Raw genomic sequence first — 144,179 nt, forward strand, 5'->3', positions numbered from 1 at the left:
TTTTTTTATGTAGATAAAGGGTATTAAAATAAGGTATTAAATCCTAATCATATATTAAATTTTCGAAAACTCGATAAAAGTTTGTGTGTGTGTGTGTGTGTGTGTGTGTGTGTGTGTGTGTGTGTGTGTGTGTGTGTGTGTGTGTGTGTGTGTGTGTGTGTGTGTGTGTGTGTGTGTGTGTGTGTGTGTGTGTGTGTGTGTGTGTGTGTGTGTGTGTGTGTGTGTGTGTGTGTGTGTGTGTGTGTGTGTGTGTGTGTGTGTGTGTGTGTGTGTGTGTGTGTGTGTGTGTGTGTGTGTGTGTGTGTGTGTGTGTGTGTGTGTGTGTGTGTGTGTGTGTGTGTGTGTGTGTGTGTGTGTGTGTGTGTGTGTGTGTGTGTGTGTGTGTGTGTGTGTGTGTGTGTGTGTGTGTGTGTGTGTGTGTGTGTGTGTGTGTGTGTGTGGTGTGTGTGTGTGTGTGTGTGTGTGTGTGTGTGTGTGTGTGTGTGTGTGTGTGTGTGTGTGTGGTGTGTGTGTGTGTGTGTGTGTGTGTGTGTGTGTGTGTGTGTGTGGTGTGTGTGTGTGTGTGTGTGTGTGTGTGTGTGTGTGTGTGTGTGTGTGTGTGTGTGTGTGTGTGGTGTGTGTGTGTGTGTGTGTGTGTGTGTGTGTGTGTGTGTGTGTGTGTGTGTGTGTGTGTGTGTGTGTGTGTGTGTGTGTGTGTGTGTGTGTGTGTGTTGTGTGTGTGTGTGTGTGTGTGTGTGTGTGTGTGTGTGTGTGTGTGTGTGTGTGTGTGTGTGTGTGTGTGTGTGTGTGTGTGTGTGTGTGTGTGTGTGTGTGTGTGTGTGTGTGTGTGTGTGTGTGTGTGTGTGTGTGTGTGTGTGTGTGTGTGTGTGTGTGGTGTGTGTGTGTGTGTGTGTGTGTGTGTGTGTGTGTGTGTGTGTGTGTGGTGTGTGTGTGTGTGTGTGTGTGTGTGTGTGTGTGTGTGTGTGTGTGTGTGTGTGTGTGTGTTGTGTGTGTGTGTGTGTGTGTGTGTGTGTGTGTGTGTGTGTGTGTGTGTGTGTGTGTGTGTGTGTGTGTGTGTGTGTGTGTGTGTGTGTGTGTGTGTGTGTGTGTGTGTGTGTGTGTGTGTGTGTGTGTGTGTGTGTGTGTGTGTGTGTGTGTGTGTGTGTGTGTGTGTGTGTGTGTGTGTGTGTGTGTGTGTGTGTGTGTGTGTGTGTGAGAGAGAGAGAGAGAGAGAGAGAGAGAGAGAGAGAGAGAGAGATCGCTGAACATTATTTTCTATGCAACTAAGGCATTTTCCATTTTACAAGCCAAAATGTTTGGTTATTCCCAATTTTTGTTAACGTTTGAGGCTCTGGGAAAGCTTATTCAAGGCTAACACCTCCATTCGAATACGAATGTTGTTCTATTAATCCAACTACTACCGATTTACATTAATTACATTAATATAAGAAATAAAGTTGCCCTCGTTGGTTGCGTCATGGTTGTGAAACTCCGAACAAGCTCAACCGAGCGGTCAGCCGCCAGCAACAGTCCAGTATTGTGCACCAGTTAGACACAGGACAGTGGCGATGGAACTGGTGAAGGGCAGCTTGGCTCTGGTTACTGGTGAGTTTAGCACTAGATCACCAAGTGTGAAACTCTACCTATCTAAATAGAATTACTCGATATGACCTACATTAATGTGTTCTTTAATACCTCGAAGTAGTTGATAGCATACATTCTCAGTACACAGAAAAACGACATTCTTGGAATTCTCTGTTTGAAGCTTTTTATACGATGGAAGGATTCTGAAGAAAACAGAATTTTTCCGGACATTTTCCAACGTTCAGTGATACAAAAAGTCAGTAACACTACGTTTCGAGATCTGCAATCTGATCTTTTCTTCAGGTAAATGACTAACCTAACACATAATCACAAACTAGGTTAAAATAAACAAATCATGACACGCGTAAGTCACAGAATCACAACCACCGTATTGAGTGTCAACTTCACTAACTCTAAATCATGCACTTAATAAAAAACTAAACAAAAAACTTATTATTAAAACTGGAAAATTCTTGAAATAACATCGTGAAATTAATTTTTTTCCATTCATAAAATCCTTTTTGACGAAAGGATTGTGAAGGAAACACGATTAACAAGTGTTACTGATTGTTTTATATCGCTGAACGATGTGCAAATCCACGCAAAAGTCCTGTTACCTTTATAAAAGTGTTACCTAAACAGTATGCGAGCTCTTGCAAAAGTTATGTTTTTAAATATATGAATTGATCAATTCAATTTTACTTCAAACTAAGATAGCTGCAAAACGACGCTAGCAACTAAGATATAGTATTCTATTTCTAAACACGCATTGATGCAAAATGTTATTTAAAAAGTACTTTTATATCATTGAAAAAAACTTTGCAGCTATAAAAAGATGTAAACCTTAACTAGCAAAAGAGTAAAACACAAAGCAATTGAAATGTCAGTTCAGTAAATGATACTTGAATTTACGAACTTCAATGTCACTAAATGTTTGTCAATAAATTGCATTTGATATAAACAAAATAATTGTATCCAAACTGAATTATTTACAATCTCAACCATAACTTGAGTTATAAAGATATCGAGAATCTATTGGAATTCAAATGTAATCAATTTTAAATTCTGAAACTTCTGTGGTACACTGCAGAAGGCAACTATTGGACGATTCATATAGCAACTTAAGAGCTTCACCCTAAGATTATGTATGGAAGAGTTTAAAATAGCTTTCACAAATTAAATTCAATCATTAATACAAAAGAGCAAAACTCAATTAAGGCAATGGGAATTTTAAGTTTTTGGTTGAGGATGTTTAAGGTGGTGCAATAGGTTTTTTGATCGGTTAAATGTTTGTTCTTTTATTTCAGTATCGCAGTGTTTTATGATATCCTGAAATTCTTGAAGCTATTGTGAAAGAAAATATGAAATAAAAAATGTATTTATTAAAGAGGTGGAGTTAGGGCTGTCAATGGTAATTCAACCTCTATCATACACAGCAAATAAACAATAATTGAATACATACACACGTAAACTGCTAACATACTTAACTTTATAATAAAATGTAAAGAAAATTACTTAATTCTCATAAAATAACTCGTGAACTTATTATAATTCTTAATGAAAGATAAAGAAAAAAAATTAACAATGTAAAAGAGAAAATTAAAAGAACAATAACACATTCAACCGTTCCAACATACTCTCTGACCTGACAAACGCTATAAGCTTCACCGCCCGTCACCCACGCAGTCCCCAGTAGCAAGTCCCTGACCTCCGCATCGAAGGACGCACGACCCTCAATACTTCTAATATCAGGGACAGCGTTGAAAAGGCGACAAGCCTAAACAGTAAACGACCTATTAAAAATTGTTGGTCTATGAATGTGAATTGATAGAAAAGTGGCTCCTCTTCTAATAGATCGTTCACTAATATCATATTTAAAATTGAAGTGATCAGACAGATAAATAGATAAATATGTTTAATTAATTCAAAAGGAATTAAAGGCATTTAAATTAGGAATTTTTTAACATGGCCCAAAGATAAAGGCTGAAAATAAGTAGCCTATATGGATAAAAATTACAGTACAAAATATATAAGTATAAAAAAAGTAAGAATATAAATTACGACTACTGGCAGTATCGTGTTTATTTTATGTTACATGACTTTGAAAATTGTAAATTAGGTATTAAACGTAACATTCCCCTCGGTAACTTTAATTCACATATTATAAAAATATTTCTAATTTTTAGCCCTTTTTCTGGAAACCTAATTTCTGGATGCCCTCAAGTATACTGTAAGTGACTGCAATTCATCGTCATTGTATTGTCTACTTCCGTGTCTTCAGAAAAGACATCTTAAGGAAGACTAAAAGTTTTTTAAAACTCATACTAATAACAAATAATACTAGGCTTTGCCTATACCCATTTATACGTCCCTATTTTATAAAGCTCCTCCTAAACATAAAACTCGCAATCTTAAATAAGCTTTTTCTGCTTTTTATTCTTGATGGAAGTGGGTAGGTTGTAATGGAGAAGAAATTTCCATACTTACTCATTTAATTTATTTAAAAAGCGCTTTCGCCGGTTAAGGCACTAACTGATGACGCCTTAACCGGCGAAAGCACTTTTTAAATAAATTATATGTGGAAGTATGAAAAATGTCTTTTCCACTTAAATAAGCTATTTAATTTATCGGCAACTTGAACAAATCTAATTCGAACTGAATAGCATGACTAGTAACCCCTTTTTTTACACTCCTTTAAAAAATAACATAGGCTATATTTTATCGTTAGTTCATAGTTTAGAGCTTCATTTTTAAGCCTATTGTTACTGTCATGTTTTATCTATAGACCGAATAGTACGTCAGGAGGTATGACGTCATTACATATTTTTGATAGTAAATAAGTTTCTTTGTTTTGTTTTATGAATTTTCAATACCACTATATATCCTGTTAAAAACTATACAACAAACTACTCTATAATCTCATATAGTTAAGTTTTCAGTTAGAAGGATTTAATTTTCTAATTAAGAGTATTTAATAAAACGGTGTTTTTTTTCTTGCAGGAGCCAGCAGTGGTATAGGCCGAGCTACTTGTCAAGCTCTGGCCAAGGAAGGAGCTACTGTGGTGGTCACCTGTATAGATGAGGCAGGAACCAACGAGACTCTAAAACTGCTGCCAGGTACGATTGACAATGTTCCTTTCCAAATCTGACAAGATTTTACAGTTATCCTCTTGAGCTTTGACTGACTACATTCTTCTTCTCCAGGGTCCGGACATTCTGTGTATAAGTACGATGTCACCGACTTCAAGTCAGCCCCGGAACTACTCAAGGCCATTGTCCAGAAGTACAACAGACCTCCCAACATCCTGGTTAACTGTGCTGGTATCATACATTTTCACTCGACGCTAGAAGAGACGCCAGAGACCTTCCAACAAATAATCGATGTCAACCTCAAGGTAAAAGATCAGCTAACGATGGATATTGATGAAGAGGTTACGACTGATGTGTAAAGCAGAGTAAGCAAACTGTTTGGTGGTGAAGATCACCCTGAACGTGCAGGTTCGAATAAGGCTAGTATACTTTGTTAGGGTTGCGTAGGAATTACTGTACATCGCGAACTGGCAACACTACAGTATCTTGTAATAATACTAATAAATTATTTATTGCATAATACATAAAAACAATGTTATAGCAATCGTCAAGTGTTTTGAGATACATTCTCCATTCATTCTACATCGAAGTCCCTTCCAAACGTACAATTTCTGCGTTAACTCTTCTAACTCATTCGAATGTATCCACCACTTCCCCGGTCAGTCAACCAATTGAGAGGTCTCCCAATTGTGTGCCATAAACTCGTCTATACTGTAGAACGCGTGTGTATTCAATGTTGTTTTTAGACGAGTTTTGAATGCCTTCAGCATGGGGACGCTTTTGATCGAGTTCGGGAAGTTGTTGACAATTCGAACTCCTGCCTGAGAAGGCAAACGCTCGTGAGCTACCGTCCTGTGTCTCCCAGCTCGGTAGTCATCCCTGCCTCTAGTTGCTTAAGAGTGTAAATCACTACCTCTTATGTGTTCGCATTTGGATTTGAAACAAGACACGTTTTCAAGATGTATAGGCAAGGTAAGTCAGTTCCATAATGACAGTGGAATTATATTTACTGTACCATTCCTTAACTCGGTAAAATCATAATGGCTCTGGTATGGAACTACACCGTTCTTCCCGATAATTAGCCTCAAAACGATGTCGCAGTGGCGTATCTAGGATTTTGTTTTGGGGGGAGGTGAGTCTGATTAAGGAATACACCACATGTGAACTATGGGAAGAATCTGAATAGATCATAATGTACGAGATAAATTATATAGGCCTAATTCAAATTTACATATGTAAGTGTTATATGTTTTTTACAAGTTACATTGCTGTTATATGTGTATAAAAAAATCTTTTAGATCGTTGGGGGGGGTCCTATTTCTTATTAGTTACGCCACTGCGTATTATCCAATCCACTGACTTAAAAAAAACCCTTCTCGAGAGATTTTCCTGATAAAAAATTAATTTTATGAAAAAATTGCTTTTAAAACCAATTTTAATATACTTAAATGTATCGATGTTAAAGTTATAAAGAGTTATTGATGTTTTTTTTTGCTTTGTATGTCTACATGTACGTACGAAGTTGGGTGAGACCGGTTATTTGAATAGCCCGAGTCTTGACACTATAATTTCACGACCTTGACCCAATGCATCACACCAGTTTTAGGTAGATATTGCAATTTTCCTCGTGGCAGCATTTATTGAACGTTTCTTTCTAAATTTAAAAACTTGCAAAATTTGAAAATATTCATACTCTATTATTTATTGAATAAATACTGTATTCGGTGTTCTGGAATGCTTTTAGAATTTGCTACACGTGTTTTAATTTACACTATTTTATATCTCAAATAGTTTTCAAGATATCGAGTAAAATTTAAATCCCACTAGAAAGTTATCTTTTTATTTCTATTAGGTTCTTTTATCAGGTTGTTGCGCCATTCGTTCCGGTGCGGTAGTTCCAGAAGTGATTCTGGAATGCTTATACAATTTCATAAACCTTTTGTATAAGCAATTGTGTACCTTAAAACGGTTACAGGTCTCAGTTATATTGGAAGTAGCCCTTTACTATACAGAGCGATGAAAAAGAAAATTTTACATCCCACGGCAGTCAAAACAGAACTTATGCCAGTCTACTGAACGATAGGCTTCAAAGACGCTCAGCCAAATTCCATGTTTGGACCTGTTCCATCATAGAACTCATTCTTTTCTACCCATGAATGAAGATTCGTCTAAAGTGTAGGTCTACTGAAGAAATCTTTCTCGATTTATCTTGTTACATGATACTTTCTCGTTTTCTCTCGTTAAGACAGGTTTCATAACAGAGCGTCTAAATAATAAAAGGTCCAGTGAGCTAGGAAGTAAACTATAATGCAATAGTGTGCTAAAATCAAATCTAGTAAACGAATTTTAATATTGACTTAAATAAAACTTATACTATTTCTTCTTTTACTAAATAAATAAAATGAACGTGTTAAAATCTGATACGAATGTACTCAGTTGTTTAACATTTTTTTACTCTACTATTTCCCAGATCCTATCATGGTTCCCATAAGGGGAAAACTATTCGCTAACGCTCAGCCAAATCCTTGGGAGTGAAATTCACCATCATCGAGCCCCCATCACCATCATCATTTTGGTTCATGCAAAATTTCAGTTCTATAGGTCAGTTTGTTTTCGAAATACAATGCGGACAGACAGAAAAAAAAACAAAGTTTTTCTCGGCTTTGCTAGTCTAAAAAAAGGAACACTTGCTTGATCTAAAGTCATTTGAACACTTGATAACAGGGGATCTCTGATCTCTGGCTATTTCACTGTTTCAGGGAACATTCTTCACAAGTCAGGCTGTGTGCAAGGAACTCGTAGCTGCCAAACTTCCAGGAGCCATCGTTAACATATCCAGTGTGGTTGTCCTGCGGGGGATTGAGAACGTCATTGCCTACACGGCCTCCAAGGCAGGGGTCGATGGTATCACCAAGTGCATGGCCAAGGATATGAGCCAGTAAGTGTTCATAGGCAGGGGTTGATGGTATCATCAAGTGTATGGCCAGGGATATGAGCCATTAAGTGTTCATAGGCAGGGGTCGATGGTATCACCAAGTGCATGGCCAAGGATATGAGCCAGTAAGTGTTCATAGGCAGGGGTTGATGGTATCATCAAGTGTATGGCCAGGGGTATGAGCCATTAAGTGTTCATAGGCAGGGGTCGATGGTATCACCAAGTGCATGGCCAAGGATATGAGCCAGTAAGTGTTCATAGGCAGGGGTTGATGGTATCATCAAGTGTATGGCCAGGGATATGAGCCATTAAGTGTTCATAGGCAGGGGTTGATGGTATCACCAAGTGTATGGCCAGGGATATGAGCCAGTAAGTGTTCATAGGCAGGGGTTGATGGTATCATCAAGTGTATGGCCAGGGATATGAGCCAGTAAGTGTTCATAGGCAGGGGTTGATGGTATCATCAAGTGTATGGCCAGGGATATGAGCCAGTAAGTGTTCATAGGCAGGGGTTGATGGTATCATCAAGTGTATGGCCAGGGATATGAGCCAGTAAGTGTTCATAGGCAGGGGTCGATGGTATCATCAAGTGTATGGCCAGGGATATGAGCCAGTAAGTGTTCATAGGCAGGGGTCGATGGTATCATCAAGTGCATGGCCAAGGATATGAGTCAGTAAGTGTTCATATTTTGATACACTTTGAAAACAATCGTAACGATATTCATTACATAAATACAAACTGCGGCAGTACTAAATAATCCACTGTGTATGGTTTCACTGAGGTTAGTACTAGTCCAAGCAAACAGAATGCGCTAGTGTCGCGATAATTCCATTGGTAGTTTCTAGCTCTGACCGTACGATCACGCTTTGAACTTTGTTCTAGTGAGAGTTCTGTGTTAGTTTTCTGTAAATGGAAGTATTGCATAGTCTAAATCGAGGACGTAGCCAGCGTGGTGGTGCAAGGGGTCCGGATCCCCTGCCCAAGATTTCAATTTTTCAATTGCTTTTTTAGTAAACATGTGTTAGGTTAGTTCTTTACCTGAAGAAGAGATCAGATTGCAGATCTCGAAACGTAGTGTTACTGTTTTCTTGTTTCACTGAACGATGGCAAATGTCCGGAAAAATCCTGTTTCCTTCACAATCCTTCCATCGTCAAAAATAACCTTTAAACAAAGAAGTAAACTATTATTATTATTTAAATAATTCAATATTACTTATAAGTACTGCTGAAAGGTCGTTCTCAACAAAAAACGGGCCAAGAACTTTTTAAGGAACAAAATGGAGTCTTACTCTCTGTCCACTACGGGAAAGTATCAGTTGTCCGAACCCCTCCCCCAACATTTTCTTCCTGACTATGTTCTTGGTCTAGATCATAGGGATTTTAAAAAACGGGCATAGTTGAACTTGATATTTTCCCCAGACCTTTTAGATCTTGTTACTCTATCGTCGTCAAAGACAATATTTTTGTATACCTATATGCTTCACTCATCCCATTAAGGGCTGTAGTTAAACGAATGACCTTCAGTTTTTACCCCTTAACAGCAATGTTAAACCTTATGCCCTTTTACACTGTACGTGTGACGATAACACATGGGGGGTGGTGACTTCTGAGGTCGTAGTAATAAATACTAGAAATACAAAGTTTACTTATAAGTTCAGTTTAATTACGAAAACTTAAAAGCACCACTTTTAGATGGTAAATGAAAAGTTATGTACTGCCACGTTGCTGCCAATTAGACTATAATAACTAAAAAGTATATCTTCTAGGTGAGCCTTAAAATATCCAATGTTCTATTGAATTATGCGTACGAGGTTTTACTTTACAAAACAATAATAGTTCACTTCCCTTCACAATATATAGACTCACAACCCGGGTGTCGGCCGTCTTGGCACGAGACATTGAAGCTGTAGTCTAAGAACGGTTATTTCTAGAAGAGGAGTAGATGTTGGGAAAGTGGTAGCCATCTATTCAAACAACACGTGAAATACATCAGCTACGTAAACTCGCCTAAAACAAATTCGCGACGGTATTAGCCATTTAATGATACAAATTACTATTTGTAACAATGTGCTCGTCGCCATAAGGACGACGCCACAACCTTTATCTATCTCCATCAAGCAAATAAAAGATCTTCAAGGGTAAGTTACTTTACTATTCACATCTTTACTTTACGTTACATTCATTTTATACGTTTGGCATCAAAGGGCTAATTTAATAATACGAAAAGATAAATTTTACTTACGGACAAAGCGCGCGAGGTCTGATGGGTTACGTAGTTGGGCTGCTACAAGGGGTTAGAAGAAAAAAATTCATACGCGTGCCAATTAGGTAGTTACTCCGCCCAATAATTTAGTTCCGGAACATTGGATGTAAAATAATATTATATAATACTGGCTGATTAGGTTGCGAAATTTACATTGTATGAAATTTAATTAACTAATTTACGGTACAGAATATCCCCCCTGTTTTGATTTCGCAACCTAATTAGTCGCTTTTACTTTAAACACATTCTAAATAACAAACTTAATTCAACCTTTTATTCATTACGTAAATTCAAATTCAACCATAACAATACGATAGCGCGGGATTTCAAAAGTTTCCTATCAAATCCGCTAGATCGCATGCTAATGCAGTTCTATGACTGCTCGCTTAGGGACCAAAAATAGAAAATCAATATAGGCAAACTATTTCATGCAGTGCACGTTGCAGCGTTTTAGAATTTGCGGGGGTCGTTTGCAAGAATAAGGGCATTAAGGCGATTAAAATCGTAGACAAGTGTAAGTGTATATAGGCGCCACATTTCATACTTCTTTTTTTGCATTTCATACCAGTGTTTTGTGTATAGTTTTTGCCATTAAATACCTTGAGACTTGCGGACAAGTTACCAATATGGATCGAATACTTTGGAATGAAACGTCCCCTCACGAGAAGCTAAGTCTCACATTCCTTATTAATACTCATCACTCATACATAAATATACATATTTACATACAACATCCTATACATCTTACATCTACATGAATTTTAACACTTGAAATATATCTACAAAATCCAAACTTCAATATTTTGACATACATACAAAAGACAGACACAACTTTTCATATTTTGTTTCCTATATTACAAACAGGATCAACTCTGTCTCATTTCTTTATATAAAGTATTATCTACAAAACTCTTTTTCTATATTTTATTTCCATTGAAACATTCGTTAAGAATTCATCAAACAATTAACTTCCTGGATTTTATCTTATCTTTTAAATTTTGGCAGCAAGTGGTTCCTTAAGCTAGGGATGTACCAAATTTTTTTTTTTTTTTATTTATACAGAACAGGTCTTAATTTAATTTTAAATCTACAATATGAACTTTTTTTTACATTCAAAACATTTTTCAGTGTGTTGTTACAATACAAGTTACAGGGCTTAAAAAAATATAAAATTCTATAAATTCCTACATATTTTGGTGCTAATTTTGCACAAAAACTTTTCTACCTTATCGCTTAAATAGTGAGTTCTAATCCATACTAAGGAAATGCAACTTAAAGGGATGTTTTACATTTTGCTCTGAGTACTTTTGTCTATTACTGTTATGTGCTATACTCCTTTTTACATTCACCACAGCTCTCTTTAAATTGTTTACAAACAGTTTCCTTGGACAAATTCTCACCCATTAGATCATTTAGCTTCATAAATTAGATAAAAGCATTATTACAGGAATGATTAAAACATTAAATCAAAGGCAGCAAAACCTGTGCTTTCATTATGGGCGGTGTTTTAAACTTAATTGTATATAGCCTAGGTCATTATCCCAATTACTATGACAGTTGTGATAGAAACTACGTAATAATGTAGATATGTTTCTAATATGCCTTTCTGATTGGTTTCCATTAGCCCTGTAAGGCGCTAGTCTACGGTGTTCAATAAAATTCTTAAATAAGAACTTCTTAAAAATACAGTGATGTAAAATATGCGGCATTGTCTGACACTATTATTTTAGGTACAGAAAAGTTGTTAAAAAATTATGCGGTCTAATTTATTACATATTTCAGCACTCTTACATTCCCTCAAAGGGATTAGCCATAGAAATTTACTGGCGGCATCTACAACTACAAGTAAATATACATTGCTGTTTCTAGTTCTCACTAAGGGACCTAAAAGATCTATGAATAAACAATCCATATTGTTCTTAAATGGCACAGATACTAATTCGCCTTCATATTTTCTTTGGCACACTTTACTCATTTTACAAACATTACATTCTTTGACTTTTGCCCTTTATAATTTCGTCTAAATCAGGTCTATAAAAAATACTGATTAATTTTTCTTTGCGTTCTAGCAATGCCTAAATGACCTCCTTATTAAAGAACTGTGGAAGAATTCATATACTAAATCAACTAACTGTACAGGCAAAAATATCTTACTCTTACTTTTTACATTCCTTTTGTACATCAGTAAATTGTTTTTTATAAAAATAACATAAATTGTTACTATTGCTTTTTACAGATTGAATGATTCGCTGAGTTTCTTTATCTTGAAGTTGATATTTTTCTAAATCTTTAAACGCTAATGGCCAAATCATTAATTAACAACCACAAATTATCCTTGTTATTGCACTTATTATTTATCTGCATTTTAGGCTTTACATTAGATGTTCGTTTACATGTTTGCCTTCGGGAGGAGTTTGAATGGCAGAAGGAAATCGATAATCTATTTTTATCCTGGTCAGGACCGTTCCGGCAATCACTGGGGCTCGGATCAGCTGTTCCCGTCGACTCACCCTCAAACATACGTGAAAGGGCGTCTGGCCAGCGCATTATCGGTGGAACTTTTAAATTCCACCTCAAATGGCAAATTCAAAATCCTCTCGATCCACCGGGCAAGTCTTCCTACCTTCCTTTTGTGATTGAGGACATAGGATAAAGCTTGGTTATCAGTTATTAATTTAAAGGTTCTTACTTCTAAAAATTCGTGCCATTTTTCTATGCAAATTAGTGCACTCAAAGCTTCTTTTCATACACAGTATATTTTAATTCGGCATCAGTAAACTTCCTAGAGTAATAGGCTATTGGCATTAATTCATTTTGGTCGTTTTCCTGTACAAACAAACAACCACCTGCGGCTATTCCACTAGCATCTGTCATTACTATAAATTGCTTTGAAAAAAATCGGCTAACTGGAGTACAGGAGGATTCATTATGGCTTCTTTTTAACTTTACAAACGAATCTTGACAATCACTTGTCCAAATAAATTTAGCGTTTTTCCTTCTTAAACGATTCAAAGGATTACATAAATCGGCATAATTATTTATAAATTTTGAAAAGAAATTAGTCATACCTAAAAAACTGTGAAATTTGTTTGGCGTTCTTAGGCGGCATAAATTCTCTTATACTCCTTGTTCGCTCGGGATCTATAGGTACTGTATTATTTCTAATTAAATTCCCCAAAAAGGAGATTTCCTCAAAACAAAACTTTGCTTTCTCTAGGTTTGCCGTTTAAGCCATGTTTGCTTAGTCTATTTACAATCTCTCTGACATGCACTAAATGCGAATTAAGGTCTTTACTGTACACTAAGATATCATCACAAAAAATTTATCACATATTTAAATTTTATATTGTCTAGGACTTTGTCCAGATAGGCGGACAATACAGCACTACCAACATGTAAACCAAAGGGTACTCGTTTAAATTTATATTTACCAAATATTGTGCTAAATGAGGTAAGATCTTGACTATCAGGTGATAAAGGACATTGCAAAAAACTTTTTCTTAAATCTATTATTGAAAAAATATTTGGGCTCCACTAAGATGTTGATAATAATTATTTAAATCACCAATGGGAAAAATCAATTTTCTGTAACTTTTTATTTTAATTCGGTATAATTGACTACAAGTCTGTCCTTTTTGGTTAAAAAGGCTGGACTGACTGGAGTAGGCTGAAGTACTGGGTTCAATTATTCCTTGGTCCAACCAAATCCTGTATTATTGTTTTCATCTTATTTACAGTAGGAGGAGGCTCATAAAATAAGGCCTAATATTTACAGGTGTGGGGTCATTGAGAACTAATTTCACTTCCAAATCTAGAGCCTCTCCTAATTTTGGAGTTAAAAACATTTGGAAAAATCCCCTATAAGGTTTTGTATCTCAGCCTCAGCTCTAGTGCACCCTATTTTTTACATCAATGCTGTTTACTTCATGTTCAAAAGGCTGTTGTCTGACAATAGTTATTTTCTCATTACAATTGAATTTAAAATAACATGAATCTCCATCAAGATCTAAAATTAATTTGCTATTAGATATAAATGGGTTTCCCAATACAATGTCCCATTTTAAATTATCCAATACAATAAATTTTACTTTCCAACAAAATTTAGAAATTTTTATCTTAGGGCATAACAGTAACCAAAACATTTTATTTCAGTGTTATTTGCAGCAAACATTCTATCATCTGACTTCATTAATTTAGAAACATTTTTATTCAACAATAGGCTATCATAAAATTCTTTACTAATTATATCTCTTGTAGCACCAGTATCTAATAAGCAGTTTGTTTTTACATTTTTACCCACTATAGCTTCAATTAAAGGCATATTGTTACACTGTCTAACATTTAGTCTTAAATTAGGTTTTCTATAGTTTAATTTACTCCAATTTTTTAATTACCTTACCATAGACTCTCATAAAATAGTGTTTTTCTTTTCTTACTGTATTATTATTTATAAAATTATTATTCTTAAACTTATGAAAACGGGGAGGGATATTTTTAGGTGTTGTGTGTAATACCACTCCCCTGCCAACTAGTTTTTTGGATTCCTAAAACAATTTTTTGCTAAGTGACCCAGGCCTATTACAATTGAAACATAACTTTGGGTTTTTTGACAGTAGGCCTACTTTTTCTAAGTTCAACATGTGGTGGATACATGTTGTTAACATATGTCTTACTTAAATTGTCTCTTAAGTTATCATTAAAGGTTATATTGTTACTAGCTATACACACATTTTCCAAATCTGTAAAACAAATGGGATTGTTTTCAAAAATTAACTTATTTCTATCTGTAGGTTTAATACTCTTTTTATACAAGTTACCAAGTCCTGTTCACTTATGTTACACAATAAAACTTGACTGAGCTCTTTGATGTCATAGATGTATTCATACAGTGGCTCATCAATCCTTTGTGGCCTATAAACTAAATCTAGTCTCAGTCTTTCAATTAGGCCTATAGGGATAAAAGCACTAATTAATTCCCTGTGTAGATAGTTGACATTTGGCATGACAGACTTACACTGTATTATTTTGGCTAAAAGTGGACCTTTTGCATAACATGGTAACAATGCTAAAATTTCATTTTCTGATAGGCTAGTTTCACATTTTAGTTTTAACAAAGTTTTCAAAAAGTTTATTAGCTCAGGTACTACTAAGCCATTTGTTACTGTAAAATTTTGTAAATAACATTCTACAGGGTTGTTTAACTTATTAAACATATTTAAACCAGACATAGGTTGACTAATACAATCATTGTTTGCATTATAAATAGGCATTATAGGCAAAGTGGGGGGTACTGGCAGTAGGCTGTGATATAGTTGGTGGTTGTACAGAAATAGGGCCTATTTGTTCTTTCATTGCCTGTTCCATAGCCTCAATCTTGTTCTAATGATTCATTTAAATTGGCTTCTAATACTTTAAGCTGTTCTAGGTTCACTGTAGGTAGCAAGTTTTTAGCTAACTGTTGTTCAAACATTTACTAGCCTACACATTAAAGCTGATAAAGTTTCACTATGTACAGAACTTAGTTCTAGCTGGTTGTCTAAAAATAAACGGTTTATTAAATGTTTACACTTTTTCTTGGAATTTGGTGATTTCTAAAGGTGAAACTAGCACTGTTCAATTCAATGCACCCAATGTTCTAATAATATCACTTTTTCACTGAGAAGTTTTACTTCCTGATTGTGGTCTATTTTTAATAGGCTACTAGGAGTAGGTAAAATATTGTTTTCTCAAACACTGTCTTAAGGACTTTCTGAGTTCATTTACTGTACTGTCACTATTTAATTTAATACCTCTAGATATCAGTTCAAATACCAACTCATCTTTAGACAAATATTCTATTTTAATGGCAGGCATTGTGGCGTTTTCACTCAGTTTCACCCCGTTGATGGGCAGAGTAGGCACATCAACAGCAGAGTCGCGCAATAAATATGTGTACCGTGTGACGATAACACATGGGGGGTGGTGACTTCTGAGGTCGTAGTAATAAATACTAGAAATACAAAGTTTACTTATAAGTTCAGTTTAATTACGAAAACTTAAAAGCACCACTTTTAGATGGTAAATGAAAAGTTATGTACTGCCACGTTGCTGCCAATTAGACTATAATAACTAAAAAGTATATCTTCTAGGTGAGCCTAAAATATCCAATGTTCTATTGAATTATGCGTACGAGGTTTTACTTTACAAAACAATAATAGTTCACTTCCCTTCACAATATATAGGACTCACAACCCGGGTGTCGGCGTCTTGGCACGAGACATTGAAGCTGTAGTCTAAGAACGGTTATTTCTAGAAGAGGAGTAGATGTTGGGAAGTGGTAGCCATCTATTCAAACAACACGTGAGATACATCAGCTACGTAAACTCGCCTAAAACAAATTCGCGACGGTATTAGCCATTTAATGATACAAATTACTATTTGTAAACAATGTGCTCGTCGCCATAAGGACGACGCCACAACCTTTATCTATCTCCATCAAGCAAATAAAAGATCTTCAAGGGTAAGTTACTTTACTATTCACATCTTTACTTTACGTTACATTCATTTTATACGTTTGGCATCAAAGGGCTAATTTTAATAATACGAAAAGATAAATTTTTACTTACGGACAAAGCGCGCGGAGGGTCTGATGGGTTACGTAGTTGGGCTGCTACAAGGGGTTAGAAGAAAAAAATTCATACGCGTGCCAATTAGGTAGTTACTCCCGCCCAATAATTTAGTTCCGGAACATTGGATGTAAAATAATATTATATAATACTGGCTGATTAGGTTGCGAAATTTACATTGTATGAAATTTAATTAACTAATTTACGGTACAACACCCATGGCATGACTACTTATTTTGGCGGCCTGTAGATTTATGTTTTGCACGGGGGAACAAATTTTCGCAAGTTTATTTTTTCCACGTGATTTCAAAGTAGACAAACCGTTAATTAAACATCTCATCTGAACTTACAAAAGTTGACGTTAATGAAACACTCTCTTGAAAGAGACTAAAGGGGAAATATAAACTACAATAATGTTTGTTACAGTACAGTTTAATTTCGGAAATTTGAAAGGCCATCCACCATCCTGAAACCTTAAGTGACTAACATAAATTTGTATAAACATTTAAAAAGGCACTCTAAATCTAAAAGTTATTAAACCTCTCGTTCTATATTCTTAAATCTAATGCACACAAGTTGTGATGAATGAAGATTGTGGAATTATTTTTGGATTACGTTACCCAAACCATTTCTACAGTTTTTAGTGGATTGCGTGCCATCTAGACTTCTATGATAAGTTTTTGAAATCCACTTCCCAATGGTAAATGCCTAGCCTTCACCACTAAAATGGCACGAACTCCTTTACAAGTATCTCATGAGAATGATCAGCATTGACTAGTGCAGACCAATATCGCTCTTGCGTCAAACTACCATCAACATATAATACATTTAAAAAAATATACTGGTAAAAGACAGCCACTCAAAGGCATATTTAAATGATTCCTGTCTGATCCACGGACCTCTTGAGGTCCAGATTGGAGAGATAAACCCAAGCGATGGTATTACACAGGAGCCAAGAGCACAAGCACGTCACACTCGCACTAGCGAAGGTGGAACACTTTCAGAAATAGTCAATTGATGCACTTTGTATCTTATAGGTTGCTTATTTATTAGGGATCTTCACACCTGAAGAAGAGGGTAGATTACAGTTCTCTAAACGTGTAGATATTGTGTTAGTTTGACCCTTGTAGTCAACCATCTGCATGTTCAGGTACAATATACGTGTGAACAGTATCCTGCCAGGATGGATTGAGACAAGGATGACATCCGAGAAGCCCGAGGAGGTGTCCTACACTCCAGAAACCTGGACCTTACTGTTGGCCACCAAGCGAACTGGACAACCTCAAGGTAACCCCCAAACTAACTTTGATACTACAGCTCTAGTTTAACATCCTCTAGTGTGCTTCTTTGGTGCTAAAGTTGCTGTGCTTTAAAATTAATAGGAACATTGAAACCCCTAATAGAAACCTTACAAGAACCCGTTTTTTTTAAACACAAAACTAAAATTTTATAATGAATCTAAGATTTTAAATATTCTTTTATACCTCATCTTGAAAGGTACTTGACAAAATTATATAATAGAGCTACCAATAATTAAAATAACAGAATAGACCAATGGTACTTTCTAGTCAGAAACCATAATTTCTATTAATTAAGAGTAGGAGGAAAGACGAATAAAATTTGTTTTGCTTTTGTCATTTCAAGTTATTCTGAATAGATTATTACAGACATTTGCCATCGTTCAGTGATAAACGAAATAAGAACAGAACGACGGTAAATGTTCCAAAAATTCTGTTAACATCACAATCCTGATCATCGTCGAAAAGAAACGTTTAAAGATTCCCCTGAATGCTATGCTTCACACTTTCTAATCTTCTCACCTTCTGATATCTATGCATACTGATGGTGTGTGTTTTCTAAATTTACATACATGGTTTGATATTAATGGAGATATAATAAAAGACGTATAGTAAGAGCCACCAAAACTTCTCTATTCCAATACTCTCTAGGGATTTTTAGTACTCAGCTCTAAGGGACCTCTAATGTGTGTGCAAAATTCCATGACAATTAATGAAAAAAACCTATGATATTTTGATGGTTATAAAAACAAAAAGCTAAAAGATGAATAGTCACTGATTTTCAAAGTAAAAGTAGCCATGAATATTGTAAAAACGAATCCTAAAAAATAAAAAAATGTTTTCAGTACTGTTGAAAACAGTTAAGAAATTAAATATTCCAAATTTAAATAGACGTTGAAAACATTTAAAGGATATATTAAAAATTGTGTAGATTGTCAATGTACACAAAGTAATCCTGAAAAAAATGCTAACATCCCTTCAGCTCTATATAGTCTTGTCAGTTATTTATCATTCAAGAAAAGTCAGGAATGAAGGTTTGTACACAATATTTAGGAAAAGAAATGAGTCCAAAATTCTGGTTCTAGATTTAATACCCACACAAGTATGATTTTGACGTAAGTTTTGAAAAACCAGCTAAACCTGGGTGTCAGAATCAATAAACATTTTTACCTTTTCGGGAATGGGTCTTAATATCATAATTTTAACAGCTCATTTCTCTAATGTAAGTTTTTTATTTTCTGAATGTTCCTAGTTAGTGGGCTTAACGACCAACACTAAGAACTATTGTATTCACTGATTATATACTGGTATATTCACTTTTTTACTATAAAATCATCTCTTATAATACAACCCCAGATGGAATAAACACCCTAGCTGAACTTTAAATAGAAAAAGTATTAAATTATTAGGTAAATATTAAGATCAGCGACTACCGCTCTAATCGCCGTAATTTTTTTGCATACTAACACAGGTTAACGTAATTTCACCGAAAAAAATTGTCCCGATTATCGCTAATATATAAAAACCAGTTTTTCGGCAGTACAATGTTGGCAATACAAAACACTTAAATAACAAGATTTTCGACTATCAAACTATAAACAATGGCCGACCATGGTCGTTTTGATGAGTTGACAGTAGTCACGTGACAAACAGGAAAGTTTCCGATTGGCCGGGCGGATCACGTGACCTGTAGGACGGCTTCGATAGACCGCCAGACGTAAACAAACAAACCCACATGGACAAGGAATAATTAGTGAAGTTATTGAAATGGCGTGCGATGGTTCTTGTCACACGCTAAAAAGACCCTAGCTTCCCTATTCAAAACTCAGATCACGCGATGCTTGCCCGCTGCGCAGCGCTTTGCGCTGCTTGCTCTTTTAGAAAAAAAATTAACTCGAGCTTGCAAAGTCCAAGCCCAGATCACGCCATGACTGCTTACACACACAAAACTCAGACAGAACTAACGCAGGTTTCATTACAGGCAAAAGATAAGCGGCGCGCGTTTATTACTGATAAGATAAGACGAGTTTATACTAGAATTAGTACATGGACTACTGCCCTACGAACTAATAACACCAAAAAAAACGAATAAATGCATTGTCAGTCAGGTTTTTCAAATTTTGTTTTTTCCAAAAATTTTTTGGGGGGAAGGAGTAACCGGCTACGGCGATAATCGGGACTACTTTTTTCGGTGAAATTACGTGCCCTGCGAACTAATAACACCAAAAAAACGAATAAATGCACTGTCAGTCAGGTTTTATTAATTTTATTTTTTCCAAAAATATTTTTGGTGGGGGAGGGAGTAAACGGCTTCGGCGATAATCGGGACTATTTTTTTCGGTGAAATTACGTTAACCTGTGTTAGAATGCAAAAAATTACGGCGATCGGCGATCGGAGCGGTAGTCGCTGTTCTTAAGATTTGCCAATTATTATTACTTTTATTTTCAGAGATTGCCGAAGTGGCGACGTTTCTTGCGTCTGACAGAGCTTCTTACATAAACGGGACTTCCATCAACGTCTCAGGAGGTTACTGAAGAATAGTAGTTCTCCTTGTGATTCGAGAAATGTACTTAATGTTAATCATAGTTAGGTAGCTATTAAAGTAATACGAACTTTTTCACACATGTTGACTGATTGGAGCTTTTCTGGATCTTGGGTTCATGTTATAAAACCGTCAAGTGACAGACACCACAATGTTGCGTAGTTCTTTTTGGGCGAGGATGGAGGGGATAGTGGAAGTTCTGTTCAGGCTTGGATTTAGCCTGAGAGCCAATAACCTACAGGAGACTGTAGTTATTTTTTGGGAACTGACGTCACAATGAACGGCTCAAAATCAAATTTCAAGGAGTTGTCTACATATTGAAGGTTGTAATATATAAAATGACATTCATTTTCGTGGTAAACGGACTGTAGGTCCACGTCGTAAAACTGCCGGAAGCATTTCTTACCTACTTCTGAAGGGGTGGACAGTGGGTCCCAGGACGGGACCGTGGACCTACTGTCCGACTCACGGGTTTCTTTTGACGAGGGTTTGACAGGGGATCGCCGTACTTCCTCTACTGCCCTTGAACGGATGTATCGAGATCCATACTCTATATCTGCTAAATACTATTCAGTAGACCACTGTATTTTTACTAGTTCTTTCTGACTCGCTACAGAAGAAGACCACCTACAGAAAGATTGAAACAAAAAGCTAAATGCATAAATGAAAGTCGGGTTTATTTTCTTAAGTGTATTGTTAAGTAATACACCATTTATAATTTAAGAATTGCTGAACAATTATAATGGTCTTTTAAAACAACTATTAAAGTATCGTAAAATGCACGGAACATCAGGTACCTAGAACAAGAATTTTATATAATACGAGGTTTGTTTAGTTTTATTAAAACTGTTCTGTTTAAATATTATTTTTATGATAGCACAATCATATGTGTAATTATTTTACACTATTTTAAATTTATTTGTATTTGGTGTTGAATTTAATCCCAATTAGCAACCCACTTCATATGTGATACCTTGAGTTTTGGTTTGAGTAAGCTTTTGCTTATATTTACTGCCTAAGCAGTACGCTGTGAGTGTGTAGCAATGATTACATAGTATTGGTGTGTAGTGGAAGTATCACTCACATTCTTCCACAGAATGAAGAATGAGCGCAGGTAGAAAAATTATTGCACGGCCAGGTCAGTTTTGAAAAGTAGGACAGTTAGTCCACAGGTGTCGGCGTGGACTAACTGTCCTACCCTGCAGAAAAGTGACGTCAGCCACCCTCGTCAAAACTAGGCGTGGACCTACAGTCCTACAATCCATTTTCGTATGGTCTACGTTTATCGATATTGGCGAAGAGTTTTGGACTGAGACGATTATCACCTTCTTATGTTGACCACAAAAATTGAACGTGTACTTTTCCCTGATGAACACACAACCCAGCTTTTCTATTCTTAATTAAGAAAAAGTTTATGTTTACATAGTAAATTATGTTATCTTAGATAAAAAAACTCTATTCGAAATTTGCTCATATCGGAGTCTCCCTTACGGGAACAATAATTTATTAAGGAATTAGACCAAAACCTCATCACTGTACTTACCCTCTAGGCCTTTGCACTTCTACACTTGTTTCCGTTTCCAAAACAGAAAATGTTTGTGTTACGGAAAACTCAATATTAAATCGTTAGTCAGTGCTTTCTATGTCAACTTTAACGAAAAAGCCTTACACCACTCTATTCTGTCTCAGGAACTTTCTATATTGGCTGTTGGATTCTGTGTGAGCTAATAGCCCAATTGTCCTGTAGACATTAGTTTTGGGTTTTTTCCATGACTCACAACAAAAGTGCAATTGTTCAAGATTCATTACTACATGTTCAATTTAAATGCTGCCATCACAGTGATAAAACGTACGAGACACGTTAGTATCATCACTACTTTATTAAGAAATAAAAGAGAACAATGAACCTTGGAAAACCTGGGGGAGTTATAGCTGAAAAACAAATTAATTATCTTCAGTCTCTAATAAAGAAAGAAGATAAGAAGTAATTTACCTTAAGGTGAATGGAAACTGTTGCTTGGTTATAAGATATTAGAGTGCAGGAAATGTGTAGTGTTTTTGTTTTAATTCTTATTTACTCTTGTAAATTTAGTCTTCTTCCACAAGCAAACAGTACTATCAAAATAATATCCTTAAATTCATCTTGTTCCTGTAGAGCTGATTGAAAAAGCTTAAATATGTATTTTAGAGTGAGTGCACTTACCGCTACGACCGGTGACAGATTCGGGTTCGAGTTCCGACGAAGCAAGTACTTTATGTGAATTTTTATTGAAGTTAAATGAAGCTATTGCTATTTATATAAATTACACCTACATATAATAACAAACTAGATCGTAATAAGAAATTAAAAGCACATCAAAATAAAATATATTACAGGTTTTAACAGCAACAAAAACGAATTAGTGTCATATGAGTTGTAGGGTATAGTTTAAAACATATAACTAACAATGGAACTTCTATTACCCTCTTAAGTAAGGGGTGCGATGTATCAAGCATATGAGCGCGTCACTTACAGAAACCTCTTGGTACTTGTGCATGCTCTAGTTTTATGCTCGTTGGTGTCAATAATTCACTTTTGATGTAAAGTAATACTATCACTAAGTAAAGTTGCTTTTAATTAAAATAGCAATCAACGCGTCACAACCGAACTGTATGCCACCTTCATCAGTGTTCCACCTTAGTCAGAATTCCACCTTAGTCAGTATTCCACCTTCATCAGTATTTCACCTTCGTCAGTGTTCCACCTTAGTCAGTATTCCACCTTCGTCAGTATTTTACCTTCGTCAGTGTTCCACCTTAGTCAGTATTCCACCTTCGTCAGTATTTCACCTTCGTCAGTGTTCCATTTTAGTCAGTATTCCACCTTAGTCAGTATTCCACCTTCGTCAGTATTTCACCTTAGTCAGTATTCCACTTTAGTCAGAATTCCACCTTAGTCAGTATTCCACCTTCGTCAGTATTTCACCTTAGTCAATATTCCACTTTAGTCAGAATTCCACCTTAGTCAATATTCCACCTTCGTCAGTGTTCCACCATAGTCAGTATTCCACCTTAGTCATTATTCCTCATTAGTCAGTATTCCACCTTAGTCAGAATTCCACCTTAGTCAGTGTTCCACCTTAGTCATTATTCCACTTTAGTCATTATTCCACCTTCGTCAATTCGGGTGTGACGAGTTGTTTGTGCTTTTGACTCCTGTGCAGTGACACTTGTGGTCTTCTCCCAGTCTGTACTGAAGTACACTAGTGTAGGTTTGTCTGATATTGGTTTTAGTTTTGACACTACATGTCCAGTATGACGCACAGATACGTAACTATACTGTATCACTCCAGGCGCACTCACTACAGTTTCTAATATCTGCAGTATCAGTCTAATGGTGCAGTATCAGTTACGGAGTTGGATGTACTTTAAATTTATTTGAACATGACAAGTACACAGTCCTCTGTTTGTTGAGAAGGAATGTTATCACACAAACAATATTACAAGTATTGTAAATACCTGTTTGCTTTATCAAACGACCCTTTCCAAATCTAGTTTTATTACCTGTAGATAAAGAATAACCAGTTTTAGGAAATTTCAAACTGTATTAATTGTGTACCCATGAGATAAATATTAAGTGTAAAATAGAGAAAGAGAAGACCTATCATTACTGTTTTTTTATTGTAATTTCCCATTTTAATTTAAGATAAAGACCCCAGGAAGTTCTCTTATCTATACCTAGTACACCAGATATCAAGTAACCTTGTACTAAGATAAAGAATGGGCTCAATGCATGTTTTATTATCTAATCACATGTTGTATAAATAAAATTAATCTAATCATTTTACTTGTAGATACGTGGAAGTGTAATTATTTCCTATTTATGCTTTAAATTGTGGAATAAATCTTATTGTTTCCTTACTTTCCAATATCTACTGTTAGCTTGGAAACTCTCTCTCTCTCTCTCTCTCTCTATCTCTCTCTACTCTCTCTCTCATTCTCTCTCTCTCTCATCTCTCTTCTCATCCTCTCTCTCTCTCTCTCTCTCTATCTCTCTCTCTCTCTCTCTCTCTCTCTTCTCCTCTCTCTCTCTCTCTCTCTCTCTTCTCTCTCTCTCTCTCCTCCTCTCTCTCTCTCTCTCTCTTTCTCTTCTCTCTCCTTCTTCTCTCTCTCTTTCTCTGCTCCTCTCTCCTCTCCTACTCTCTCTCTCTCTCTCTTCTCTCTCCTCTGTTAAATCGGACATTATGCAAAAATACGTTGCTTAAATCAAACCACTTTCCGATCGAGCTGAAATATTACCTATGAATTAAAATCCAGATTGTAAACAATCTGCGAACAATCATGCGACATTTTAACATGTGACATATTTATTTTAATTTTATTTCATTTCAACGACAAAAACATTAAGTATACAAACAATACAGAAAAAATAACAAACGATAAACTACAAAGTGATACATAACAATGGACAACAATGAAATAAGAATATACAGTAAATGTAATTTAAATGTTTATGCAGGAGCATATTGGCAAACAGCCAGTGCTCTTCTTCGAATTGTTGAGGCACTTTCCTTGAAGAAATCAATGCTATGGCAAAAACTGCTCCCCAGCCTCATCACTCTCGCAAGGGGACCATGGAAGTCATAACCTTGTGAGTAGCGACACCTCCCGAACAGATCATGTGATCGAGTCCTTGACGTTGTACGGAAATCCTCTTGGGAGAAGAGCATTGGACAGTCGAGCATGTCGTTCATCAATTAGACAAGATATAAGACATCGACAACTTCACGCCTGACTTGAAGATCCGGAAGAAGAATCTCAAACTGAAGTTCATCAAGTGGCACCTCCATAAAACGCAGTTCCTGACGCATCCCAAAAAGTATTAAGGACTCCCTCTAGATAGCTTCACGCATATTAATCTGACCAAGCTGGTAGGGGTACCTAACAGGGCTAGCATACTCCAGGAGCTGACGTACAAATGATGCAAAGAGTGTTTCTAAAACAGCAGGGTTCGTCATGCCACGAGTTGACCTTGCGATGAATCCTAAAATCCTGAGGGAACATGACTGCATAAATCATAAACGTGCTCACTGAAGGAGAAATCAGTACAGAAAGTAACACCAAAATACTTTATGGTGGAGACCCTATATTACCAGCACATGCAGCTGCAGCTTAACTACTACAACATCGTCTTACTGCTACGTCACTGGTAAAAATAAACATTCTAACGACAATTCGTAATCTACAAGACGAAGAAGGGAATTTCTGGAATGAACTCCATGTATCTCTAGATAATATGGTATTATTTATGGGGGTCACATTTGAAATTTTAGAAGTTGGAGGGGATTCATCAGAAGGAAAGCTTAAAATTGTATTAATTATACATTAAATTCAACAGAAAAGAAAAATCGGCCGTCAAACACCACTGTATCAATACTGGACACACTATATCACAGAAGAACCTAAAACTATTAAAACATGTTAACACTCCAAGATATTTAAATACATGTGAGTCATATTACATTAATCAAACAAACACAGAAGATTTATTAAATCAAGAAGATGGACCAATAGAAAATTCAATATTACTTAAACGAAGATTAAAAAAATAACATTCAAAATTTATATAGTATAATACCAGTAATAATTTAATTGTATTTACACACTACGCCACGCAGGACAAATTAATATTGAATCACATATGTTTAACTATTATTAAAAATCAAATTTACTTTTTGTATTTATTTACTTTTGTGATGTGTCTGAAGAAGATAGCCTTGCTATCGAAAGGCCTCACAAGAAATAAAAGTATTAAATATTGGTTTTATGTTTTAATGTAATTAAGTTAAATGTCTTCCAGACACATCCTTAAATTGCATCGTTCAGTAATATAACCAACCATGAGTTGAAATTAGGACACTTTGGTAGCCAATTCTGAAAGATTAAACTAAAAAGGAAATCTCAATACTTAAATATGTAACAGATTAGAGATTTATAGTAAACCAATTCAAAGTCATAATATGGATTTGAAACGTTCATTTACTTTGGAATGAACCAATAATAAAAAAGTCTATTCCCCTTTCCTGTGTTGCTGCCAACTTGTGTCTGCCGTGACGATCGCCATTTACTACTGACCTCTGGTCAGTTTTCAGTGGCGGGTCAATCAGTGCTGACCTGTCACGACCAAACTGACGAAGGAGGAATACTGACTAAGGCGGAACACTGACGAAGGTGGGAAACAGTTCGGGTTTATTTTTTTGTTGTGAGCTGTATACTTTAGTTCACTTTCTATACGTACTGTTCTTTATTAAGTGCATACAATAGAGATAGTATGCCGATGTTGACATGCAATGTGCATCTTATGATTCCTGACTTAAGCGTGTCATAACGCTCAGGTATCAATTTAAATAGGATAAATAATAATTTAAAATTTCTTTGTGTTTAAAATATATACTCGTAACTAGAATTTCAGCAGCAAATTTTAGTGATTACTGATGAAAATTATTCACACGCTAAACAAAAAAACATTGCAACAAAAGTGTGTTAATGGAAACCAAAACTCATATCAGAATGTATGCAACTTAGACGTTGGTGAAAATTTAACGAATTCAGGTTAATTGGCTTGTTAATAAATAAAGAACAGGATTTACATTGCGGGACAACAGGTGTCTGGCGAACTAAATAGCCCCAGTATCGTGGGTCAGACACTGTTCCAGCGAACCCAAAAGGATTAAATGATACTTTGCAGACTGTCTGCCAGGTTAGCCCAGAGGTCAGCGCATCGGACAGATAGCTGTAGGATTTTTATAATTTTGGCCCTGTGTCTAGGCAAGTACATAAAATTATTTTCTGAAGTCACATGAATTATCTAACTACAATTCATCAACTAAAACTAACACGTTTATTTGATATATTTTCAGCTTCGTTGGAAATCTGATGATTCTTCTAAATACATGATTGGTATCATCAGATGATTGTATACTTCCACGTGAACTACGCGCTTCGCTTTGGATAAGGCTGTGTTCGCTTTTATACATAAGTCGCTTGGTGATAAGAGCCATCTTTGGATAGTAGAATTCAGACAACTACCCAGATGTCGTAACAGCTCTACCAATGCTTTGTGAGAAATCTAGCCAAAGGTCTAGGTGTTGTACTCTCCAAATCTATTCGTACACTGAGAGGGCAGTAGTAATTTGAGAAGGTGGTTACATTAATCACCACCGGTCACCGGTCACCGGTATTTTCATAAATTAGTCATCACCGGTCACTTCCAGAACTACAGGTATTTTCACTGTAAAAATGAAAAATGTGTTCTACATCAAGTCAAGTGAAAAGATAAGATACATAACTTTCAAAGAGTATAAGGTCTACAAATCGATCAACAGTCCTATCAGTCAAAAGTAGACACTACAAATAGGCCCTAACAATAGGCCTAATTGGTAAATAGGCCTATTAGTAACGCAATCTAGAAAAGAAAATGTTAATTTCTGATATACCAAAACAAATCCCAAAATACTCCCTGAAATGATCTGTGACGATGTTATCATAATGAATGTTTGTCAAAGAAGGAAGAAAAATTAATGTGTAATGACTTTTACTATTTATTTTGACACGAACTAATAAGTTTATCATTTGTTTATTAAGTGTTTCTTAATGTGATACAAAAGCAAAACATTTTCATTAAAGTTAAGAATTTATTACTTTTGTCACCTAATTGAACTTTCACAGAACTCAAAAACAGTTTATAGGGGGGTTTATAGGGGGGGGGGGGTAGCAAATTCTTCCGGTCAAGGGGTCCAAGAAAGTGTAATTCGTCACTGAGCCCTTAACATATAAATTCTTAGAAAGACTTTCCATTCAGAAGGCTACTGATGTCACAAGTGACAATCATAAAATTGAGGTTGTAAATCAGGGGCGGCTCTAAGTCCGTGTAACAAGGGGCGCCACTTCGGAGGGGGGGATGCCTAATTAAAATAAATATAAAAATATACACAAAAAACCAATTTCACTTGAAATTGAAGCTGTGAAATGATAACAGTGTGATATTTTGAAACTCAACGCGAGTTCTGTAGATTGATTTTAATTTAATTTCCATTTAATTATTCGATTAAAACCCAAATTATCTTCGGTATAACCAATACCACAAAAAATCTCCAGACATTGAATTAGACATAAATTGTAATCTAGTATTATTCATTACCTGATTGGTTGATATGGTTTGCTTTTGTTAATCTTGGAAATTTAATTAATTCCAGAACCGATGGAAAAGTATTCCTACAGCGTAAATCAGTGATGTAAAATTGTAAATTTTTGCGATGTCATGCAGGCTACATAGCCCTTTTAAAGTCAATGATTTACTTCCTGCCCCTCATAAATGATTAGTTGATGGGTTTGGCCTCATCACAAATATAGCTGTGTCATGGCATACGCTCTCTCACTCCTCTCTTCGAGGTATAGAGGACTTTATAGTCCTAACTTCGCCTTTAATAAAGCCATTTTTCTTTTCATCTCATTTCACTACTTTAACTGTGTATAGCTGTTAGGAAGTGGTCATTACGGAGCGGATATTTATCACAGAGGTCAAAGAAGTAACTATTATGTAGGAATCATAAAAATTGTGTTTGGTTGGAGGAATGGCGGTTTTGTCGAAAACTCCAAAATAATTTCTTGCACCAAATATGTTTATATCTTGGGCTGCCCCTGTTGTACACCAAACTGATCTTTAGTTTATAGGTCTGTAACGAGTGATTTACAACTTTGTTTGTAAATATACTTAAAGTAATTTCACAAATAAAAGTACTGATTTAGTTTTAAGAAGCATATACGGTTTTTACTTCACTGAAAGCTAAGATCGTAGCTAGGAAAGAAATTCGCGGGGGGGGGGGGTCCAACTGATATTTTTCGCTAGTGGAAAGAGAGTAAAGTCCCATTTCGTTGCTTAAAAGTTCCTGACCCTTTTCTTTGTTGAAAATGATTTTTCAGCAGTACATGTCAGTAATACTGAATTATACAATAATAATGGAAAAAATTGAAAATTTGGTGGGTCTGGACCCTTTAGACCCCCTCGCTGGCTACGTCCTTGCTAGAAACCAATTATCATACGGTAATAAGGTATGATCTAGGGTGGTAAGTCCGTTTTTGTTCAAGATATGCCATCTTTTTATGCCAGCAGATTTAAGTTAATCTTGGCAGGAGGGAATGTAGGTTTTTTTATTATATTTTGTTATTGTCAAAAACCAATATTTATGTTTCATATAGTAACGACAACGCAGTCAATAATAAACGAACTTGAAGATAATTTTTCTTGTATGGTGGGCAGTTTGAGGTTATGTGGCAACAGAGAATTAATTGAAGCTTGTTTATCTAACAGCTGCTAGCAGATAACGCAGAGTGGCCATCAGCAGATAGAGCACTGCCTGGAGACAGAATAGTGGCAAACTAGAGGTGAGACGGTATTTCAGTAATCAGTACTTTGTAACGGTTACTTTTCTCCAGTATCTGTAACGGTTACGGATAACCGAAAATACTGATAGATACTTTGTATCTAGTACTCCATATGGTTACAACATACAGATAATTTTCTCGTACTGAGTCCTGAAGTACTCATATCCCCACTAATACCGAGTACTAAAATACTGCTGATTTGAGGCTGACAAATACAAAATAAATACCGGCGACCATAACGCACCAACTGAAAAATATTGCTACTTCACAATCTAAAATCACTTATCAACCCCAGTGTCAGTGTGATATTCTCGAATTAGTTATTAAGTAATAAATATATTTTTTTAAAGAAAACTAAACAGTGTATGTAATACATTGAGGTTAAAGTGTTTTATTATGTAAACATGATTAGATATTTTATGCTTTTATTGTAATTATGAGTAATACAAAATTGTGTTAATGTACCAAAAATGCCCCAAAGTAATTTAAATAACTTTATGTTCATAACCTTAAAGAATACTCAGTGTAACAGCCTACTTGACTCAATTCAAAGAAGCAGAAGATCAATTTATGGTACAATTCATTAGTTACATCTCAAAAAGTATAAAACTTTTCAATAGTAATAAATTATGGTTATACTTTTTTTACATAATTGCCTTGTACTTTTGAGTACTATTAATTACATCAAAGCATTTACAAAACTGTGTGTTTGATACTGATTTCAAGTATCCAGTACTTAAAGCGTTACAATTACTGAAATACTGATTTAGATTATCTGGCACTTATAATGTTACCAGTACGGAAATGGTAATTTCAAGTATATTGTACTTAAAGCGTTACAAATACTGAAATACTGATTTAGATTATCTGATACTTATAATGTTACCAGTACGGAAATGGTAATTTCAAGTATCTTGTATTTAAAGCGTTTACAAGTACTGAAATACTGATTTAGATTATCTGACACTTATAATGTTTACCAGTACGGAAATGGTAATTTCAAGTATCTTGTATTTAAAGCGTTACAAGTACTGAAAATACTGATTTAGATTATCTGGCACTTATAATGTTACCAGTACGGAAATGTTAATTTCAAGTATCTTGTATTTAAAGCGTTACAAATACTGAAATACTGATTTAGAGTATCTGGTATTTAAAACGTTACCAGTAAGGAAATACTGATTTCAAGTATCCAGTATTTGTACTCAGTATCGCCGAGTAACGGTATCGGAAGTAACTGTTACAGATTCGTACTTGTTTAGCCCATCTCTATGTTAAACCAGCAAGCACAGCCAGAACAGGTGGTCGGCGGCAGGAGAGGCCCCTCCATCCCCTCTCTTTATTCAGAGCCCACTGATCAGTCGTGTGAAGCGCACCCTGAGGACACCAGTTAGTGCCAGTGCCTGTTGTATCTGTGCAGCATTAGAGACAGTGCAGTGGCAATGGCACTCGTAAAGGACAGCTTAGCTCTGGTTACTGGTGAGTTTAGTCATAAGTCATCACTAGTTAGGATAATTAAGCTACCAAGATTGTACTAATAACTACACTAATTTTTCAACATAACCGAAACAACATGTTTGCTACTTAGCGTAGTAATAATTTCACAGTCTACAGTTCACAAACTACCATTACCATTTTTTTAAACAATAACTCTTTCATTTTAGATTTAAAGCGATCCAACAATAGGCGAAGATAGACAATAAATCAGCCACATTACCCAAAACGATGTACACCCACTTTGAACAATTTCATATAGTAAGTAGTATACCTGTATTTCTGTTCACAAACCGTATACAGGTGTGCTAAAAAGTCTTGGAGTGGTCTATTATCCTCTGTACTCGTAAACGTACAAACATAAAACTTTGTACAGTGACATAGGGCATAAAATTGAACTCTTATGCAATCAGTAGTAACCGGTAATTTTAATGGTTAGTAACAATAGCAACACAATGTGAAATTAAATTAATAAGAGCAACTTCCTAAATTTTGCACTTTAACATTTACGCCTTAATTGTTTCTCTTTTTTTGCATTTCCTTTCTAAGGATTATTCCTTTACAAACACAATTGGCGTAAAATGGTCTAAATACAAATTTACCACGATTTTGTAAAAAGTTCAGTTGAATAACATTAAAGGTAATACAGATTATAATTTATGATCAAATACACAAGCTGCATTTAATAGAGAACAAAAATGTACACGAGTAACTTAGGAGCATCGTTTTACCCATAATTTTGTCATTCCCAACTAAATTTCTTAGGCATGCCTAAATCCTTTTTGATTGGTGTTACATGCAGGTTTTTCTGCAAAAAGGACTTCTATCCCCTCCTTAGAAAACTATTTAGTACATTTTGAGTCTCCTTGTATTCTTTACAATCGTCACTGTCTCTAGATTCCTAATATTTATTTCTTCACTTATTCTTCAACTTATTTTGATGTGCTACAATACCATTTCTCCAAGGAGCTTTATCTTTTGCCATCCTTTTCTGAACTATCGGAGCCTCAATATCAAACATATTTGTAATAGGGTGATGAGAGACTTTTCCATTTTATCGACACCTTGAATTTAGGTGGCCTTTTCCCAGCCAATATCAGCAATAGCAGTGACAACAGCTTGGTGTGGATCAAATTTTGAAAAAATCCCTATATCTTTGAGATCTATCTTAAGTTAAAGTTTTAATTTAAACTTAAAGTTAAACTTACGGTGCAATTTACGGATCCTTCATCCTCCCCCCATTGTATCATTAATACTAAATGCACCATATGCTGAGGTCCACTCTGTCCACTATAACGAGGTCGCTATTACTCTTAATTGGCTCGCTAGTTACTTGAATTGTATTGATCTATTTCAATAGTCTGCGTAAGTATTTACTTTTCGCAAGCAGTTGGTAATAAGTCAATATTTAAGTCTTCACTATATCTCAGCCAATCCACATTTTCAATTCAATTTGTCGGTAATAATGGTATATCATAATTTAAATTCATAAATTGTCAAACCCCTATTCCACTTATCAATAACAACTGAATTAGTTACGTTTTATTTACTGTAGCAAATGAAGTCTTACAGTTAGTTTGTTACAGTAGGTCTTCAAAGTCATGTTCCCTATTACTGTAATGCTTGATCCGTATATTGTGGAGGAATACGCTATAACACGGGTAGTTCGTTTTTGAGTTATCGTGCGGACAGACAGACAGACAGACAGACAGACAGACAGACAGAAAAACACGTTTTTCCAGCCGATCGAGTGATAGGCTTCGGCAATAGTCAGTCAACTATTAAAAAATACATATCAAACCGTGGTAAAGTTTGTTCCTGACGATGGAAGGTAAATTACTTCCTCACCCATGTGACGAAGAGTCCCCCCCCCCCCCCACCCCCCCCCCCCCCCACCCCCCCCCCCCCCCACCCCCCCCCCCCCCCACCCCCCCCCCCCCCCACCCCCCCCCCCCCCCACCCCAACGTCGGTTAAAGATTTGTTATTCGCTGTTTTGAAAATAAGCATGTTAGCAATGTTTACCTTTAGGTTCACATCAAGCATTCTCTGTAAAAATTCAGGAGTCATGTCCAATGTTGATGAAGCGGCCAGGATTCCAGCACTATTCACGAGGATGTTAGGAGGCCTATTGTACTTCTGGATAATCGCCTTCAGTAGTTCGTCAGCTGACTGGAAGTTGGTGACGTCGTATTTGAATACGGAGTGGCCAGATCCTGAAAAATAAATACACGATAGATTAAGATCGGCTAAGTATAAGGCTAAATACGTTTCCTTGAAGCAAATTATGGTTTGCTGTTTCAGACGTAATGTTACGTTCATGGCAGTGTTAGGAAATTGGGCCTCTGGCGTAATATTTCGTTTCAACGCATTTAAAACCACTAAAGCAGAACCTGGCTGCATCTTTAAAGATTACATAACTGTTTCGGTTAAATATTGTATAAATTGTGAATAAAAATTGAAAATGCAGATTGTGAAATTTCGTTAAGATTGTTATAGACTGTGATTTGCAAATACGTAACAAAATAATTTTTCAATAATTATTGATTTTTAAATAAAATGTCGTCTTTTGTATATAGCAACTGGATTTAGAGTAACAATACCAAAAAGAAGACAAACATTGAAATAATTATTTAAAATTATATGCTTAAAATCATAAGCAAAATTTGAAGATCATATTCAAATTACAAGACACACATATGTGTATTAATCCTTTATTAAAACTACGAGCAGGAGCAGTTACTTATTGAATATTTTATTCCAGAAAAATATATTAACAATGATTGACATCAGTACTGTTAGATTAATAAAATTTAAAAGCCAATTTTTCAATTTATCCCCAAATTCTTTTCTATTTTTAAAATTTTTATTCCAAAAAGCAAACGATTAAAAAATTTTTGACCAAAAAAAGCTTTTTTTGAAAATTGACTTATACCTTCTGTCTCATGAACAGCCCCAGTATGTCACCTCTTGTTCTTTGGTAAACTCTGTCGTTCCTGTTTCCAGTTTTCTCACAGAAAATTTTAATACTTCGAATAAAAATAAATATTTTAGTAGTAATACTCTTAGATATTTATAAATATGTAATGAAGATTCATACCTTTTACTTTTTGTAATTATTCTTATGAAGTGGTTTTGTGTTACATTCAACGGTTGTATGGTTATATTGTCAGCAGCTCCCCAATTTTCTATACCACAATACCAATTTAGAATAATTAGTGCAAAATAAAGTTTTCACATTAATTTATCATCAATAAACTTCCTTAAAAAATAATAACTTCTGATATTACGTCTTTAACCCACTTGAATGCTGTTTATATGCGGTTTCCAGCTTAGGTTTTCATTAATATTTTTCCTAAATATTTAATTTGTTCAAATTGATCGATAGTTTCACAATTGCAGTTTGAAATGGCTTGACAATCTAACGTATGAAATTTTAGCTCATTATTGAATTGGTATCCTTTTAAGTCAAAATTTATAAACTTAGTCTTAGAGGAATTCATTTTCTGACTTTTATCAAATCTTCTCTAACATGATTCCAAATGTTTTCCCATTGTTTTTCAGAATATCTAATCAGCAAACCCTAAGATTTTTCCATTTAATGGTAGTCTTAGCAAGCAGGAGCGACGTTAGGGTAGGGCGCGGTTGGGCGACCGCCCAGGGGCGTCAGACGAAAAGGGGCGCCGGTAGCCTTTTTTCGTATGTAATTGAATTGCAGTTAGGGGGCGCTGAAGAAATCTCGCCCAGTGCGCTAATACTGCTAAAACCGGCACTGTTAGCAAAGTCATTTATGAAAATTAGAAACAACGTTGGACCAAGACCGAGCCTTGGGGAACTCCCGAACATTATTATTTAACAAACTTCGCGTCAATAAATGCATTTGATATTTTCACTTTCTGTTCTCGATTTTCAAGGTAGGCTGCAAACTAGTTCAAAGTATTACCTGTCACTCCTAAGAGTTTTAACTTTTTCAATAAAATCTTATGATTAACCAGGTCAAAGGCCTTACAAAAGTCAATAAAAACTTCAGTTTACTGGGGAAAACACCACTGCTAAAACTCAAATATATCAATGCTGCTATAACCTCTGCTATAACAAATCCAATACTCTTTATAAGTTATAGAGAGAGAAAATCCCATCCAGTAGACTTTTCATTTTTAAATTATTAATTATTTTTAGCGTCTCTTCGCTGAAAACTGGGTTTAAAAATAAAGAATTGGGACAATTATAACAACCAGAAGTATCAAGACCATTGCCCCCAGGTAGGCCTGACTCGACTTTGCTCGGTGCAGATACGAAGTACGATTAAACATCTGTTCCATTGTTACTCTGTTCATCTCTTATCTGGGCTATCGCTAGTTGATCCTTCTTATCTGTAAAACTATTTATTAACTTCCACTGACCAGCAATATTTTCCTCTGTCAGTTGGAATAAGCGCCTAAAGTAATAATTTTTTATTTTGCACAATTTCATTGTCTAGATTTTCTTTAAAGCGTGTGTATTTTTTAACGTGTGTCATATGGCTTACTTTAGTTTTTTATTGCCAGTTTATTTCTTATTTTTATTTTAATTATTATTCGTTCATTTATCAATGAATTTCTCGTTTTTGCTCTCACTACTCCAGGTCTACAAAATTTAGTCTGACTGTGTCCCTCGATGTGCTTGTAGAAAACATCATAAAATTCTTTCAATGCCTCATTTTCATCAGTACTGTGTAATACATTATTCCAAATCGTTATATCACTAAGTTGATTTTTTAAGTTCTCAAAATCCAGAATTTTCTTGGTTAGTATGATATCCTTATGGACTTTGTCTATTTCATTCTCAAAATTTGCAACCAGACCTAATAAAAAATTATCTGTTATGTCAACATTAAAATATTGCTGCCCTAAACAAGTTTAAGATTTAAAATCGTATAAAAAGGTGATCAATACAGGAACCAGAATCATTATTTCCTTTGGTAAACTGATCAATGAAACATAAAAATCCGTTATTATTCATAAGTGACAGATAACTTGTGCTTATGTTTATTATTAACCAAAATATCTAGATTGATATCACCTTCGTAAATTACTTTACTGCTTAAATTTGGAATTATATTTTCTAAATCAATTACAAATTGCTTACAGAGAAGCTGTGAAAACTTTACATTCTAAGTTAAACATAATATTTCTAAACTTAATTTCTAAAACTAAAATATAAGCTGATTCAATGGATAACCCCCTTATCTCGAACTAAAATATCATCTTTAATGTAAAAAATTACGCCTCCTGCTCTATACTGCTCGTTTGTTTTGTAAAAAGATTTTAAACCAGTAATTTTATAATGTTTTGCTTCCTCTTTATAAATCCATATTTCAGTCATAACAATAATATCTATTGCATTATTCAAGGTATGTACATTGGCCATAAAAGTGTCAACATTTTTCCTTAAACTCCTAATATTTATGTAAAATACATTTAAACTGTTGGAGTTGGAAGAGAAAAACTATCATTTATACTATTTAGAAGTACACATTTGTCTACCATAATTCAGTGAAAGCAAAAAACAAAAACAAAAATACATGAGCGTATGCTTTAAAGCAGCAGTAAAGTAAACATCGATCCTGAAGCACCTCTCCATATTTTCCTTCCTCACAAAATTTTTCCCTTCCTGCTCCACACATACTTGTGACCCTTGGTCCGTGCTGCCTCCTTGACTCTGCCCAGAAGCTGTTTATTTTCAGGTGACAGGTGTTCGTATATGAAGATCTTGTCCTTGTTGAAGTGCCGATTGATCTTGTCCACCGTTATTGGTCGTACCTCCTTGAAGGCTTGGAGCCAGTCATCCCGGTCTTGCCTCGTCGTGAACTTCACGATGATCGGCGGTGTTCTGTTTCGGCTGAATTTGGCACCCTGTGTGCTGCGATCACCCTCTCCTCCTTCAGTTCCAGGCCGAGTGAGCTCGCAACATCCTTCAGCATCTCCTCCATATGCTCTCCGTTTTTTCCTGGGACACCGTTAATTTCAACGTTGGTCTATCTAGAGTACTGCTCCGTATTTCTCAATCTTTTTTCCACAGTGGCCATGGATTTCTTTAGGACTCTGTTTTCTTCTTTTATTTCTTCCATTTCCTTTTTATGTTTATAGCAGGCTAGCTTTAACTCACCAGCAACTCATTGCTCTTGTCAATTTTCTCTGAGAAAAAAATCTATGAGATACGAAACTCTGTGAAATCTTTAGCATTTCGCCTAATTTCTACAAACACTAAGTTTTTATTAGAAATTCTTAGGTGGCAGGCGTTGCTGGTGTAGATCTACTATTTGCCACTGATGTAGACTTGATAGGTCTGCAAACACCGCACTGCCAATCCCTTTTCGCACCTCTAGTTTTAATAGTCCTGATTTTCTTTAAAAATCCAGGTTAGTTGGAAAACAATTGGCACAATCCAATGCATTTAATCGATTCATTTTCACTGATACAGTTGACCTTTAAGTGTCGTACAAACAGAGATAACGACTCCACAGTTCGAGCAACTGATAATGACTTTTATTCTTCCTAATTAGTCAGAGTAAATAAATTCTAAATAATTTACTCCATGCTTCACTATGTCAATTGGAACTTTGAGGATTTTTATGAGTTCTTACCAAGGTTCTTAGCTTCTTAGGTGCAACCAAAAATTTGTGCTTGATTTACATAACTTGGAAATTTATATTAATAAAACGATTTATAAATTCCTTAATAAAAAAGGTTTTGCTCATACAACGTAGAATTGCCAGAGATTTTTGAGTGAGAGACAGACATCATTTCTGGCATATCAGCAAGTGCGTGGATCTTTTCAAAGGGAATGATAAAGAAACCAAGGTGATAGTACTGATAACAATGATGTTTCAAGCACACAAAGTATTTGAATATGTGCTATCTCTTAAACCCGACATGCCTCATAGGCCTTGACACAACCACAAGCTTTAAAAGACTAACATTATTAAGACAACACATTTTATGGTTATACCTGGTAACAGTTTGAGAGTCTCGTTAGCTCCTGCCTCATCTATACAGGTGACCACCACAGTAGCTCCTTCCCTGGCCAGCACCTTACATGTCTCTCTGCCCATACCACTGCTGGCTCCTGGAAACGAGTTTATTTTTTAACAAAAAGGTCATAATTTCCTTGTTTAAAAAATTTTAATGCTCGAATGCATCTGATAATCTGTTCAGTTTATTTTTTGCTGTTGTTTATTTTTGTTTGTTTTTTGTTTCTGTTTGTTATTTGTGTTTTTGGTGTAGTGTAATTTTTGTTTTGTTTGATTTTCAAATAAATTCAGAAATAATATACGGGTGTGAGTTAGAAAATGTTCGTCCTGAGATAAATTTGACAAATTAACTGTTTTTTTAGAATTCAATACATTTATTGTTCAGGGCAGGTATCTTATATTTGGACAAAATTATGATGCTTAGATGTTGTTTGCGGGCATTCCAGGCAGAAGAGTCTGAGTTGATCTTCAATATTCTGTTTTTGGGGGATTTAAAGCAAAATACAAAGTATCTGTTTCTCTTCATTTTTTATTTTATAATTTCTAAAGTATGATTTTTAAGAGAAATATGATTAAGTATAACTTAAAGAATGTCAAAGTCCTATTTATTTACACTACTTGTATGCCTCACGTGACCAAATTATCACCAAGATATAGCAGTTAAAATACACGATACTTTTTTCTAATTGTAGAAAATGTTCGAAAAATTCCAAAAGTTACATAAATTTTACTTTTCAATTTTTCTATTTAAGTAAAGTAATTTTTACGTGTAAGAATAAAAGAAGATCTCTGCACACCCTCATTTCCATTGAAGCAACTTTATTAACACCCTCTTTTCTTATTATAGAAACATGTGGAACTTAGAAGTTTTATCCTATTTATTGGGTGTGTTTTTTTTTTAATATGGGTCTATCGTGATAGTCCTCATGATAACATTTTCACAAAATTTCTACACGCCTTCACCGAAAATGACTCCCAGATGCCATAAACAATCCGATCCAAAGTTTATATACATTTATACTTGTGTATAATTACATATAAACAAGTTACATATATAACTTTATAAAGCGGTTTACGGAAACGATAACTGTCTAGCAAAAATCAAATCAAGTTTAATCTAAGGGCAAAAATTGACGTTATTCTTGACTAAGTTCGTTGGCCAACTTGCTGCGTCATTTCATTAATATGGCAGCTTCAAATTTAAAAAATTCAAAACTACGTTATTTATATTATTATAGTAAAAAGGAAAATAAAATATTAACGAAGTAAGAAGATCGGTTAAATAACATGAACTGCTTAAATAATTTGATTCATTTAAATCTGTTTTTGCATAATTTGTAGTTTTTGCTGTTACTGTTATTCATCCATAGTTTATTCATTCACATTATTGTTGAAATTCATGACCAAACAATATCAAACTCTTCTAGCACTAAAGAGCTTCTCAGTCAGGTCTTTATACTCTTAAGATTAGTATTGTTAATCGTTAGGTGAAGAATAAGGTTGGAAGAATAGTTTCAGTTAGTGAAAGTAAACTATTTCACAATTTTAGTTTGTAATATTCTGTTCGTAATATATGACGTCATTTTGTGTTGTTGATGTATAATTAGAACATTTATAAATAAAATAAACAGTGAAAAAGTAAACTCTCGTGTAAAACGAGGTGCAATATACAACTTCACGGGATTTTATATAAAACTAAAGTAACAATGTTATATTAATAACGCTAACGCTATTGAAATAACAGAACGGCGTAATCGTTTTTTATTACGTGAGATATCAAAGTTTAGGGTAACTTCGTTTTGAAATTTAGTAATATTGTCGAGTTACTAAACATTGAGAATCCTACAACAGCAAATGAAACATCAATATGAATAAGGAATGAATCAAAATATTAATTCCTGTAGTAGAAGCAGCGGATAGTAAATAAATAACAAAGATTACAAAAACAGTTAAAAGGCTATACATTAAATAGTGGCCATTCAAATACAGAAATGAAAATTATGTAAATAAAATATCTAAAAGTTCCAAAATGAACAAACTAATATAAAAAAATCAATACTTAATATGCAAATCCTTTTTTAATATCTTAGTTGGTGCTGTTGTATAATTTTTTATTTTCTTTTAAACGTGGTAAAGTAAGAAATAAATGGAGATCATAACTTACGATAACAAGAAGACCAGAGGCTGTTATTTTATTACTTAAATAATCCTAGTGTACCACCACTTTGGTAGTACCCTTCCTACAAGGATAAACATGGAACTTCAAATATAAAACGTGGAATACAATATATTATTCTATGTTTTTGTAACAAAGAACTTACCGGTAACTAAAGCTAAACTTCCCTTCACCATCACGCAGATTCTGTCACGCTTAAGGTTGAAGTAGAACTGAGGTCTAAGTGGACGGTATTGAGGTTACGCCTTGACGCTACTAACTTTCGTCTTGGTGTCACGTTATCTAAGTTGCGTGATAGTTGAAGTAAATGAGATAGTAGTCGAGACCTTTCCACTTGGCTTGGACTTCAATACAGTTTATCACTGTTTGATAGTAACAACGATAACGCGTGGTACTCAAGGTCATTCTATACAAACATATTTTTACTATATAGCTTGTTATCTTACAAAGCTCAATTTGTAAAATGTAAGTTACTTAGAAATAAAGAAAAACAAACAATAAATGTCTAGTAAAATTAATTTTTTTACTCTACCATTTTTGTAGTGGCCGAGCGTTAGTGAAGCTGCTAACTAGATGATTGAAAAATAGTTTCTGTCTGTCTATCTGTAAACTGTATTCGCTGTTTAAAGGAAATAGTAATATTATCCTTTATTGCGTATAACAATTACTAAAAGAAATATCTTATCCAAATAAAGCAGCCATTCAGGTTCGTTGAACTGACATATCTATTAGATAAATGGAATTTAAATTGAAATGTTATTTTAATTTTGCAGTGTAATTGTAATCTTATGTACTCTCGAATCATGGTTTTGCCACCTAGAATGCTATATATTTATTAAATAAATAAAAATGTCTTTTACTCAGCGAGCGTATATCAATGATACATCATTGTTTTGCAGATCTACTCTTGTCAAATCTTGATCTAGTTCCCACCTCCCCACTTCCAGCCTCACCTTATGAAATTTAAACTTTCCTACTTGGTGGATGATCTTTCAGAAACCTCCCCACAGTACAAGAGCCTTTCTTCTGGGTACTGTGGCTCTCCAATCATGAGTTCCTTGTGAATCATGCATTATGTCAGCAATTTACATACTACTTTAGTAGGGAACATTTAGCAGCATCACAAAAACGAGAAACACGATCATGAATTCGGAGGGGAAAATGAACCTGATTGTAGAGTTCTGTAATCTTCGGACTCCATCCATGTCGCCTCCTGACATGCTGTTCCCATAGGCAGGATAACAGTAGCTGAATACTGGCAAAATAAATGATTGCATGAGCTGCAGCTTAGCAGATTCCTTTAGCAGTGTTATGATAGGATAACAGGATTTCGGTCATTTGCCATTGTTATAGTTACAAAGGGTATAACACAACGTTTTGAGGATTGAAATCTATCCTCTTCGTCAGGTGGGGGAGGTATTAGTACATACAAAAATAGAGAACAGAATGAAGAAAAGAAGGGAAATAAAAGGGTTAAAACATACCCAAAAACTGCTTGGAATCTAGTCCAGACGTTGTCACTCTTAGTCCAGAGCACAAAACACTCTTAGAACTATTCTCGTAAAAACCCAAACCAAAAATGGCACACCAGACTCAATAACAGTGTTTACAGTACTGTATAACATGTTCTTTTAATAGGGAATACATAGGTGAAACAAAAAGGCTAATAAATGTGGGAAGTAAAGAAAAAATACGAAGAAAGGACTCGTGGAAAAGTCTAAAATTTCTTATCTTTGCTGGTGTGAAAATCATCAAATGAAATGCGATGGAGTCAAGTCAACATAATACACTGCAGGGGAGAAACTTTTTTAAACGAAAATTTATTGAGGCTCCATACATAAAATTAGCTAACCAACCGATAAGTTAACCTTCGATACCACCACTTCAATAGATCACTTTGTTGGGTACCAATATTTAAAAAAGAACTAACTAGGAAGCCTAAAAAGATTATACCAAATAAAAAAACCTGAACCACCAAATTTCAAACACACACCTAACTGTAACTTTGATGTATGTAGTGTTAAGGTTAACGAAGTCCTATAAAATATTAGTGATCCGGAGGATGTCTTAGGACTTGATTTAATTGTAAGTAATTTAAATAATCTAAGATAAGGGACTTAGTAACGATGATATGGAGCTTTACAAGAACATTGATGTGGTATCTTGGTCAAACAATAGATTGGAAGTTTATTTGCCAGCTATTATTTCGCAAGTTGATGAGGGGCTTTCGAATGCACATAAGCCAAAAATAAACAATAAATTGACTGACGTAACCAATAATCTGTATATAGTAGCTGTTTTGTAGTTTTTACGGAATTTTAGAGCAGTCGGGTATGGCGACACTGCTGATTTGATTTTTTTTTTAAGGAGAGGCCGATCTCCTTTTAAGCCTTATTCTGTCCGTCCTCATGGGCCACTGGCCTGTGCGAGGATCTTATCAAACAGAATAAGGGAGAGAGTCGATACAGTACGACGTTGATGGTACTGATAAAATGTGCAACGGTCACAGACGGGATATGAACCTGCGCTATCTCTAACTCAGACAAAGTCCAACGACTAGACCGCTCGGTCATCGGAACTCCCAAAAATATCGGTATATGTGAACAATGGATTAAAAAGGAAGAATTAAATTTTATCCTACAATAGGAAAACTTCAGCTTGTAAATTCCTTCAGTAGAGAAACGCCATACGAGGGTTTGGGATTTATTTCAAGAGGGACATTAAATGGACATATCACCTAATAGACTTTAGCCAATTCTGCAAGGGAGGAGGTTAAAGCGAAGTTGACTGGTTTTATATTTGATTGGAGACCCTTAACGCAAAAATTTTTCATTCCAAGCGGAAGTTACTCCCTCTCTCCTGAAAATTGCAAAAGTTGTTCCAATGTTCAAGAAAGACGACCCATTTTCAATCAATAACTATCGGCCTGTCTCAATTTTTCCACTATTGAGCAAAATTGTAGAATAGCTTTTTCTCATAAGAATGCTTCACTTTTTGGACCAATATAGTCACCTCTCAAATGAACAATTTGGATTCAGAAAGGGCAAAAACGTCGACAGACACAGTCGTGAGTCTTGTCGATATGGTTGTAGAGGGAGGAGAATGTCGGAACCACACAATGAGAGTGTGTTCTTAGACTTTTCCAAAGCATTCGACTGTGCGTTGACCACAGCATACTGCTCGACAGACTTGGGTCCCATGGCATCAAAGGCGTGCCCCTTAAATGGCTTAGCCGATTTCTAAGTCATTGATCCCAAGTTATCCAAATATCAAATCAATCTCTAAAACCAATAGAATTGAGTAAAGTTACGGTGTTCCCCAGGGATCCATTCTCAGTCCTGTGCTTTTCTTACTTTACGTCAACGACATAGGACCATTAATTCTGCATGGAGGACTAGTGCAGTATGCTGATGATACGACTCTCTGTTTTAGTGCAATATCAAGTAAATTGTTAGAACAATAGGCCTTTGTTGACACCAATAACTGTGTACAATACTTCCAAAGCCTAAATAAACAATAAACACCTCAAAATCCAACGTTTTAAATTTTGGTTTCTACGATGATGGCAACCATTGTGTACCTGCCGTCTTGTTAGATGACTCCACACTGGAAGGAGTCCTTTCTTCAAAATTCCTAGGAATGTATTCCTAAAATCCCTAGGTGTCCTAAAGACTTCTACAAGGTGTACCTTAATCGAGTGTTGACTTGGAATGAGCACATCAATGTGGTACATGTTTGCGCCAAACTTTCCTTCGGCATTTATGTTTTGAGGTCCTTAGCAAAATAATGCCCAAGCCAGGTACTGATAACGGCGTATAATGGCTTAATTTGCCTCCATTTGTTCCTACGGAGTGGTCCTGTGGGGAGCGTACGCAAACTCTCAGTTTCAGAGAGCATTCAAACTCCAAAAAAGCTATTAGAATAATCGCAAAAATAAAATTCAGAGAATTGTGCAAGCTTTCAAGGAATTGCAGCTCTTGACTCTCCCGTGTGTGTAAATTTTGGAAACCACTTTGTTTTGTATGTACAAGCGTGCCTTAACCAGAGGCCGTGACATAAATATGCATGAGACACTAGGTAGAGAACTACTACGAACTGCGAGACACATAACGGTGGTCTTTGAACATCTGCCCTCGCACGCAGGTGTTAATTTTACTAACAGACTGCCAAATTCAATAACACATTACGTAATGCCCAAGGCGTTAAAATGCGTCTTACACGCCTTTTGGCGTCACAAGCATTTTATAATGCAGGGGAGTTTTTGACATTTAACTGGAAGACCGCCCAATCACACGACTGATTCTGCTGTTTAAAATGGGTCATATTGGCGAAGAATGAAAGGTGCGTAATTGTAAAATTGAATGAGAATTTTGTGATATGAATATAAGAAATTACGTTTGCTATACAACGTACCATTGTCGCTGTAATAAAACTGATTTGATTTTGTAGTTGTGGCCATGTACCGTTCGCCAATTTGGAGGATGCCGGTTGTTCGCTTTGCTTGAGCGGTGCCTGGGCTATTTGTTGACTCTTGGTTTGTGCGTTTTAATTGGTGGAGTTCACAACGTAAACAGAATTATTTCTCCCCATAATGCCAAAGACTTCTCTGACGTACTTAGGCTTCCACCACTACAGCGCTGTGGTCGAACCCACAGGAGGAGAATCTGCTTTAGACTCTTTTCTCATTAATATCGATAAGTGTAATTATAGAGCTATTGTAAGTAGTGATGATAGCAGACCATCATCATATAATTTTGAATGCTCTTTGTTGGTATGTCAAGAACCAGAATACATGCCAATTTAAAACCATTTACGTAAGCAATATTAAGTTTCTGTGAAGCTCTCCAGAATCGTCTGCATCATTTGCGTGACTTGGTAATGGCTCTGCCTCCAAACGTAATTTCTTTACACATTTTAAGAGATTATTTGTTTCTCTTAAGCCATCCCTTCGTCTAAGTTGAGAAAGGAACCCAAGTCTAAGGTTAAGCTGCATGTGAACAATTGGTACCCTCCTGAATAGTTGGTTAATAACTGTCAAATTTAAGAAAAGATCTGATTCCACTACTTCGTAGTTCAAGGATGGAATACTGAAGTAAAGTCAGTGAAGCCAAGTAGGCTCCTAATTCATTTTATCTAAAAATCCTTTAAAACAGCTTGGAGTCTGATTAATAGCTTCAGGTCTGGTCTTGATGCTCCGGACCGGTCTTTTGCCTCCGATTATGAGTTTAATTTATTTCTCATTTAAACAGTGGATGAAATTCTAAACGCCATTCCCATACTTCTGATAAACCCGATGTTAATGCAGATTTACCCGAAGTTGAGTTCAGGTTAGAATCATACTAATACTCTAAAGGTAATTAGCATAGTGAACAGGTTTTAGAACTCTAATAACAAGGATATTCATAGCATTATTCCTAATTTGTTCAAGCTGATTATATGGAAAATTGCGGCCTATCTTAACTTATTTCTTAAATAAACGCTTATCGGTTACTATTTTTTCCAGATGTTATTAAAGTTGTCCGTACTGATCCTGTACATAAAAAGGCCCATCAAATAACGTTTCTAGCTTTAGACCTATTTCTATAATACCTGTATTGTCTAAGATATTTGGGTCTCAACCAAATTTAGTTATATTTTGAGATGCACCATCTACTTGTACCGGCTCAGTTTGGTTTTAGAAAGAATCTTTCCACAGTGGCTATAGTTGAATCTCATGTGTTATCCATATGGTTTTCTTTTCAAACGAGAAAATCAACATCAGTCACGCTTTGCTACTTGTCTTGCACTTTTGACTGCATTTCCCACAAAAAGCTTGTAGCCAAACTGTAGAAGTATAGCTTTGAAGATGTTGCTCTCAAACTCATCGAATGCTATCCCTCTAATAGGTAACATGTAGTTAGCTGGAATTTCAACGCAATCGCTAAAAAAATACAGGGTTCCTCCAGGCTCCGTATTGGGCCCTATGTTGTTTCTGGTTGCGATTAATGATATCTACTAAAGAGCACCAAATAATATTCTTCTTTTCGCAGATGATATCACTCTGTTTTCAATCTATAAATATATATTGTATCTTACGCTAACTCGAGTTTGATGGAGATATTCATTTTAGTGCAAGAATAGTTTTGAACATACTGGCTCTTAACGTGTCCAAAACAAAGGAGCTAACCTTTGGCCTTGCGAAAGATGTCCAGAGGGATGAACCAATTAAGTTTTGGATTCCAGGCTTGTGTGGCATGCTCTTAACAGGGTATTTCGCGAGAGGTTGAAACAACTTAAATATATGATAATAGACAGAAAAAAGCAAAAAGGTTTATTTGAACATATGTCCTATATTTCTTCGTTTACTAAACAAAATGGATCTGATCACTGTCACGCGTAAACCACATGTTTTCTCTTGTAGCAATTCGAATGTCATGCAATAAATCTGGCAAAATTTTTATAAAATTCTAGGTAAATGTTTCCATTGGAAGAATATGTGGCCCAGCAACTGATCTCAAAGTATACCACGCCACACCTTAAAACCAAACTGCTGCTGATGTGATCTAGTTACAGATCCGTGAGAAAAAAAACGGTGTTAAGGGTTATGTGTGCACACTACTTGGGCCTCTGTTCATGTAAAAACCTATTTTGATTGTGGCAAATTAATATATTTACCAGTGCCTTGTGATTATGAAGGTCAGACAAGAGTCCTTCCCTCTGAAAAATAATTTTCTTGAGCTCAACACTAGGTATAATGGCAACCTATTCATTCCTAGAAGTAGACTATAGAAGTCAAACAGTTGTTTTCCTGTTGCACCTAATTTCTATCTCTGTCCTGAACCTCCCATTCTAAAAATTTTCAAGAATTGTCACAATTGGCTCTTGGCTAATCCCTTTTATAAAATAACATTTCAACTTACGTAGAAATTAATTGATTAACATCACTAGCATAGACCAGAGTATGCCTACACTGCCTACTAACCCAGATATGTAGCTTCTTATTTGGAGTTTTTTTTTAAGCATGGCTTGTACATAGACTCTTGTTTCAGTCCTCATTTGCTGCAACGGACTTTTAATTTATTTGTACACATTTATTTATTTTTATATTATTTAACCTGGCATATTGCACATATGTATGGAATGGCTGAAATAAAGACTTAAGACTTACGTACTTTGAGCGATACACAATTTATTCTCAGATTCAAGAACTAGTAGCAAGCAGATTCCCAGAAAGGCTTTAGAACTAAGCATAGTACCATAGGAGCTGTAATTTCTCTTATTCAAAAACGATCTGATAATCTTCAAAGTGGTTTGACATAATCAAGGCATTTGACAATGTGAATATTCAGCAAGCTCTCCTTCTATGGCTCTAATATGACTATGAATATATATATAATTTATTAAAATTCATTTAAAATATTTCTTTTAATATTGTATGTTTGGTAAAAATAAAATAAGTATTATTTATAGAATATATAATTTATAATTAATACCTAAATATGGTATATTAAATAATAAATAATAATAAAAATTTAATAATAATGATAATAATAATAATAACAATAATAATAGTATTAAGTAATAATAATAATAATAATAAGTGCTTAATTGACAATATAACTCATTTATTTATTGTATTCCACTGGCTGACCTCGCATTATCGTATATACATGTAAGCGGTGCCCTACTCTTTGCGCTGTATCTCAAAAAGGGTTGAACATACATAAAATTACTACAGACAAAAGTTGAAGAGAATTTTCCGTTCTACAGTTTCTCTAACTACCTTCAAAGTCATTTAGCGTAAGGGAAACGAGATATTTGCAAAAAACCTTTTCGAGATTTTCGTGACATTTGACCTTAAATATCTTAAGTCGCGTACACGTGATTATATGAGACTTTTGAGGTAAATTTTATACCATCAAAATAAAGACTTATGTAAATTTTAGCTTATTATCTTTAATTCCGAGGTTGCATCCATATTTTGCCTTATTTTACTGAGTTATACAGAGTTCTAAACCCCCTCCGTGGTCCGTGGCCCGTAGGGGGTTTAGTGGGTAGTCCGCAAGGGTGTCCCACACTCCGTGCGGAAATGCATTTCCCCTACGTAAAAAAAAAACTACAGAGTTCTTTAACTTAAACCTGGTGCATTTGTAGTCTTGTTTGTTTTAATGGTTTTGTAGACTGCAGGATTTATCTTGCTCTATCTATTATTAAGGTGAATATTGTTATTTTATTCTAGCTAATTAACCTAATAGAGGGTAAATAAGGATGGAATATGTAGGGATGAAGGACGAAGGAAGGGAATGTATGCATACTAGTTCCAACAATACGAAACCCTGTTTGTAATTTACCCTAAACCCAAAAGTCGTAGCAATCGAGAAGCACCGAAGGCTGGATTTACATATGGGCTAAATGGGCTATATCCCAGGGCGGCAGAATTCAGGGTGCGGTACATTTGAGTAAAAAAGTAAAAAAAAAAACATTCCAAAAGTCAAAAATGTGTGAAAAATTACTTGTAATGAATAATAATCGAATTTCTTTTCATGACATTTTAGTAATTTGCCAGTTAATAAATGTTGTGACATCTCATATTTAATGGTAAAACAAGCTTTATTAAAAGCTTAGCGTGGCCGCCTCGCTGCCGCCGACGTCGCGTCGACCCACCGCGGTACCAAGGTAAGCCTGCATGGTTGAAAGGAGGGGGGGAGGGCGGCAAATTGTGGATAGCCCAGGGACGGCAAATCTTCAAATCCGCCTCTGGAAGGAGCCATACTCAACAGGAAATCTGCGCTCTGAAACGTCAAAATGCTGCAACTTATAAACGCACACAATATGAAGACACTGTTATTGTGATAATTTGTATCTTTGTTTTATGGCAAACGTAATACAAATTACGGGATAGTGATAGTCGAAGAGTAGACGTCTCAAGGACACTAGGACTAATCAACAGAACTTGCTAGTATTGTTAGGCATGAGCTACACTGATTGTCAGCAAGATTTATGTTGCATGTAATTAAATTAAGTATTTATTTTCTATCGTTTCGAAAGGACTTTCCTTAAAAGTTCATTAAGCTCACCCAATCATGTTTGGTGCAATTATACCTGGTAGGAGGGACAGTAACAAGTTTATACTGCAGTATCGTCTTATCTCAGTTCTAAGAATAGAACTCTGATATAGAAGAAGGAAAGGTCACGTGGCGCATGCGCGATGAAGTCTATTGTTGCCAATTGGATCAATCAAGATTTTCCTGCAAGTCATCTAGACACGCGCCTGACCCGCCCGCGCATCAACTGATTATGCCTTTTCGCCTTCAGTTTTGGCACTGGAGGCATACACTATTGCACACTATATCACACTATTGTTATATTATTCTAGGAGGATACGTATGGAATTAAAACAACGCAATGTTATTAATTTCTTTAGTGCAGTATTGTGCTGAAACCATGTAGAAACACTTTTTACATTGTGAATTTTCATTTATAAACTGTCACCATTTTGTTGGTGTATGTATCATTTTGGTTCAAGATAGTCACGAACTATCTATGAGACAGTTGTTTTGTTTTCTTAGGACAAGAAGCTTAGAAAAATGCACATAGTCCTATAAGGACCTTTGCGCTGCCTCTGGAGTGACAGGATATTTTGGATGGGTGAGGTTGGGAGAAGGGGCCGCCTCCTGTCGAAATTCACGGGGAAACGTTTAGGGCACTAACCTCAAGTCATGTCCCCTAGGAAAAATGGCAGCTCATGAACCAGCTCTGAACCAGCTTCTCCAGTCAAAGCAGGCAGGGGTGGTACACCCTTATGTCTAGGCTGGCAAGAACCTTTTACTCTTAGGGAATACACCCCACCAACTCCAACAGTCATCTCCCGCAGTAGACCTATGAAACCGTTGGATATTATTACTATTGCTGTTTTAAAACACGAATTGGGTATTTTGACCTCAAGCTACTTTGGGGTTGATTTAAAAAATATAATTTTCAAAATATCTGAGCTTAAAATTTAACCAATTTACAGTGAATGTGACCAATGCACTCTCTCCAGAGTGAAAACGTCTAAACTTCAGCTTCAGAAAGGGCAAAAGCTACTAAAATGAATAAATCTTTTAAAATGCAGTCGATGGGGAAAAGTTCTCCCTGGATGAGAAGAGTAAGACTTTGGAAAGCTCTCTTCTGAAAGGTAATGTTAAGTTTCAAGCTCAACAGATAAAAATTTCTCTTTTGTAAAATAGTTAACGACTGAAAGATTCCTGTTGTGAAGCTGGAAGATACCAATTTTACATAAGTCACATCTGTAAAAAATCTTACTCTTAAGTTAGATTTATAAATAATGACGTAGTTGAATTTAAAAGTAAGCCTTTCAATTATATAGATAAATGGATGTATGATGAAATTATTGTTAACTACTTTATAAACGTGTCGGAACGCGCTAATAAAAACACCATGTTTAGGGGTTTTGCATTCACCCAAGCTGTCTAATTACGTTATCAGGAGGATGTAAATACATTTTTCTCTCAATCTAACTTTCATACTTGTAAATATATACTCGTATTTCTTGTTCTGAATAACAGTCTTGATGTAGATCGTGCAGACAAGGGGATCCACTGGGCACTACTGTTTGTGAACAGAACCAGTTCTGAAGACCACCTCGACTCCGTGGCAGTTGTAAATAGGGAATCTGCTCATGAGATTGCTTTAAAGCTTGTACTATTAATTAGTTAATTATATTTTATATAATGTAAATTTCACAACCTAGTCAGTCAGTATAATTTAGTATTATTTTTTTTATCCAATGTTCCGAAACTAAATTATTGGCGGAGTAAGTAACTACCTAATTGGCACGCGTATGAATATTTTCTTCTAACCCTTTGTAGCAGCCCAACTACGTGACCGATCAGATCTCGCGCGCTTTGTCCGTAAGTAAAATTTATCTTTTCGTATTATTAAATTAGCCCTTTGATGCCAAACGTATAAAAAAAATGAATGTAACGTAAAGTAAAGTTGTAAATAGTAAAGTGACTTACCCTTAAAGATCTTTTATTTGCTTGATTGAAATAGATAAAAGTTGTGGCGTCGTCCTTCTGGCGAGCACGTTGTTGTAATAAGTAATTTGTATCATTAAATGGCTAATACCGTCGCGAATTTGTTTTAGGCGAATTCACGTGTTCCACGTGTCTCACGGCTCACAGGGCACATATTATTTGAGTAGACGGCTACCAGTTTCATAACTTCTACTCATCTTCTAGTAACCACCGACTAGAAATAACCCTTCTTAGACTACAGCGCCATTGTCTCGTGCCAAGACGCTGACACCCGGGTTGTGAGTCTACACATTGCGAAGGGAAGTAAAATCTTAATGTCTTATAAAGTAAAACATCGTAGGCATAATTCCAGAGAACATTGGATATTTTAGGCCCACCTATAAGATATACATTTTTAGTTCTTATATTCTAATTGGCAGCAACGTGGCAAGGCACATATTTAATTTACCATCTAAAAGTGGGGCTTGTAAGTTTTAGTAAATTAAATTGAACTTATGAGTAAACTTTGCAATTCGAGTATTTATTACTACGACCTCAGAAGTCACCACCCCCGTGTGTTATCGTCATTCGGTACAAGCTTGGCAAAATGGAGGGCATCATGATGGAAATCTCTTGTTATTGCTGACATTGGTTCGAGTGTCGTTTTAATGTAATACTAAATGCTAAATTCATAAACCAGTATTACTCTATGAATGGTTTTCAACCTTCTTTTGGGGGCTGGTACACAAACATACTTATGTAGGAAGAAAGTACTTTCCTTCTGACCGGGTTTGTCGTATAAGGCTGTTACACCTATCGTACTAACGTAGCTTTCGAAGGAAGGGTTGATTGAATATGAATTTTGCGTTCAGCTCAGGTTCACCTACTTCTTAATGCAGCGTCTGGAATTTGATCCTGTTACATGCTAAACTCCTGGAATCTGGAGCCATGTTCGTCTGAATAGATCGAAAACATGTTTGCCAAACGAAGAAACTGAAAATGAATAGTTTACATCGTTTCGACATCAGAAACTCCAGATTCCAAGAGCTAAGTACAGTATCAAATTCCAGACCCTGGATTAAGAGGTAGGTGATTTGGAGCTAAACGCAACATTGATATTAAATCAACCCTTCCTACTATGGCTACGTTATGTGTAGAAAACTGTGGGCTTCTTTATCGATGACTTTTTCGATCTCTTTAGGCATACATAGCTCTTCTACTGGAAATAATAATATCTTATCAATGCTAACTGAATCTTTTCTTCGTACCTATCTTCGCTCACTAGTACATATGATAAATCCCTATTTTGAGAAACACGGTTTCCTGACCATCTAAAGATGTCTACTGTAAAACCCTGACATAAAAAAGGAAAGTTCGATGAACTTGAAAATTTTAGACCCATTTCCACCTCCACATTCTCAAAGGTGGTTGAGAGGGCTCTTTTGAACAGCCTGTTGTCGATGATAAATCAAATTAATATCGTTTTGCAAATCGGTTTTGGTTTTATATAGACTCGATCGATAGTCGGTTCAATTTTTTCACCCACAAAGAGATTTTTTCAGGCTCTGGATAGGGTTTGAAAAGTGGTGAAAGACAAAAGCTCATGCACGCGTATTAATCATATCTATGAAAAGAGACATCTCTCCCAATTCTGCAAACGAATTTCAAGTTGCAAATCTTTTCCTTCGACTTTATATGTTTAAGGGGTAATTTACGTAAAGAAGTATCTCGTCGGTATTTCACATATTTCTTGACGCATATACTTGACGCTTGAAATGCAATTTTGTAAAAATTGTTATACGCAATAAAGGATAACAGTATTGTTTTCTTCGAACAGTTAATACAGTGGAAAGATGCTAACAGACAGACACAATATTTTTCAATTATCTAGTTAGCAGCTTCACTATTGAATGATTGATCAATGATAGAGTGCTAGGGTGAAAAGATATATTTTAATACACATTCCTTGTTTGTTTTTTTAGTTGTAATAATTAATTTAAAAATTAGGCTGTTTAAGTGGACAGGCCAACTCTTGTAAGAAATACGTGTGTATTGATTGAATGCTATTGAGTAGCAGCTGTACCGTTGTCACTATCAGCCAGTAATAAACTGTATTACACAATCCAATTTAAATATCGACCACCGTTTTCCTCAATTTTCTAATTATTCGCAAACCGCGTCGAGGTAGCCTAGATTACCCACTTTGCGTCCTGAAGAAACTGCACTCAAAGCTTAATGAAGACGAAGTCAAGGCTAACACCTCAATACCGTCCACCCAGACCTCAGTTCTACTTCAACCTTAAGCGTGACAGAATCTGCGACGATGGTGAAGGGAAGTTTAGCTTTAGTGACCGGTAAGTTCTTTGTTCAATAAAATTTTTCAAACACATTCAATTAATTACGCTGTTTCACACAATTGCCATGTAAGAAAACCCTAACGTAGCCCTATTAACATTTTTGTTAAGATTTAAAAACCAGGATTCACAATTGGTTAAGAACTTTTTTTAAATTTACCTTAAAACAAATTGAAAAAATAAATATTAAATTTCAGGTTATAATATTGTTCACTATTTTAATAAAGAACCTTAAAAAGTTTATTCGTAAAAATCCACTACATTGTTGTATGTACTTGCAATGCATGGATTTAACCTGTTTTTACGTTTGGTGCTGTAACTCAGTTATTTGTTATTCAATCTTTTTGAAACAAAAATTGTTGAATTAGTAATAAAATATGCTAAAAAAGTTATCCTGGTGAATTTGTTGTCAAAGTAGCCGTTTCAAAGCTAATACAATTTGAAAATTTTGAACGGCCGCCATTTTAAAATGCAATGATATATTTGTTTTATATTTTTCACTGAAAAGGACCAACACTAGCTTAACATAACTGTTAAGTTTGAATTCTGTATCTTCAGTGGTTTTTGAGTAGTAATTTTTTCCCAAAAAACACATACAGACAGACAGATGCTAAACGAAGCGAAATAGGGCACCCGGTATACTGCATTAATTGTTAGTTTTGGCCTGCTGAACAATGTGGCAAAGTTTGTTCGAATGGTTGCTGGACACCCTGTATATATTGCAATCTATGTTTTATTCATGACTTTCCGCAATTCATTCTTGCATTTGTGGCGGGACACTGGAGTAAACAAACAGAGTCAGGTCTTCTTGTTATCATAAATCTGAACTTCTTTCTTCCTTTAACCCTTGCTTCTAATACTGTGAGATGCCTTTAAAATAATTTCTGACTGTGATGTTTATTTATAATTGTTGTGATATTGATGTTTTATCTGCTATTATAGGGACATTAATGCTTAAAATGTTTATTAAATTCCAAAACAAAATTAGTCTTAATTTTAAAATCTAGAATCATTGAAAATGATTAGGGACGTACAAGTACTTAAGTAGTTCTTATTACAAATTAATTTCAGTCGATACAATCTTTTACCGAATTCAATAACATCTGAGAACACATTCTGGACAAGTTTTTAAACGATAACCTGTGCAATTTTTTCTTTAAGATTAGAAAATAGTTCACAAATTATCATTGAATACAGAATTAGTTCCACAAGAACATTGTAACTGGCCCCGTGTGAAAAACTGTAAAGTTGTATATCAAGTATGTTGTTTTATACGGATAGTTTATTTTTTATTAATTTATTTTATTTATAAAACAATGACATTTTGAAATAAAAAATGTTATATAATACAAAGTAATTATATTTACATCTGCAACACAAGATAAAGTTATTTACTACGAACAGAATATAACAATCTTAAATTTTAAAATAGGTTAGTTTCACTGACTGGAGCTAATCTTACAACCTTATTTTTCACCTAAAGACGAACAGTACTAATCTTAAGAGTCTAAGGACCCGACTGAGAAGCTTTATAGTGTTAGAAAAGTTTATATTGTATGGTCATGAATTTATTATATACAGTTCATGCTACATCATTTAGCAACAAAGGCACAAATAATAAATGAGGAAATGTTTGGTGGTTGTTTAATATTGATTTGATTATTTAAATTATAAGATAACTATATTTATATATTAGTTGCTAATGTAACCTAAAATAGGTATATACTTTTTAGAGTAGGTTATTGCAACATATAAATTACGTGATGACAGAAAATTTTGACTCACAGTTTAAATGGTAACTCAAATATAGTTTTTAAACATTCTTAAAAAGTCTTTTTTTGTCAATTACTTTCTTAGTACAAACTATTAGGTCGATTTTGCTTAGGAAAGACTATTGCAATTGTTGTTATGGTAGGAGGTACTTACCGAACGGTTCTGCCGTTACTTCATCTTTAGGTCCCCAGAGCCTAAAGCCTCTCCTCGTTCAAAATGTTATCAAACACACACACACACACACACACACACACACACACACACACACACACACACACACACACACACGCGCGCGCGCGCGCGCGCGCGTGCGTGGAAGATGCTTTTGAGTGGTAAATGTATTGAATTCGGAAGAACATTAGTTAATTTGTCAAATTTATCTAAGGGCGAACATTTTCTAAATCACATCTTATATTATTTCTAAATGTATTGGAAAAACAAACAAAAAAGCACTAATCCTAAAACGCAAACAAACAATAACAAACCGGAACCACGCAACAAACAATAATAAACAACAACAAAAAACAAACTGAAAAGGTTATTTGAAACACTAGAACTTAAAATAAAAAACAAACAAACAATTATGACCTTTTGTAACATAATCAACTCGTTTCCAGGAGCCAGCAGTGGGATGGGCAGAGAGACATGTAAGGTGCTGGCCAGGGAAGGAGCTACTGTGGTGGTCACCTGTATAGATGAGGCTGGGGCCTACGAGACTCTCAAACTGTTGTCAGGTAAGGTATTATAGAAAATTAGTCAATAATTTTTCTTTAAGTCTGAGCAAAACCTTTTTAAATGAAAAATGTATGAATCGCTTAATCATTATAAATTAAAATTTTCTGTACATCTAGTACAAAACTTGTTTAAAAAGAAGGCAAGGATCTTGCAAATGTAGATATGAATTGACTATCCAATAGGTACATAAACTAGTTTCCAGTTTATCTAATTTCTATTCATACTTATACTGATGGTTGCCGTTGTTTTCTCTACAAAGGGCTTGGTCTAGATCTCTATAAAGGGTTTCTGAGATGAATCTATCGAAAGAAACCGTATTTTCTTAATATACTCGGCTTTATTTGACTATCCATTAGGTGCATAAACTACTTTCAATTTTATCCAATGTATTTTTATATTGATACTGATGGTTGCCAATAATTTGTTTTCTGCAGAGAAAAGGGATTTATTATTAGTTTCTGAGATGAATCTATCAAGAGAATCCGTATTTTTCCTGATATCTTTGGCCTTATTTGACTATTAGACCATTAGGTGCATAAACTACTTTCAAGTTTATCCAATGTATTTTTATATTGATACTGATGGTCGCAAATAATTTGTTTTCTGCAGAAAATGGCTTTATTATTAGTTTCTGAGATGAATCTATTAAAAGAATCCATAATTTTATGTTATCTCCGGCTTTGTTAGAAGCTACTGCTTTTTATAAAAAGGCTGACTTCTACAAATATAGAAAAATTTACAAAAAGAAAAGAAATTCAAATACGTAAACTGATAAAAATGAAACATCAACATAACCACTATTTCTTTTAGCATCCATGGCTGTTCAATCACCTCCTAAAAGAGACGTCCCGCTACTGATAAAATATTTGATCTCAAAAATCCGCACGGACAACAGGGTGGTCCAAATTTAAAATTTATTCTACACCTTTCACACACTCTATTTTTTACCTTAGCTGGCAGCTATAAATGTCCTAGATGGAATAGAAGGCAGTGTGCCTAATGTTTTAAAAACATTTGAAAATTCCATTATGTTGTGATGATTATAAATATAAATTTATAATCGTGTTTTAACCAGATGCTGTTTTTGTTAAATGTCTATCAAGAAAACTGTAAGAATAATTTATAAATTTCTAGCTGTTTCCGCGGCTTCGCACGCTTTTCGTAAGCGTTACCCGTATATGTGCACTTCTGGCTCAAGTAAATTATATTTCCAATTTACTGTATGTAGGCTAGAGTTTGGTTTGTTACCACGATCAAGAAAATCTGTGTATGCTTATTATATAGCCATTATACACATACATGTATTTTATTATAAAGTGGTCTAACACTCAAGCTTTAAGTTCAACCAGAAATTTATCATAAAGACAAATATACATCATAACTTAGCGCCTTCAAATAGTGTTTGGCTATTAAATATTTAATAGAGAGAGGTTATAACTAATATCTAGTTATAATCAGTTACCAACTTTTATGCAAGTTCTTCCTAGACTTCATTTTTACCTAAATAAAAAATAAACCGTGAGAAATTCTATTCACAGCACTAAAGAAGAATTAATTTAAGTAACTTATATAAATAATTTGCTATATGTACTAGACTAAAAACCATTTTAAAAATATAAAGGAAGAATGTTTGATGCTAAAAGAAATTGGAAACATAATTTCAGCGTGATATTGTGTTTGATATTGCTAATAATGAAGCACTTACTATGTGTAAAATAGATAAACATTTTTATTGATCTTAAGTGAAAAAAAGAAATATATTAATTTATCAGACAAGAAGTACAGCAAAACACTAAAAAGGTGTTTTGGAAGAAGAAAAGATACCAAAAAAATGTAAAGAGCCAAGGTCCTTGCCACTTGCTTACCAACTATGTATTTAAGACTCAGAAGAGCATTCATAGGTTTTAATCCATCAAAGGTAAATAAAAAGATCTGTATAGACCATCATCTCTAAAGAAAAGGGGTTCACTAATAGATAAATAGTTATCACCGAATGTAAAGCAATCCTTATTTTCCTCACCCATCACTAGGGAACGCAATAAACTGCGTGATTGGATTGCAGTAAAGATTCTTATGAGGAATCCTTGAAGGTTAATGGTTTCTTTCTATCATTTCAGAATTGGTGCATGACCCCAGTTCATTGCCATTACTATGAAGTACTATTCAAGAGAAAAACATAAATAGCAAGAAAAATAGTTTCAAGGAATCTGATTCTTTTTTAAATCCAATAATTTTTCATTGGGATGGAAAGATTCTTCCTGATAATTTGGCAACTGATAAAATAGATCGTTTGTGTGTTTTAGTATTGTTTGATGTGCCAAAACTTGAAACAGGAACTAGTACAAGAACTATGAATGCGTGTCTTATCATTATAGTGTCTTATCTGAAAGGGCTTTAGATAACAAGATAGTGGGTCTATGTTTTGAAACTGTATAAGTTAATACAGTGTTGAAAAATTAAGTAAAGTGTTTGTTTTTTTGCTTTGGACATTCCAGTTCCTCTGATATACCTCTATTTAAAATATCAGTGTGATATAGTATACATTAAGAACATTATCAGCTTTTGGGTTATTTTCCTGGCGGTTAAGACTAAAGTTTATGCAATCAAATTTTATCGGTTGTCTTGGAAAGTAAGCGGCATTCCATAAATGACTATATGGAGTAAAATATATCTATCTTTACTTGGTCTGGACCATACTTCACTAATTGCTAATTGGAAAGCTCCAGGTGAAGTAAACCCATGCTCGTTGAATGGGAAGCTATCATAGGGCATCAAAATGTTCAATACATTTCAAAACTACACTAAATCTAAATCAGAAATTTGGACTTTTTATATATGTAAAATTCTACACTCAAGTCCAAAGGCTATGAATGCTCCTTGGTTAGAACTTTCTTTGAGGATCATGCATGCCTTATAACCTCACCTATAGTACCTTTTGGATGAATTAATTGGTTTGAGTTTATTTTAAAATAAAGTTCCAGTAAGGATAAGGCAGCAAAGATATATTGCGAACTCAAACACCGGAAAACCGGAGGAGACTCTGTACTCTTAACGGAACAAGCTGTTTTGACTGATTTTGCCTCAAAAAGATCATTATAGTTGTTTGATGGGTTGAATAAATAGAAGTTCTTTGACTCCAAGTCCAAATGAATGTAACAGTAACCTACAATTACATCAAAGGAGGACAAATCATCAAAAACATTGAAGTATTAAATGACATAGCTGAGCGTGGAGTCAAATTATTTAAAGAGTTCATTAAACTTTTAACTATTGATGAAGAAAAAAAGCACTTGATCCTGCAAGTCGTGGAAAATAAAAGAAAGTTGGTTCCAAACCCGAAAATAAAACAAGTAGTGGTCGATAGTGTGAGGTAAACGGACTGTAGGTCCACGTCATAAAACTGCCGGAAGCATTTCTTACCTACTTCTTAAGGGGTGGACAGTAGGTCCACGGTCCCGGCCTGGGACCCACTGTCCGACTCACGGGTTTCTTTTGACGAGGGGTTGATAAGGGATCGTCGTACTCACACTGCAGCACTTGAATGGATGTTTCGAGATCTAAACTCTATATCTGCTAAATAATTTTCAGTGCACTACATAAGACAGCTGCAAAAAGAATGAAACGAAATGATATACATAAAATAAAGACAGGTTAGTTACGCCATTTCTAACTTAAGAATGTCTAACGATTATAGTGTCTACTGGTGTATACAGTATTATACAAACGATGGTCCAATATAAGGAATAACTAATACAAACTTACTGTAGATGTTTATGATTCATTAGGACAATGCCAAATTAATCAGATAGTAATATAATGCTATATGGAATTCGTTAAGATATAATCCCTATTAGTAATCCACTTTATATGTGATAGCTTGAGTAAACTGTTGTTAATAATTGCTGCTTTAGCAGTACGCTGTGCGAATGTAGTGGAAGCATCACTGACCAGAATAAACAATAAGTGCAGGTAGAAAAACTAATGCACGGCCAGGTCAGTTTTGAAAAGTAGGACAGTTAGTCCACAGGTGTGTCGGCGTGGACTAACTGTCCTACCCTGCAGAAAAAGTGACGTCAGCCACCCTCGTCAAACTAGGCGTGGACCTACAGTCCTACAATCATAGTGTGAAGCCACTATCTTCAAGAGATTAATCCATATTTGTTTCTTCATCCACATTCCCAAGTAAAGTGTTTATCTTTCACTCTTTGTTAATGTTCTACTAGAAAATACTGAAAATAAATGTAATTTACTTCTTCCATACTGGTTGTAATACCTTTAAACCTACCTTCAAAAATCCATATTTCATAGTTTATTATTATTCTATACATTATTAAGTCTTCTAACTGGAATATAAACTATTAGGAGAAAAAACTAGAGGGTGCCTAGAATTATAAACTAATTTTTAAATTTGACTTTATAATAAGGGTGATTCTAATGATTAGGCTTTCACATAATTTTAAGTTCTTATTTCAATGTTTCTCTACTTTTTGTGTTCGTTATCGAAATCTAGTTGTTAGCAAAGAGACAAAATTGTCTTTAAAAACCTAAAACTAATAATTGTTGAAAACTTCTTTTTGGAACTTTTTACAAGTTATAACCGATGAGATGCTTAGCGAAATTGCACGCTCTATATTTCCATTTGATACTTCACATTGAGTTAAAATTCATACATAGTTTAGGTTCAAGTGAAACAATTTTTAGATTTCAAAGATGGTCTGCTTGGTGATTTAAAATGCGTTGACACGAAATATTACGTCAATGGTACAATTTTGTAACATTGCTATGAACGTTATATTACGTCACAAACAGCTAACCATAATTTGCTTCAAGAACACGTATTTAGCCTTGTACTTAGCTCATAATTTATTTAGCGTGTATTTATTTCAGGATCTGGCCATTCCGTATTCAAATACGACGTCACCAACTTCCAGTCAGCTCACGAACTACTGAAGGCGATTATCCAGAAGTACAATAGGCCTCCTAACATCCTCGTGAACAGTGCTGGAATCCTGGGCGCTGCATCAACGTTGGACGAAACCATTGAATCTTTCCAGAAGATACTTGATGTGAACCTCAAGGTAAACATTGCTGTCATAGTTATTTTCAAAACTGTGGATAACAAATCTGTGACCGACATAATTTATTTTCTTGTAAATCCCGCAGGGTACCTTCTTCACATGTCAGGCTGTTTGCAGAGAGCTCTCAGCTGCCAAGTTGCCTGGCGCTATAGTCAACATTTCCAGCGTAGCCGCACGTATCAGTGTACAAGAGATGGCAGCCTACACGGCTTCCAAGGCAGGAGTTGATGCTATTACCAAGTGCATGGCGAAGGATATGAGCCAGTAAGTATTAGTAATCAACTGCTTTAGTCAACAATTTCAACTCAGCTTTGAGCACCAGTGTACAAATAATGTATTTTCAGAATCTGTCCTATCCATTTTCTTTGTTTAGATACAATGTTAGAGTAAACAGTGTACAGCCTGGGTGGATAGAGACCCCTATGACTGTTGGGCTAGGAGTACATTGTGACATGACAGCAGAATCCTGGGCGAACCGGCTGGCTACCAGACGCATTGGGCAGCCTCAAGGTAATGACCCGAAACCGAAAATGTTAAAAGGTAGGAGTACCTCACACCACGTTCTTTGTTTATGGTCTATTACTGTCGATTAATGACTAGATATTGTTGCAGAGTTTATGACAATTGCCATCCGTAATTTTACGAAAATAGAACATTACGTTTCTAGGACTAAAATCTATCTACCATCTTCATCAAAGTGTCAAAAACCTTTATGCACAGGGTGAAGCAAAGCTTACACGTTGCCCATTTCTAATATTGAGGTGTGTCTATGGTATTCAGTAACCCTCTATGCGTCATAGGGTGTTACGGTAAGAAATATTTTGAACTTCTATACCATTCACTAAAATTAAAACGATTCGACAGCGTAATAAAGGGCTGTACAGTATGTAACTAAAATCTTTACTGATCTAACTTCATCCTGGCCCATAAGTACCACTTTTCTTTCTGTACTTTGACATTTTTATCAAAAATTAATAGAGTTCTTCCAAGACCCAAGAGGAAGATATAAACCAAGATTCAAGAGCCTAGGACCGTTCTATAAAGGATTATCGCACAGACTGAAGGACTGCCTTGGACCATTTGATTCCAAAATCAATAAAGTTCTTTCTTGGACGAAGAGGAAGATATGAACCAAGATTCAAGAACCTAGGACCGTTCTATAAAGGATTATCGCATAGACTGAAGGACTGCCTTGGACCATTTGATTCCAAAATCAATAAAGTTCTTTCTTGGACGAAGAGGAAGATATGAACCAAGATTCAAGAACCTAGGACCGTTCAACCTGAAGGAGGACCATTTGATTTCTATGGACGAAAGGATATGAACCAAGATTCACCTAGGACTAAAGGATTATCGCATAGACTGAAGGACTGCCTTGGACCATTTGATTCCAAAATCAATAAAGTTCTTTCTTGGACGAAGAGGAAGATATGAACCAAGATTCAAGAACCTAGGACCGTTCTATAAAGGATTATCGCACAGACTGAAGGACTTAATTGGATTGTTTGATTCGAAAATCAGCAGAGTTCTTTCTTGGACCTAGAGGTACATATGGACCATGATTCACGAACCTAGGACCTAGAAATATACTGGAAATTTATTCTATGACATTTTTAAGTAAGTTACAAGGACAAGATTTAATCTTGTGAATGAAGTGTATACTAATATTTTCAAAATTTTTAGTAAAATTCTTTCCTTTTGCACGTACATCCTCAAATGCATTATAAATTTAGATGAAATGAATCTAAACTCAACATTTGAATAAAGGTACAAGAGGAACATATGGATCATGATTCATGTACCTAGAACCGTTCTATAAAGGATTATCGCACAGACTGAAAGACTCCTTTGGACCGTTTGATTCTAAAACCAATAGAGTTCTTTACTGGACCAAAAGGAATCTATGGACCAAGATTCAAGTACCTTGGACCGTTCTATAAAGGATTATCGCACTGACTGACAGACTCATTTGGACCGTTTAATTCCTAAACCAATAGAGTTTCTAAGTTATTTCTTAGTAGGCTTAGCGTTAGCTGGGCTAATTAAGGTTCCCTCATCGTATGTCTGGCTGTCCGTACGATGTATTGAAAACTAACTGGCCTCTAAACTCAGATTTGCATGAAGTTACATGCCACGCTTTAGGATTTGGCTGAGCGTTAGTGAACACTTTTGCATTGGTGCTACTGGTAACCATGAAAGCAGGAAGAAATTTCCAGAATAAGTCAATTTTTAAATAAACTACGTACAATAATATAATATTTCTAAGCGGGACATAATAGGACAAAAGCCTTTTTTGAAACCTTTCAGGAATATACCTGTGGTCTTGTTTTAGGAATAAAATGATGTACAATGATGAAGTAGGGAAACAGGCTGGGAAGAGTAGGTATATGTTCACACTATAATTTTACTTAACGAAGAAGTTTTACTATTTGTTTATTAAATGGGTATTCAATTACTGATTCTAAAATAAATTGTTCAGCAAACTACTATAAAGTCAACTGATTGATTTGATGTTCGTGTTGCAGAAGTGGCTGAATTGATTGTATTTTTATCTTCAGACAGAGCCTCGTACATCAATGGCTCCAGCATTTCCATTGACGGTGGTATTTGAACTTCCAGACAAGGTTTTACTATGTAATTGTTAAGTCGGTTTTTATTGGATGTACTTTGTAAAATAAAAATAAAAGTTGAATGACTGTTGTATTAGAAAAGCGTTCAATGATAATCAACCCCAGTACGACACTGGTCTTGGACTACAAATAGATTGTGGCCTGCTACAAATAAACCAGATTGTAAAAGCATTGAATAACTCATTTGGTATAACCCAATTATAAATATATTAATAATTACATTTTTTTAATTTAGGCTAAATGAACAATACGTATATTCGAATACCTGCAATATCTTATGATACCATTTCCATTCCCAGCTGAATTTCATGCTCTACCAGGCTCCGCTACAAAATACTGTTTTAGACGTTCAACCAAAAATAATGTATATTTTAACTAAAATCTAAATCTCATAACTGAATAAATGAATTTATTTCCAATCAATATCATCAAAATTATAAACAGTATTATTTTTGGAAATTGACTGGCTACTCTTACAAGTAGTAGTATTGAGAAAACAATAAATACACATTTACGAGAGTCTATTATCTTAAATTAATACAAGCCGCCATTTGGGTATCTACTAAAAATATTTATGTAATATTACAATTCAGAAAATAAATTATATAAAATCAACAAATACACAAAATAAATAAATATGCACCACGAATACATTCACAAATATATATAACAATAAATACTAATAAATAGCAATAAACAATGATAAGAAGCAATATACAAGGTATACAAACACCACGAAACTATCTCAAAGTACCTTACACCTTATGACATCACGGTACTTAAATCACCGTACTCTTGCTGAAAAGTAAGCCAAATATTACTTGTTGCCAATTATTTTTTAAATTTGGAATATTTTTAATGTGTAATGGATCGTGGTTAAAAAAAATTAGAGAAAAAGAGATTTATTTACCTTGGGTAGTCTAAAATTACAGCTTTAAAGTCTAAAAAAACAACAGCTTTATAATAGAAACAGTTTAATTAAGTACTGTTATTGTTTTCAAAACGTCAAAGTAATAAAATATTTCGACATAGCGTAACTTTATATGTATTTCAAATATTGTATTTAAATACCACAGGCCGGAAATATAACGTGCTCTTGAAACATAAATAGGTCCACAGGTAAATTCATAAAATTACCACACAGATTTTTACCCAAAGAGGTTTTTCAAAATTCTATACCAGCATATGAAAGGACAGTTTTATGCGTAAGTCACGTATGGAAAAGGTAGGAGAACGCTACACCATGTGTGTACAAACAGGCTTCGCTAAGGCATTATACAAAATTTTAAGTCTGCAGCTTATTTTAAGTTACATAATTACTATATCAGATGTTAAGATGTTATTTATTGTACTCTGTTTGTCTATAAATGTATTTACTCCGCGATTTTCTCGTTGCTATAATAGTATATGATCTATGTAAAGTGTTCTCTAGCGCTTAGACAAATATCGTATAGAGTTTACAAATCATCTACAAAGCGTATAATGTCAGGTGCTCACAGAGCACGTTTGACTACATATTTATCTTACTAATATTAAATTGCCATAAAATTTTAAATTATTTTACAGTTGGTAAAATAGCACAGTCTGTTTTTTTTCTTTGATATTCATCTACCGAGGAGTGTTCAAACAGTTATTTTAATGTTGTTTAAATGATACATTAATTCCCAAATATCCATTCCCCAATCACATTCAAAAGTATAAATTCAACAAAAAACAATAACAATACCAACATGCATATAAAGTGATATAACTATGTACATATAACAAAAATAAACATTTTAACAAACTCAACAATTATGTATAAAAATAACAATAAGCAATAAATAAATTATAATATATAAATTAATAAAGACATTCAATAAAAACTATAATTTGCTTCGCTGTTAACAACATACCTTTTTATTTAAATTTTAAATTTTGGTTTTGTTTCAATGAGAACTGAATGGAATTCCATCATAGAATGGCATGCGTCATCATCGATCTTGATGTTCCTTGTATAGAAAGAATTTTCAGACAACATTTCAGGTCTGTAGGTAAATTAGATCTGGAGATAAGGAGTGGGCAGAAAACAGAAATAAATCACGTTCTTCGAGTGCCTCGAATGATATTATTTTTTATTATTTTTATAGAGGTAATATGTGTATAGTCTTCACTAACGCTCAGCAAACAAGTTTAACAAGGTGAATTCAATTTAGCACTTATTATCACTTTAGATATACAATTTAAGTTGAAGCCACATTCTAAGTAAATAAAACCTTCAACAAATTACATCAAGTATATAAAAAAACACTTTTTAGAATAAACAGAAAACACATGATTACAAATAATTTAATTAAAACGTCATGAAAAAACTATAGTGCAGTCATTGAAGCATTATTGCTCCGAATTTTTTTTACTGTAAACCGAATTGCATACAATTTTGGAATTAGGTTCATCTTACCCTTAACTTCAAAAGTGAAAATGATTTGAACTCCTCAACTGCCACCCCTTCTCGGGGGTGAAATTTTTGTTTTCAAAATAACCTCGGATATCGATAAAAGGCCTAATTTTAACCAAAAAATCATCTATAAAGTTTTTAGAAAAATCCAATACTCTTCAAGTAATTGGCAATTGAAAATTCGCAATTTTTCACGTTTTTCATCGGTTTTTTGCAAATATCTCCAAATATATACGTTTTATCGAAAATTTTATAAAAAACAAATTGTAGCAGGTAAAAAGTGAACAATCTTGTTTTTTTATAAAGTATTTTAAGTGCAATATTAAGCTAGATATTAAAGATCAAAGCCGTTTTTTATTTTGTCTGAAATTTAATCGATGTGGTCAATGCCATCTAGCGGCGAGCCCACCCCCCCCCCCCCCCACCCCCCCCCCCCCCCACCCCCCCCCCCCCCCACCCCCCCCCCCCCCCACCCCCCCCCCCCCCCACCCCCCCCCCCCCCCACATACAATGTTGTGTGTCAACTTCACTAACTCTAAAACAAGCAATTTTATTAAAACTGAACTACAGAATACAGGTCACAATATGTCTGCATTCGTCGACCAACCACCTACGACTGTAACGATAGCAAGTGTCCGGAAAAATCCTGTTTCCTTCTCAATCATTCCATCGTCAAAAATAAACTTCAAGCAAACAAACATATAAGTTATAACCAAACATTACAATTTTTAAAGTCTACAGTGCTACCATTCTGTTTATTTCACTTTTAACCTAAAAAATTCGTAAACAATAAACTCAAAAATAAAGGTTAGAAAAATTTCTGTTCGTTTATCTTAAACGTAAAGTTTTAATATTTAAATACTTGGAAATAATACTAGCTTATGAGTAGTAACTCATGTTTTATAAACAGTAAGAACTATTTATCGCTTAGGATTCCCTAAAGAGGTTAGGACGCTAGAGTACACTCACCAGTAACCAGAGCTAGTCTTCCCCTAACCATATCCATCGCCACTGTCCTGTCTCTAATGCTGCAACACAAGGACTGTTATCTTGCACTAATCGCTCTCCCAGCGCCCATGTAATCTGGTCCCGCAGGTCTAACAACTGTGATGCAACCGACTAATTCAAATTCAGTCTGTTTTAGTATCTCCACGCCACGCGTATACACAATCGGGGAGTAATATTTGTCGAGTAGTTGGCATTGAGCCGGAATGAAGATGTTGTTGGCCTTGAATAAAAAAACTACTAAGAAGTTTACAGATTGTGCTTGTGGTCTACTTTTTACAATTTGTGACAAATCAAATATATAGGAGTTCGTGTATACGATCTCTACTTTTTCAGCAGTGCAATACAGTGTATAGAACTTCAGGGCCGACCTTAGCTTACGCGGGCCCTGGGCAAACTTTCACTGCAGGGCTCCTCAATTTCCCAATCATCTTTAACCCCCCTTCCCAGCCACTATAATTCAGACTATACATCACATACACGTATTATAACTCGTATATAAGTTGAGGAATGTTATGATAATATTAATAATACTTCAATATTTAGTAAAATAAAAGATAAATTAGGCTATTAATAAACAAGTAATGAGTATTCCATACTACGGTCGTGTAACAGGCTTCGCTGACGTTGAATGTAAAATTTGTGGACAGTTAGGCCACGTGTGATTGTACGTAGTTTGTTTACAAATTGATTTATTCTGCTTATTTCTTGGTTCCATCATGTCACCCGTAACATCAACGTAAAAAGGATTCTTAACTCCTGCCAAATCCCAGTGAGTAACATGCTCAATCATATAACTCGTTGCTTGTAATAGTTTCTTGTAAAATTTCAAGTCTACTGGTCAGTTTTTTTCCAGATATAGTGCTGAGATACTCAAAAATTTTCTAGCTCCTCGAACGATATGCTTCAGAAACTTAATTTAATTTAGATTTTGTGTGTAGTGCAATTGAAAAAAAGGCAAATCCAGAACTGTGTTGCAATAGTGAGGTATATAATGTGCAGGTAGAGAACTTTCATGATTTATTTAGCCATGTTTCACTCGGATTTTGGTTCATTTGAGCCAGTTGGATACAGGATGAACTAAATACATCTTATCTTCACTTTCTTTTCAATTTCACTAGCAATTTGTTATTTGTGTCTGATTTAATGTTATTTTATCGGTATTAATGGTACTAATATCTCCATTATTATAACCCTAGAAAGATTTAGATTCCTTGTGAATGTTGAATTTAGTTCCAGTTAAAAAAATCGCTCAATCTCGTTCTAAAAATAATGACTTTGTTGCTGTTGCTTCGTACGAACCACGTTGAGAACATGGAAGAGGCAGAGAAAACTACAAATCAAAACTACACGTGGTATTAGAAAGACTTGGTCTCCAGGGCGTGTTCATGGATGAAACAAAAAAGACGTTTTTAATGTGATGATCACATCGAGCTCCTTAATTTTGCAGGAAGTTACTATCAAGTGATATAAAGGATCCATGTGATTGATTGAGTGTTATGAAAGACTGATCGTAATGTTGATTGTCGGATGTAAACAAAGAATAACAAACATGTGACAAAAATAGAAAATCAATATAAGCCATTGATTCATTTACAGTTTGTGAAGTATTGGCCCATTTTTATGAAGACGACACTGCATTTACTGTAATGAGGCAGTATTGTTTGCTTAGTTTTTGTTTTACTTTCACGACATTGACCAGTGGTTTCCAAACTGCGGCCCCAAGGACAGATCTGACCAATGAGATGACTTAGCAAAGTTTAATTCTGAAGCGACGCAGCGATGAATTTTAGTACTGTGAGGAAGAACCTAACTTAATTAATTTAATTATTTGGAGCCCACTAAAAAATAATATTTCTTATGTAAGTTTCAAAGTAACTCTTCCTACCATAGCTAGGTTAAGTACAATAATATATTAATGTGAATGTTAAGTTTAGCTCCAGTTAACCTACTTTTTAGTGCATCTTCTGGAATTTGACGATGTCACAGACTTTACTCCTGGAATCTGGAGTCATGTTCGTCTAAAGAGATAAAGAAAGTTGCTGACGAAGAATTGTGTACCTGATGAGACAATGGGCATCAATCTTCACCTAGAGTACACTACATGTTGTAGTTTACGTACCGCATTACTGATGTAAAAGCAATTTAAAGAGTTCTTTTTAAGTTCAATTTAAGTCGTCGCCGACCTTTTTGGACTGGAGCTAAACTCACCATTCACACATGCAACAGTGTTGAGTGCGAAAACTCGGTTGCTCCACCGTGCACTCAATTGCGCATGTGATGAGACAGTGAGAATACCTCTTCACCTAGATTACACTATATTTTGTAGTCTAATTGTAATTGATGTTAAAACCATGTAAAGGGTTTAGTTTGAGCTTCTTCGTCGCCAACCTTTTTGGATTTCTTCAGACGAACATAACTCCAGATTCCAAACGCTACACTATCAGTAAGGTGAACTGGAGCTAAACTCAGCATTCACATTATTATACTATTAAAGTATATTTTACTTAAATATTGGCCACGGCTACTACCCAATCAGCAAAAAAAATATTTTCGAGTTAATATAGGAGTATATTTTAATTTGGTAGACGTTGGAAGTAAGGTTTTTAGTGCGTGAGAGAGGTTACCGGGATCCGGCTCCGTCAGGGATCTTCTTTAGAAAAACAAACTATGAACGTAAACATTAGAACGAAGCATCTGCTTCAAATTAAATTAACGGTGACAAGCTTTTTTCTGATGGCCAGTTAGTAAAAATATGCATAGAAAAAGCAATCGAGGATATATTTTTCCAAAAACCAGCAAATATTTCATTATCTTAGCTTCCTCTCAAATACATTTTCACGCAGAAAGAAGTATAGAGGAACCAACAGACAGAATAATCGTTACCAGTTTAAAGGTATTTAAAGGAAATTTAAGTCATATTGTGATTTAGAAATCAACGATGAATTCGCTGGTGTTTATTCCATGGAAAGCCATGTTAGCCTACTGGTATTAGTTTCTGAAGGTAAATTAAACTACTTATGAACCGTAACTTGATACTAAATTAACTTAGGGCAACAACTATAGATGTAGGTTAAAGCAATCGTGGTACTCAATCGGAATTATTGACATTTTTTTAGAATGTAGTTCAACATGTTGGATTTGATTAACCCTTGGAAGTCCAGCGTATTATTCACAAAAAAGCTTGATGCGGTTTTAGAAATGGTTCGGGTTGTAGTTAAAAAATGGAATTACACTATTAATCACGCTTAGAAACATCGCCAGTTATGTATTTTCTCTCAGAAATCAAAATTGAATATCCAGAAGTGCCCTATCACTATGAAGAGGAAAAGTGCTACAAAAGTTTCTTTTTCAAGCCATCGAACTGTTCATGAATTAACAGGCCAAGACCGTGGAAAGTCTTTCGGGTGATCACTGGCTTTCGAAGCTTGCGTTTGCAATGGATCCTATAACTCATCTAATTAAAAAGAACTTGAAATATAGAAGTAAAAACTCGTTTGTAAACGGTGTGTTTGAACATGTAAAAGTGTAACAGGATTTCGGACATTTGTCATCGTTATATGTTACAAAAGGTATAACACGACGTTTTGAGGATTGGAATCTATTGTCTTCGTCAAGTGGGGGAGGTATTATTAGATTCAAAAATAAAGAACAGAAAGAAGAAAAGAAGATAAGAAAAGGGGTCAAACGTACTCAAATAACTGATCCCAGGCCAGGCGTTTGTCCCGAGCAGGAAAAGTCACCTAAAAGAGAATTACAATCATACCAGCACAGGCTACGTTTTGTTATATCTTTTATAAAATATAACGATGGCAAATTTCCGAAATCCTGTTATTCTTTCAAACCTTCCATTGTCAATAAGAAACTTTAAAGAAAGGAATATGAGTGATTAGAACAAAACATGCTCTCTTTGAAAATCAGATGACCACTTTGAAACATGCAAGCAGTTCTCAAATGAAACTCCCCGTGCTTTTCTCGTCACACTATGTGTTGATACCATAGTGAAAATACGGGAGTAATTTAAACTTGTTTTACTTAATTCAATCATAAATCAACAGTAGAAAAGATAAAGCTAATTCAAAATCCTAAAAGTTTACTTAAGGTTGAAATTGAAAATGCACCCCCTGAACTTTAACTTTCTAATTCAGCTTTCTGTAAATGACAACTTGAAATAGTACATAAGAAATGATACATGAATGGACATCTTCTTCTATTTTGCAAGATAGTGTTTCAATAATATTTTTAATTAAAATTTATTAATTTTTTTTCATTTTATTGATTGTTTATTATTAATCAATCAGCAAATTGTTACGCACCTACTTTTTGAAATTTATAGTTGTTAAGTCTTTCAGGGTACAAAAAACTTTTTAGAATATTTTCAGGTTTCTGTATCAACGCATATCATTTGTACAATCAGTCATAGAGTGAACTTTTCTGATGAATACCTTATGTCTATTTTGGTGATAGGATTGTCAAACTTCATACCAAGTTGGACTTACATTGTTGGTCAAAACAACTGCGCAAATCTCTCATTTAAACAAGAAAGAAAATTAATGACCCAATCGAAAAAGTGAAAAATAAAATGGTGTTCTTTCTCAACAACAAGATAATAATTTTTATTAATTAATTTAATATTAATTTTAGTAAATACTTGAATATATTTTGTGTGTGTTCGATAGTTTCCTTTAGAGGCCTACTTCATTAGCCTAGTTACTGTAGAACTTTCAATCCTTGGTAGTTAGTATACATATAATCATTTTATTTCAATAACATAACTTACGTGTAATTAGCCAGTCTGCCCCCTAAAATCTCAGTTAAGCTCTAAAAATAAAAGTTTAGAGATTACTGACTTAGAGAAGAAGATTTACAACAAAAACAGGCGAAATACTATTTTTGTGTGTTCACAATAACCTGCAGTCTGAATACATGCATAGGGATTCAGCTTTGTTTAGAACTAAACAACATTTTATTAATTTCCTAACATTATCAAAACTAACTAAACGATATTGCTTAGTTATAAAGAAACAACAAAGCGATAGTTCTTTTACATTGTATCATGGTCTAAAAAAATAACGCCTTTTCATCTTCGAAGTTTTAAGATTGTTTTACGGACAAAATATTTTAATGAATGCCTTGTCATTTAAGACAAATCAACACTTTTGTAATAAAATAAAAACTTGGCATCTTACTGAAAGTAATGTATGTCTTATTTAATTAATTCCTTATTGTTTTGCAGTTTATCTATTATTTACTTGTGTTATCATGAGAGAAAATGGTTGAGTCTAAACGGGCTGTTTTTTTAAGTAACAAAAATATGATTTTAACTCAATTTGAAAGTAATTGTAGATTTTATTTATATAAACATTACACATAGAATGTTAATTTTTTATTGTATTCTAGCTAGACTTAATATTAAGTATTAAAGTTCGTTCTTATTGTAAATTATAACACTGACCATATTACTGGTAATTTATATCTAAGTCTATAATTTGTTTTAACTATCTATAGTTTTTGGAGGAAATTAATGCCTATATCATTATATAATGAATAAAAACCAAAATATAGATAGCTAACAAATAAAAACTATCTGATATTTTGAAGAGGAAGTAAAGACAGTTTCACAGCCATCATCTGTTATAACTATCATCTAACATAAAAACATTATTAACACAATTCTAATATTGAAATACTGAAGAGCAATCTTCATTCAGTCAGTACATGTTAAGCCAACTCGATGTTTAAAGTTTGGTCTGCCTATTTGTTGACTAAACATATCTGAAAATTAAATTTACATTAGCAAATTTTCCACGCAATGTGAGTCGTTAAAACCTAGATATTAGTTCAAATGTATGCAACAATATGAATTTGAATAGGTGTGAGAGATCAATGATGGAGAGAACAAAGGATGTTCTTCACACAAAAAGGTCAATTGTATTTCAAAAATCTTAATTATAGAAAGTCTTTGTCGTGGTCCTTTTTTCATTTCTATCAAGCTATTTTGTACCTTAAGTTTTCTGTATTTATAATAATGTTTGAAACTAGTTATTACTAGTTTAATGTAAAATTAAATACTGTTATAGATTGATGGAGTGTTATGCATTCTACACTGCTTCTTACAACTAAACCTACTTGTTTATTTTTGGAACTTCTATACAACATAGTAGTCGTGTGTGAATTACTACAGTACCAATCTGAATATTAAGATAGGTGCAGTTTCATTTCTGTGTCAATCCCAGTATGCATATAAGCTGTATGACAATCCCTGACGAATTGGTTTTACCAAAAGATCATTCCCCACTTATTTTGGTTAATTATACATCCCTAAAGCTCATGGATTTCGAGAGCAGTACGTAAACATTTATTAGACCCCTATAAGATATTAAATTCTTCATGAACTGAAAAATCCTTAATGTATTACTAATATTTATTATTATTATTGTTATGTCATAATCAGTATCGGAATACGTATTGCTCTGTGTCAAGCACAATCCTCCGTGCAGGTTCTACACTTGCAGCTCGTTCCTCTATGATATTTCTCTTCGATTCTCAGTCCTCTATGGATCACTGACATGAATGGCCGGTTGCTAACTGTTTCGGCAAAACACCGCGAGAGCGCAGCATCAGTTTGCACCACACAACAACTCAGCAGCAAGTTGTCGTTAAGTCTAACAGAGCGCAGCACAGGGAGTAATAACACGCTGGTGTTCAAAATAAACATTACTCTATTTTGTTATCGTAATTCAAACTAATTAATATTCTGATGACACATCATCGGATCGGGCTGCTCTTGTTATTGTCCAAACAGTGGCACATAATCACTTTTTGTTTCCTGTAATTACCTTGCTGAGTTTACCAACTGTTGATACAGGTTATATAGTAACAAAATAGATTCTTTATGGAACTTGGAACTACAATGAGTTTGTATTTACTTTCTAAATAGTTTAAATCCTTTGTATAAATATAACCGTCTGACAAGGAAGATAAGTACTTAACGAAGTTTCAGCGGACTATGAAGATGTTTGTTTAATGTATGTGATGCGGCAAGAGCAAATATAAACACATTATTCTTAGGACAAGTTAATTACGAAACATTATGTCCTTTAGTAGAATATAATCCTTTTCGTTATATTAACTATTATAATGAGCATATAGCAGTAACAGGAGATCATTATTTATGGGCAACATTCATTAAATAAGTTTGTAAACATATGTTTTGACTTTGCATGAAAAAAAAATGATTTCTTCTGTGATAACAATGTAATTTATAAAGAAATAAAATATTAGATTTGATATAAGTAACTAAATGGAATAAAAAGATAGCATGAATGATTTTTTTATGTATTTAATAAATTAATTTAAGTTATCAATCAAAAATGTTATAATAGGACACCAATACTGTTTCATCATGACGCAATATTCGCCCGATTAAACGATGTTTGTGTAGTTGATGTGTTTTCATTGTTGTTAACAAAACAACAATAAGTTAATTATCATTAAACAATGGGATTCAATACATTTAATCAATGATTTAGAATTCCGGCAAAAGAATTTGCATATTTTGTATAAGTTCTAAACTGTCCTCTGTAGTAAAATCCTAAAATTATTTCATACTATTGCTAGTTACTTTTTCGTCACAAAAGACTGTAAAAGTTGCAGAAATTGTATACTATTGCTTGTATTTTGCGCATTTTTGTAAGTTCATCAGAAACACGCAAAATTATCTTGCAGTAAATCTAATAATTTTTTATTTAGAACTAATAAAGTGATGGAAAACTGTGAAATTGTAACGTAGAAAAATGAATGAGGCTTTCCTTCAATAATGTAGGATCACAGTGGAATGTGGTGCCCAATTTTAAAATATCTTTGAAACTGCAGTAACTCGTCTAAATAACGCTCTGATTATTCAACAGAAACGTACAGAAATGGAGAATCTTGTGTTCAAAATAAACCAACAGAAGTGTGTTGTGAAGCCGCGTCTGAAATTCACTGGAGTTAAAGAAAGTTATCAAGCTTTTCAATAGAAACCGCGAACGGGCCCTGCTTTAATGCATAGTTCCACTAAAATCGATGCCTTGAGAGGGTAGTGGGGGGGGAGGAAGCAGAACACATGTAAAGGTAGCTATCAAAATAATCCGGCCGCTGCCGAACAAAACCAAACGAAAGGAAGAGCTAGCGAGCGAGAGTGGAGTTTTCACTATTTCCATATTGTCGCGTAGGAGTAGTGTGCGGCTGGGAGTGGAGGGGAGGCCACCCCTCGGTAGGGGCGGGAGGGAGGGGAAACTACCCCTCCGTCTCTTCTTAGCCCGTACCGGGATAAAAATATTACCGGGTCCGCGTAAACACATGGCCTGTCGCGGGTTCTGCGAATCGTCTATAAGTGATATTTGTCGATCGATACCCCTCGGTTGATAGTTGCGCAATTGTGACGCAGGATGTATCCTATGACGCAGCACGCATTTCTGTTCTGACGAGGACGTTATACAACCCGCTGACGGCGACTGTTGTATTTTCTGCCACCCCAGGTGTAAACGTTTTCCAGACTCGAAGGATTGGAAATAAATGAATCCTGGTGCTGGCAGCCGAATTAGCTATTCAGACGAACATATTTCACCTACCGCCCTTGTTCAGCAGACGTGGTTACGCAATGCTTTCTTAGGGAATCCCCACTGGGGACTCCACTTGTGGTTACAATGGGGATTTGCTGTTCAAACTTACCTTTGGGGACCTGAAAGGATGACAGATTTAACTCAGTGATTTTCTTCCAATTTCGCGATCCACTGAAAGGTCACGAGTTATTATTACACCAGTTCGAACAGTTTATGACATTGTTGAAATTTTGAAAAATAAAATAATATTCTTCAGTGTAAAGCTGTTCGCGCGAAAATGGGTAAATTAAAGAAGTCGAGGAGATAGCGAGTTAAAAAATTGTTCACTAATATTTATGATACAGGAAACATTAATTATACACAGGTACAGAAGCGAAAAAAAAACTTTAAAAAAATTAAAGCTTCACTCAATTTTGGTGGATTTAATCACGATAACTTCGTTCTTTCGGACCGATGCGACGTTTCAGCCTTGTTGCTAAGGTCTTTTTCAGGGACCTTTAGCTATTTTAATAATGGATTCCATACATTAGCGATCAAATGCTCTCCGACTTTGGCCTTTCAATTTCTTATGATGGGGATGGTGTCTTCTGTAGTCAAGTAAGACTACCATTACATAGAATTTACACTCACTAAAACCATCGATCCGGAAATAAACGCCTCTCGAGAACGCTTTCAGTGTTACTCCAAGAGAAAGACCGTCATATGAAAGCCCCAAGGGATTCATAGTGTGAACGTTACATCGGTCTGGATGTGGCGTCACCCTTCATATATTGGTTTCGGATTTTATTTGCCTATTTTGCAAGATACTAACCCAAGACTGTCGAAATAAATATTGTGTTTGATACTTTAGATTGCGTTGCAAGCATTGAGAAATATTATTAAATTAGTTACACGTAAAATGATCATGTCGTAACAATAAACGTAACATCTCTGGAAAAATATCAAGCCTTTTTATGAAGTAAGAAAAAATAGTGTAAGATTTTTGTCAGTTAAAATCTTGACGGATTCATAATACACGTTGAAACAGTAACTTTTTGTAAGCACAAATTGGAAAATATGAATGATACAAGATTGGAGATGGGACTGAAACAATATAATTGCCAAAGCATTGTTTTTGTGACTCTTTTTGTCAAGGTATCATCTTAGGATTGAATTTGATGAATGATCTTGAATTTATTTAAAGTAGAAAAAATTACTTTTCAAACCACGGTGATCTCAAAATCTGATTATTACTCCTCTGAAAGAAGTTTCAAAATGAATGACGCAGTTAACATCGTGCGTCAATATATATTATACGTTTGTTTCCTGTGGAATATTCAAACTCAATATCAGGGCTTGGAAGGATCTTAGAATCACCAATCACATTACTTAAAACTAAAACATTACTAAGCTTTTGTTTACAGTTTGTTGGTTTCCACGCAACATTTACGGTACAAGTAAACCGGTTTTAAGATCCGAGAAAATAGTTTTAAATGGCTCCATCGTAATTGCTATTGTTGATCACTGAATGCACGTGATATACTCTTACTTCGTTTCGTAGTCCAATTAACACAGGAGAGGCAATACTAAACACTGAATACAAGGTAATCGTTTCGCTTCGTAGTCCAAGTGACACTGGAGAGTCAATACTAAACACTGAATACAAGGTAATCGTTTCGCTTCGTAGTCCAAGTGACACAGGAGAGGCAATACTAAACACTGAATACAAGGTAATCGTTTCGCTTCGTAGTCCAAGTGACACTGGAGAGGTCAATACTAAACACTGAATACAAGGGAATCATTTCACTTCGTAGTCCAATTGATACAGGAGAGGCAATACTATTATACATTGAATACAAGGGAATCATTTCACTTCGTAGTCCAAGTGATACTGGAGAGGCAATACTAAAAATTGAATACAAGGGAATCATTTCGCTTCATAGTCCAATTGATACTGGAGAGGCAATATTATTATACATTGAATACAAGGGAATCATTTCACTTCGTAGTCCAAGTGATACTGGAGAGGCAATACTAAACACTGAATACAAGGTAATCGTTTCGCTTCGTAGTCCAAGTGATACTGGAGAGTCAATACTAAACATTGAATACAAGGTAATCGTTTCGCTTCGTAGTCCAATTGATACAGGAGAGGCAATACTAAAAATTGAATACAAGGGAATCATTTCACTTCATAGTCCAAGTGATACTGGAGAGGCAATATTATTATACATTGAATACAAGGGAATCATTTCGCTTCGTAGTCCAAGTGATACTGGAGAGGCAATACTAAAAAATTGAATACAAGGGAATCATTTCACTTCATAGTCCAATTGATACTGGAGAGGCAATATTATTAAACATTGAATACAAGGGAATCATTTCACTTCATAGTCCAATTGATACTGGAGAGGCAATATTATTATACACTGAATACAAGGGAATCATTTCACTTCATAGTCCAATTGATACTGGAGAGGCAATATTATTATACATTGAATACAAGGGTAATCATTTCACTTCGTAGTCCAATTGACACTGGAGAGTCAATACTAAACATTGAATACAAGGGGAATCGTTTCACTTCGTAGTAGTCCAATACTAAACACTGATACTGGAGAGGCAATATATTACATTGAATTACAAGGGAATCATTTCAAGGTAATCGTTTCGCTTCGTAGTCCAATTGACACTGGAGAGTCAATATTGAACATTGAATACCGGGAATCACTTAGCTTCGTAGTCCAGTTGACACTGGAGAGGCAATATTGAACATTGAATACAAGGGAATCAGTTCGCTTCGTAGTCCAATCGACACTGGAGAGGCAATATTGAACATTGAATACCGGGAATCACTTCGCTTCGTAGTCCAATTGACACTGGAGAGGCAATATTGAACATTGAATACAAGGGAATCAGTTCGCTTCGTAGTCCAATCGACACTGGAGAGGCAATATTGAACATTGAATACCGGGAATCACTTCGCTTCGTAGTCCAATTGACACTGGAGAGGCAATATTGAACATTGAATACCGGGAATCACTTCGCTTCGTAGTCCAGTTGACACTGGAGAGGCAATATTGAACATTGAATATAAGGGAATCAGTTCGCTTCGTAGTCCAATCGACACTGGAGAGGTAATATTGAACATTGAATACCGGGAATCAATTCGCTTCGTAGTCCAGTTGACACTGGAGAGGCAATATTGAACATTGAATACCGGGAATCACTTCGCTTCGTAGTCCAGTTGACACTGGAGAGGCAATATTATTATACATTCAATACAAGGGAATCATTTCACTTCGTAGTCCAATTGACACTGGAGAGTCAATACTAAACATTGAATACAAGGGAATCATTTCACTTCATAGTCCAATTGATACTGGAGAGGCAATATTATTATACATTGAATACAAGGGAATCATTTCACTTCGTAGTCCAATTGACACTGGAGAGTCAATATTGAACATTGAATACCGAGAATCACTTAGCTTCGTAGTCCAGTTGACACTGGAGAGGCAATATTGAACATTGAATACAAGGGAATCAGTTCGCTTCGTAGTCCAATTGACACTGGAGAGTCAATACTGAACATTGAATACCGGGAATCACTTCGCTTCGTAGTCCAATTGACACTGGAGAGGCAATATTGAACATTGAATACCGGGAATCACTTCGCTTCGTAGTCCAGTTGACACTGGAGAGGCAATATTGAACATTGAATATAAGGGAATCAGTTCGCTTCGTAGTCCAATCGACACTGGAGAGGCAATATTGAACATTGAATACCGGGAATCACTTCGCTTCGTAGTCCAGTTGACACTGGAGAGGCAATATTGAACATTGAATACCGGGAATCACTTCGCTTCGTAGTCCAGTTGACACTGGAGAGGCAATATTAAACATTGAATACAAGGGAATCAGTTCGCTTCGTAGTCCAATTGACACTGGAGAGGCAATATTGAACATTGAATACGGGAATCACTTCGCTTCGTAGTCCAATTGACACTGGAGAGGCAATATTGAACATTGAATACAAGGAATCAGTTCGCTTCGTAGTCCAATTCGACACTGGAGAGGCAATATTGAACATTGAATACCGGGAATCACTTCGCTTCGTAGTCCAATTGACACTGGAGAGGTAATATTGAACATTGAATACAAGGGAATCACTTCGCTTCGTAGGTCCAATTTGACACTGGAGAGGCAATATTGAACATTGAATACAAGGGAATCAGTTCGCTTCGTAGTCCAATTGACACTGGAGAGGCAATATTGAACATTGAATATAAGGGAATCACTTCGCTTCGTAGTCCAATTGACACTGGAGGAGGCAATATTGAACATTGAATATAAGGGAATCAGTTCGCTTCGTAGTCCAATCGACACTGGAGAGGCAATATATTGAACATTGAATACCGGGAATCAATTCGCTTCGTAGTCCAATGACACTGGAGAGGCAATATTGAACATTGAATACCGGGAATCAATTCGCTTCGTAGTCCAGTTGACACTGGAGAGGCAATATTGAACATTGAATACCGGGAATCACTTCGCTTCGTAGTCCAGTTGACACTGGAGAGGCAATATTGAACATTGAATACCAAGGGAATCACTTCGCTTCGTAATCCAATTGACACTGGAGAGGCAATATTAAACATTGAATACAAGGGAATCAGTTCGCTTCGTAGTCCAATCGATACTGGAGAGGCAATATTGAACATTGAATACCCGTAATCACTTCGCTTCGTAGTCCAATTGACACTGGAGAGGCAATATTGAACATTGAATATAAGGGAATCAGTTCGCTTCGTAGTCCAATTGACACTGGAGAGGCAATATTGAACATTGAATACCGGGAATCAATTCGCTTCGTAGTCCAGTTGACAATGGAGAGGCAATATTGAACATTGAATACCGGGAATCACTTCGCTTCGTAGTCCAGTTGACACTGGAGAGGCAATATTGAACATTGAATATAAGGGAATCAGTTTGCTTCGTAGTCCAATCGACACTGGAGAGTCAATATTGAACATTGAATACCGGGAATCACTTCGCTTCGTAGTCCAGTTGACACTGGAGAGGCAATATTGAACATTGAATACCGGGAATCACTTCGCTTCGTAGTCCAGTTGACACTGGAGAGGCAATATTGAACATTGAATACCGGGAATCACTTCGCTTCGTAGTCCAATTGACACTGGAGAGGAACAATATTGAACATTGAATACCGGGAATCACTTCGCTTCGTAGTCCAGTTGACATTGGAAATTCCCTGCAGACAGATATACAGATACACAATCACACAAAAAGAATATGACACGAAAATGTATAATAAGACGTTCTTTGTATAAATTAAGTTCAAAGCAAAATTCAAAGTCAACGTGTATAATATTCCCCAGACTTGTTGCCACGGTTCAAAATATTTTAAATAAAAATGTTCACTATAAAATGATGTCGCATGCGTTGGGGTAGTTAGACTAAATGTGTTAATGTGGTCACATGTTTGAGTCTTTTGTATTGAGTTAGTTGTACAAATTTAGTTATTCTGCTATTTTTCGTTACCATCAAAGTTACACATAAAATCAATGTACATATATTTGCTAACATTCAGCCAAATACCATGGAGTGACATGCACCATCATAGAATGCATTGTACCTCATATAGAAATTGAGACTCGTGCACAATTTCAAGTCTGGTCAATTCGTTTTCAAAGTATCGTACAAACAGACAGAAAACAGAAATAAAACGTTTTCAACCCCACAAGCGATAGACTTCACTAAGCTCAACCAATTCATTGGGAATATATATATATAGAGCTGATAGACAGCGTAAAGGATTTGTATTTATTATTCCTACGGATGCCAAGCAGTATCATTAAATATTAATTCGTACTTTTAACATAATTAAATTCTTTCACTTTATCCACAGCACATTTTGTCAGTGGAGGAAGGACCAATGTTGGTTGCCTGATTAATCTCGGCCACATACGAAGCTTATGAATCTTTCATTGTTTATGCCTGATCTTCTGATGGCCCTAACAAAACATCGTTTTAGATGACGTATGTTATGTCCAACTTTATTACTATATTTTTTATGTTATCTTCCCATGTAAAGGTTCCTGAAATAATTTGAAGTTATGGAAGAGACATAAATAGAGGATTGTAAATTATTCCACCGTCTGGGTTTTGATGGAAGCGGGATTTACCTAAACATTTACTATCGTTCAGGGATACAAAACATCAGTAACACTACGTTTCGTTATCTGCAATCTGATCTCTTCCTCAGGCCAATACCTAACTTAAGACATAACTACATCCTAGGTTAATTGAAACCAATTATACTTGAGCGCTGTGACACACATAAGTGAGGACAATCATGTTGTGTGTCAACCCCTATCTTTAAATCATGCATTTAGTGAAAACAAAACACTAATTACTGAAACCGAACTAAAGAAAACGGGCACAATACGTACGAACTGAACGAGAAAATACTTTAAAATGACAGAGAATAATAGTAAATAGCGATTGTTAAAATACACACACTACAACGAACCTATTAAGTGTTAGGTTATTTATTCACCTGAGAAGGAGATCAGATTTCAGATCTCGAAACGTTACTGATCGTTTGTAACACTGATCGATGGCAAGTGTCCAGAATTAATCCAGTTTCCTTTCACAATCCTTTCCCCGTCAAAAAAAAAATATAAATAATGGATTTTTTGAGTTTTGCTATTCCACCATAGGTACTATTATAGTTCCGTGAATTAAAAACCGTGGACAACCAATAATTTGATTTATTTACATATTTTATTTGTTCATTTACGAATATGCAAAGGTATTATTGTTAGTTTATGTAGTTTAAGTATGATAGAAAAACTTTATATACTTATATTATATAATTACATAATTTCAAATAAAAGCACACTGACAATTTTTTTTTAAAAGACCCTCTTTTATTGCTAATAACAGTTATCATTGAACTAGTTACAGTTCAAGTGGTGAGGCTTTTTCTTAATGTTGACGGAATAAAAAAAAATTGGAGGTTGGTCTCATTTCAGAAGGTATCAAAAGGGTTAAAAATATAAAACAATAATTTTTTTCAAATCATATTTTACTTACCTTGACACCAAAAAATAACCGTTAGACGCGTAAATAAATAATCAGTGTCCGCTAACAACATAAATAATCTTAAAGTAGCAACAGTCAGTAGGCTATATTTAGCTAATTGTGTCTGACGAGTTGTTTTAGGTATATAAAGGTAGGGCAAATAATATAGTCTGAGAAAAAGGTATCGTTTCATATTTTAACCCTTTTGGTACCTTCCCATATCGACCTCTGCTAAAATTAACGCGGTTTACTTCTTAAGAGAAATTCTGTTTTGTTTTCAAGAAACAACGAGATTGTATGCTTATCTAGTACAAACTGGACTTAAATCTTTGGGAGAAATAATTAGCTGTACTTTGTTCCAAATAGTTATTAGTCTACATTAATTAAATCTTCCATATATAGATCGAAGTTAGGAGTTTTCACCCATAAAAGTTTCGATACAAAGCGAAACTCATTTCAACGAGTGGTTGAAATCAGTTTAATCACGGTGTTGCAGTTTTGTCGTTTTTAATAAAATGTGGAACCGGGTTTCGCGCATTTATAGAATTTATAGAAGCCGCGGCGAGCTCTATGAATAGGAGAACGTTTCAATGCGAAGGGAGTCAAAGGTGGGCCAGGGTAGAACAGGGGAGGACGCGAAGCGAAAGCAGAGAGCGAGCGAGCAGGGTCTAGGCGTATTTTTGACGGTACAATTAAAACAGTGTTGTGAGTAGTGGGGAGGGGATCGATACATTATTTCTAAGCCTATCCCTGTTCTGGGCGCGGGGCGGCCGGGAGCTTTTTCTACTAGTGCACGAATATGGCCGAACTTTTAGGGGGAATATTTGACGAATGTGTCTTGAGCCTACTTCTGCGTAGCTTGCCTCCCCTCCCCCCGCAACCCCCCGCGAGCACCGAGCCCCGGGAAATCTAGGAAAACCTGTAATTTTAGTCGCTCTCCTCCCGCGATGTTTTCTGAAGTACGCGGGGGGGGGGAGGGTGGGGCGGAATATAATATGTAATAACAATATCTTTATAATCAGTTGAAATTGTATTACCAGTACATTACAGTACTTTATGAAATATACAGTGCAAATTGTAAATACTGTTTTCTAATGTAAAGTTTTAGTAATACATATCGTACTAACTTTGTCTAATCAACTTAAATTAGACAACATCATGATAATGGTATAGATAAAATCCTATTTACGCATATATATATAGCAGAATTTTAACTTATTTTACAGTGAAAACTTCGTTCATTATTGGAGGAATCAATTAACACGTTTTACAACACTTAACCAATACAAAACTTACTGTTACGGAATAAATTTAAATTCAAAAGAAATTGTAGCGAACTGAGGGAAGACATAAAAGGACAGTTACGGAAACTAAAAGAATGTTATGTTACCAAATACATAACAGTACGTTTCGAGGATTGAAATCCACCCTCTTCCTCATGTGGAAAACGTAATAAAGTCACCTGAGGACGAGGGTGGATTTCAATCCTCGAAACGTTGTGTTATACGTTTTTTAACATAATGATAGCAAATTTCCGAAATCCTATTTTCAAACCATCCATCGCCAAAAAAGAAACTTTGAGCAAAGAAGTAAAATAACGTATTCAATCACAAATCCACAGGTTTGAATCGGGAATTGTCACAAATTAGTTACATGGAGAAAACCTAACGGAAAGTAGTAAAAGCAGGTAAATAAATAAAACCTAAAGGAGAATTTATACTTTGGTGTCCATCTGAATTCGCCTGTGAAAGACGGCTCTGTAATGGCGAGAGCCGAAGAGCTATACGAATAGATAGACCGCAAGGTCAGGTCCTCTAGCCTGGGGACTGCCATTTGCATGGGATTACGCCGAATTTCAGGCCATTACTACAGTACGGCCTGGCAGGTCTTTTCGGGTGCTTCCCAGCTGTCATGTCATAACGAATCTTGGGAACACATTTTTTTCACTCAGAGAGATCAAAGGGCAGCTTCTGCTAACTTTTGGACAGCGTCGCCATGTAGGTCGTTGGACTATGCAAAGAATGTTTTCCAAAGGGTGCGTCCTCCAGTTCGAAATCTACAGGTACAAACGTGGCACCCACAGTTTTTGAACGATTGTGATAGATCTTTGGAAAGGAAAAAGATCTAACACTGTAACTAAGATTTGAGGACCTTATTTTTGTTTTCTTGATAATAGGGATCAAGAGTAAAATTTTTGACAGCATTATGGAAATTGTTGAAAAAAACGTAGAAAATGGAAGAGTGTAATTAAATAATAATTATGGGTGCACTTTTAGGATGAATATACAAATAAAGATTCGCTATCGCCTATGACACAAAAAAGTGATAGGGAAAGAAGAAAATTCTTAATGAAGGTTTATAGTTTTATCATCAAAGCTCTTGCAACGCTGAAATACAATCACTAGGAGTTTGCCTTTTTTTATAAATGTTTTAAAAATACTGCTTATTAATTGTCTTTATGTGTCGAATTGAAATTTCGACTTTGATGTTTAAAGTATGAGTATCAAAATACCCGAAGACGAATATAATATTTCAGAGTAGTGTTGTAAATAATTTCGCTGAAATGCTTGTTTGTTTTGCCTTCTCAATATGATTTAATCCCAAGGGATATCCTAGTTTTTTGAGTTGAGAGGCATTCTTTGAGGGTCAACTCTCAAAATCTTGAACATAAACAAATGTAACTTTCATTTTAATTGTATTTCAAAAGATCTTTTCTATTGTTTTTAACGCTCAAAAAAAATCAGTGGGAACCTTTTTGATTCACACCATGCATATAAATTGGCTGTTTATCATTGAGGAATTTTGTGTACGAAGATTCTAGGGATTTTATAGAAGTCTTCACTTGAGAATATGGTAAGTTACAGATAGTAAGCATTATCTTACTGGGAGTTTGAAGTGGACATTCTTGCTCCATTTGTCCTCTTTCCGTATCTTCTATTTACCTAGATTTGAAGCAATGCACAGATATGTGCCTTAGACTCAGAACAAAATGTACACTTAATTTAGTTCATTGGACCAACATTCTGTAATTGACCTCTTACAAATCAGGAATCAGCAGAATTCAGCATCTTTCAAAATGCAAATTTTAATTTTTGTAGTAAAGATTGTTGTTCATTTTAGAGTACCTGTTTAACCCCAAATGTCCCAACACAAATGGTATGTATCTTAAAATGAAATAGGTCAGAGCTTATGTTTAGTTACAATTTAATTTAGATAAGTGGTTTGAATTTTTGTTGAGTATTTATACGGTTTTCTACGTTTAAAAACTTTACTTTGCACAATTATAATTTTTTTATAGTCCAATTGATTTGTAGGTCAAAAACAAGTGGAAGAAACTGCACCTCGGCGATAAAGTCAAAAACAGACGTGTGAAATTTATTTAAACGACAAATTTACTTAAATTCAAGTCCCAAATATGTTTACACTCTTTGTTTTTAGTAAAAAAAAGAATAAAGCAAAACAGTTCAGAACGGCACATATTTATTTGCAGAATAATATAAATTATTTTTTTAATCCTCCACCAAGAAACGTGATATATAATTAATGTCACAAAATATGCATAAATAATCACAGATCATCAGATATACTCAATATAACAATCGGTACTTATGACTATTGCATCTCATCCGGTTTATCACGGTCGAGAACTTGCAGTTAATGTTGACTTTGACCCTCTGAGATCCTATCTACTTGACCGTTCAAAGCTATGTGACTAATATGTACGTAAGTAGAGTTTCTTGTTTAAGATTATAAACTTGAAATATATATATATATATTTAAAGGACACAATTTATTCTGCACTGTGTGATTAAATTAATTAAACTATAATTATATTTTTTTTGTAATTGACGTAATTAAAACAAAATATTTATTTTTTAAGAAGATGTTTTTCCAAATAATGAATTTTAGCTCTACGTTGTTTCGTACGATTTTTACCAGAATCGTCATTAAATCATTTCCGGGTATCTAAAATTGCATTTACACAAACGATTAGTTAGTATAATCATGCTAGATTCAAATAAGTATATATATACGTATACATATATATATATATATATATATATATATATATATATATATATATATATATATATATAATATATATATATATATTAACAAATACGTAATTCAGTTTCAGGGTTTAGAAATTTGTTTGTTTCGTCTTTAAATAAATTCACCATAAGTTGTTCTTACGGAAAATATTTCTGAGAACCATATTTAGTTTTTGGTTGAAAATAAAACTGTTAGAGAATTTTTAGCCTTTACGAATGAACGTTTAAAAATACGAAGGAACTTTCACTAGTGCTGCCGAAACGAAAGTGCGCTCGTGCGAACTAACGAAAGAAGCGGGTAAAATAAAGCGTATGATGAAACTAGGCTGCATCAAAGGGCCGACATGAATCAATAACTACTACCACCCTCCACCCCCGCCACCCGCGCTTGTTGTAGTTGGTATTTTAAGATGTGCGTAGATGAGAGCACGAGGCAAGAAATATCGACATGTTCATAACCCTCTCTAGGGGATGGCGGTGGGGGGCACAGGGACCCACCCCGCCCACCCGATGACCTTGACGCTTGGCCCGACTCAAGTCACTCGCACAAATCCTTTAACAGGGTCAATTTTGGCTTCCGGCCGCCGACTTACCCCGTTCCTTCCGACGGACACCCCACCCCCGCACCCCCGCACACTGCTTAACTGGGCCAACGCTTTTGTCAAAGTAAATACTGTGGTAATCCCTTTGACCCAAGGTATTTCTGACAAGTCTTGCCAAAAATACTACCTTGCAACTAGACAGGACTTCAGTCAAAAAATACAAGGCTCTGAAAAGTCATGAAAATGTTTTCTATACTACTGAACCTGAAAACATAAACTTTTTACAGTGACATAGGGTATAGATTTAAACTTTTTGATGGTCCGTAAGGGGTCGGTAGAAAATCTTAAATGTAAGCATAGGTCGAGGTGTATACCATTTTAAAGATCTTAATTGGTTGAGCATTATGCCGCAAACTAGACCTCAAAAGGTTGATTCTGGATAAAACGGCAGCGCTTGAAAGTTTCAGTACTAATTTTAAGTGCAAGTTCAAGAATGTGTTAATTTATTGTAACCATATCAAGTGAAGCTACAAATACCTATTGCACTTTTTTATTGCTATTGTTACTAACCACTAAATATTGTTAATGTTAAATTAAAGTAATTAATGCAATTTCCTGAATTTTTACTGAATTTACAGATTACTTTTAAAATCTTTGGACCACCACTATTTTATAAGGAATAAAGCTTTTGAAGTGCGGTTTGCGGTATACTTCTTTGCTTGACTGGCCCTTTAAAATGATGTGAATGTCGACCTATGCTTACATTAAAATTTTGCTACTGACTCCTTGTGGACCGTTCCCATAGAAGAATAGCAGAACACTGAATACATCTTAAAAGTAGGTGTTTATGTACAGTAATAATGTGTGAAGTGTTATAGCTTCACTTGATATGGTTACAATAAAAATAAGCCATTCTTGAACTTGCATTATAACATCAGTATTGAAACTTTCGAACGCCGCCATTTTGTTTAGGCTTTACCTTTAGAGATATAATTTGCGGCATGGTGTTCTGCTATTTAAGTCATTGGTCTATGCTTAAATTTAAGATTTTCCACAAAAATCTTAAATTTAAATAACCATAATTCTTAAATTTGATGTCCTATGTACAAAGTTTCATGTTTGTACGTTTACAAGAACCGAAGATATTTTACCTATTCAAGACTTTTCAACACCCCTGTGTTATTATTATTATTCTCGCATTGAAATGCTTTTTTACTTTATTTATACTTTACTAGAGTGACCATTTTGACAGTTATCGGTTACTTGTTTTGTTTTTTGGATTATACATACGTTATACCTAATCAGCTGATATTTATTAGGTTGGTGGATTCACAACGATTGTCTGAGAACCGCGTGTGTTTTAGTAATCAGCTGTTTTAAACTGAACAAAGACACTCTCATAAGAATAAAATTATAACGTCGTGTCATTAATTTATTTACGTTATTTACAGTTACTGTTGTAAAATTACAACTGTTAGTATGGTATATCCACACTGCCATATCTATACGAGTATAAGTTATTTATTGAAAACTGTGTTTATGATTCTTTTAGACTCTTTCTTAGTGCTTTTATCTTATTAATACCTCTTATGTTGCATTGAAATTAATGCTGTATGTTTATGAATTAGCCTATTGCAATCTAAAACAGTTGAACAATTTGAGCAAACTATATAAAAACCGTCAGAATGATTATTTGGTTTTGATAGTATAAATAAGGTAGCCTATTGCAAAATTTGAAATTGGCGCCACGTTTAAGGTACCGGAAACTAAAGCTGCCAGTTTCCGGAGAGCTAGGGAGGGTACTAAAACGCAAGAGTGCGTTGAAATCAAATCTTTCCAACGACTTTTACATTGAATTTTCACTCTATTTTTTTCTTTTACACTCTATGTCCTATAGTTGGGTATCGGATTTTACATTAAACAGACTTTTCGATGATACTGAATATTTATACAAAATAATAATTTTAGGTCCTAAATGTGCCAGTGAAAAATCAAGATATCCAAAAAAATTCTTCTTGCTTAAAACCGCAAAACAAACAAAATGTGTGTTTTGATTCTCACATTAAATTTTAAAGCTATTTAAAGTTCGGAAAAAATAAACACAAATTACTTATGCATATTGTTTCACTTTAATTATTATATTTTATATAATAGTTCCAAAACATTATTGATAATTTGTTTTAACATCTATATTTCCTGATATGGAATATCACATTATTCAGATTTATTAATAATTTAATATCGATTTCGTCCGAAAGAGGTCAAAGAAAGAAAATATTAATCTTTTTCGACAAAAATATTCTTTCAATCGCAAGTCCATGGGGAATATTTCAGCGTTTCGCCTCGCTCGTTAAAGGATTGCCCTAGCCCAATTTCCGATAGCGATCTCTTGTTCTTAACTCTTTAAATATGTCATCGTAGATCGAACACATAAAATACTGCTCATTATCTATACTATTATATACATAGATGATGGTATCTATCTAAATCTAATGTTTGTTTGCTTGTGTTACTCGATTATGTAAAAACTACTGGACCGATTGTACTGAAATTTTACATAGACATTCTTAGGATCTCTGGGTAACATATAGGCATAATCCTGTGTCGAAAATCCTTCCGGACTACACCCCGGTGTTGAAAACTCGCTCAACACTTCATTATCTATTATATTTATGGCTTAATCAGTAGATAGTAGATTTGTTTTTAACCACCTGTCAAAGTCAACAATAATAAGTATTATAATGTATACATATTTAAAGATGTGATAGTAATTGTTTGATATTATTCATCTGTCAATGTCCGTTACATTTTACAAATGTTATCTTCTTTGTCTAGGTTTGTTTTTATTGGGATTTTAATCAACTACAATAAAAAAGGTAGAGTACGATAAGCGATAAGCGGACCCGGTGTTTTATTTCTCGGAATTTGACAAGCGATATTACTTAATTATAACTATCGATATAACTAACCGATACTGATTTCAACTTCTTAAACACTTTTTCAAATAATAAACTTATTGTCTTTTATAGACAATAATAGACAGTCGGAAGCTCTTGGAGGACGGTGAAACGAAGTTTAAAAAGTGCCCAACCTGCTTGTAGATCATCTCGGTACTGTATTTTTACAGAAGAGAAGTACGGTTTTCTAGAGAGGACGCTTTCAACAACTTGAAAGCGACTAATCATTGCTACTCAGGAGAAAACATATAAGTTGTTACACATATTTCGTATTTTCTGTTATAAATGTATGTTATATTGCTATCATTTCGTAATTATTTATATTTTTTTCTATTTTCAGTTCTAATTGTTTCTTTGATCATTATAGTTCCTTTATTAACTTATGAGATAGTCATTATGTGTATAATATTAATTATTTTAATTTCAAATATGATTTTTATTATGAATATAAATATACTGATACACGTATTCGATATACGAATATTAAGTTTCGGTGAATATAATAATCGATATAAAAACCGGGTCCGCGTATTGTACTCTATAGAATGCCAACATTTAAAACCTCATAAGTGCATTAAGTAAAAAGCTAGACCTTACTCTCCCTTTAAACACAGGGTTTTCCATATTGACCTAAATAGTTAAACTGTTACTGAATTCGTTGAAGCTATTCAGTAACTTATCAGGAATATTTCAGAAAAATTCTAGAGATTTCATAAAAATATAGTTTCTCTCTCCGACTTCGAGGACCCATCTTTAAACATAAATCTGAAATGGATCAAGAATTGGAATATTTGTACTTATCTCAGGATCGTTTTAATTGCCATTAAAAACAAAATGCTTATGGTTCGTCACTGGTTTTCAAATTGAAATTGCGTACGAAGCCGCAAGTGACTGCTAGTTATAAAATAAAATTTACAGTCGAATTGTTATTTATTCTGTCACTGACATTTTGTAAGTACCAATCATAAAATTTTCAAAGTAAAATTATACGGTATCCACATTGAATTATCTCTAAGCCAAAATGTGAACTGAGATCCTAGTACAATTTATAATACTGCAGTTCTAAAAATCCCGTTTTCATTTACCTCCCTCCCCCCTAACCAAAAGGACTTCAATTAGCTCTGGAGGGTTCGATCCAAGATGATCGATAAGCGAAGAATTTCCGACACCGTACAATAACTCGGAAGAGGGCATTGAGGGGGTTCGTTGTTAATATTTTGTTGAGGTAAACGTTGATGACAAAACAGGGACGTTTGTTATTAAAATGTTAATCTTTCATCAAAGCAACTAAATTGCGATTGGTTTGGTAAAATAGTTTTGTAATTCATTGCTGATATTGCAGCAAACAAAAAGTGAAGTTGTCATTTAATATCTGATTGTTATATGAATGATCGCTTGACGCAGGTTTTATAGTTTTTATAGTTGGTATTATTGATTAGTTTGGACGGAATATTTCAGCTACTTAAGGATGTCAGGTCTGGGGTTTATCATTTGAACTTTGAACAGGTAGAAAAAATTGCGTAGCTCAGGTAAACCGACCTTTTCTTCCACGTATGGAAGTCGGATGAATTCAACAGCGGCCACTTTTGTTATGTGGCACACCCAAAAGGGCCTTCTTGAATTTTTTTATCTTCTCAGTCCATTTGTCAGTTTGTGCGAAAACCTTCGGTGATATGAAGGGCCTAAAGATTTGAAAATTGGTACATAGGTCCCGCTTGGGCCAGGAAAGAACCCTATTGGTTTCAGGGTCAAAAGGTCAAAGAATAGTTCGGATGTCAGCCTGTTTATCTTTGCAAAACTCTTGATAAAAAGGTCATAAATACTTGAAACTTGGTATATAGGATCTGCTTGATCCAAAGAAGAACCCTATTCGTTTCAAGGTCAAAGGACAAAGAATAGTCCAGATGTCTGTTTATCTGTGCAAAACTCTTGATAGAATGTTCCTAGAGACTTTAAACTTGGTACATAAGATCTGCGAGGTCCAAGGAAGAATCCTATTGGTTTCAAGGTCAAAAGGTCATAGAATAGTCCAGATGTCTGTTTATCTGTGCAAAACTCTTGATAGAATGTTCCTAGAGACTTTAAACTTGGTACATAAGATCTGCGAGGTCCAAGGAAGAATCCTATTGGTTTCAAGGTCAAAAGGTCATAGAATAGTCCAGATGTCTGTTTATCTGTGCAAAACTCTTGATAGAATGTTCCTAGAGACTTTAAACTTGGTACATAAGATCTGCGAGGTCCAAGGAAGAATCCTATTGGTTTCAAGGTCAAAAGGTCATAGAATAGTCCAGATGTCTGTTTATCTGTGCAAAACTCTTGATAGAATGTTCCTAGAGACTTTAAACTTGGTACATAAGATCTGCGAGGTCCAAGGAAGAATCCTATTGGTTTCAAGGTCAAAAGGTCATAGAATAGTCCAGATGTCTGTTTATCTGTGCAAAACTCTTGATAGAATGTTCCTAGAGACTTTAAACTTGGTACATAAGATCTTCTTCATCCAAGGAAGAACCTATTAGTTTCAAGGTCAAATGGTCAAAGAATAGTCCGGATGTTTGTCTGTGTATCTGTGCAAAACTTTCATATCTTCGGTATCTTGGTAAAATAGGCCTACTTGGATAGACTTTAGGAGAAGACCGTATTCTTTACACAGTTTGGACCCTCCGATTTTATTTTACTAACGGATACATAATAATAGGCCTACTCATATCCTAATTACATGCCTTTGTAAAGATACTTTTGTAATACCAATCATAGACTAAAAGCGAAAACGAATCCAAAATTTCTGAAAATTTATAAAAAGCATAGAAATACTGTGGAATTGTATATATCAGGGACGTAATTGTGAAGTGTTCAGAAAACAGTAATAATGAATCCTTCTTTTGTAGGTAATTTCTAATTTATATTGCAAGTAAATAAAAATCCAGTCATCTGCACATCGTGTCGCGTAACAGGCTCCGCTAGGGTTATTTGCAAAATTTAAAATTTACATAGCTCATTTTATTTTCCAGATGCCATATGCCAGAGGCATACATATACTTGTACGGGAAAGAAATGTTTAGATATACCTTTACGCATGTTTCATTCACATTTTTTTCAGTATGTTAGGTTTTATAGCAGTGGTCAAATACAGTTTCTGTAAGCAAGTAAGATACTACGAATGTACTGAAGTCAAATATCTACTTTTAACATCAACTCCAGTCCAATATATTTTCTTTTTTTCTACGAATAAAAGTGTCACTACACAGTTTGTTTACAAATCTATTTATTCTGCAATTATCTCTTTTCCATCATGGTTACCCGTAGGACCAATATAAAAATATTCGCTAACGCTCAGCCAAACGCCATGGTGACATTAGCCATCACGGAACTCAGTGTTCCCCATATATAGACGAAGATTCATGCAAAATTTCAAGCCTGTATGCCAGTTCGATTGTGCGGACAGAGAGACAGGTAGACATACGGAAAAATGATATTTTTGTCCCCAGGAGTGATAGCTTCGCTAAAGCTCGGCCAATGAATATGTGGAGTTTAGCTACTTTGGTTGTTAAAAGCCAGTTTTACTAAAAGACTTGCCAGTACACACAAAACAAAACGCTGTCACACTACTGACAATGCTACGCAAGAAAAAATGTTAAGAGTTTGTGAAAATATTAAAACTGTTAAGAAACACTTTTCAAATAACGGAGAGTTAAAAAAACCTGTGACTAACCTATGAACATCAAACATTTTAAACAATCAGTTTCTTATTAGAAGTTTACCAAAAAGTTTGCTATAATTAACAAAAATAAAACTCCTTTAACGCTTTTACTATTTTTAACGTGTACTATTATACACTTCCGGTTCAGATAATCCATTTTTGGTACGTTTTTAGGTTAAGATAAACGCAAAATAAAAAGTGACTATAACCACTAGTCTATAGTGGAGGACTAATTTGGTGTCATTCTATAGAATTTGGCTGAGCTTTAACAACCATTCAAACATTGGTAACCACAATGGCAACAAGAAAATCACAAAATAAATAAATTTGTAAATAAACTAAGTACAATCATAATGACACTAACATGTGGCATTATTATTCATGGATTCATTAAAATATTCCGTTATAAGGAGAGACAGAACAAAACACCTGACTGAGTATGCAGAGTTCGACAGAGTGAGTAGCGGTGGTGGAAGGAATGTTGCGCGGAATAGTCCAATCTGCCAGCACAGCCACAGCCACTATGGTGAGATAGACGAGGTCAAGGCCCATGACGTCAGCCAGGCCACTCGTCTAGCCGTGAATAGAGCCCGACCTTGCTCGGCCGTCAACCCGTCTCTATCTCTATCTCTATCTCTGCCACACACTTGCTGTGGAGTTGCTGCTTCGCGTCTCCGCCATTTGGATCATCACAGTCAGCTAGCCTTCTTCGAATTCTACTTTGTTAAATGTTTCTGCAATATTAGAACTATTCAGAGGTACAGTAGGTCCAACAATTACAATTTCTCGATCAATGGGTGGGACTTTTAAATACAGCTTTTTCCCTCGTATGTGGATGGATTATTCATGTACTTTCAAATTAACTCAATCTCAATTAAAATTCCTGGGTGTTTTTTAGAAGACGACCGCAATTTAAAATATATTTTCTACAGAAACAGGACAGTTATTTTTGCGTGTATTGAACAGTTATTGGACAGTTACTATCTTAACGAAGCAGAAACATGAATTGTAGACCTTATCTAGGTAATCGTTATCTTTCCTTATCAGCTGACGCGAGCCGCTATCTGGGCGTACGCTGCTTTGTTCAGTGCAGTTTAAGTACAGACTGAACATGTCGTTTTTACTGTTAGCTCGTGAAATAAATTGCAAAGAAAGTGCCGTGCGTTTTCTACAAGAAAAGCGTATTCTTCATAGTGAACGTAGTTGTGTTCAAGGTCATGAAATGTGTTAACCTAACCTTAACCTAACCTAACCTTTCTATTGGCCTCCACAAGTTTAAAAACTTGTCTAATATGTATAAATATATATACTAGTAGCAAATATTGTTAGTTTTTACTGTCCCGTATATTTTGAAATTGCGGTCCTCTTCTAAAAAATATGCCAAATTCCTTATTCACTGATGGTCATTGTTTACCGTTCGTTCAACAATGTTTACCATTTGAGTTTGCTAATTCTTTGAGATTTTGAGATTCATACATTTTGCTAATGTTTCATTGACTAACTGACGGGATTGTCCTCTCTCCTCTCCTCTCCAAACTAAAGATAGAAAAAAACAGTTTTCGCTAAGTAACTATCCAATTTTTATTAATTTTTTTAACTCAATATTTGTATTTGTTTTGTTTACTTTCTCTACAATATTGCTAATTATCATAAGTCATATCCATTAGTTATTCTACTTCAGATAAATCAATTAATATTTTATAAAATTAATCTAGCCTACACACTGCTCAAGACACAATTCCAATCTTAAAACTTTCAACTCGTCTACGCACAGGCCATTAAGGCCCATATAGGCTCTTTTCCCATGTTATTTTAAGTTATACAGAAATTAGATAGCAAATTAACTGAATCTAAATGATGTTTTTTATTTCTCTATTTATCTTGATATATGGATTTATTTCTTTGTGATATATGGTTTTTTAAATTATTTTGCGTTACAATATTTATTTTAACTATTTTTAATTGTATTACTTGAATATTATTGTATATTTTATTACCATTAGATATCCAAATGCTACATTTGTTTTCTTTTTCAATATAATATATGTACTTCAGTTTTTCAGTAATTTGTCGAAATTGATTTGATTTGTTCCACTTCTAACGTAATATTTTAATTTATATGTTTCATACTCTTACTTTTATCATTTCAACAAAATTAGTGTTCAGTTTTCTTAATGATACCACTCAAGTAGTTTCACTACAGTGAATTCATTCATAATACTTAATCTCAAAGTAGTTTAATATCTCACTCTACTATTATAGCTATGATTCCAAGTACTGTAATTAAATGATTTTATTTTTAGTTTTTTGCTTTTATGTTTTGACCTCATGTTACATTTGTTATACCATTTCTATGCATAAATGTAATGGTACTTTAATATTTCGATATCAATCAATTTTAATGATGTCATTCCTAAATTTCTATTCACCCAAATTATTTTGGCAAAATTTTAGGAGTCGACCTTACGCAATCTTAATAGTGTTATTCCTAGAAAGCACCCATCTAATTTGAATGATCCTCTTTCTTAGCTCCGACCTCACACAGTTTTAATGATACTATTTCTAAGTATTGATCTCACACTACTTTAGTGGTATCATGTTTAGTTTAGTTTATTTAATTTTAAAGCTTAGTGACATCGTATTACTTTGGTCTTTTTTGATTAATTATTGTAAACTATAATTAATTACTAATGTTACTGACAAATTAAGAACAATAACCTCTATTTATAACCTTAAAAAGGCCAACATTTAGTAATTTCATTTCTAATTTGAAAATTCGACGCTTGTACAATTATTTAAATTTATTATTTGTAGTTTATCAGTATATTTCTATTTTATTGGGCCAATAATCTATTTTCTAACTTGGTGATATATTTTTCTAAGAAATCCTCAGCAGACGTAAAGATAAACGTGAAGTAAAGTATTGCAGCAGAGATGTATAGGTGAATAATGGCAAGGTGAGAACACCACTGTAACAGTCAAGTTGTCTAGTCTTGTGAAGGACGGCCTTGTGTTGTGCTTGAGGGCAACAAACCTTCTGAGGACATCGCTACTTCTGCTCAAAAGGGATTAATCATTGAAGAAGTTAGTTATACAAAGTCATGAAAGCCTTGAAAGTTGTGATATGTTTTTATAAAGAACTCCTCAGCTGATGAGTGGTTACAGGAATATTGTTAAGGTTTGCAGCAGAGGTAAGGAGAAGTGTCCGTTGATCAGGTCAAACACCTCTTGTGCTATTCAATTTGTCTAGTGTTGTGAAGGACGGCCTTGTGTTAGTGGAGGGCAACAAACTCTCCAAGGGTATCGCTACTTCTTGGGTATTTTTTCCGAAGTGCTCAGAAAGACCTCTAAATGTGTGATAAATTTAATTAAGAACTCCTCAAAAGTCGAGTAGTTATGGAACTTTTAAGGTTTGCAGCAGAGGTTCAGAGAGGTGTCTGATAGCCAGGTCAAACACCTCTTCTGCCAGTCAAGTTGTCTAGTTATAGAGGACAGCCTTGTGTTGGGTTGGAGGTCAACAAACCCTCCGAGAGTATCGCTGCTTCTTGGGTCTTTCTCCGAAATGCTCAGAAGGGATTAATCATTAGAGAAGTTATTTATACGAGGCCATGAAAGACCTCTAAGTGTGTGATGAATTTTATTAATAACTACTCAAAATTCGAGTGGATACAGGAACTTTTAAGGTTTGCAGCAGAGGTACGAAGAAGTGTCGGCTGGTCAGGTCAAACACCTCTTGTGCTAGTCAAGTTGTCTAGTTATAGAGGACGACGGCCTTGGGTTGGGCTGGAGGGCAACAAACTCGCCGAGGGTATCACTACTTTTGAATCATTTTTCCGAAGTGATCAGTAGGGATTAATCATTGGTGGACTTAGTTTTAAAGGCTACGAAAGACCTCTACCTGTGTGATATATTTTATTAAGAACTCCTCAAAAGTTGAGTGAATACAGGAACTGTTAAGGTTTGCAGCAAAGGTACGGAAAAGTGTCCAAGACTAGCTGGTTAGGTCAAGGACCTCCTCTGCCAAACAAGTTGTTTAGTGTTGTGATACAGGAGAACCTTGTGTTGGGCTCAAGGGCAAAAATCTTTCCGAGGGTATCACTAAATTTTGGATAACTTCAGAGGTTCCCATATAGGATTAATCATTTGAGAAGTTATTTTTACAAAGTTATGAAAGCTTGTAACTGACTGATAATTTTATGAAGAACTACTCAGCTGACCTGTTGTTACAAGAACCGTTAAGGTTTGCAGCTGAAGTACGGAGAAGTGTCCACTGGCCAGGTCAAACACCTTCTCTGCCAAACAAGTTGTCTAGTGTTCTGGAACTAGAGAGCAACAAACTATCCTAGGGTATTGCTGCTTCATGGACATTCCTCGAGGTCCTCAGAAGGGATTAATCATCGGGGAAGTTAGTTTTACAAGGCTATGGAAGCCTCTAACTGGATGACTCAAGAGGAGAACGTTGCATGTCAAGTTATCGAGCTCCTAAGTGGTATTGAATTATTTCTCGTCATCTACCTACATATAGCCTGGAATATGAAATATGGTTGCGGTCATTTAGGGTGGTCAATATTCATTTACTATTTATCCGTTCCAAAGAAAAACGCCATTAAGGCATTGAACTAATAATTTGTTGTTCTATTTTTGTTCTGCAATATTCCTTAATTACAACTACTTGGTGTCCAGAAGCCGAGATCCATTGTGCTGTATAAACATACAATTTGGGATTTCTTGAAAACCTCCCCTCTGAAAGAAATCAATCATTAGCTGAGCTGGTTTCAGTGGAAGTTGAAAAAGGGGGGTATCAAAAGGGTTAAAAATATAACATTGTTTTTTTCAGATACACTTTTTAGATTTACACTCTTAAAAGCAACCGCCACATGCAGACTCTTAAGTAGAGACTGTATGGTCTGTTTAGGTACTTGTAGTAGCTTACCCCTCGTGATGGTTCCTCTCTACACTTGTTCTTACCCCGATGCCTGTGAAGATTCTTAGTGGAAGCGACTTGATCTTCCGCGGATCCCACTGCAGCCCTGGAGGCCCTGGCTGAGCAAGAACATAAGTAACGCCATATTTCCAAGTGGTGTGAAAACATTGGAATGTATAGAATATAGTATGTTTACAAATAATTTTGAAACGTGGTAGCCGCTTCTAAAATGAATTGTACCGTGCTACACGTAGGTTATACGTATACTGAAATGATTGGCTGGGCTTTAGCCTACTACTGGAAAGACTTCATTTATGTCTGTCTGTCTATCTATGTGTCTGTCGCGAAATCTCAAACAAGACACGACCTGTACATATATTGTCTTTAGAGATTTTGTATTAATTTATCCATAGAAAAACTGAGCTAAGTTATGATACGTGTTACTCCATGGTAGGCCTATTTGGTTGAGCGTTATCGAATATTTTTACATTGGTCTTATGGGTAACCATGATGGCAACGAGAAAATATCAGAATCAATACAATTTTAGGCAAAATAAGTACAATCATTGAGATTTGAATACGTTACAATTTGTTCATAGAGATAAACGAAATAATTATAGAGTGGAAAGTCAATGTAGAAAGTCAGCGACAAAATTTCATTTCAGCGCCCTCTTGCGTTGTAGTGCCCTCTCTAGATCACCGGAATTTTTATTATTTGAACACTGCTTTGGAACCTGGCTTAATGAACAAACATGTGAATACATCAATTGACAAGATATCCCTTGCAAAATTTCATCCGTAGGCTGTAAATCTTCAATGAAACTTCATTTCTACATGGACGAGAATGAGTTTTATAACTTCTAAAATTTTTTGTGTCAATTTCTTTTCTTTGTTGTTTTCTGTCTGGCTAGCTGCGCGCGCAATTTTTGTATGCAACCTCAGGGCAATCTGTACGCAATGTGGTGTGTCGTACTCCTACCTTATTTCTCAGATTAAGGATGTTTCTATAAATGAGGGGTGTAGAATCAAAACTCACCAAATCCAAAATATTCTTTTTGTTTACAAAGTATTCAGACTTTTTTTACAATAAGAGTGTAAAATATGTTCCTCGTACTGTAATTCAGGCAGAAATAGACTTAGCAATCCTGAACTAATAGTTACGCCTAAATACATTTTTTACGAAAACCTACAATTTTCTAACACCCAGAATCTATAACAAAATTCCGGATTATACAAAAACATCAAATAGTAAATATTTATTTAGAAAAAACTTAATGAGTGGTTACTATCTTTAGAACACCTCCAAAGTCTTATGAATATTCAAGTACAAAATCCGTTTTTTTCTTGTTATTTTATGAAAACTGTCCATTTTTGTGTAATTTTATTTAATTTCACCAAGATTAATTTAATATAAATGGAATTATGTTGAGTGATAAGAATATTGATGTTATTATTTTAGCACTGGTATGCTTCTTTTTTAGTTATGTATGAGTGTGGCCAATTTCAGTAATGTAATATTTAATCAATTAAAATGGAACTTAACAGGCATAGCCTTCTGAGGTCCTAAATGTTCTTGCCAGTAATTAAGAAGTCAATTGTATTTAAATGCCGTGTATTTTATTTGAAAAAGATAAAATGTTTTGTTTAAACGATACTCGCTTATAGTACTGAGTATTATTTTATTTTAATTTTTTAAAGTATTGATTATTTTTATATCAATAAGTTTTATACATCATGTTTCCTTCTGTTTGTTTGAATACAATATTTTTGTGTGAGAGAAAATAAATATTCTTACTCTTTTTGCATATTATTCTTTGTTTAGCCTGACATCGACATATAAACTTATTTTATGTCAAAACTCACAAGAAAATATTTATAAAATTACATATATTTTTTTATATCAAAACTCACAAGTTCCATTGCGTTTAGAGAGTTTTGGTCCTCAACATTTTCAATCAATAAGGGCTGAGTATTCACTGATAGCCTATTGAATTGTCAGCTGGGTTAGTTGGTTTTGGTTATGTTTTTATGTTGTTTTTTCGTGGTGCTTTACAAGTTGTTTATTATGCTTGGAATTTTAATAATTTTTATTGGAGAATGGAGTTGTTAATTTCTCCAGTTAAGCCAGGTGATTTGAAGTAATAAAAATTCCTGAGGAAGTTTACAAGATAATCTCAGAAGTTGCAACCGTTAAATTGTTGACTAAAACTACTATGTCCTTGGTTCAGGTAGCTGACGAAGATATTTTGATTGCTTAGGCTCAACAATTTCATATAATTCTAATTTGTTTTTATCTTAAAGTTTTATACCACAATTCTTACCTATTTTCAATACATTTAATACCTAGATTAATGGAAATCTGCCTTTGTTTTGATATTAATACACCTAGTAAAGACTAATACTAACTAATAGACCAAATTTTCAAATTAGGTGTAAAGCATTAAGCTAAAGTACAATTACATTTTACTTACTCAAGTAATACTTGGTAATAAAAGTAATACACGATGAGGACCAAAACTTACTATTCTAAATCGTTACAGGTAAAAACTCTCTAACTCCAAGTGTGAGTGTCGAAACACTCTAACTCCAAATTTATTTTCTAATTTACAAGAACACAGTGTAAGTTTTTAAATATATGTTGTAGCGAAGGGTTTCTGTGATTTTTTCAAATTAACAAGTCATTGTAATCCAAACCATAAGTAAGCATCCAAAAAGGTTTTTTGCGATGTCCTAAAACTATTATTAGTTAGTTAGTTTTCATTTTACGCACCTCAAATATCTATAGTCTATTTATAGGCATCCATCCTGTCGGAAGCGTTTCCGAAAGTAGTTTTGTTCACGGGATATAATTTCAAGACGTCCTGCTAGCAGGACATTAGTTTTCAGTTAATTTTACTTTATAGGTCCATCCAGAAGCACTCGGTCCTTCCGCAGTGCTCACGCACTAAGGAATTTTACCATAATTATACATAATTAATTCTCTCAATTAAGTTCTCATTTTACTTCAATAATCCATTGTATAAGAGGTAAATATTAACGTAGCTATGGTAGGAAGGGTTGATTCAATTGAATTTTGAGTTTATTTCCAGTTCACCTTCCTTTTATTATGGACGTTATGTGTAGAAAACTTGGTTGCTCCACCGTACTTAGAGATCGTGTCTATCGCATCATAGTGCACTCAGTTGTGTACCTGATGAGACAATGAGACTACCACTTCACCTATTTATTGGTGTCTCTGATGTCGAAACGATGCAAATGTTTCGTTTCGCGCTTTTTCGTCGTCGACTTTCTTCGGATCTCTTCAGACGAACATGACTCCAGATTCCAGGAGTCAAGTGTGAGACAACGTATGGAAAGAAAAATAATTCATCTTAAGAAATAAATTGATCAGCCTCTTATTGTTAATGGAGGTTGGAATGGGAGAGTTCGAAACGATAATTTTTTCTCATATCAAAATTAACCCTCAGATACAAAAATACATGTTAAATCTGCGTCTGATATGTACAGATTTTCAAAATGAAGACTTCCGGTTTCTTTTATCTAGTTGTCTGAAAATGATATAATTATTATTTACATGTCTCCGATCGGTTTTAATTGTGTCCAGATAAAAACATATCATCTAAGAAAAATTGTCGTTTGACGTTTTCAACCCTTTTAATTCCATTATGTTGTGACCTCGAAGGTAGCGCGGCTGAAGATTTCTGAAGATGCTAATTGGCTCTCGGATTCTGGATTAAGCTAAGCAAGTGACTCAAATCCAAGAGGCGAGGTAGGAAGGTCTGCCAGTACGACCAATAGTGTAGAGGCAGAACTTGAGTAAGACTATAACAGAATTGACGCTACTGGCGATACTTGCGTAACGTAAACTACTAATACTATCGGATATTAAAAAGATATACAGCCGTAACGCAACCTCGCCTGAAACAGCTGATAGGTCGGCGGACTTTCACGACCAAGCGCCAAGCAAATTCGACGGGTGGAGTTGAAAGTCTCTCGAGCATCGATAAACAATGAAAACACAATAGTCTAGTGTTGTTTCTTCTCAGACATTGGGCTAGAGCAACGCTTTTTCATTTTGTTTCCCATTATAAATTTGGCAATTAGGATAATAACATCGATTTAACTTAACATTCGATTATTTGGAATACTCTTCGTGCAACATGCACGAACATGAGTGCAAAGCGACAGAACATCTCGATTGCCAAATTATATATATATATATATATATATATATATATATATATATATATATATATATATAATTTCAATAAACATTGAATCGCAAAAAGTACTTGCTCCGCTGGGACTGTGTTTGTTTACAAATTTATTAATTCTGAAATTTGAGTTGCCATCATGGTTACCCATAAGGCCAATATAAAAATATTTGTTCAGCCGATCTCACTGAGTAAAAGTAAAGTTAAAGTAAAGAATGTCTTATTTTACCAGGCGCAGTTAGAGCTAAGAAGTCCTCTCCCACATTTTACCTGGGGACCAACGGCTTAAAGGTGACTTCCGAACCACCACCAATGGCCGTGCAGTCGGGCCACTTGCAAGGACAGGATCGCTCAGCGGTCAACTATCCAAGCAGCGGCCACGCTCGACGTTGCTTGATCTGGTTATCTTGCGATAACCGCCGTACCCGCTACACTGCGCCATTGGCAGTGACATGCATCATCATCGAACTTAGTTTTTCATATAAAAATGAATCTTCATACATAATGTCAAGACTATAGGTTAGTTCGTTTTTAGAGATATCGTGTGGGCAGGTAAAAGAACAGGAATAAAATGTTTCCAGTACTGCGAATAATAGGTTTCGCCAACTAATACACATTCAAGTGTAGTAACCAGTGGATAGCTTGTACTCAATGTAACTACGCTACATCAATGTATTGTCCAATTATTTGGGTTACCGCAGCATCATATTAAGAGTCAGCCCATACTAAGAAAAACACAATATCTCGAAGCTTTTTTTTAAATCCAAAGTTGATGATGGTCGAGTTACTGTTCAACTTACTCCAGAGAATTCCCAGAAGGACCTCTTATCAACAGTCGTTCCTTGAAGATAAGATAACGAGATAAGCGTAGTATTCTTAGCAAGGACAGTAAGATTAACCTTATAAATACCCACTTCAAGAACCCCCCCCCCTCCCCGATGTTTCATAAATACTGAATCTGGAAAGAGATCTGCCCTTATCGTCGATAAGATTAAAAAAATAGACACTGCCCTATTATTCTAATGTCAATGACATTTGAAGGCTTCGTCAATATTTCAAACGCGATCTAGAAAGATTTAATGGGAAACCATTTCCAAAATATTTACTCAGTTCTCAGTCAAGGATAACGAAAAGACATATTCTCGTGTTTGACTGTGATAAACATTCACTACTTTCCTTCTATTCTATTTTCAGACAACATGCATTGATTTTTCAAGTAAGACTTGCCGAAGCAACTGCAAGACAAGACGGTTATCTGATGTCATCTAGTGGAAAACTTGTAAAAATCAGAGAAAAGGTTATCATGAACATTACGTATTGGTTTATAGCTCTTTGTTGGTAAAGAGATTTAAATGTTGTCGTGAAAGTAAACAGAATAGATGAGCAGGTGATAAATAATGTATTTATGTTGGTTTTTTTTATTACGCCTATATGACATCACATGGAGGAATTTTTGGGGGTAGGTCAGAGCAGAATCAGGCACCTACGCACCTACTACTAAGCACATAAGAAACTTTAATTCGAGTTCTATAGAATATGATCCGCACCGAATACAAAATGTTTGTAACACAGTAGCTTGCTTGAAAAAAATATTTTTTTCTTCTTAGGATCTGTTTGTGATCATATTTTGTAACAGTGTTGTCATAAATTGTTAGAAATGTCTGATCAACGTTGCGGAATAATCTTTTAGGAGACGTAACGTATAAGATTCTTCAAGAATATAATTACTGGTAAAACGTTGCACATCTCACCAATGCCGGAAGAAAGTAAATTAGGTTTGCGTGTGCAACCGCCTAAACCAGATTTGCAATTCAAGGCTGGACAACACTTCAAACGTGAAATGGCGTTCGTTGCTTTCATTTTTTACTTGAATCCAGTGACAGATTTAACGTTGGAAATAGTCTGTGTGGGCTTTTTTGTTCAGTTAAAAATACACTGGACGTTGAAGAAAAAACCACGTGTGGGTGAAAAATATATGTGACTGTCTTTAAATTTCGTAAGGATCTAGTTCAAGTAAAACAAGTTTCTTAGCAGAGTTTGAAATCGATTCAGGCATTTAAAACTATCAACGATGAAAAATCAGTAATTTTTTATGCATTGCTTACTGGTTTTCTGCACGTTTTCATATACAGAGTGGCCTTTGTTAAACCGAGGGCTTAGCAAATTGTAAGTATATTGAAGACCTGGAAAAGAGCCTGTATGGAGAGAGATTGGACTCTTTGACTTCGCTTGTCAAGTAACACATACTGGAATGTACACTGGACTTTTCCTAATCAAGCAATCTACTTAGGTGGAGTAAGTAAGCTTCGTATACGATACACATACATACTTAACTATAATAATTAAAATTTATTAAAATATTAATTAATTTACAACGGTTTATCTCTGTGTATGATATACAAAACAACTAAACGATTAGTCTTTAGATTAGATTCATTATTTATTTGATTTCCATAAAATTTATAAAATGGTAAATAACTATGAAGTACTAGTTGCTACCATTTTATTGCCGACTCCAATTTTAATGTATTAAGTAGTTGCGTCCTTCCCTAACTCTCTCATGTTAAATTACCATACCTTGATGTACATTTACTCAGAAAATACTTCACAAAGGAGCCCTCTTTAACCCAATTAAAGGTTTGCTGCTCGAAAAAATATTTTGTATGTGAACTTTATATAAAAAATAACTATTTAAAAAACTAAATCAAAGCCAAATATCATTAAAAAATCAGTAATATAGCCTACAAATATTTTACTTTAAAAAAAGTAAAAACTTTTCATAAAGATATAGCTTGTCAAATTTCTGAGAAAAGGTGCAGTTTGTATTTAAAAAGGTAAACTTTCGCTTTCGGGAAATGGAATTTCTGTAAGACATAAGTACCTTGACTCGCCATTGCAGTGGAATTTTTTAAATAAATATTATAATTTGTTACACTTACTGAACCTGAAATAAACGTAGGTTAATAACTCATTATAAGACAAAATCAATTTTTTTAATTTTAGAACAAACTAAATATAGAACAATCCGTTTTCATTAAGTAATTATCCTATTTTTATTAAATTTGTTCACTCAATATTTGTATTTGTTTTGTTTACTTTCTCTACAATACTGCTAATTATTAAAATTCTTAAGTCATATCCATAAGTTATTCTATTTCAGATAGCTTCTTCTTTCAATTACAATGTTATTAAATTAATTTACATACTGCTAAAGATAAAATTATAATCCTAAAAATTTCAACTCGAGTCTACCCACAGGCCATTAAGGCCCATGTAGGCTCTTTTCCCATGATATTTTAATTATACAGAAATTACGTATGAAATTAACCGAGTCATAAATACCGTTTTCACTAGGTTTATATTATTTAATTTTGATTTTTCTCTTTATTTCAATATATGGATTTATCTTTTGTGATATAAGACATTATATTATTATTTAGAGTTAAATTATTTAATATTAACTATTTTGAATTGTATTACTTGAATATTATCGTATATTTTATTACCATTATACAAATGCTACATTTGTTTTCTTTTTCAATATAAACTGTGACATTAAATATAGAATTGATAAATGTTAAGGATCATTTTTGATACGAGAGGATGATGTCGTAAAGGTTTTAAATTAGTTCTATGCCCAAAAATGACTTTGTCTATTTGAGATCTCCATTTCCAAAATCCATCTCGCTGCAATGCACCCGATTGTTCTGCGCTCAAGAAGGCATTATTGATTACTCTTATACGGATGGACGTGGTCTCAAACAAAACTCGTTAGGCCAGTGCTGATAGTTGAGGAAATTCCATATCCTCGTTAAACACCTTATATCCGATCATATTACGTGAGTCCCAGTCTTGTGTCACCCAAATAACAATAATTGTGGCGGCTTTATCCGGATATCTTAGTTTATCCGGTCTCTAGTCTCCGGATAGCTGATATGTTTTCAAGTTCAGTATTGGACACTGGATAACATTATCATTCCAGATTCCATCCTACCTCTTACAGGATTCGCTTGAGGTCTGGACGTCTGCAGAGGATTTACCAGATACCCTTATCAGGTTGATGAGTTGTTAGCACAAATTCCTATGGTCAGTTAAGAACATTGGGAGGAGCTACTATCCTTGCAGCAGTCCATTTCATAACCAGTCCTGGAATTTTGTAAACTCCAACAGTGTCATGAATTACGAAGTCCGTATACACTCCTGACTAATAATGATATTGACCGTGTTCCACTATTGCTTGTGCGGGTGTGTCGTGTAGTTTGTGTCGTGACTTCTGTGTAGTGACACAGCTTGGGTTCATTTTCTCCAGTCTTGACTTGAAGATGTTGTTGAGTATGATCATTTTAATATTTTATAGGTAAGTTTTAAGTACATTTTATGCACTAAATTTCATACACCTAAGAAGAGGGTAGATTTAAATAACGTATGACGATGGAAAATGTTAGCATCCTTTAAACCTTCTATCGTTAGTGGATACTCTCTGAACCCTCAATTCTGTACTTCATCAAAATTTCACTGTACTGTGTCGAGTATGTTACGGAAAAATTCAGAATTTAATGCATTTATGTATATTCAATGCCATTTTTAATCGAAAATAAACAGTTTAGAGCTCTGAAACCCAAAATCTTTATCTGCTAAAAGGAGTTATCCATAACATTCAATGCGCATCAAAAACATTTTGAAAAAAAAAACAGGCTGCATGTGTTGTAATTATTTGTATATTTTTAAGTTTTACCACAAATAAAATTTCCACTACATACATTCCTAAGATGTACTTTAAACCACCTTCTTTAAAAACAACAAATTTACCCGTGAATAAAAGTGCTAGGGAGTTATCAAACTTCGTGTGAATTCGGTTCTCAGCATAATATTTGCTATTCTCTGATTTTTAAATTACAATTTGATTTCTAAAAATGAACTATTACTGTTCGTACGTATTTTTTGTACTTTTATAACAACAATAATAGTTTAACTATTTTGTTGAACTAATCGTGAAAGAAATTGAATTAATCCTATTGAAAGATATAAAAATAAATGTGAATAGGTAAGTCAGTCTTAAAATTAACTTCTACTTGTAAAGTTTGAAAAGTTTACTATTTATTCAGGATTGTATTTGTTGCGATTTCGATCAGTGAGATTATTTTTATCTCTTGACTTCCCGGTATTTATAGATAAACCATGTCCAGTAAACAGTAACGATTGGACCGGCAGAAAGATAACGAAGAAGCCGATACGCTCGCTATCTCGCCGTCACCATAGCCACAGCAATCGCGGGGAGAGCAGCTAGGCAGCATCGCTTCTCCGGCCTGTGTCAATCAATATTCCGGCCTCTAATTCCGTCGTATCTAGCGCAACTACATCTAGCGGGCATTTTTAACCCTAGCATCCACCCGCAGGGTGGCCTGCCCTCCCCTGAAACCTTTCACTTTCAGCCCCCCCGCCACCCCCTCACACTACAGCGGAGCACACGGTACATTCAATAGTTTGGCACGCACGTTTCGCTCTCTTCCTGTACTGCACATCTCGACAATCATGATGCTTCTGCAAGTCTCTGGAATTCCCAGAAGATCTTCACCTCGACCCTTTCATTCTCTTTCCGCAATCCCTTAAAATGTTTTTTTCTTGCAGGAGGGAATTTCGCTGGAGAACGACTTTCACAAATGAGGATGAGGTTAGAAGTATTTATTTTTGGTAAAAACAATAAATAAATGCGATTCGTATTTGCAATGTGTTTTGGATGTTGTACAATATTTATGAACCCTTGAGACTTTTCTGAAGAAATGAAGTCTTTTTATGATCCAGGATGTAATAACTTTAAGCAGTTTGAAATAGTATTCAACACAGCAAATAGGTCGGGGCATCCAGAAGAAACAATTAGAAAACAATATGAGAGGAAATACAAACTTAAAAAAGAAACACTACTTTATTGAGGCAAAATTGTTACCTTATGGTCCTTTCGTACATTTGACCTCTTAAAAAAAATAATCTTAATAATGACAAATAAAGCTTATTAACGTAACCGCTTAACCGGCGTAAACTTAACGTATATAAGAGGAAAATGTCGAGTGCAAATAGTTAATTCTACATTCCATGTCATGGTATAATAAAGAGAACAGTATTGTTTAAAAAAGAAAACAAATTTATAAATATAAGATATAACTAAACGAAACTTCAAGTAAAATACATTTTTATCTGTATTTTGTAACTGACACAACACACTTCATTGTGAATTAGACACACTGGAAATCGATGGAAACACTACTAATGAATTCAATCATATTTTCTGCCAAAGCTTTATATATTTTGAAAGTGTTACATCTAAGATTTATCTTTGGTTAAACATGGGGAGCCACAGGGATTCATTTTAGATGCTCTAATTTTTCTGTTTCATAATAATGTTTTATTCAGCATCCTTTGCTCATAGTCACACAGACAAACAGGACAAAGCTTATACAACGTTAAGATCGAAATTAATTTTCTTATTGTGAAGTATTGATTCAATTGAATAACTGGTTCTTTAGGAACAAACTTTACCCACTATTTTTACAAATTTTAAAAGTAACCTAACATAAAAATTACATACATTCGCCTCTCAAAACAGCTTGATTCAGGAATATTTGCCTCTGAAGAAACACTCGATGTTGTGGCAATTGAATCACAGCTAAGGTGTGGGGTTCCGGCATTTCTGTAGCATCGCCAATTGCATCAGGACTTATGGATTTATTTTATATTTATGGATTGCTATAGAAAACAGCGTTATGGATCACTAGTGATACAACTATTAGATAGCTGTACAAAGCTGTGTTAAATCAAGAAAGTCTTACTCTACAAAGTCTACACTGACGTTTTCCTTTTTAAATAATCCTTCTGGCTCAGTCGGAAGAATTAGGTAGATTTTGTGACAACTGAAATATTATAAATTTATTCTCATGCAATTTACACGAACAAAACTTGTTAGCAACAAAATGTCTAGTTTTATTTAGTTTTAGTAAATCATTCTACAACACGTTTTTTTTATCTAGGTCCATAAATAACAGAGTTGTAATTTTTTGAAGTTTAAACGGCCGCTATATTGAAACGGCTTACGAAGACGGCCAACTAATTTAGGCAAAAATTAACAAGATCAATTTATGTATCAAGTTTTAATTTCTTTGGGCATTCTTAGGAAAATTTATCGCCCCCACCTTATATATAACATTATGAACAAGGGGATTGTGGTTTAGGGCTTTCAAGTTATGCAGGAAGTGCCTATGGGGGCGATTTCAAAAGGCTGATCTTGTTTTCAAAATCTAACTAAAATCACAGTAGATTATTATCAACAATTCATCGTATCTGTCTCGTAATAAATAAATTCAAACTTTCAAAAATCTCTAATTTACTCTGGACCCAACATCTTAAATTCGCTTCACAATCGGTCGAAGCCGAAGATTAAAATCTTTGGAGAAAAAGCAGTGGGTTTTTCAGATTGAAAGGGTTTCCTGCAACATTCCAGAGTCGGCTGCGAGTCCCATTAGCTCGGTAGAGAGCCAATCTACATTGTATAAGACCACAACCTAGTTTTTCGTGAAATCGATACAGGAATTTCATCCAAGCAAGGAATTTATTGTCAGCTATGCTAGTTTCGGTAGTAGTTATTTCGCTTTCTTCAATTCCTTTTTCGACAACTAATTTTATTTTGGAGTTTTAACCGTCAGAAGCTAAGCATTTTTGAGAATTTCCCAACTATTCGAACTCTTTCATGACCCTAACATCTAATTATAGACCAATTAGTGGCTAACTATTGATTTTGGGAAATATTTGTATCAATTTTACGAAAAAACTAGTTTTTTTATGCAACGTAAATATTTCCCCTGTATTGTTTTCATAAAGAAACTATATTGTTATTGTCTCAGCTTTAGCCAAGTATGCCACTCGTTGAGCTGGAAAAATTTCATGTCTGTCTCGATGATCGATCGTCGAAAATGAACTTAAAATTTTGCATGAAGCTTCATTTAAATATAATAAACACACAGTTCACTCAATATGATTTGGCTGAGTGTATAGCAAAACATGCTAATAACAACAATGCTTGTGACATATTAATACATGTAGCTAAAATATGCTAACATGTATAAAATCAGTTTATATTAACTTCGTATGTAGATTTTTATTAGTTAAACACTGAGATTAAACCCAAATGTAATGAAAAAGATATATGAATCTATCATGTGGTAATTTATGTGGAGAATATTACACACATGTTGACTATAAATGTTACAAAAAATATCTTAGTTTGTGATTTGTAATTTTTGTGTCAACTTCTTTTTTTATGATTTTCTGTCTGTCTGTCTATCTGTCCGCATGACATATTGAGAATGGAATTAGCTATAGATTTGAAATTTTGCATGCAACCTCTTTGAAAACTGTTAAAACAAGAGGTACTGCGTACTTTAAACTTATCTTATACAATGTAACTTATCTCTAGCTTCCGGACTGAATGGGGATAATGGTAATGGGGGTTTTAAGTTTAATAATTTGGTACGAGTAAAATTAACTAAAAACAACATTGTTGCATGTTTTTGTGCATGTTTTGTAAAAACACCATTTAAAATATTCAACTGCACTAATAAAGGTTGGTTACCTATGTTTTTGAAAGTTTTTATGTCAAATTGTATAACGTTGGATTTACTAAACGTTTTTAAGCTATATTTTCATTTTATGTTTTAAACTATTGCACTGTTATTACGACTAAATCTCTATGTATTACCACGATTACGGTTGTAGTTCTTAATGGATCGTAGAGTTTAAAATTGGCGTAAAGCCATAACAGTTTGGTATGCAAACCCGTTATTCTCATGCTTCCATGGATTTTGAGTCAAATCAGCGTATTTATGGCACAAACTTGAGCCAAGGATACATTTTGAGTACGTTTGAACTTAAAAATGCGGAGACCAGTGCAAAAAACTCTTTCTACAAAACAGTCCTTAACCCCCTAGGAATCCACGAATCTCTATCGACATTAATCCAATTGAATGCTTTTAAGTCCAAGCAAAAGAAAGGCAAAACTCCTAGCGTCAAAACTATCATGATCTGTCCTAAGGATCCATGAACATCGATATTAGATCAGCTTAGTACTTTAAGACCATTGATGCAGAACACCAAAACCAAAACTGTTTTATACTAAACTGCCCTGATAGTCCTAAGGATTCATGAACATCGATATTAGATCAGTTCAGTACTTTAAGACCATGGAGGCGGAGCACCAACACCAAAACTGTTTTGTACTAAATTGCCCTGATAGTCCTAAGGATTCATGAACATCGATATTAGATCAGTTCAGTACTTTAAGACCATGGAGGCGGAGCACCAACACCAAAACTGTTTTGTACTAAATTGCCCTGATAGTCCTAAGGATTCATGAACATCGATATTATATCAGTTCAGTACTTTGAGACCATGGATGCAGAGCACCAAAACCAAAACTGTTTTATACTAAACTGCCCTGATAGTCCTAAGGATTCATGAACATCGATATTAGATCAGTTCAGTACTTTAAGACCATGGATGCAGAGCACCAAAACCAAAACTGTTTTATACTAAACTGCCCTGATAGTCCTAAGGATTCATGGACCGTTGTCGACATTAGACCATTTTAGCACTTTTCGATCCAAGGATACGGAACATCAGTACAAAAACAGTTTCATACAAAGCGTTTTATCGCCCAGAGCGTCAATGAACTTTTATTGATATTATAGCAATTTAGTACTTTTTGACCAAAGATCAACAGCACTAAAAGAATTCCATACAAAACTATCCTGATCGTCCTAAGGATCCCGAACATCGAAATTAGACCAATTTAGTACTTAATGATCCAAGAAGACTGAGCAGCAGCATCAAAACAATTTTTTAGAAAACTATACTGATTGTCGCAAGGATCCATGGACCGTTCTCGACCTTAGAATTCAGATCCAAGCCTATGGAACCCCAGCATCAAAATAGTTTCATACAAAACTATTGCGATAAGGATCGATGGACTTTTAATAGTCCAATTTAGAGAGTTCTGACCCAAAGAGACGTCGCACGTTGATTGTGGTAGAATAGCAAAGAAGAGGCCAAATATGGGGACCGTGTAGGGGTCATCGATTGGCCCAGAATATGTCTAAGGTTTAATATCTCTGCCGCTTAGCAGCTCAGGCGAGGTAACCCTTCATTCACTCCAAGTGTGAATTAAAAGGGGTCATTACTGTGAATACCACGCTCCCCATGATTACCTTTTTGTTCTATTTTTATTTGCTCCTCTATTGTTCCTGATGTTGCTGCAGATGAACAACACGTAGTGATTAGTGTAGGGAAATAGTAATCTGTTCTCTCCCTGAATGTAAAATTTCCCGTGTTACGTGAATTGCTCAAGTCCACACCCATTTCCGAAAACAGTATATCAAAGTACCTCACAAACACCGTTACCCCACGAATGTGCTGAGCGTAGTGGAAAGATGAACCTATTGTCCAAATTTATTAATAAAGAATTTATCGAATTTCCCGTGCCCTTCGTCACACCCACCTTTGGAATGGACATTGGTCAAAGCTAAGTTCATCTTGAGCAGATTGGAATGCACCTGTACTTTTATGATTGGGTATGATAATTTATGCACATTTTACAGCCTGAGACGTTAAACCAGATGATATAATCTATAGAGGAGATGTTTAACAAGCCATTATTGTTGGAAAAGTCGTTTGGAGAGATCCTTGCGCAGCTGGATTTAAAGTGTAATCGAAAATGACAAGTAGACGTCATTATCAGTTTAAAGGTAACCCATATTTTTTCAAGAACCTAATAAGAGTTTAAAGAAACCTAATTAAATTACAGTTTAAAACCTTTAAATTTATACGAACAAATTGATGGTTCTCGATCGTTTTAAGTAGGACGAGGCCCAGAATTGACAGTTTCAACTAACCGCACTGTTCTCTAAACGCTTTTTAATTCCAAAGGTACTTTTCGGAGGTATACAAGGAGAAAAATTGAATTTGGATTTTGATATGTGGTGGAGAAAAACCACTAAGTGGAGATTACGCAAGTGTTTAGAAAATAACGCTCCAGTAATATTCTAAAAATTTTAAGTTTTGCAGTTTAGTCCCTTACGGAATAACCTTTTAACTTTGGATAGTTTAAGTAAACTGTTATTTGAGTAATTCCTATTTAATTTATATTTAGTCTCCATCTATGTCCAGAGTCAAATAATATCTAAAGAAATAATATATTATAAGTAATATTATTGGCCTTGGTAGTCTTAGAACGGTGAGTAATTTTATTCAGTTTTAGTTAATACATTATATCCTAGCTCTTGAGGCTAATTATGGTTTATATAATTCATTCTTTCAATTTTTGAAGATACTTTTAGTAATCTATTATTTTTATTTTTACTTTTTGTTATACCCATTTATTTCACTTCTTACCAAGGCAACCATTTTAACTCAAAACTATTACTCAGGATGGTTCCAAGGATTTTATTTTCACTTTTTTTAGCTATGACGATCTTTTTCTACCTTAGCCATGACGATCGTCAGACTATTCTACCACGAACCTTTACGTAGACGTGCCAGTTACCTCATCCTTGCTCACTGAACATAGTAAGTAAACAAATTTCAGAAACTACCAAATTATTGAAATGTGACTTTTGCATAGATCATTTATTGGCTGAGCGTTAGAGAAGAACTCTTGAGGCCAGAAAATTTTCATGTCTGACTGTATGTCTTTCCGCACGATAAATCGAAAACGAATTGACCTATGGTCTTGAAGGTTTGTATAAGGCTCTATTTATATACCAGCAACATTGAATTCGATGCTGGTGCATGTCACTCCATGGGATTTTGCTGAGCGTTAGCGAACATTTTTATTTGTTTTATGGGTAACCATGCTGGGAACGAGAAAGTAGCAAAATAAATCAATCTATAACGAGTTGAATAATATCGTATGACATTTTAACATGTGCCACATTAACACATGTAGATTATTAATACAGTAAACAGAATAAAAATAATAGAGTTAAGCACATAACGTAGCTATGGTAGTTAGGATTGCTTCAATTGAATTTAGAGTTTAGTACTAGTTCACCTTCCTTTTATTGCAACGTCTGGTATATGAAACTGTCTCAGAGTTGACCAGTTTGTGTACCTGATTAATTGTAGTAATTATGTAGCTGAGTAATTGCGTACCTACTGAGACAATGAGAGTACTACTTCACCTATTTATATGTGTCTCTGATGTCGAAGCGATTTAAATGTTTCGTTTTGAGCTTCTTCGTCGTCGACTTTCTTTGTATCTCTTCAGACAAACATGACTCCAGATTCCAAGAGTTAAGTCTGAGACAACGTCAGATACCAGACGCTGCAATAAAATGAAGATGAACTGGAGATAAACTCAAAATTCAATAGAGTTTAGGTTTAATATTGAAATTTGTTGACTAGACTTGATTTTAGCACACTCTTGTGTTGTAGTACCCTATCTAACTCACTTGAACTTTGAAACTTTGGCTATGAAACATAACCCAATAAAAAAAAAATGTGAATATATAATTTGGCAATATGGCTGGTCTCAGGCTATACATTTTGCATAAGACTTCATCTCTACACACAAGAATAAGTTCTATAAAGGTGTGGATCCAAACATGGAATTGGGCTAAATGTCTTTGAAGCACTTTACTTTGTTGACGCAGTTTCTTTTTTGTCTGCTGGGGGACTTAAAGATTTAATTATGTACCCGTTCTATTTCAATGAGCTAAAGGCTTGAAATTGTTCAACGTAACCCTATCGAAGCCTATTACGTGACACGTGGTGTGGCGTATACCTTGTAATATTTCACTCAGAGAGATTTTGCTTTTCGGCTTCAGGACTCAATACCATCTGACTGACATCTCAATTCTAACCTAACATAGACGACCTTAAACCTCAACCACTCATACAGCTTTACTGTTAGTTGTAGAGTCGTGGAGTTGTATAATGCTTAAGATGTTCTTAAGAAGACATTTGGCTCACAGGCCACAAGATTCAGGAAGAATTACGTTCCAATTCTTGAGACCGGTTCATTGAAACTGACGGGAACTGGACCATTTGGTTCCTGGAAACTTCTAGAATGTAAATTCTGCAACTGTGAAACAAGAACGTAGCCAGGAACAAAATTTGGGAGGGGGGGGTCCAGACAACTGATATTTTCCCGCAGTGGGTAGAGAGTAAGGCCCCGTTTTGTTCCTTAAAAAGTTCTTGAACCGTTTCTTTGTTGAGGATGATCTTTCAGCAGTAGATGTGAGTAATACTGATTTCTTAAAAAAATAATAATCGTTTACTCAAAATTGAAAAATTTTTAATTGGGGGGGATCCGGACCCCCTGGACCTCCTTACTGCCTAGGTTCTTGCAAACATCGGTGACTCTTATAAGTGAGCTAGATCTACAAAATCCCTTAAACCAGGGACGTAGGAAGAATAGAACCCTCGCCACTGGATGCATGCCCTAGGACACCATGTCCTAATTGCACAATTTGGAGGGGTTCCGGACCCCTTGAACTCACTCGCTGGATACGTCCATATTCTGAAACACGCTAAGTTTCCGGCCTTGGGAATACTCGGCCTCACTAATACCAATAGCTTCCAGCGTCGAGAAGACTATGGACTCTTGGAGCTTTTGGGAAATTACGGCTTCTAAGAGATCCCAGCCTTTAGGAGCAGTAATTCTGTTTAAAACGATTACCTACACCTTCCCTGTTAAATTGTGAGATTGCATAAAGTGTGTGAAACTGCTTGTAACAGCTATTATTTATATTTTTCTTTAATAATAACTATTATTTCCACATTAATCGAAGGCAATTTAAAATTTGAGCCTCACTTTCACCTTGGCTAGTTTTTTTTATTTTTTATTATTATTTATTAGAATTTAGATAAACTTGTAAAGACTGTCCAGATGAAGGTCTTAACGTTACTTAGTAATCCACGGAACGTTTATAGATCTATGAAACAAACGATGCCTGAAGGTTCCTGGTCGATGAACAGGTGGTTGGCCGTGACTCCAAGAGTCCTCGATACATATCATAAACCATCTATTAGCCTATTAAATGAGGAATGTTGACAGCTGGCTAGATAGGTCCATTAACGTTCGACACATCTGCAATTCTCTCTCCAAGGCCTTAATATGCCTCATCGCAGATTCGCGTGTGCTAAAGTTGACGATATTCCCGGATCAGAGTGTACTATGGTAGTAATGTACGAAAATGCTACATCCAATCATTGTGCCTTTTCAGGTACAGTTGGAAGTTAAGCCGAAAGTGAAGGACCAGTGAGGGTTCTCGTATATTTCTCAATGTATGTAGGGTATATAAAAATGAGTGAAAACATGTTTGAATTTTTCGTCTTTTATCAAAATACTACCTGCTATGAGAGAATTATAGTATTTCGGACTTTTACTATCGTTATATGTTACAAAATGTATAACACAACGTTTCGAGTATTGAAATCTATCCTCTTCATCAGGTTAAAAGATAAGTAGTACATGAAAAATAAAACTTACAACAATGGACTACCTCTAAAGAAAAGAAAAGAATGAAAAAAGTGAAAGATACTTTTGCCCGAAAACTGCAGTATAAGAAATGAACCCAGGCTACATGTTCTATTTTTTATGTACCAATCATCTTTACACTTAACGAAGAGGATAGATCTCAATCATCGAAACGTTGCATTACACATTAAATTTGGTAACATATAACGATGGCAAATGTCCGAAATCCGATTACCTTTCAAATTTTCTATCGTCAATAACAAACTATAAACAAAGCACTTTGTACCATATTGTCTACGCGAGTAGAATATTCATTTTCTTTTGAAATACAGTTAATTAAAATCTTGGTTTTGCGTGTTTTGGAAACATTATGATTAGAAAAGACGTATCCATGGTGATAAGAGCATATTAAATACCAATGTTGAGTTTTACTCCATTTCAACCACAAGAACTCTCCTTCATTCCAGCAGCCATCTAAATGAAGAGGTGTTCTCATTGTCTTATAAGGTTCATAATTTGTGATCTAGTTGTTTCTGATATCGAAACAATGTGAAGAGTTCGTTTTTGGAACTATTTAGAAGGCCTTGGTCTCCAAATGCCAGGAGTCAAGTCTGTGGCAGCGCCAGATTTCTAACGCCGGATTAAGCAAAAGTTAAATGTAGCTAAATTAATCACTAATGATTAATTTTAATATTTCTCCAAATCATGAGCAGATAATAATATTTAGAGCATTACTTGATGATATTTTATAAAATAGAAACGTAGCTTTGAAGCTACGTAGTGTAAACGAGCATTCCTCCTCCGTGGGTCAGAATCAACATGAACTCCCAATCTTAGTTCGAAGGGGTAAAGTCCACCTGCGAAGCTGTGAGTCTACCCAGACTATTTCTCAGTTCTCTAATGGAAAAATATGTTTGCGTTTGTACTGATACAACTTTAGAGTTAGGCAGATTCTATACGTAAGCTTATAGGTCCAGAAAGAAAAATCTTTTGATGTTTTCATGTTTTGGTCCGTAGAATTATATTTTTATTAATATAAATAATATTCCAGACTAAAATATGATATTTTACATGCTTGTAGTAAGATAAGTAATACTAAACGTAAATTACAATTACAGAATGTTTAAATAGATTGAGTAATAAAAAATCAGCCTATTGTAGTATTGTCGTCATGGTAATACTTATCGAAACTTTCGGCAAAACGTCACAGAAAATGACCCCTTTAGCCCAAATCCCCCGTTCAAATATATATATATATATATATATATATATATATATATATATATATATATATATATATCGCATATAAGACCTTTCGTTTCAGTACGATGGCCGTTCAAACTTCAAAAAATTTCCAACTCCGTTATTTATGAATCCATACAAAAAAGTACACATTAAATTAAAATTTTGAAAAAATGTTTTGGAGATATTGAGTACATATCCTATAAGAATCATTTAATATTCCATTTATCACAAAATCTACCTACTTTTTTCGACTGATTTATATTAGCAATTTGCTCAGTTTATTAGTATAGTACCAAAAATATATATGTAAATAAATGCTTACTTAGTGGAATCTACTGTATGAAAAAGATCAGAGTAAAAGTTTTATGAGATGGATAGATAAATTGAAACCCAATGGAACAAATAAAAATGTATTATTACAAATTGTAGATGTATAAATAAATAATAACGTTACCACGATGTGATTAGAATACTTATTAAATACCAATACTTGACTAGCTAGTAAACACGTGAAGTTTCACAGTAAGGACATTCACACAATTACCTAGACGAGTTGGGCTTTACGTAATATACATGAGGCGTATGTGAATATTCAATGGCACAGAAGATGCATTTGGGACGTTACACCAGACATTTGGGAGGTTATACCAGAATATGTATTTGGGACGATATACCAGAATATGCATTTGGGACATTATACCAGAAGATGCATTTGGGCCGTTATACCAGACATTTAGGAGGTTATACCAGAATATGTATTTGGGACGTTTCACCAGAAGATGCATTCGGAAGGCAATACCAAAAGATGCATTTGTGCCGTTTATATAATAAGATGCATTTGGGACGTTATACCAGAATATGCATTTGGGGCGCTATACCAGAAGATGCATTTGGGACGCAATACCAGAAAATTCATTTGGGCTGATATTCCAGAAGATGCATTTGGGATGCTATTCCAAAAGATGCATTTGGGACGCAATACCAGAAGATGTATTTGAATTCATTCAAAATGAATTCGTGACAGCGTTTTACATGAAGTTGAGTAGTAATAATGATTTGGTCATACATGGTCTAGATGTGTCATAGGGTATTATCAAATCCGGAGTGTTCGAATACAGTTAAAAGATTAAGAACAAATCGACATTTTTGAATGTTATAAACAATCTAATACATTATGATGATTCTTAAGAAAAAAGGCTGAAACGTATTAGAATTCGCCAGCTGGAAGGGTACACCAGTTATAGCTAGCCACAAAGAATACTGCACGGCGCAGTGTGCACTCCGGTGTGTAGGCAAGACCGGACCAAACTCGTTGACAAAGACACAGAGCAGGCAGGAGGGCCAGGACCAGGCGCGGGCGCGGCGGTCGGCTAGGCAGCGGCCTGCGACAGTCTCGCGAGGCCGGGGTCATCGCCCAGACGATCGCTAAATTCGCCGAAAACTAGTTTTGCAAAGAAAGTGGCCGGAGTAGTGGTCCCCCATAAAGCAAGCTAGTGAGTCGTGAGCGGCGGGGCCGGCGCGGCCCGGCGGACAGGACATTTTTTTGCCCGCTGCCCACACCGTATTGGTCCACCGTTGCCCAATAATGCGGGACCGCAGACGAATTTTTATGCGTTATTTGCAATCCTTTCTGCGCTGCACGCCTTTGCTACTTGTCCTGTTAGAATGTTCCGAACAGCCGGCTGCAATGCGACGCAACGCCTGTATGTTCTGTTTCCAGGAAAATGTCCGGTGCCAAAACCGCACCTTGAGGTAGACCCTTTCGACTTTTTGCCCTCCTGTAAAAAGTGTCAACATCTTTAAAGAAGACTGGGATTCTATACTGTAAATAATTAAATTACAGTATTGGGTGGGTTTTGATAACGGGAATCAACCGTTGTCGATACTTCTCCACGTCTGAGAGGACTTTATAGTCCTAACTTAAAAAGAGGACATATAAAGACTAGTCGCCTCTAATAAAGACATTTTTCATTTCATTTCTGAACCTGTTTTCGTGTTGCGGTTTTGATTCTCTAGCATTACGTTTGTCTTAGAGGTCAGAACCTATTTTTGGACAGATTCTTGAAGATGCAAATTCAGAACTTGCATTTAGACGTAAATTACAAACTTTATTCCCGGAAAAATGGCATATATCATACTTCTCAAAGCAACTTAATAATGTTGATTTTTTTTTTTTTACTTTTGTTTACATTAGCAGGCATTAGTGCAACTACTGTACTTATGACATGTTCATAACTTGCAAACTCTGTGTCTTTAAAATGTTTTGATTCTATCGTGGACTACAATTAACTAACGTATATTCTTAACCTGCTCTTTATGTGACACATCCTTATCTTGCGATCATAGACTATTACACTGAATCCGAAAAACAGTTTCTCTAAGTTATAGAATTCTAATTATTGAAACGTTCTTTTCTGTCATCTAGTAATAGTTTTTACTTAGTTCGTGATTAAAAAACATTAATTTTTGGGTGCTTCACATCTATATTTATTTTGACAGCCTGAAACGGTATAGAAAGAACACCTCTTTAAGTAGTTAAGATAATTACTCGTTTATCTAACTTAAACATGAAAATTTCTGTTGGTCATACTTAAAAAGAATAAAAACTAAATTAAATTAATTCTGAGTATATTTTTATAATCTTTACATACTTTCCAGGACATAACTTTTGCGTATTTTCTGCAGATGTACACAGTACAGGAAACATGAATATGTACAGTATGAAGTGATGTTTTGGTTGTTTATCATTGGTACGTATTTGCAAATATTACGACATAGTAAAAGTAATTGTACGTTTAGATATCATTTATGTTAGTTTTGCATTTTTATCCAATTCCTCGTCCTTACAGACATTTAATTCCGCATAAAAACAGAAGGAAGCACAATTTGAAAACCATTATTTTTAACGGTCATATATGCTATCGGTTATGTTTTAGTTCACAAAGTGTGTTCTAACTTTATTTGATGATCTTCCTGAATTACACTGGTTTATCCCGCACTCCAAAACTGGAACTCGTTTAGCAGATGGTTTGAGGCAACGATTGCCTTTGTCATCAAACGTAAAAAACCCCTTCGGATGAAACGGAGCCCTATTATTCCATCTTTTGAGGAGACAAAATTTGCCAATGAAAACTGAATTTCGACCACACCGTATTCCTCGGCGATTTTCGGACTGATTTCTTGGTCATTCGCAACAGAGTTATGTAGGTTCTTTCGTTCTTTTAGGACAAGAAATTGAGAAATTGCACTTTGTCCTAAAAGGACATTTGTACTGCTGACAGGATATTCTGGATGGGTAAGGTTGGTATTAGGAGTCGCCTCCTGTCAAGATCCACAAGGAAGGATTTTGGGCATTAATCCCAGTCATGTCTCCTAAGAAGAAGAAGGGAAAGCCAGCTCTGAACCAGTCAAAGCAGGCAGGGGATGGTACGCCCTTATGTCTAGGCTAGCAACAGCCCCACTTAGGGAGCCTCATTAAACTCCAACAGTAATCTCCCTCAACTGACTAGACCTATCGATCTACCCTTGGACCCCAATATATCGATATTTGCGGTAACTGATGTGCTGCTTCTGGACATCCATTATGTTGCAGTTTGGAATATCCACACTTAAATTGGAAGTTGATAATAATCAATTCTAACTTGCCTACTTAGTGATTAGTCAATTTGGCCTACTATCTTATTTGAAACAGTTTGCTTTCAATTTCGTATTAAAATGTGGCGTCAACTGGATAACCAGTTTTGCCTATCGTCGTATTACATCTAATTACATACTTAGCCTTATCAAGTCGTGTGTAGACTGTTATATACTAACCTAACCAAACCATATGTTCACTGCATGCAGGGTATGTTTGGACTCATATTAATATTTAATAAACCATAGCAGGTAAAATCCACGTACGAGTACTATATACAATGTTATACACTTAGTCCAGCTAAAGTAATTTGAATAGTCTTATATACGAGTTAGCCTTGCCAAGTCGTGTGTAGACTGTTATATACTTAGCCTTGCCAAGTCGTGTGTAGACTGTTATATACTTAGCCTTGCCAAGTCGTGTGTAGACTGTTATATACTTAGCCTTGCCAAGTCGTGTGTAGACTGTTATATACTTAGCCTTGCCAAGTCGTGTGTAGACTGTTATATACTTAGCCTTGCCAAGTCGTGTGTAGACTGTTATATACTTAGCCTTGCCAAGTCGTGTGTAGACTGTTATATACTTAGCCTTGCCAAGTCGTGTGTAGACTGTTATATACTTAGCCTTGCCAAGTCGTGTGTAGACTGTTATATACTTAGCCTTGCCAAGTCGTGTGTAGACTGTTATATACTTAGCCTTGCCAAGTCGTGTGTAGACTGTTATATACTTAGCCTTGCCAAGTCGTGTGTAGACTGTTATATACTTAGCCTTGCCAAGTCGTTTGTAGACTGTTATATACTTAGCCTTGCCAAGTCGTGTGTAGACTGTTATATACTTAGCCTTGCCAAGTCGTGTGTAGACTGTTATATACTTAGCCTTGCCAAGTCGTGTGTGTAGACTGTTATATACTTAGCCTTGCCAAGTCGTGTGTAGACTGTTATATACCAATTTAGCTATGTCATATGTTCACTGCGTTATACAGAGTGCAATTGGAAACATCTTAATATTTAAAATATCATAGTAGTTCAAATATACATACTTTTTACAATGTAATACGGCTACCTTAACTAAATTTTTAAGCAATAACAAACGCACGCCTACACTGGGAAGATGGCCCTTGGGAAGTGTCATGGAAATCTCAAAATTTAGTCTAGTTCAATATGTCCATACTTTTAAAGATCTTTCATTTATTATGCGTATCATTTTATTAATAGAAAATAATCTCTCAAATAACACCTCTTGAGATTCGTACAAAATGACGGCTTAAGAAATAGGATTAATAACAGACATTTAACGGCCACCATTTTTACAGGATAGACAAATTAAGAATAATCTATCAAAAACAGATCAATTTGTGTATTTAATACTTGTAAAATTTGTAAAACTATTGCACCTTTGAGTATTAAATTTCTGTTATTAAAATGAATATTTGGGTTTCCAGACATTTTAAACACTGTGTACTGGAACTTGCTAAAATGCTCATTGTGTTATACAATAGCCTAGCTACTATGCTACAATAGCATTAGTAAACAATAGCACTATTGTACTTCATACATGTATCCATGTTATCTCTTGTTAATGTTTCATGCTGTAGCTAATCACCGGCAAATGCTAAACCATCTGTATACAGTGAATAAACGTCATTTCAATGTAATCTGAATCCTTGTTACTATTTAAGGTCAAATTATACATTGGTCTGGAAGACTAAGGAACTTAAAATTTAAACGAATAATTACACCTACCAAATTACTGGAGGTAGGTATTAAGTTATTAACAAATTTGCACAATGGTGGTTGCCACAACCTATATTAGTCGGTAATCTGTGTATTAATTTAATGTGTTTGTGAAGTAACAAATGTACTAAATACATTTATTATAGTATATTATAATAGAATCCGTAGTGACCCCTCTTCCTTTTGCGCCTCGCGGAATGTTCGACGTAATGGTCTCTACAGATCGAGATTACTTATATCTAATTTCACGGGTTTAAAATCTAATTTCAACCTATTTCCATCCTGTACTCGGACATCTCTGGTCGCATGGGATGGGAAGCCATCCTAGACAAATCACTAATTGGACACTAAATTCGAATTCCTCGTCGTTTCGTATTAGTAAGGATTGTTTTGGATTCGATTCGGCACTGGGGAATAGAAGTGGTCCTAAAACACTTCCTTGTGGGACTCCCACCGTGACAACCGGTTATTTGGTTGTCTTAAGGATGAAATAACTGTTAATGACTGTTCTTCCTGATGAAAGAGTGTATTATAAAGAATTGCTATAAATTACTCGACATTACCAGCTGATTGAGATCGTGATCTGTAAAATTAGAGGCCGCGCCTGCAGCGAACGTAAGATTAATCACCTGTTTTACATTACACACATTTTGGAATGTAATTGATACAGTATATTAGGTCATTTGTTGCCAGCGTACTCAGGCCAATACATTTAGCAAAGGCTTTTTGGAACAAGTTAGACTTAAAATTTTTTTTTCTTTCCTATAAACTACTTTATTTATGTTTTCTTCCTGCAACTGAACAAAAGCTGCAACTGTACATTGTATATTTATTTTGTCTACCCATTATGCCACACATTGCATTATGGTCAAGATAACTCACCAAAGTAGTACCGGCAATAAATATAATTATTAAAAAAGGCCTCGGCGTTCCTTGACTCAAAAAAGCAATTTCGCGTCATCCCGCCAATCTTGTTAAATGAGATTAGACAGTTTAATTTATATAAGAGTGAAGGCAATTATTTTCCTCCCCTTAATATTACCCCTTCCACTCAACCCCCTCACACCCCTCCTCCTCCTGACCCCTTCGTCACCTCTTGTACCCGAGATGTTAGTTATCCTTCTGTTTGTATTGTACCGCTTTTAGAACTTCTCTTTCAATTTTTCGACACGTTATGGAAATACTCACTCATAAACGCCTCGCGGTGTTTTTGCTGTTTATACTTACATGAAGGGATGAAAATAAAACAAAAAACTTTTAGTTACTAGAAAATAAACCTGTTCCCGCTTTATCCTTGAATAAATTATGAATGATTTTCTTTGTTTTTGTATATTTTTAGTAAGACTTTGATTTAGGTTCCCATGACACCACAGTTGTTTTAAAAATAAATGTATGTATTTCTGTAAGTATGTGCGAAAGGTTTACTACAGGCCACAAGTCATGTGTAAGTATGGGAAAATACTCACAGCTTATATTTATTAACTAAATATTTATGTTTAAAATTTAAAAACTCTTTGAATAAATTAAAAATGTATAGTGTTTTCAAAAATGAATTCAACCATGTATTTGAAATTTTAACATTCCTAGTACTACGGTTACTTAAAGAAGAGCCTAGAACTACACCTTACTACAGTTTTGATTTAAATTAGTGCAAAATTTGAACGTATTAATTGAATACGTGAAGACCGAATTTCGAATTTTACTGAGAATTAGTTTGTGTGTGCTGAATTAATACTTCCATAATCCCATATGGTTTATCGAACACTTTTACTTAAAAAGTCATATGGTACTTACAATTGAACAATGTCATATTTCCATAGCAATTTTCTTTCTCAAAATTCACAATGTTTATTAAATATTCACCATTTAAGGTTAACCACTTGGTTAAAAAACATTATATTTTTAATAATATAAAATGCAATTAAAGCAAAGCAGCCCTACAAGATGTTTTTAGGTAAGTTAGACTTTCCAGATAAGTCTCTGGTCCACTGAGCCGGAAAGACTATTTTTATTTTTTCTGTTAACAAAAAGAGTGAGAGAACTGTTAGGTTTTGGGTCACATTAAGTATTCCGTTTGTCCATATAATCTAAAATAGTAAACTTATACCCTTGCAATTGCAATGTTTGGGGTGTAGGGAAAGGGATTGAGGAAAACGAGGGAGAGCGTGATGAATTGACAAAAGAACGCATTGAAAACAGAACTTTTTTGCAGCACTATTTGTGTCTTTTCTCCGAGCTCGTAAAATGACAACCATGGACAAGGGGGGCTCACCCCCCCCCCTAAAACTTTGAAAGCAAACATTTAAATTGCACCCATTAGTTCTTTTCCCATCATATTTATGAGGGCTTAGAGCTGAACAATTTCCTAGGAAAAAATTCTGGTTTTTGGGGAGGTATTTTACCACCTAAACCACCCAGTGAGTTAGCCCCCTCCGAAATAATTTTCTATGTACGCCACTGATGACAGCATCGGACCATGGTAGAGTTTTCTATTCTTTCCTAACAACAAGTTGGCTGTGATGATACGTATAAAATATTGCCTTTGCTTAGTTTATATCGAACTGTTGATCTAGGAGAATCGTGCATACAAAGCAAAAAACATACTTTTCTGTTATACGATAACTGGACAATATGTAAGGCCAAAAAATACAGTAAACTACTACATGGAACCTGTAGTAGATTTAAGGAGAGCATATGGAAGCATGTGTCTTTCTTATTCAAAAGATACAAAACGCATACAACGAAGATTATAATTAAGTGAGATTAAGAAAGCAACAGTTGAAATTTAAGAGCAGCCTCAAACAATCTTAAATTATTTCTGGATTAGGAGTCAGAAGAAAATCTTAAAAAGAAATAGGACGAGCAGTGCATCAAATTAAAACTTTATTAGTCGAATACAATGCCGCAAATCCGTACTCAAAGGGTTCACTCTTTAAAAAATTACGCTGGTTTAAAATTTAAAGTATTTACAATATAGGTCCTGTTCTAGATGGTTTAATATTCTTGTCTTACCTCAAGATGTGAAAATTAAACTTAGTAAATAAATACTGGACCTACATCGTGAATGTTTCAAACTTTAAACCAGCATAATGTTTTAAAGAGTGCCTTTAAACTCGGATTTGTGGCATTGTACTCTACTAAGACCTTTAATTTAATGTACTACTCGACCTGAAATCGATCATTTAAGATTTCCTTCTGACTCCTCGCTGGCCATCTCACTGACATGACAAAAATATATTAGTTACTTCAAAAAGTACATTTATAGGTTCAGTAATGATGTACCAAGTTTTATTGCTTACCTGTAATCAATCGTTCGAAAATTATGAAGCCAGTGCGGGACGTTTTTACGCCCTGTATAAGTCATAGATAATGTTATCTTTTGATGAAAATACCTTCCTTATCTTTCTATCCTTCTTTATCTCAATACCCTTCCTGTTATTTCTCTTTTGATCCTGGGTAACGTTTTCCATAGTGTAAGTTTTTGGTAGTGGAAATAAAACGAATCTGTGTGACCGGCAATCAAGGGTTCTAACTTTATAAATCTTTGTCAATTAAAAAGGATCAGGTATTGCATGTGTACATTGTAAAAAAGTACGAATGGTCAAACTGGTCGAGTTTAGGGCTAGAATATTAGCCCGCTTGGCCAATAAATTCCACTGCATCTTTTCCTCTTACATCAGCTCGTTATCACCTGTCACACTACTTCTTTCAGATTCTAGATTAGCATAAACATTAGCAAATCTCTCTCCCTCTCTTGGGTTGGTGGTGGTCGTTAAAGTTCGAACCACTAGTCAAAAATATTTGCAGACCAGCAGGCAGAAAAATAACAAAAAACCGAGATCGTTTTATCGGTCAAATCAAAGAATATAATTCGACTCACACTTCACATGTAACTACGCCGGTAGGGGCGTATTTCGTAACCAGCATTAAGTTGTTGGAATATGCAACCAAGCGTGGTATCCTATCATTAAAGCGTAGGTGGAAGTTGTTATGCTGTCGGCTGCCATTCATCCCAAACTGGTAGAGGACCCATGTGCGAGATGCACTGGTTCCACCCGTGTGTTGCTGGGTGGCTTGCATTACCCATCGGAAATATACGATCATATTGTAAAAAAACTAAGAAACCTATCAAAGCTTGCCGATACCAGAGTGGCCTTGGCTGCTCACTATGGGCTGATCTGCCCCTTTCTCACTTATGTGGTAGTTTTTTGGGGTGTGAAAGAGTACCCACAAAATTCGTTTTGAAACTCCAAAAAAGGGCGTTGAGAGCGGTTTTAGGGAATCGTCGTAGAACTTCAATTAGCGTAGTATTTTTATCTTCAACTGCGTGACATTTTTCACAAAAACCTCCTGAGAAAAAATTGGTCAGGTAAATAACAACTTATAGATATTAACTTGGAGTTCCCCAAGGTTTAGTACTCGGACCAATTTTCTTTTTTTTTAAACCTCTTCTTTTATAAGAAGACGCTCTTAACACGTCATGAATATAAATTATTTTTGTAGATAAAAACTAGAAATTAACATTAACGTTGTTTAATTTCACCATGTTAATTCCTCAACATCTTAATTTAATCCTTAAATTAAATTAAATTTTTGGGTGTATTTTCCAATTCAAAGTCACAATGCTTATATTCCAACCGCATAATGATGAAGGGAATATTCCGATTAATGTTGGAGAGGTGAAAGATGATTTGACATGGCGGTACCAAATTGACTCAGTGTTTATCTCAGTCTTCATCCTCTTACCTCATATTGCAATTCACGAAATGTCGCAATATTTATTTACTAAAACTAATATGTTTCGCTTTGGTGGAATTGTATTTACAGTATGATTTTCAGCTGAGGACCAGCGCTTGGTAATATGTAAGTGGGTTCAGTTATTGGAGTATAAGTAGGTATTGTTACTATTATAGTTACACCACAATGTACAACTTTTCGTGGGGATATTAGTTATATTTTAAATTATAATTCATACCCACTCACGGTCAAAATGATACTCAATAATATTTTCCGTAAATGCAATCTTAAATGTAATTTTGGCCATATTACATTGGTTGTAATATGGCTAAAACATTTCTTTCCATAAAAATATATAAAACCTACGCACTGTAGTTCTTGAAAAAATTGTAATTATTATGTAAAAAATTATATAACGATAAATACCCCTGTAACTAAATATTTTGTTAAAAAATCTTCATTAAACTGCCTAACATTGTATAAAGTTTCGGATACCTAATAAACGAGCAATGATATGTAAATCAGCGCCATCTTACCATTTATAGATCCATAATACGACAATTTTGTCATTGTATTTAGTAGTCTGGCAGTGAGATAATTTTCATTTATTAGTCCAACGGTTGGTTTAAGTGTATAAACCTAGGAAAAATACAACATGAGAAGAAATTATCGGTTCATGAATGAATTCCGAATTCAGCTTCAACCACAATTAGTGCAGCTGACGTTCAATGTTTTTCTACACAAAAGTCTCTATCGATTTCAAGGAAAACTAGGTTATAAATACAATAAAACTTGGCTCTAATCTCTTAGACTATTAATCTGGTTTTTTTTTAAATTATGGTCTGTTATATCTAAATACAGTATATATTAAACACATAATATTAAAAAAAGGAAGAGTTCGAAGGAATCTATTTCCCTAACGCTAGTCTTATTGATCTACTTTCAAGTTTTATCTTGTTATTTCTGTATCGTCTGTCCGGTTCCAAGAAATCTCCAAGATAAGGAAAAGATGTTTTCGGGAAGGCTTTACACAAATACATCCAAATTTATAAATAGCGTTGTATATCCTTGATTCGTGTTTAGCGCTACATTATTCAATGTCCAAAACGTATACTTACAATATTGGATGCAGCATTGCTATAAATTTGTTTTTAAGAAATATTTTATTTTTACTGTCTTAAAGTCAACTCTCCCATTCCCACGAGTCATGATATAAAATTTACTGTTTTAAAAAACGAACATTGAAACTATTTAAGGTTTTAAAACCAGGTCTGTATAGATTATACTGAAGCAATGTGGGGTCTTTTTCGTTTAAGGGCCAGCACCTTACAAACATACTATACCTGACTGACAGTGCATTTAATCGTTTTTTGTGTTATTAGTTCGTAGGGCAGTAGTCCAGGTACTACTTATAGTATAAACTCGTCTTATCTTATCAGTGATAAACGCACGCAGTTTATCTTTTGCGTGTAATGTAACCTGCGTTAGTTCTGTCTGAGTTTTGTTTGTGTAAGCAGTCATGGCGTTGTTCAGTTTAGCTAGAGAGGTTAGTTCTAAGAATAGTGCTGGGCTTGGACTTTGCAAGCTCGAGTTAATTTTTTTTTTCTAAAAGAGCAAGCAGCGCTAAGCGCTGCGCAGCGGGCAAGCATCGCGTGATCTGAGTTTTGAATAGGCAAGCTAGGGTCTTTTGTGCTGGCCCTTAAACGAAAAAGACCCGCAATGTGTAGACACAAATCTATAAATATCTTTATACACTTTTGTTATTTCCAAAAAAAAATTATGGTTGCCTGTAAAGTCGGTTTTACGGGCGAAGATTTTACGTGGCAACGTCTTTTTCTCGGTAGAATATTTATTGATATGAATATTATTAAATTGCACAATAGGAACAAGGAATTGAATGAAAATAAGAATTGCACAAATTTTAACTATAGAAATATATTTTGTTTACTAAAACATTGTACATAATTTGAAATTAATTAAAATTTTTTATTGTAAATGGTAAAGTTGAATAAAACATTTACTAAAATTGGAATTTGAAATTCTTGCTAAACACAGTTAAATTCTAACTCCGCGCGTGGTGATTGGTCGGTTTAGTTCGTTTGTTTGTTTTGTTATGACAGGTTAGAGGTTATAATTTGTTATTTTAAAATGTTTGACTAGCAATACGCGCTGTTTCTTCTCAATCGACTGAATTACGATTGATTGCAAAGTGATTTAAACTAATAATTTACTTAACACTATCAACATTTGTCAATAGTATGACATAACCTATAAACTCAGTTTCTCAACTTTTGTGTCAATCTAACAATTAATCAATCAATCATAGTTTACGATAATGAAATATCAGTGTACAATTATTTACCTTTATTGTTGTAGTTGTTGTAAATGACGAATCTAAGCACTCCACATTTTCACGAATAAACATAGTTATCTGCTTTATCCCGTGCGGCGGACCCACAGTTACCTGCTTTATCCCGTGCGGCGGACCCACAGTTATCTGCTTTATCCCGTGCGGATCCCGTGCGGCGGACCCACTGGACGGGCATCGTAACGTTACCGGGCGTTACACTTTTTCACGAGTGACTCCGAGCCGCAACCTAATTTAAGACGTTGTCACGTCAAAATCATATTTATTGTTTATATTTCAACTAATACATAATATATAACATTCTGTTTGAGCAAATATTGTATAAATAAAATATTAATATAATAATACACAAAATACTAAACATTTAGAACTATTTTGACACTTTGTATTTTTTCATGTAGCCGATTTTCAGAATTCATTGTGGTTTGATTTGTAGAGAGTTAACAAATAAATTTTGCAGCAAACAAACCTCTTTTTATACCTGTTATTTGTATTTCTCTGTTACTCTATTTGATTACTGAATACTAAAAAAGTGTATATAATTGGATATTTATCCCCCATGGAAGAAGTGAAGGCTTGTTATATCCCCACACATACCGGTCAAAGCGATTCGAGAAATTCCCCTTCATGTTTAGCATTGCTCTAGGCAAGTTGCACTCACTCCAACCACCATCTTCTGTAGTTCAAATCATGATTTTACTCCAGCATCATTAAATACATACAGTTCCCCTCCTGGCCAGAGTATGTGACAACTTCGATTTTTGCAAAACCCAATGCAAGACTATTTGGTATGTATAAACCAGCCAAAATTAAACATTATCGGGCAAAAAACTCCTTGGAAGAAGGAGAGATTTGTTCTGCTCCCAACCAGCAGGACTATTAGTCCCTACCAGTTAAAGTGAGCGGGGCAGGATTCCCTTTTCTGGTTAGGCTTACATACTTTTAATACTAAGGCAGTTCCATCAGTCATTTCCTACTAACCTGGACCTGTAGATCACTTTATCACTGTAATCCAATATCTGTACACTTTCTGTTAGGATGTGGACATCCATTGGTTTGCTCAGAGGATGTGCTAGCATTGCCTTTTGTTTTACTTAGGTGTAGGCTATTTTCAATGCATAAATTAGCTAAAACTGAACATCATCAGGCAAAAAACTCCTTGGAAAAAGGAAAGGCTTTATCTGGTCGAGTCCCTACCAGCCAAAAAGGGTTAGGGCAGGGTGCTCCTTCTTATTTAGGTTTGCAAATCTTTAATACTAAGGAAGTTCCATCAATCATCTTCCACAGTAACCTGGGCCTGTCGATCAATTTATCAATTTAATACAATATCTGTAAACTTGTAGTCAGGATGCGGATATCCATCGGATATGTCGTAGCTTGGGCTTTTGTTTTACACAGGTGTAGGTTAATTTTCAATCCACTAATTAGCTAAAATTGAACATTATCAAAATTTGTCTTCTTGTTTAAGCTTACATACCTTTAACAATAAGGAAGTCCCTCTCATTCCAACAATCATCTTCCACAGGAACCTTGACCTGTCGTTGACTTTATCACTTTAATCCTGTATCTAAGATTAAGTAACAATATCTGTTATTTTCGGTACCCTTCTGGGAAGGTTGCTCCTGTTTATACTACTGTAACATGAGCAAAGTTAAATTTTTGAGATTTAACACGAAATATAGCTTAAATATCATTAAAACTCTTCACTGCTTATGCGAAAACTGGTTTTAAACTGCGATAATGAAAGACAGCACGTGAAGAGTAAATCTGAATGAGTGACCTCCCATTAGAGTCAGTGCAAGCACTGCTTCGTTATTCAACAAATTAGTTTCGTTACCACCGTCACATTTGCGTGCATTGAAATACTGTAAACATTACTGTAGAGGTACACACACTCAGGCGACTAATTACAATAATAGTCAATGGAGCTACACCCATAGTAACAATGTTACTACACACATAGTAACAGTGTTACTCAGTACGGTTGATAAATACGCACTTCAAAATGTTAAGAATTACGAATGGCAGTTGGAACTAAAACAAGTTGTTAGAGTGGTTAGAGTTGATATTGGTGTGAACGAATCGCAAATTCTTCTTCAAAGAGTCTGGTTCAAAGCAAGTCTAAAATAAGCATTTAAGAATTATTAGATCCCGATGTTTTTTTACGATTTACCTAGGCAAATAAAAGTCAAAAATACAAATCGCTCAATTTATTTTATAAAATAACTATTTGTGCACCTTCGGAAAACTGGAAAAATCTGTGAATTGAATAATTTGTTTGGATTGAACAGTTCACTTACATTTTTTTCCCATAATGGGATTAAATTATATTTTTTCCAGCTGCTAAAATGACAGTTTTACTGCTAGAAAGAAGTAAGTTTTGATCAGAACATCAACAGCAAAAATGTATGGATAAGATACGGATATGAGGTCATAAACATTGCTTCAATTGTTTTTGAACTTTAATTCGTAACTTGTTGGACAAATATAAATCAAATCCAACTGGACATATCTAAGATTGTGGGACTACTTGATTAAATATGAGAACGTTTTGATCAAACTTGTACAAGTTTTATCTAGTTTCTTGACTACTGAATGCGATTCAGGAAGAACTGCCTGCTTTTCAGTTACATTATTATTAATTTAGTATTCTTGAAAAGGGGCTCATCTTCTATTATAGCATGCTTTTACCAATACAACCTTAGCGCTTTAATTCAACTAATTTAAATCCTTAGAGCATTATTACAAAAGTCCTAGACTTCAAGAAAAAGTCTCGGCTTCTTCAATTTCCTTCCGGCAACAGTTTCTAAAAAGACCTTGATTTGAGAATCCACAAAAGTACCTAGAAACAGGAAGATCTTTTCGAACCATGTTTAGTAAATATAATAGAACATATTGATAGTAACACACATTTGTAGTATTTTACTTCTTGATGAACACAAAAAAAGAAGAAAAGGCTTGGAAAAATAACCTCAGCAGGACCTCCAGAAATGAACGCAGTAGAAAAACACTAGGTAATTACATTTTGTGCGGATAAAGTTTTTAAGTTTTCATCACAAGAAAATTACATTGAGAGAAAGAGGATCAAATAAGAAGTACTGGACGAATTATTAATGGAAAAATCTTATCTTTTTCGCACATCATTCTTGTGATCCTTTGGCAAGTACACAATAGGGCTAAGAAGGAGAAAAAAGGAAGGATAGAAAAGCTGCGCTAATCAGTATCTTGAAGTGACAGGATAAATATGCCATGAGCAAGACAGTAAGAAGCTTAAAGTGTGACGTTTTAACGTGCACTTCCTGTTTTCGGTGGTTACCTTGTTGCAGCTTGAAGGCTATGAAGCAGCCTTGCAGAGATAGTGGGGAATTTCCCCAGCAGTCTCCACGAAAAGCTAAAACTTACAAAAAATCTTCACAGTTTGCTCATCATCTCAGTATGAGTATGGAATTGGAGGTGTTTTTGGACCATTCAGCGAAAATACCATGGTTACCAAAGTAAGTTTTGATTCTTCTCTAAACTGAAAAAAGTATACCATTGTTGAAAATTTTTATAACATCTTAAATGAAAACTTGGATGGTATAGGGTATTTTCATAAGGGATTCACACATTTTAGAACTACAAGAGAACCTTGCAGATGCAAAGGAACACGTTATCTCAGCAAATTCGACAGTGACGCGTTAACTTGATGGATCGCACCCAACCAAAGTACTATAATAGTATATACTGCTTGGAGAGATAGTGGGGAATCCTCCCAGCAATCTCCACAAAAAGCTAAAACTTGCAAAAGATCTTCACTTTGCTCATCATTCTATGGACATCAGTATGAACTTGGATTAGAGGTGTTTTTGGACCATTCAACGAAAATACCATGGTTAACAAAGTAAGTTTTAATTCTTCTCTACACTGCAAAAAGTATATACCATTGTTGAACATTTTTTTTGGCATCTTAAATGCAAACTTTGAATGGGGTAGGGTTTTTCATACGGGGTTCAAAAGTTTTGGAACTACAAGAGAACATCGGAAATGCAAAAGAACACGTTATCCTAGCAAATTCGACAGTGACGCGTTGAATTGATGGATCGCATCCAACCAAAGTACTATAATAGTATATATTGCTTGGAGAGGTAGTGGGTAATCCTCCCAGCAATCTCCACGAAAAACCAAAACTTGAACAAAATCTTCACAGTTTGCTCATCATTCCAGTATGAACTTAAATTGGAGGTGCTTTTGGACCATTAAGCGAAAATGCCATGGTTACCAAAGTAAGTTTAAGTTCTTCCCCAAACTACAAAAAGTATACCAAGGATGAACATGTTTATGGCATCATACAGTCTTTGAATGGGATAGGGTTTTTCAAAAGAGACTCACAAATTTTAGAACTACAAGAGAACTTCGGAGATGCAAAAGAACACGTTATCCTAGCAAATCCGACAGTGACGCGTTGACTTGATGGATCGCACCCGACCCAAGTACTATAATCGACGGCAGACAGAAGGTTGAGACCCGACATCTGGCCAGGTGAGGCCTCGCAGATAGCTCGCTCGTTTCGGTCACAGCCAGACAGCCAACTACTAGCCGGGCGCTGCACACAAAAATGCAATTTTTTTTGGAGCTTGCATTTTTGCGAGCGTCTGGTCCACCTGCCGGCCCCGAAACTGGTTTTCGGCAACGCTGCAGCCCGGGACCGAGTCTTTGTTTGGCTGCTGAATAGTTTCTAGTCTGGAGGTCACGGAAACTGCCCCAGACGGTCCTGATCGTCCTCATTAATTCCGTCTATTGCCATCCGCTGCGAACGTCATTTGATAGTTTCCCATTATGAATCCTAACTGTTGGTTCATCTTTTATAAAAAGATACATTAGCGGTAAACCTTTATTGATATGTATTTATCGTAATATAAAATCTATGTGCTTGAGAACGTAATGATTCGTAGAGGTATTTATAATGCGTTCTCTCAAGAACAACTGGTGCAACTAAAGCTATATTTTTTAAGGAAACAGGAATTTTCCGGACGTTTGCCTTCGTTCAGTGGTACAAAGAAAACAGTAACACTACGTTTCGAGATCTCCAATCTGATCTCTTCTTCAGGTAAATAACTAACCGAACAAATAATTACAAACTAGGTTAAAAAAACAAATCATACCAGAGCGTTGTGACACGCGAAAGTCAGGAATCACAACCACCATGTTATGTGTCAACTTCACTAACTTTAAAACATGCACTTAACAAAAAACTAAACACAACACTAATTATTAAAACTGAACTACAGAACACAGGTTACAAATAGGCCTGCAATCATCGACCAACCACCTACGACTGCACATTACTTATACGTAATGATTTCACATATAACTATATAAGTAATCAAACAGTATAGCTATAGAATGAAAAATCCTGATTTACTCCTATTTTATAATAAATCGATACAGCGGTCCATCGAAGAACACAATGTAACAGTCTTACCAATGAATCCAACAAATTAACTTCATCATATATGTTACTATGTATCATGATAAAATATCACGTGATTGCATTCAGAATAAATTGTGTTATTCTGTGACTTTCTCATTCTCAATATGGTCACTCAAATAACCAATAGAAACAAGTTAGAATTTCATTTTTACCTCGACCTCATGTTGACCTTTTGACTCCAAAATCGAAGACACCTCATGGATTAAGAGGACGTACATATCAAGTTTACAGGACCTTTATTTAAAGAGAAATTAGACGGAATGACAACACATTTAGGTGATTTCTTTGAGAAGAACCTATTTGATCTGAAAGAAATTACCTTTTAAGATAATAACGAAAATACTAACCAAATTTTACTACAGTAGCACTTCAGTTTCTAAAAATTCGGGAATCAAACCTGATACATTAAATAGGATATTAACTGAGAGGGATTTTAATTTGTCTCCGACTCCAGTTTGGTGACACCATTATTTAGTATAAAATTGCAATACAATACTTCTCTTGCTTAAGTACAACATTAAAACTAAAATAATATTTTCTAAATTGTAAGTAGAAATAAAATAATCAAATTGATTAAAATAAAGAGAAGAATTTTATTCAGTTATATTGAAATTTTAAAAACAAGTTAGGTGAAGAACAACGTAAAGAAAATCGTTTACACATAACACTCTGGAAGAACCAAGGTCATTGTTGTATAGGCCAACAATTATGATTTTCTGATACTTTACTTATGATTGTCAACTGGCAAATACAGGATAATGTCTCCCTGTAGATATGTATTTGATTCAATCGATTAACAGTAATGCATAACTAGGAGATGGAGACGACAGAGATTTGAAAGCAACGAAAAAGCACTGCAACTTTTCAAAAAGTATACTCTGCCTTACTCCTTCTTTTTCTAAAAATGATAGATCTTTTTCACTTTTGTGCCTGTCCCCATGTGGCAACAACCTTAATTTATCAAACAGAATAAGGAGTAGGATCGGGACAGTTTTGGAAGCAACGCGAAGGCATCAACATTAAAAAAAAACTCTGCCTTACTCTTTCTTTTTCTAAAAAGAGAGATCTTTTTCACTGTTTTGCCTGTCCCCACGTGCCACCAGCCTTAACTTATCAAACAGAATAAAGAGCAGGGTCGGGGCAGTACAAGGTTAATGTTTCTGATAAAAACTGCAACGGTCATGGACAGGATCCGGCACCAGAAGCTCTCCGAGTGGAGTTAACAAGCCCTGCCACTGCACCGGGACTGCAGCAGCATTCAATCTCAGGCCATTGGCCCGGCCGCTCCAGACGCAGCTATAATGTGTGAATTGGCTTTTTGTCCCTCAGTTTACGACTGCCAAAACTCCGAGAAGTGCCCCCCCCCTCGCCCACACCCATGTGACCCCCGATCACCTCCTGCAGTCTAGCAATAATCGTGCGAAAACATGGCCGGCTCCGCTTACCTCCTTTCCCGACAGGGACATAAAGTCGGCACCGAAATTTTAATGGGTAATTAAAAGCTTGACTTTATGCTGGTTACTGGTAGATGGCAAGGTGGATAAAGAGGGATAGATATAAAGCATACAATAGGAAGGAGATATTTCTGCTGTGGCCCCACACACAATTAAAAACTCCGCTGAATTTCAAGAAACTCAAGGTTTCATTTTGAAACATGTATGACAAAGACAAATACCTGCAGAAATCCTAAAACCGTTATTAGATTATGGCTTAAGGTAGTATAATCAATTTTGGGCTTGGAATAAATATAAAATTAAATACGAGTATGCGTATTGAAAATTGACTTCATTTGACTAAAATCTTAAATTTACTCCAATGATTCAATTTAATTTCGAAAAATTAAAAGTTTAACGTAGTTATTTTTTTCCAAAGATTTTTAAAAATACTGAATATGCCAACTCAAGTACATTTTATCTTCAGCTAATTTTTGGTCCTGTTCACCAAATTCCTAAATCTACAACTAAATTCCTGTGATTTGAAGTAGAGTGATTAGAAAACGATATAATTTTCTAACATTCTGCTACTCTATACTAAAGACCTGTGAATGTAACACAAAAACTGTTTTCGACGTCCAAAATCAAAGTACACTAACTCAAAATTACACCAACCTTTCGATCATTTGTGACTGGTAATGAGATTTGAGTACGACTACTTGATTTCAATTTCACGTAAAAATTCACTTTTTCACTAGAACTGTATTGCTGATCACGGTAAATGAGGGCGGATTTGCTAAAGCAAGCTTCCGGCTATTTAGCGAAATCAAAGAAACTTGCTACACTGCAACGGTGAGGTTTGGTAACCGAATATTGGATTCAGGGTTTTTTCAGTTGCCCAAGGGAGATAGAGCTTTATAACGTTGTCCAGGGTACATTTCAGTGGCATATGGAGTGGAATATTGTATTAACAAATGGATTTAAGCAACTCATCAAATTAGCAGACTGTATTCCCTATTCATCAGACCACGTAAAATTGTTGGGCAGCTTTAGTTCCATTGTTCGTAGGAAAACTTAGTCTTATCAAAAAAACAGATCTCTAAGAATCTTTCTTATTACACTTTTTTATTTAAGTGCATTTGGTAAGTTATACAATCAAGATGGAAATTAAGTTCCAACTTCAATAGTAAGAATTAATAGCATCACCTGTGTAGTATAGATGTGTAATATCAATGTTCTACTTCGATAGTAATGATTTTATGAACAACTCTGTAATAAGGATGTTCAATATTAAGTTCCAACTTCAATAGTAAGGATTAATAGCATCACCTGTGTAGTATAGATGTGTAATATCAATGTTCTACTTCGATAGTACTGATTTTATGAACAACTCTGTAATAAGGATGTTCAATATTAATTCCAACCTCAATAGTAAGGATTGTAGGATCAACTGTGTAGTAAGAACGTTCAATATTACTTACAAACTCCAATAGTAAGGATTATAGGATCTACTGTGCATTAAGGATGTGTAATATTAATTTTTAACTTCAATAGTAAGGGTTGTATTATCAAATGTATAGTAAGAATGTTCAATATTGATTTCCAACTTCAATAGTAAGGATTGTATCATCAAATGTATAGTAAGTATGTTCAATATTGATTTCCAACTTCAATAGTAAGGGTTGTATTATCAAATGTATAGTAAGTATGTTCAATATTGATTTCCAACTTCAATAGTAAGGATTGTAGCATCAAATGTGTAGTAAGGGTGTTCAATAATAATTTCCAACTACAATAGTAAGGGTTGTATTATCAAATGTATAGTAAGTATGTTCAATATTAATTTCCAACTTCAATAGTAAGGGCTGTATTATCAAATGTATAGTAAGTATGTTCAATATTGATTTCCAACTTCAATAGTAAGGATTGTAGCATCAAATGTGTAGTAAGTATGTTCAATATTGATTTCCAACTTCACTAGTAAGGATTGTAGCATCAAATGTGTAGTAAGGGTGTTCAATAATAATTTCCAACTTCAATAGTAAGGGTTGTAGCATCAAATGTGTAGTAAAGGTGTTCAATAATAATTTCCAACTTCAATAGTAAGGATTGTAGCATCAAATGTGTAGTAAGGGTGTTCGATAATAATTTCCAACTTCAATAGTAAGGACTTTAGCATCAAATGTGTAGTAAGGGTGTTCAATAATAATTTCCAACTTCAATAGTAAGGATTGTATTATCAAATGTATAGTAAGTATGTTCAATATTGATTTCCAACTTCAATAGTAAGGGTTGTATTATCAAATGTATAGTAAGTATGTTCAATATTAATTTCCAACTTCAATAGTAAGGGTTGTATTATCAAATGTATAGTAAGTATGTTCAATATTAATTTCCAACTTCAATAGTAAGGGTTGTATTATCAAATGTATAGTAAGTATGTTCAATATTAATTTCCAACTTCAATAGTAAGGGTTGTATTATCAAATGTATAGTAAGTATGTTCAATATTGATTTCCAACTTCAATAGTAAGGATTGTAGCATCAAATATGTAGTAAGGGTGTTCAATAATAATTTCCAACTTCAATAGTAAGGATTGTAGCATCAAATGTGTAGTAAGAGTGTTTAATAATAATTTCCAACTTCAATAGTAAGGATTGTAGCATCAAATGTGTAGTAAGGGTGTTCGATAATAATTTCCAACTTCAATAGTAAGGATTTTAGCATCAAATGTGTAGTAAGGGTGTTCAATAATAATTTCCAACTCCATTTACATTCATGTTAACAGTAAGAATAACTTTTGTGAATTTAAACTACTTTTCCTCAATATTTAAACCGCATTGACTAGGCTGTTGATTTTGCCTTGTTTCCCCGATCAATACAAAGTTCTGAGAAGCTTACTTTGGTCATAAAGCGTTTACTTTCGGCTATTGTAATTTACTTCCAGTAAGATTTGTCTGGTACCACAGTTGAGTTTGTTTTGTTGTTCTGATGATAAATGTATATAGAATACACAGTCAGATTGGAGAATTCTATTCTACTTTTCTTAAAAAACAACTAGGATCAGATTGGAGAATTCTACTTCTATCAAAAGACAACTAGATCAGATTGGAGAATTCTACTTCTATCAAAACACAACTAGGATGGGTTTTATTTATACCAGTCTCTAAATTTATACTAAAAATTAGATAGTAACTCTGTGTTTTATAACTCCCAAAGTCTATTTATATGCATTAAACATATAGTTTTGCTGTCATAAAACAATGTTTACACAGATCAGTTGATTACATTAAACAGGCTCTTTAAAATAATATTATCTGTTTGCTGTTATGTAACTTTAGAGACCAAGATATTCCAAATAAGAATAGTCCGATATTTTAACCAGGGGCTCTTAGAATATCCATTTAAAATTCCTGTACAATAAGTCCATTAGTGTACACGTAAAACGAAACGAACAAACTCACCTTCTCATTTTATAATTATAGTTAGGATTCCCGGTAACACAATTAATTCATTTTATGATAAAAAATATTTGAGTAGATTATGGTTTGACTGAGCTTTTAGATATATCTTTATTAGTGTTAGTCCCCTACATACCTACCGAATTCCCTGTACTTCTTCTAATTTCCACGTAGTCAATATGTCTAACATTTCAAACTTCAGTACTTTTCAACTTCTACTGTACTTTATTTTCTATGTGTTCAAATTACGCTTATGTTCAATTGTGTGATCATACTACCAACACGGTATCCACACATACGAGATCGAAAATCTAAGTATGTTCGAATTGATTTATAACTATCAAAAATAACAATCCTGATAAGCAAGCACGCCTTTATTCTCTTATCAGCTACACCGATTAAATAATCTTTGTGCCGATAAGGACTAATTCGTTATCTTTTTCTCTTTATCTAAAGCAGATCTAGACACAGATGCACAAATATTTCACTTTTCAAATAGTGCCCACTTAAGATAAAAACAATAATATTACAATGCTTGTATTTTGAAAAGTATTATTAAGAGTTAAATCAAGAAAAGATGTCACTCATATCATAATAGTGACGTCTTTAATGTGTAATCTCTAAATTTGTAATAGTTATAAAGTTACTTACTATCTACTGTATAGTATGAGTTTTTTTTACGATAGGAAAATGCATTATGCACCGTCAGGGACAGGTGTTCGCCCTGGTGTGTGGGACTCTCACCCACTAAAAACCTACCGGTCCAGGCATTGGAAACCCTCTCGGGAACGCATCTCTGCAACTACTTCAAGAGGGTGCCATCGTTCGCCCAATGGGCATTACTTCATTCTAAAATCCACCAGCATGAGCTATTCTGGTGCTTTATAGCTGCTCTCTTCTTTTTTGCCTTAGCACCCTCTTGCAGAACGCAGCGACAGCGTTCCACGATTCGGGACTGGACAACATCTCTTCTATAAGAGTCTCCGGCGAAACATGCCCGATAGCTGCCTCCAGCTCCCTTTTCTCCGTTTCCCACCTTCTACATTTGAAGAAGGTGTGCAGGGCATCGTCCGCATCCGAATCCCCGTACTGGCATTCCGGACTCGGGATCTTCCCCATTCTGTTAAGGTAGAAGCCGAAACAACCGTGCCCAGTGAGAAGCTGGGTAAGGTAGAAGTCTACCTCTCCATGCTCTCTTTCGGTCCATCCCCTCAGATCACCTATGAGCCTAAAAGACCAACGTCCTCGACTCTCCCTCTCCCATTTCCGTTTGCCACTCATCCATTGTGTGCGAACGGGCAGTAGCACGGCTGACAGTGCCATTCCCATCTTATACACGCTTCCGCTCAAGAGCAAGAAGATCGATGGGTATTACCCCCGCAATCACAAGGACGGCCGGCTCCGAAACGGTACGATACGCAGATGAAATCCGGAGAGCTCCTCTCCTCTGCACCGCCACGACCTTCTTCCTGTAACGCTTCTGCCGCAAGGCATCCGCCCATATCTCGCAACCGTAGAGGATAACCGAGTTCGTCACGGACATGAGGACTCGGCGCTTAGTCTCTGCGGGTCCACCGACGTTGGTCATGAGCCTACTCAGATTGGCCACAATCTTTTCAGCTTTCTCGGCCGCACAGGCGATGTGGTCCCAGAATGTCATACGGGAATCCATTCTCACTCCTAGATACTTGACGCAGCGTTTGGTATCGATGAGTTCCGTGTTGACGTTTAGCTGCACGACGGGATCTATCCTCCTCCTGGTGAGAAGCACGATCTCTGTCTTCTCGGTGGCCAAAGACAGTCCATGCTCACCCATCCAACAGAGTATTCGCCTCAGAGCTAGACTTAGCAATCTCTGGGCCTCATCCAACTCTCTCGCGGTTATGACTACGGCAATGTCATCTGCATAACCTACGAGGAAGGTGTCGTGCGGCATCTCCATACGAAGAACCCCGTCGTACATGATGTTCCACAGGTCTGGGCCAAGAATCGAGCCTTGGGCAGCACCTGCCGTCACTTCCCTACTACGAGGTCCGTCCAACGTTCCAAAGACCAGTTTCCGATCCCTAAGGTAGTTATTTAGCA

At 35.0% G+C, this 144,179-nt stretch overlaps 3 protein-coding genes across 4 annotated transcripts; 2 read left to right on the forward strand and 1 right to left on the reverse strand.

Moving 5' to 3' along the window:
• Positions 1-1,304: 1,304 nt before the first annotated feature.
• LOC124366285 ((3R)-3-hydroxyacyl-CoA dehydrogenase-like) lies at positions 1,305-20,373 on the forward strand. The gene is made up of 6 exons (XM_046822698.1): positions 1,305-1,584; positions 4,564-4,680; positions 4,768-4,958; positions 7,413-7,591; positions 17,608-17,744; positions 20,205-20,373. The coding sequence occupies exons 1-6, from the start codon at positions 1,548-1,550 to the stop codon at positions 20,288-20,290; spliced, it is 747 nt and encodes a 248-aa protein (XP_046678654.1). The 5' UTR covers positions 1,305-1,547; the 3' UTR covers positions 20,291-20,373.
• An 11,393-nt stretch (positions 20,374-31,766) lies between these two features.
• Positions 31,767-40,703, reverse strand: LOC124366880 ((3R)-3-hydroxyacyl-CoA dehydrogenase-like). Its single transcript, XM_046823479.1, has 4 exons — positions 40,547-40,703; positions 38,204-38,320; positions 33,176-33,429; positions 31,767-31,772 (listed from the first exon to the last, which is right to left on the reverse strand). The coding sequence occupies exons 1-4, from the start codon at positions 40,575-40,577 to the stop codon at positions 31,767-31,769; spliced, it is 408 nt and encodes a 135-aa protein (XP_046679435.1). The 5' UTR covers positions 40,578-40,703.
• A 12,892-nt stretch (positions 40,704-53,595) lies between these two features.
• Positions 53,596-64,139, forward strand: LOC124366287 ((3R)-3-hydroxyacyl-CoA dehydrogenase-like). Of its 2 annotated transcripts, XM_046822699.1 has the most exons (6): positions 53,596-53,752; positions 56,143-56,259; positions 61,148-61,338; positions 61,424-61,602; positions 61,712-61,848; positions 63,864-64,139. In XM_046822699.1, the coding sequence occupies exons 1-6, from the start codon at positions 53,722-53,724 to the stop codon at positions 63,947-63,949; spliced, it is 741 nt and encodes a 246-aa protein (XP_046678655.1). In that variant the 5' UTR covers positions 53,596-53,721; the 3' UTR covers positions 63,950-64,139. The 2 variants fall into 2 exon arrangements, with proteins under 2 accessions (XP_046678655.1, XP_046678656.1); XM_046822700.1 differs by lacking the exon at positions 61,712-61,848.
• The last annotated feature ends 80,040 nt before the right edge of the window (positions 64,140-144,179 follow it).

The sequence above is a fragment of the Homalodisca vitripennis genome, chromosome 7 (genome assembly GCF_021130785.1).
Source record: "Homalodisca vitripennis isolate AUS2020 chromosome 7, UT_GWSS_2.1, whole genome shotgun sequence".
Lineage (NCBI taxonomy): Eukaryota > Metazoa > Arthropoda > Insecta > Hemiptera > Cicadellidae > Homalodisca > Homalodisca vitripennis.

What these genes read in the sequence shown, in the direction of transcription:
- LOC124366285 (XM_046822698.1), top strand. Translation starts at nt 1,548, where the DNA reads ATGGAACTGGTGAAGGGCAGCTTGGCTCTGGTTACTG. An exon ending in GACTCTAAAACTGCTGCCAG is followed by an intron (nt 4,681 to 4,767) that starts GTACGATTGACA and finishes CTTCTTCTCCAG; the next exon opens with GGTCCGGACATTCTGTGTAT. An exon ending in ATGGCCAAGGATATGAGCCA is followed by an intron (nt 7,592 to 17,607) that starts GTAAGTGTTCAT and finishes CTGCATGTTCAG; the next exon opens with GTACAATATACGTGTGAACA.
- LOC124366880 (XM_046823479.1), bottom strand. Translation starts at nt 40,577, where the DNA reads ATGGTGAAGGGAAGTTTAGCTTTAGTTACCG. An exon ending in AAGTTTAGCTTTAGTTACCG is followed by an intron (nt 38,321 to 40,546) that starts GTAAGTTCTTTG and finishes ACTCGTTTCCAG; the next exon opens with GAGCCAGCAGTGGTATGGGC. An exon ending in GACTCTCAAACTGTTACCAG is followed by an intron (nt 33,430 to 38,203) that starts GTATAACCATAA and finishes TTTATTTTTCAG; the next exon opens with GATCTGGCCACTCCGTATTC.
- LOC124366287 (XM_046822699.1), top strand. Translation starts at nt 53,722, where the DNA reads ATGGTGAAGGGAAGTTTAGCTTTAGTGACCG. An exon ending in AAGTTTAGCTTTAGTGACCG is followed by an intron (nt 53,753 to 56,142) that starts GTAAGTTCTTTG and finishes ACTCGTTTCCAG; the next exon opens with GAGCCAGCAGTGGGATGGGC. An exon ending in ACGCATTGGGCAGCCTCAAG is followed by an intron (nt 61,849 to 63,863) that starts GTAATGACCCGA and finishes TTCGTGTTGCAG; the next exon opens with AAGTGGCTGAATTGATTGTA.